The 144,179-nt window shown below is 43.5% G+C and overlaps 1 protein-coding gene across 2 annotated transcripts; it reads left to right on the top strand.

Annotated features, from left to right (window-relative positions):
* The first annotated feature begins 12,847 nt into the window (after positions 1-12,847).
* Adtrp (androgen dependent TFPI regulating protein) lies at positions 12,848-77,676 on the top strand. Of its 2 annotated transcripts, XM_051194405.1 has the most exons (6): positions 12,853-13,231; positions 25,093-25,227; positions 26,898-26,999; positions 59,533-59,648; positions 69,275-69,426; positions 77,504-77,676. In XM_051194405.1, the coding sequence occupies exons 1-6, from the start codon at positions 13,079-13,081 to the stop codon at positions 77,536-77,538; spliced, it is 693 nt and encodes a 230-aa protein (XP_051050362.1). In that variant the 5' UTR covers positions 12,853-13,078; the 3' UTR covers positions 77,539-77,676. The 2 variants fall into 2 exon arrangements, with proteins under 2 accessions (XP_051050364.1, XP_051050362.1); XM_051194407.1 differs by lacking the exon at positions 25,093-25,227 and having other exon boundaries at positions 12,848-13,231.
* Positions 77,677-144,179: the final 66,503 nt, after the last annotated feature.

Here is a 144,179-nt window from a genome sequence, read left to right on the forward strand (position 1 = left end):
GTACACAGAGTTCCAGTGGTATAATGGGGTTCTGACTTGAGATAAAAATGGTTTCAACTGACATTTCTGCCAATTGCTCATCCTGTGTGCTTGGATAAGTTAACTGCTCGTGTGTTTACTCAGATGGGTTTCTTCAATTGTCAGGTGACACAATCATGTGTGCCTTAGTGTGGCAGGAAAGGAAGACACGTGAGACTGCGTACAAAGTGCTCAGCTTGCTCGGACCACTGGTGTGCTTAATACATCTCTTTTTATTTATATGAATAGCACATCTGCTTCAATAATTTCATGAAAATATCCATAATAGTAAGTGGATACTTTCTACTAACGTTTACTGCAATTCCCCCTTCTTCTTTAGTCCATTCTTTTCTGAGGTAGAAGGAACTCTTGGGGTTCATACCATGTCACATGGATCTTGTGTCAATGATGACCTTTTTCCTATTTAAAGAGACAGGGGGAGCTAGACTTGGGACACTCCCTGTCTCTGTCAATCAGTATGGCTTAACAAAACATACTGTGGATCAAATAGCTTATGTGGTCTATAGAAACTTATTTATATATAGTCATGGGTGATGGGAAGTCCAAGATCAAGCTGCCTGTCCGGTCCATTACTTGTGAGGATGCTGACCTGACCACACCCCCACATGGTGGAGAGAGAGGACAAAGCTTTCCATGGTCTCTTCTTATAAGGGCATCAATCCTATCAGGAGAGCTCCTTAAAGACACCATCTCCAAGTACTGCTCAGTGGAGTTTTCCAACATATGGATTTGGAGACAAGGGGTACAGAGAGTCCATGGCATTCATGCAGAGTGGGAAGCTGGAATGCTCTGGTCTGTTCTATTCAGGGACTCTCAGGCAAGGGAAGGGGAGTTGTGTAGCACTGTCCTAGGAGTTCAGAGCATGGGAACTTTCTCTTTTGTGGAGCTACTGAATGGTCCACCATTCAGCTTCCTGTTTTCTACTTCTGAGCCACAAAAAAAGGATGGCATGGTAGAGAAACTAGAATACCACATTACCTGTTTTTCTTATGGTTCTCAGTTTACCAAAGTCATGTGGACCATTTTTTATCTTTAAATAGGAAAAAAACAACAGCAACAGTAACAACAACAAAAACAAGTTTTCCAACCTTCAGTGGGATCAATGTAATGTATAGTTCCTTCATCATTGACTTAATATCATGCCTCCTACCTGTTTCTTACAGACTGGGAAGAAAGTAAAACACAAGAGCACAAGTGTGGTCACCTCTGATCATATTTGGACTATATATTCAAAATTGGTCCTAAGAATTGTTGAATACATTTTAATTTTTCACACTTTTCTATTCCCCTGAAAATCCTTCTAATTATAACTTGACCTCTGTTTTACCCAAAACTGAGATGTCAACTCAATACTGCTTGCTGTTTTTCATGCCCTGCCCCTCATTTTTATAAATCCTAACTAGCACGCTGGCTCCTTCTATCTCTCAGACTTGATGATGATAATTTGCCAACCTCGGACTTAGGTCAATTTCGGTTGCCCTTTTCAATTCCTGAGAAACGTAGCAAGGGCTAGTGGGAAATTCTGGCTCATCATGGCCCTAATGGAAAGCCCCAGTTTAAGATTAAAGGCTTTTCTTCATTTTGAATGCTAATGTTGGCCTTAAGACAGCTGTGAAATATTCTGGGAAATTGTTCCCTCTGAGCATTTTTTGGGAAGAATTCAGAATGCTAACAGTGGGTAGCATTCCTACCAGAATTGGTACTCCTACCATAGGCACTTCTACTTTAAACAGAAAATATATCGCCAACATATTCCTGTAGGTGCACCTCCCAATGCCACACATGCCCTGTAGGCTAATGTTCTAGATGTTTTTCCTATCATAAAACCTGGTACATTTTGAACACTTTCAGCCCTAGGGGCTGTGTCCAGAACTCATATGCATTGTCTCATCTAATGAGCCCAACAATGCTGTGAATGGGGAGTCCTATTACTACCTTCATTTCACAGTTAAGGGAACAGAAGTGAAGTTTCACTGCCTCACACATGCGAAGAACAAGTAGGAAGAAACGACCCGTGATTTGAAGTCAGGAACCTGACTTTGGAGTACACACTATTGATCAGTTGGGGAAGTGTTTTTCTCTTTGGAGCCCACACTTTTCCAGAGGCCAATGCCCTAACAGAGTAGTGTGGTCTGGCTGCATGCATGTTTTTCCTCTGTCTTGTCTCATGCTTAGACTCTTAGCAGCAATATCCCTGGTTGTAAACACAGAGCTTTGAGTAGCGGGACAGGAGCTGAGCATTAGAGTTTCCTGATTGGTTCTTTGGCTGTAGAACCCAGGGTGTTCTCTCTTAGCTCCCAATCAATATCTACTTTGAAAAGACAGCCAGGCTCATAAAAAACATGGATGCTCACACCACTCCAGCAAAAATCCAGAAAAGAATATAAAAATCTACTTCCTGCTAAGACTGTGGTGGCAAGAATATCTTTGTCAACAGAGCCCAAAGATGTTGTCACTGAACACAGTGGAGACACTCTTGTCTCTCAGAACAGAAAAGAAATCAACGCCCCAAGCTATTCAACCAAGTGCATAGGAAAAGCGGTCTCTGGGGGAAGACAACTAAAAGACACGAGTTAAGCTTTATCTACTTCCCATTTGCACCTCTTCCATGTCCCTTTTGCCATGACTCCCTTTGAACCTTAAGAAATGGACAGAGAAGGAAATGCAGGAGGTCATGGCAGAGATTTTGACATCTTTCAAGACAAAGAATGCAAGGGGCTGGGCTAGAGTTGCAGGACAGATGTGGCTTTCAACATCTAAGAACTAGCTATGATTCTGTCCAAGGAATTCATAGTCTGCAAAACATCTTCATCCCCAGGAAGCCAAGTTTCAAAGAAACTTGCTTTGGCTAGAATTAATAAGGAGAGTTGGATTTGGTTTAATCTAATTTATTTTGGGCACCTAGGAAATAAATTGCAATCGCAATGAGTACCCTCAGACTGTGAGCATCTTAGGGGAAATGTTTAGTGACCATGGATGCACTCACATTAACCAGAAAGCATGATAAGAAAATAAATAATTAAAATGTAATGGAACAGACTTGGGGGGGGGGAGGGCAGAAAATTGCCAAAGAAAATGATGTTGTCATCAGAACAATAGTCTACAAGTCAAGCAAGGGTGCACATTCCAAGTATATATATACACACACACACACACACACACATGATAAAATCTATATTAAAAATGAAGTAAATGTAACTGAAAGACAATGATAATGGGAAAATTCAAAGCATCAGGAAGACAACAAATGAGATGTATGAAAATCAGAAATAACTGATGAAAGTAGAAGGGATATAATACTGGGTGCTGAGTTTCCTACTCACTGCCCAGCTCTCTGGTGGGTGGAAAACTCAGGCCCTGTGGACAAGGAGTGGACTGCATACAGCTGTTAATTCAGCAGTGGTATCCACAGAAGCAGGATCCGAGGTATAAGATAGCAGAAACAGACTGAAAACAAACAAACAAAAAGTTAAATGGTAAGCATTTAATTAACAGGTAGCAACTACCTTGAAACACAAATGGTATAAATACAATTATAAGGCATATGTTGGCATAATGTTTAAAAAATAAGCCAAGAGCTGGCCTTGGTAGTGCATACTTGTAGTAATTTTAGCACTTAGGAGGCTGATATAAGAGGATCATGAGTTGGAAGCCAGCCTAGGCTACATAGTAATACCTTGTCTCCAACAAAGAAATAAATAAACCAAAACATTGCCCAGTCATGTACTGTCTACAAGAAACTTACCTTAATTTCTACAAGTAGGTAGATTGACAATATTAGGAATAAAAACTATATAACAAGTAGTCATTAAAATGTTTTGCCACTGTCCCTGAATTAATAGCTGTGTGATGTTGGGTGAGTTCCTTAGTTTCTCTAAATTTTCTAATTTGAAAGAGGTTGAACTAACTGACCCCAAAAGTCTACACTCTTCATGTGAGTCAGTCTGATGCTTGTAAACAAGAGTTCCTTGGACCTTCAGCTAAAAGTACACCTCCAAGACTGGTGTCTTGTGTCCTCTCAGGGACTCTAGGAGCACACAAAGCACTGAATTCCACCCAAGCAGAGAGGGGGGCTCATCTGAACCAGTGTTCCCAGTGCAGCAGGCGGAGGAGGAGCTGAAAGAATCATCAACTTTAAAACAGAAGAAAATCAGGGAACAAGCTCCTATGTCTTTCAACACCAGCTTAGTTTGGTGGCTCGAAACCCACACATGTTCTTTCCAAGCAGATTTTCAAAGGTTACCTGGACCAATAGATTTTTAAGCAGCAGGGCCACCTAGAGAAACAAGTGTTGTTGGTTGTGGTGAAAACACAGCTCAGTGAGCTAGCATGCCATGTGCCATGCTAACTCATTTCTTAGCAATTGACAAGAGCTCTTAGGGTTGGGAGTTCCCCTGGGAGATAATGGTCTCCCTATACTCTGACTTTGACTGCTCCCCCCCCCCTCTCTCTCTCTCACACACACACACACACACACACACACACACACACACACACACACACACTAGAATCACCCCACTGTCAGAGAGAAGAACTACAGGAAATAGGGTGAAACAAGTTTCAGAGGCACCAGCACTTTGGAGCAATGAGAGCTGGAAGCCCAATGGCCCCCTGTCAGTCATCAACAGCACCACCATGCCTGATTCACTGTGAACACTGGAATCCGCCTGCTGCCTGCTTAGGCGTGGGTACAGAGGTGTGTCAGACATAACTGGAAAAGTTGGAAGTTAACTATCCGACTCAGGATGTCTCATCTTTCTTAGGGAGGCTAAAGTGAGACCAGGTACCCTTGGTGGGCCAAGTTAATCAGCTCTTGAGGCCCCGAATCAGCTTTCAAGGGAACCATCCACCTTCTCCTCCCGCCTCAAGCTCCCCTGACAGTTTCTCTAGCTTTTGGAAGCTGTCCTGGAACTCCCTCTGCAGGCCAGGCTGCCCTCAAACTCATGGAGATCTGCCTGTCGCTGCATCCTGAATGCGCCCCAGAGGAGCTATCCATCTTAAAAGAGCTTCCAAAGAACAGGTGGTATATGCCTTTAATCCGAGGAACCAGGAGGCAGAGTCAGGTTGATCTCTGTGGGTTCCAGGCCAGCCTGCTCTAGTTCCAGGACAGACTCCAAAGCAATACAGAGAAACCCTGTCTCAAAAAAAAAAAAAATTTTTTTTACCCGTTGCCATGAGTCCCTAAAGGACAGTGGATTGGTCAACCCTAGCAGCATCCCATTGGCTGTACCAGTTCCCAAGGCAGCTAGCTCCCTCATGTAAAGACTGAAGCTGGGATAGGAAATGTTCTCGTGTGGCTGGCTGTGGGGTTGCTTTAATCTTTTTCTTCTGTATAGTTGCTGTGTTTCTGACGATTTCCTCAGTGCATTCACTCTTCTGTATATTTAAAATGACAGAATAATATGCCGGATAATTTAAACTCCATTACTATTTTATGCATAACCCCATTGTAGCACTTATCACATCTTGCTGTAATTTTTTGTTTACATATCTGTCTCTTCCACTTGGCTTTGAGCTCCTCCAGGACTTAGGCTATGATTTAACTCATCTTAAATTTTGCCTCCTCCTCTGTACATAACAGCTTAAGACTCTGAACATAGTAGGTTTTTGATGAATGAGTCAGCTTTGAGAGACTCAACAGCCAAATGCACCTGCTCTGTATATATACATTTATCCCATAGATATTTTAATGTAATTATTTATTTTTGAGAGAAAGGTAAAAAAAAGTATACTTGTTGTACATAGCATGAAGTTCTAAAGTATGCATATGTATAAATAGTTAAACCAAGCTAATTAACACATTCATTACTTGACATACATTTTATGGTGAGAATGCTTAAAATCTTTTGGCAGTTTTCTTCTTATTGATTATATTTATTCTTTGATAATTTCACATATGTACATAATGTATCCATTAGAGCAGTGGTTCTCAACCTTCCTAATGCTGCAACCCTTTAATACAGTTCTTCCTGTTGTGGTGATCTCCAACCAAAAATTGTTTTTGTTGTTCCTTCATAAGTGTAATTTTGCTACTGTTATCAATTGTAATATAAATATTTGTGTTTTCCAATGGTCTTAGGCAACCCCTATAAAAGGTTCATTTAACACCCAAAAGAGTCATGACCCTTTTGAGCTTGAGAATTGCTGTATCAGAATATTGTGTACTTACCTTTGGTAAGGCCATGACTGCTCCTCCCCCAAAATCCATCACTAGCCAATAGTTGTGATGAGATATTGTTTGTGATTTATTAAAGCTTTCCTGAGGATCCAGAAAGCAAAGTCAACCACAAGCCATAGAAGCCAGGCACACACCTTTAATCCCAGAAGCCAGAAGCTAGGAGGTGGTGGTATACACCTTTAATATTAGGACTCAGGATTAAGAGATAGACAGATCTCTGTGAGTCCAAGGGCATCCAGATCTACACAAGAGTAGTTCAGTCTAAAAGAGAATTATACCTCACACCTTTAATCCCAACATTAGAGAAGTATAAGAGACAGGAGCAAGGTCTCAGAGAGGGATTTGTTCTCTAGCCATGCTGAGGAGAGGCAGCAGTTTGAGACTTGGTGAAGAGCTGGTGCGTAGAATCAGCCCTTCCAGCCTGAGCTAGAGGTGAAAGTTAGTGGCCAGCTGGTTTGCTTTTCTGATCTTCAGCTTGAAGTTTGAACCCTAATATCAGTCTCTGGGTCTTTTATTTATTCATGTTACAAATAGTTCAGCAGGGAAGGTTGAGGCTTTATGAGTTCTTCTTCAGTCTACAATTGGCTGTTGACAGACCCTATTTTGTGCAGGCCACTGCAGTTACTGTGGGATCGATCGTGAGTGCCATGGCTGTGCCATTCTCTGAAGACAGACATCACTTCCCATCTCTCCTGACCTAGCTCTGCCTCTTGCAGTCTTCCCATTGCTCCTGCCATGCTCCCTCTTGCAGCTCTTTAAGTACAAAATGCACTGTTACTAACTGCAGTCACCAGGATATGCAAATTGTTTCTTGAACTTAATTTTCTTTGGAACTGAAACTTTGTCTATTAACAAACTCACTAGTTTCTACTCACATCCTTGCTTCCACCCCCAATAATTCATGATTCAATTCCAAAGCATCATTCTACTCAATGCCCCTATAAACTTGTTTATAGACTCTTCGTGTAAGTGTTACTTTGTTTAAATACTATTACTAGGTTCAGCCATGTTGCTAATGGCAATATTCTTCCCATGCAAAGGCTGTATCATGCCATGTGTCTATTATATGCACATGTTATGCATGCCTTCATTTACTAATAGCCATTTAGACCTCCCACTACAAATACTAAGAAGAGTGTTGCAACAATATGTCAGAGCAGATGTATATTAGACATTCTGACTTCATCCCCCAAGAATGTATACTCTTTTTTTTTTTTTTTTTTTTTTTTTTTTTGAGAAATATTTTTCAGGTCTTTTTCTTAACTTATTTTATATATTTTATCTTACTGAGACAACTTCTCACTATATAGTCTTAGATGGCCTGGAATTCACTATGTAGACCTAGGTGGCCTCAAGCTCTCAGAGATCCACCTGCCTCTACCTACCACACCCAGCTTCTTTACTTATTTTAAGTGAGTGGTTTAGTGAGTTGTTTGACAGACATTTTAAAACCACTTACTATGTGCTCAGGTCTCTGATAAGCTACAGGAATTAAGATAGAATCTCTGAAACACAAGAAATAACAGCAATCTTAACAAGTTGAGTTCCTGATCATCATGTGATTTTTCAGAGACGCGGGATGTCAGGAAAGAGGTGGTTCCTCATGCAGCCTGGTTTTAGAGGGGACCAAGGAAGAATTCCTGGAGAAGGAAACTGCTAGGCTGTGCCGCAGAGAGTATGTCTAAGATAACCAGTCAGTCTTCAGGGACAGGCTGACCTCATCAGGGACTATGAATGATAACCTGGGCAGGTTTAGATGGGAAGTTCTGTCCTTTTGTTGTTCTTAGAGGAGCATCCAATGGCAGGCAAAAGATGAGGACGGGGAAAGATCCAAAGGCATGCAATAGAGGGCAGTTCACTAAAGCTAGTGAACACAGGCATCATGTCATAAGGGACGTTCATACAGAATGGAATGTACATCAAGAATGACTGTGACATTGCACAAAGTACCCCTCCTTGGCCTTGTGAAGAAGAGTGTTGAAGGAGAAAACTAGAGTAGGGAAAAATCAATGAGGAGGCAGTTCTCCCCAGCAAGAGCATCTACAGGAAGAGTAGAAAGAGAGGCTGCTTGGAGCCCGATTCAGGAGATGAATGGCCTGTTTTCATTCCCATTTAGTCTGTCTCTGCTCCGTGGTGATATTATCTTTGTTTGTGCTCTAAAAATAAAGCTTGCCTGAAGATCAGAGTCCAAGCAGTGGTGGCACACACCTTTAATCCCAGCATTTGGGAAGTGGCAGCAGGAATATCAAGAGTTCAAGGCCACGCTGGGCTACATAAGATTTAACCAGTCTAAAAGAAAAACAGAGCTCACACCTTTGATGCTAGAGCACTTGGGATCTCATACTCTTAATCCCAGCACTAGTGGATACAGGAAGTGATATGGCTGGGCAGAGAGAGGACTATAAGGCAGGAGGAGGCAGGAACTCAACCCCCTTTTGGTTTGAGGATTTCGTAGAGGTAAGAGCTCTAGTGGCTAGATGCTCTGCTTCTCTGAGCTTTCAGTTTTCATCCCCTAGTATCTGACTATGGGTTTTTATTACCAAGTCCAATTAGAAGTCACGCTATACTGCTCCCTAATGTGTACACTTCCTGAGATCAGAGATTGGATCTTATTTCTAAAGAAAGCCATGAATGAGGAGCTTCAAGAGGCCAGTGCCTGCTGACAGTTGGAGAGTCAGTCCTCCAGGGGGACACTCCCACACAGGTTGTCCAATCCCAGTGGGTCATCCCTGGACACCTTCACACACAAGCAAAGCTAAATGGACCCAGGAGGTCATACTTGTAACAATAATAATGTGACAAGAGATGATGGCTAGGTGGTGGCAGCACACACCTTTAATCCTAGCACTTGGGAGGCAGAGGCAGGCAGATCTCTGTGAATTAAAGGCCAACCTGATCTACACAATGAGTTCCAGAACAGCCAGGACTTCACAGAGAAACCTTGTCTTGGAAACCAGAGAGAGAGGAGAGAGAGAGAGAGAGAGAGAGAGAGAGAGAGAGAGAGAGAGAGAGAGAGAGAGAGAGAGAGAGAATGATAAATTTGGGAAGGGGTCACTGAAAGAGTTGGAGGTGGAAGGTGAGAGAGACATAGATTCAGTGTTCATGTATGAAGTTTTGAAACTAACAAAAATTAAGAAAGAAATGCCCATGACCTAGTTAATTCCTGGCAAATCGTACTTACTTGATAGTACCAGTATGAATTTAAGTTAAAAACTCACACCGTTCTCCTGAGAGTGCAGGGAAGCACTTTTGTGAATCTGGTTGTCTGTGCAATGTTTGAAGCCTGAAATAGCTATGTGTGTATCTTTATTGTTTCCTCTTAAAAATGAATCCTGCCAGTTCCTAGAAATACATTTTAATTATTTCCTTCCTCCTCTATATAAAACTCAGCTTCTAATTCTTGAAGAAAGGTCTGCAAAGAGCAGACCAGGCCTGCCTTAGTTCTAACTTCGTAGCAAAGCAGTCATGTTTATTGGCAAAGAGCTTGCAGTGATTATTTTTGGGGATAAGTGACATGTATGTGTATATGTATGTATGTATAGTATGATTCCTATTCTTGATTATCTCTTGTAATTGTATAAATAACAAAGCTAATTCTGTATCATCAGAAATAAATCTACATGTCCATTGCTCGTTAAAATGTAAGTGGGCACTAGTTATCAGAGTCCTTGCCCAGTATGCACTAGGTAGGCCCTGGGTTTGATCCCTAACAGAAAAATTAGGAATGGTGGCCCAGAACCTCGGCACTTGGGAGGCAGAGGCAGATGCTCAAGGGAGATGTCTCAGGTAAAGTACTTGCTGGAAAAATACAAGGACCAGAGCTCAATCCCCAGCACCCATATGTAAATGTTAGGTATGGTGGTACATGCTGTGATCCTAGAACCAGGATACAGATGTCGGGTCTCTAACCTAGAGCAAAGGTTCCCTGGGGGGTGCCTGTTAACATATCTGATTTGATGCTGGAAGCCAGGTTCTCCCTACTTATTACAGGGTCCTCCTGGCTGGCATGCCCCTTCCCTTCCCCTCAACTTCCCCCACCCAGGGTTGCACTGGGCTGCCCTTCCCCAGCTGCTCTTCCCTATAACCTCAGTCATTTTGGTTACCAGCCATCTTGGCCTCTTTGCCACTTGGCAGCCTCTCTTGGTTTCTGTTCTCCTGCCTCTTGGCGCCTGGCTTTCTCCTCTCCTCGCATGGCTCAGTTCAGTTTGCCAGTCATGTTTACTCTGGACTCTCCCAAATGCCTGGCTTGTCCCTTACATCTGTTATAAAAACCTCAACCCCCTAGGAGCATCCATGCCCTCCCTGTTTTCATTCAGTGAGGACAAGAGGATTCTGGGGGATTCACTGACCACCTAGTCCAGCCTAATAGATGAGTTCCAGGCTAATGAGAGACCTTGACCCAAATGAGGTAGATATGTTTCTAAAGGATGGCATTTAAGATTGTCCTCTGGTCTCCAACACCCATATGTACAGAGATACACCCATGTATCCAAGTGTACTCCCCCTTCATACACATACAACATAAATTTAAAATGTTCACTGTCATCCTTAGCTACATAGAGTTCCAGGCCAACCTGGGGCCCTGTCTCACAAACAAAACAAACAGCAACAAAAATTAGACATACCAAGAACATCAGGGAAAATTAGCAAAAACTCTACCTGATATCTTACCTGGGGGCAGTTATCAGAACTGCTCCAGGAAAGTGGACCTGATGGTCCATGTAGAAATATTACATTGTAGCACAGATGTGGTTTTAATGTAGATTTCCTTTGGGTGATAGTTTCGAGCCAAGTTTTATTAGAAAACGCAAAAACTGAGTTTGGAAGTTTACATAGTTTTTACATGCATGTAATACACACTTCTACTTGTTTTCAATGCTGACAATTAGTTGGATTCGCAAAACAAATATTAAATATAGTACCAACACATTTAAATACATCGATATCTATGAGAGGTCTCATTGACAAATGTTTAGCAGTCAGAGGCCCATCTCTGGGTCTGAATACACAGCAGAGATAGGAGTTTTTATCGTCTCCCTCCCATCTTCGCCTAATCTTTACTGAACTCTGGTCTTAACTGGAGATCAGTCGAGAGAATTTAAGAAAATAAATATGTAAAAGTCACTTAGGGGAGAGGAAGTACTGGCGAGGGAGCCAGCAGGGATGAGGGACGCAGGGCAAAGGTTTCTCTGTGCCCTAGAGATCCACTGCTTACTTGTGGACTCCCTCTGCACCCTCCCTGCTTGCCCAGCAGCACACCATTTTAGCATTAACATCATTATGGTATCTAAAGTTTTCAGAGAGCTGATGCACATAAAGCACTTGGAGCCATGCTTAAGCAAGAGGTGCTGTAGGAGCAGGGGATGCCATCATTATGTGCAGTGTTAGCCTAGGTGGAATTTTGCAGAGCACTGTCCCCATGTCCTGGATTGCTCTTTCCATAGTGAATGGTTTTCTGTTTTAAATGTTCAGCCCTTACCCAGATTCATCCGGGAAATCGCAACTCTCAAAGTGAGGGTATTAAGAGGTATAGGCTATAGGCAAGTCCTAAGGATGTAAAGACAGCCTTCCCGGATAGGATTCTGGCCCCAAAGTCATCCACTAGAGCTGCTTTGCCCATTTCCCATGAGAGGTCACGGTGAGAAGATTACATATGTTAACTAGAAAATGAACTTGTACCAGACAGTGCCTATCTTGTACAGCTCACCTCTAAAAATAGGAGAAATAAATTTGTTTATACGCCTACAACTTTGTAATACTCCATTATAGCATTCCCAAAAGACTAAGAAATGGTTACCCAGAAGATATGCTGACTCAGGACCACTCTCCCCCTGCCTATGAGTCCCAATGTTTGATCCCGTGGACTTTTCATAGATTAGCTCTGGATTCCTCTGGGTTCCCATAGCTCCTTAAAGTTCTTTTTCTCAGTGAAGTCACCAATAGCATCAACTGCAGGGGCATTTCGAAAGGAGTTTGCTTAACCCTCCAAGGCAGTTGCCCAGGGAAACAAGCTGGTGATGTCACAAGGCATGACACTTGCAGTTCTCCAGTCCCCTTCTGCTCCGGCAGAGGTAGGGTCCTGTCCATTGCTCTCCCAATCCAATTATGTCTTGAACACCCCAGGGCACTGCAGAGGCCCTTGTTTCTCCTCCCCCCACCCCCCACCTCCAGCCTTGTCTACATTCAGGTATGCTGGCCACAGCTATCTCCTGATGTTTCTTCCTTCTGGGCACAAAAATGCTATGCAGATGGAATGTCTAGACATCTTTTGTTCTCCAGCGTAAGTAAGGGCGGGGAGATAGAGACTCCCTTGAGTCTGTCCCTGGGGATCAAAGGCTGTTTCAGGCTTGACGATACCTCAGAGGTTTCACAAGTAGAATGACTACACCTGACTCCCTTATCTTTTCTGGAGCCATAAACACACCCAAGTCTCTACTTCCTGCTTTAAGAGAACCTCCTATTCTTCATGTTCTTCGAAGAGACACCATTGCCACCCCTGACCTTTCTAACCAAATGGAAAGGAAGAACAGAGGCATGACCTTTTACTGAGATGACATTTATAACAGGTCATTGGGCAGGCTGTGCCCTGTTCGAAGTGCAGCTCTTGTTTGCTGTTCGCCCCAAAGCCCTGTTTTGAAATAAGTACAAACCATCCGGTTATCTAAAAGCAGCTATCTAAAAGCTTTCCTCCCGAGCGCTTAAGAAAAGGTGCCTAAGAGAGAAGCAAAAGCCAGCCTGTTCTGAAACTCATTCCCAGAGGGTTCTGTTTCTCCAGCTCTCCAGCCTGAACAGAGCAGCTGTGACTCCCAGGACTCAGAGGCAAAGCAGAGATCAAGGGCACTGCTCCTATTCACGGCAGCCATGACGAAGACAACCACTTGCGTATATCACTTCCTTGTTTGGAACTGGTACCTCTTCCTCAATTATTACATCCCACATATTGGAAAGGATGATGAGAAGTTGAAGGAATTCCACGATGGCGGACGTTCAAAGTACTTGACGCTCCTTAATCTGGTAAGTTTGTGTCTGGAACCAAATTATTAGGAATGTGAGAGCTTTTCCATGTGACACTTTACTAACCATGGGTCCCCTGCCTATCTTCCTTAAGTTTGGTAAGTCTTGGGCTTCCCCTGTTATTTAGCAATTTGCTCTGAGGAACTCAGTTTGGAGGAACTCTCCTTAGCTATTGGGGTGTCTGATTGTTAAGTGCTCTCTTACAAAGACTCTTGGAGCCCAAACAGGGGACCACGGGCTTGAGTACAAAACACAGGAGAGATTTCGAACCCTGCCTGGGTCTGCGAAAAGAAGGCGGAGTGTTGCATGTTGTGTAGGAAGTGTGACTTCCAATGGAGGAATAATGTCCTCTGACAGCACACACCGACTCACAGATTGATCCAAGAAAAGCAAATGCATTTTGCCACCTTCCTCTCCCACTACAAATTTTTATAGGCTCAAGTTCCATTTGAAAGGAGAAACCAAACTGGAAGCTTAATCCCTTCTTGTCTTCCTAACCTGGCTGGCCATGTGCTACTGAACAAAGTCTGAATGAGTGGAAGAAAAGCTGCCTTGTAAGAAGGATTTTAGGGAGGATGTGTGTGTGTGTGTGTGTGTGTGTGTGTGTGTGTGTATTTACTTAAACAATAAAATTGGAGCATCCTACAGACATGGGAATTGACATTTAAGACTTTGTTGCTGTTGCTAAAATACACAGTTCTATAAAAGCACCTGGTTTCAGGGAGCTGGAAAGAATATTCTTGTTTTCAAGCTTTATCTTTTATCTTATGAGTGTTTTACATGCATCGCCTACATGTGCGCATACGTGCCACATCTATTTCTGGTGCCTGTGGAGACCAGAGGAGGGCATTAGATTCCCTGGAACTAGAGTTACAGATGGCTATAAGCTGCCATGTGGGTGCTGGGAACCGATCTGGTTCTCTGGAGGAGCAGCGGGTATCCTTAACTGATGTGCTCTCTCTGGTCACATGCCAATCTCATCACATGATCAGAGAGAGGCGCACTGGAATGCTGAGAAGGCAGAAATGTTGAGTTCAGATTGAAGAGGCCTTTGAGGCACTGTCCCCTCTGTTCTGGCCTTTGTGTTCACCTCTTGGTGACACATTAGTCTGAATATTTTGAATTGTGGACATAGCTCTCTTGTGTCAGAAAGTGTCAAGTGCCTGTTTCAGTCTTGGGATTTTATGAGGGAGAAAGTTGAATAGTCAGAAAAGGAAGCAATGACATTTGTGTCTCTGTTGGATCAACTGGGGTGTGTATGTCTATCCATGTTTAATCTACTACTCACACTAAGGCCCCAGTATGGCCATTCTACCTCACAGAATCAGAGTAGTAGGACAGACTTAGCACATAGCTTTGTAAGCCACCTCCCTGATCTATTCTGGCTGTCAATGCCATTTCCTCCCCTCATTTTTTGTCTACTGGCATTTCAAAAAATTTCAAAAAATTATAACATTTTATTTATATTGTTTGCATGAATGTGTGCATGTGTTGGTGTCATGTGCACCGTGTGTAGGGGTCAAAGGGCAACTTTCTGGAGCCAGCTCTCTCCTTCCATCATTGGGGCCTTAGGATTGAACTCATGTGGTCATCAATAGGCAGAAAGTACTTTAAAGAGCCTCTCACAGACCCAAATCGTATTCTGGCTTAATCTCACTTCCTACCTTCCCGTTTTTCTTTTTGTTGGATCCACTTTACCCTGCCCAAACTTCCTGCCTCTCTCATTCCAAATTTGCATCAGAGGTACATTGTCCTTTCCTATCAGAAGTGCCTGGCCCTCCAATACTCAAATTCCAGGTTAACCTTCTGAAGCTCTTTTTTTATTTTTCTTGAATTCCTTTTAACATCATGGCCTCTTTTGGAAAAACACAAAACCAAACTCAACCCTCAGGTCCCCTTCTTCCCAGGACAGTTGAGTCTCAGAGAGAGGCCGCTGCCTCGCTGGTTGTTTCCACAGATTTCCTTGCTCAGTTCTCTGCTCATAGTCCCAAAGGCCTACTGGCCTCTGCTCACCAGTTTGCTTCCTCCATAGGCCCCCACTGCCCACCGAAAGTCCCATGTACAGCTCTACAGCTCTGTTTTCCAGACCTTTCCCTCCTTTTTATATGAATATACAAAACATTTGACTTGTGTGTGTGTGTGTGTGTGTGTGTGTGTGTGTGTGTGTGTGTGTGTGTTTTGAGACAGGGTTTCTCTGTAGCTTTGGAGCCTGTACTGGAGCTCGTTCTGTACATGAGGCTGGCTTCGAACTCACAGAGATCCACCCACTTCTGCCTTATCAGTGCTGGGATTAAAGGCGTGCGCCTCCACCGCCCAGCTAACATTTGAATTCTTACTAGTTCAAAACTAGTTCTACGTGATAGGCCCTGACCAACCCAAGCCACTTACAGTTTTCCATTGTGTTTGCCAGGAGGGGAGGGCATAGGGTACTCACATACAGGAACTCTGCTCACTTGGTCTGTTGTAGGCGTGGCTGTGCTTTCTCCTTTCCTCAGTGATGTCTCTTCTGGCTGCTTCTGTCCCCAGCCTGTGATTGTGAGCAAAGGAGACATTACCTGTAATGATTTGCTTTCTATACCCTTGGAAGTATGTCAAGTGTTCCCCACTTGACAAAGACAGGTTAAGTATATTTTAGGGGACCCATGCAAGGACAGTTTCAAGTAGCCTGATTATAATAAATGTTTGAGCCTCAAAATTTCTACCTCTTGGGGTCTCACATGTTCATTTATGGCTATTAGTTTTAAGCGGATTTATATTTTATATGGAATGAATTGTTCAGATTATAGAGGTCTACTAACTTACTCTAATAATACTCATGCTTATTTTACTTCAACCTGGAGAAGTCAGTATCCAATCCAACTTAGCAGGAATTGTAAATTTTATTATATTTTATTTCACATGTGTACGTTTTTTTGCCTACATATTTGTATGTCCCACGTATGTGCCATACCTGTAGAAACCAGAGGAGGGTGTAAGATGCAGAGCTGGAGTTGTGGGCAGATTTAAACCATCATGTAGGTACTGAGAACTGAACCCTAGTCCTCTGTAAGAACAGTAAATGCTCTTTAACAATTGAACCAACTCTGGAACCCATCAACTTAGGGATTATATACCTCCTCTCTTTATGTTTTAGTTAAACAAACATAACTATTTTTTTCAAATATAACCATTTTAATGCCTTTGTAATATGCCCTGTTAGTCGTGTTAACCTTCTATGTGTTTTGTCATGTTAGCATACAAACTAAATCGGGTATCATTGAATTTTTTATACAGGTTTTGTTTTTATTGATCCTCACCCACACTTCCCCCCTCTGTCCTTCTAGCTCATCCCCTTCATCCCCAATGGCCTCATTCTCCTTTCATGTCACATACATCCAGTACTTTTTCCTTCCTTCCTTCCTTCCTTCCTTCCTTCCTTCCTTCCTTCCTTCCTTCCTCCCTTCCTTTTCGTTCTTCGCCATGATCTCCTTTCCTTCCTCTTATAGTTCCTCTCTAGTTTCATGACTTAGACGCTCCGGCCCACACATCTAGAACGTATATGTGAAGATCTGAGTCTGGCATACCTTTCCTCTCAGACATCTTCAATTTCTAATTGGATGGGTGCACTTCCATGCCCCTATTGGATAGCAAAGTCTGTCTAATTACAAGTCAGATTTTAGAGCATTGCACCATTTTCCTCCTGAAACTGACCCCCAGGGGTCCAGAAAGAAGCCACAGAAACTGCCGGAGAATTGGTGGCTGGTGGAGAGAAAGGTGAGGGGACAAGACAGTCACTGTTGACGAGACAGAGCTTGCCCCAGGGACAGGGTGTGTGCTGTGGTGTTGTGTTCTTGGTATAGTTCCTCAGCCCACTGTTTACCATCTGCGACCCAGGGCTAAAGGCTTTATGCCATTTCCACATTTGCTAAATAGGAGCAAAAATAGAAGCTAAAAGCATAGCCATAACCTTAGATGGCCATCAACACAGTATAAGCAGGAAAGGGAGAGAAGATGGGGAACTTGGAGTTAGCTTGTGTTTGACAGAGACGGACAGTGTGGAATGTGGAGATCTAGCTAATCATGGGTCTCCTCGCTAAGTTCTTAATGGATGGTAGATAGATCAAGGCCAGAGACTACCCCATGGCTCCTTGTATGCCTCCTCACAATGCACTCTCTGTCATTTATTGAGAAGAGGATGTCTGTTAAGACACCCTTCTCCCTGGTATAGCTTCTAGGGCAGACATCCTTAACACTGGGGCTTTTGGAGAGGTACAGCTTCTGGTTCAAGCAGAGAGCAGTGAGCAAGCCTCAACAGTTGAGTACAGAGACCAAGCTATGCACAATTTTTGTCTGCATGTGTTAGCTCCGTCTATTACTATAGTACCCACACGGTTCCTAGAGGCAAACCCTTGCTTTCCATCACTGAGTCAAGGTTTTAATCTGTGAAGGTCAAAGCTTTCCAGAGTCCAACAGACACATGGCTGATGCTGCTTGCAAAGATACTTAGAGCTGCTGACATAGCTCTTGGGTAACTGAAGGGATTAGAGCTGCTAGCACAGAGGGAATGGATGTCTCCAGTACCCAAACAAAGCAATTTAAATAGATTGAGGAGCCAGTATGGACACCATTTTGGTATGTTCTTTAAACACAGTGGGGAGACCTGTAATAGGAGGCCTTGCTTCTGGAGCCAGAGCAATGATGTCTACTTACTGTGTAATTTTAAAGCGAGTTACCTAACTTTTCCACATCTCAGTTTGTTCCTGTGTAGCATGGAGGAAAGCATATCCTCCCACCTCCCCAGAGCTGAGAGATTCATTCCACAGCTCCCAGATGGTGTGTGGGCTTCTGATGGTTCACAGGTGATCTCTCTTCCCAGCAGCACCCTCGGCAGGAGGAAGCTGCCTCCACCAGGGTTTAGCTCCTTCCCTGGGGTTGCCAAGGCCCACTTCAGGGAAGCTCTGCAGGGCCACTCAACACAAGACTCTATCTGCCCCAAAATCCTTCTCCCTCCCTGTTGTAGGTCCCCTGAGGGTATTCTCCTCAATGAATTCCCTACAGGCACATCTCAGAACCTCAGGCTCTTTCCCACTCATCCTGGCTTTCATCCCATGAGTAACTTACAGAAAATGTTCCTTCTGCTTCCTCCTCTTCCTCTTTTTCTCTTTTCCTTCCCTTATTCCCAGTAAAGGCAAACTGACATCGAGCCAGTCCTGGCCTGTATTATCTCTGATACAATTCTGGGTTCCTAACTGGCACTCCAGGGATGTTGATAACCAGACCACAGCTCTAATTGTTAAGAGCCACTTTCCAGGAAACCCCTTCCCTCTCAGAGGTTGCTCTATCCCATAAAATCCTTCTGCTATATGAAAGCAACTGTCACCCAGCTACACAGCCTTGGCTAAGGCTTCTCACACTTCAACTATTACACAAAACCCGTGGTCTCTCTGTTTTTCTCATTATTTCAAGTTGTGTCCTTTACATTATTTGTCCTCCTGGTTTTGTTTGTTAAACTTCCTTATTTATCTCAGCTTCTTCTGTGTTTTAACTTGATCTATGTTTTCTATTGAGAATTTCATGTATGAGTAGTGTATTTACATAATTTCACCGCTCCAACTTCCCCATGTCCACTATGTCCCATGTCATTCCCTCTCAAATTCATGACTTTTTCAGTTATCACTATCTTACACATACACAATTTACTATGTCGATAAACTCACGCGACTGTCTGCCCAGGACTGACCCCCTGGAATTGGAATGACCTATCAGGTTGTTCATCCCTGGAGAACACTGTTATTCCCTCCCTCCACTGATGGATTGCTTGTGGCTCTTCTACTATAGCAAGCATTTTGTTTTGATGGCCCCCAGCTCACAAATAACAATATGGAGACTTCTTATTAACTATAAAAGCTTGGCCACTAGGTTGATCTCACTAGCTCTTATAACTTAAATTAACCTACTTCTATCAATCCACATTGTACCACATGGTGGTTACCTCTCTTCCACCTTGCACCTCCTGTTTCCTCTCCATGTCTGCCTGGGGACTCTGCCTTTCTTCTTCCCAGAGTCCTCTCTGTCCCTGGAAGTCCTGCCTAACTTCTTCCTGCCTAGCTATTGGCCACTCATCTCTTTATTAAACCATCAGAAGGTGCCTTGGCAAAGACACAGCTTCATAGTATAAACAAATATTCAGTAAAAACCTCAGGGGTGGGGCCTTGTGAAATTCCCACACTCACATTGTCATGCCAACTGGTGGTACCATTACACTGGGTCTTATTTAGACCGTATTGTTGAGATTACATGGGTGAAGCTTCAGTCTTTCTTAACCGTCACACATATGAATGTTGAGTGGGAATTGTGCACTTCACACCTGCCCAGATCACCTTGGCTGAGGATCCTGTCCTTCCTGCCAGTCAACTGCACCCTCTCCACTACCACTAGTCAAAAATGCCTGTCCCAGTTACATTCTCTTTAATTTGGGGATAGTCTTTCGCTGCAAGGGTTACATCAGGTTGAGGGAAGGACAAGGAAAGTCCCGGTGTGGCCGAGTCAGGCCCAGAGCCTTGGGCTTGGCACCAGGCTGCTTGACTCATCCAGCAGGAGTCATAATGTCTTGTTCAGGGGACTTGTGGAATCTCCCTCTCTGGAATTATTTTTTTTTTTTATGGAAGAAATTTTCATTTCCTGGGGTTGTTTAAAAGGGTTTTGGCTTTAGGGCAAGGAAATAAACTTGATGACTTAGAAAGGGTAAGTTTCCATGATTTTAAGATCCTCATGGATTTGTGAAGACATGGAATGTGTAAACTAAATATCCTTCAGCTACAGTTTCTTAAATCACATTAGTTATTTTTTTTTTAAGTAAATTCAGCTCTGTCACTGGTCATAAGTTTGTTAGCTAGCAACAGAAACAAAAGACAGCCAACAAATTTAGAGCAGCAGCATTTCAGGAAAAGGCCCAGAACATTCCATTGGAATAGAATCAGGGAATGGCTGGTAGAAAAGATGAATCAGAAAACATCAGCTATGAAAAGGTCTTTGATCATCAGGACACCATGAAGCCTGCTTTCTTGGGAGCCAATGTCCCAGGATGGTGGATGAGCAGATCAGTGTCCCAGCAACATGACCTGAGATGATCCCAATGTTCCCTTGACCTCCCTCAAGACTCACTGGAGTCCTTGGCTTGCCACACTCCTCATCCTCCAATCTGCTCAGTGGTCCCTTTACACCCTAGCTTTTGCTGTATCTTGCCCTTGGCAGCACCCATGTGGGACCCATCACTGCCCAAGTGTTCCTTGTTGAGACTGATGTGGCTTATAAATTGAGAGATTGAAGTAACAGTCATTGTGCTGTAAGTTTCTTAAAAGTGTCCCAATTCCTGCTCTGTTTGTAAAGCCACCACATAATTTGCCAGGGCTTTCCTAATGGACAATGGAAGCTTATTGTGTCACTATTTTGGAAACTGCAAGTCTGAAATCAAGTCTTTCCATTGGCTTATAGAGGGCCCATCTGCTCCCTGTATCGTCTCATAATCTTGCCTGTGTATATCTGTCCTAGAGAACACTGGTTAGATTGCATGGGCTTGCTCATGTGTGCTCATTATAACCTAAGTCTTTAAAAACCCTATTTCCAAATATAGTTATATTCTGGGAATTCTATAGGTGTTCGAACACCAACATAGACATTTCTGGAGGGGATGCAAAGGAGTCCATAGCTGCTGCCATTTTCTACTGATAACTCTCTTCTCTTTCGGGAGTGCTATCACAGTATGTGTTCGTGTGTGTGTGTGTGTGTGTTTATAGACATGGTCTTATTTTTCCTTGGTAGATAAGTGGATCACTATTCATCTAGAAGACCTAAATTAATACAAGTGTGTGTTTGACCCCCTCTCAAGATGTCCTAGAACCCCTGGCTTCTCACACTCATCCTCAAGCTCTGATCCAGGGTCCCTTTATACCCGAGCTATAGCCTGTCTTTGCCTTGGCGGCACCCACATGCCTTCTCTAACACCCATGTGGGACCTGCTGCTACCCAAATATTCCTTGTTGATACTGATGTGGCATGTCAGCACTCAGATCAATGACAGCAAGGCTGCCTCACACTGAGTTGGCATCTGGAGATGCCAGTGTGACATATGTCTTGTAAGACGACGTGTGAGCTGGGGGTAGAGGCGGAGAGGTGATTGGCACATTTACAGTGGGGAGCTAATTCATACTGATGGAGAGAAACCTCGGAGGAGCTGAGTAATTTACTGTCTTCCTTCATCTGGTTTCCACACTGTGGCTGTGATAGCAAGGGAAGGATGGGCTTGACTCCAGGTGACTCTAAGAAGCTCTGGCTAAAGGACATGGGGTAGTATCACCCTCATTCTGGGTGGAGGCAGCCTTTCTCCCAAAGAGGCCAGATCCAGCAGATGATCCAGTGTGTAATGAATTGCTGTGTTGATCAACAGAGCCCAGACCCCCTGGTTGCTTCTGCAAACTAAGGCAGGAAGGGGTTGCTGCTGCCAGAGTATCTGGAAGTGAAACTAGGTCTGAGAGCCATGTGGGTGGGGGAAGGAGGAGGGAGAAGATACAACTTCTGACATCCATGTGCAAATGACTGTGTGCACACTCAGAGTTCTGCAGCTCTTGGGCTTGGTTCCAAAGGCACCAAGAGTAGTGATAAGCACTCTGGAGGGAACCGCTGCATGGCATTTAGAACTGTGGCCCTCCCTCCCCCACACACCCTCTGCCATTGGGAAGCCTCCTGCTCGCCAAGGCAACTTGTGGCTCTCACCCAGCCTGTGTTTTCTGCTGCCTCAGCTACCTTGGCTAACCCTTGCCTCACCCTGTGCTGCACAAGAGGAGAGTTTTAGCATCTGTCTTCTTCTCAGGACTCCCTTAGCAATTTCATTCTACCTTGAAGGACTGGCTACCTAGGTCTTCTCCCACTCCCATCTTGCTGAGACCATCTGGTCTGTATTTCCAAGAAGAGGATTGCTTAGATAGATGGGCCTCAGTCTCGGCTACCTAGGATGAGGGTAACCTAGAAATACAGTGCGCGAGAGAAGGCAGGTCAAGTGCCTGGGCACAAGCTTCACGACCGAACTGTCATTCCCAGCACCTCCATAAGAGAGGCCAGGAGTGGCATGAACTTGTGATCCCAGCACAGAGAAGGTGAGGAGGAAGATGTCTGGGCTTGCTTGCTGACCAGCCTCGCTGAAGCAGAGATCCTCTATCTATCAGGGACAGACTCTGCCTCAAAAACTAGGGTGGAAAGTGACTCCTGAGGAACAGTGTTCAAAGTGGATGGATCCATGGCTAAACCTTCCTCCATCCCACCAACACACACACACACACACACAGACACACACACACACACACCAAAAAAGAAAATCAGGCAGACATGGGAAGATTTATTAACCCCCTCCACCCCGGACCGTGCCCCCCCCCCCCAGACCTATTAAAAGGGAATCTACGGGCTAGAAACTGGACATTGTCATTTTTTTTTTAAGTTGTATTTTATTCTCTCACTCAGAATAGTTTCTCTTCTGACCCCACAGAACTTTGTGTGGACTGCTTGAGAAATCTGATGTTTTTAAGTGTGGCTTAAGAACTAGACAATGAAGCCATGGGGCTTGGAGCCAAGTTTGCCAATCTCCCCTTATCCGATTTACCCCCACCCAGGGTTTCTGTGTGTCACCCTGGGCTGTCCTAGAACTTGTTCTGTAGACCAGGCTGGCCTCAAACTCAGAAATCCACCTGTCTCTGCCTCCTGAGTGCTGGGTTTAAAGGCGATTGTCACCATCACCACCATCACTGGCCAATTTTTCCTCATCTTTGAGATGGGCCTGCAAGCTTAATTCTAGTACATTCCAAGGATGTTTGAGAACTAATAGTGAGTCAAAAACTAGCTATTGCAGTGAGTGCTCAATAAGACCTCTGAACAACGGGTGTGTAATTCATAGGTTTCTGCCCACACATGGATCCCCTAGAGTGCTGGCTTCAAAATCACCACCAGGCCTCCTTCTAGGCTCTGTAATCCCAAAGTCTTGCAGGTGGGGACGAGCCTGGCTCTCTGAGAAGCTTCAGGCAGTGCACTTGATGCTGGTCTGAGGACTCAACTGTAAGTCATGGATGAATCCACACCTGTTTCTTTCCCACTCTGCCTCAGCACAGGGAGCTCCTAGAAGCCAACTTTAGATCCGTGCTGACTCTAGACTTCAGACACTGTTCCCCAGCAGCCAACAGGGTTCAATTATTAACCTAACTCCATGGCTTTTCATACTCTAGGCTAGAATCCAACTGTCCCTCACATGCCAAAGCAGAGCTTCTAAGGATTGAGATGACTTTTGTTTGTTGGGTTTTTTGAGACAGGGTTTCTCTGTAGCTTTGGAGCCTGTCCTGGAACTAGCTCTGTAGACCAGGCTGGTCTTGAACTCACAGAGATTGGCTTGCCTCTGCCTCCCGAGTGCTGGGATTAAAGATATGTGCCTCCACCGCCCAGCTCTGAGACGATTTCTACAGCAAATATACTTCAAATTCAACCCAGTCTCTGCATAGTCAGCACCCAGAAGGCCTTAAGTTAGTAGCCATAACATTGCATAAACTACCAAGACCACACAAGGCTTGCCTATTGGGCCATACTAAGGGCTTAGCATCCCAAATCCAAAGACCTGACCCTTGAAAGGCTCTAAAACCCAAGTTTCTTGGTCACAAGCATGACACCACAAACGGGAAAAATTCACATCATATAAATTGATGTCATGTACAAAATTATTTCTAAAACTCTAGTATAAGATTACCTTTGATCTAGTTTTAAGAAGTGAACGTACAAATTCAATAAATTTTGTGTTTGTACACTAGAGTCCTATCCCCATTATGTGTCAATATTCCAAAATCTGGACAAAGAAATCATCAATCTTGTGCCAGTCATTTTGGATGATGGGCCTTCAAGCTTACCTGAGTGAAAGCGATCCTGCTTCTCTATTGCCTTACCTCACAGGCCTCACAGAACTCAGCAGCTGCCAGAGCTCTGGGCCTTCCTGCATCCTGTCAGTTAAGTCCCTCCAATTGTCAGATTGCCTCTGTAAGGCCATCAGGCAGGTCCTGGAAGGGGATGGGGGGAAGGAGGGTGCTGCACTGGCTTCACACTGAACAGGGCTCATGACCCTCATTATGGCCTTCTTAGTGTGTGTGTGTATGTGTGTGTGTGTGTGTGAGAGAGAGAGAGAGAGAGAGAAAACATGCATGTACGTGGGTATGTGCGTGCCTGTATGTATGTGTGAAGGCCACAACTTTATTGTGTGAGTGTCTCTCACTGAACCCAGAGCTCACAAACTGACTATGCTGACAGGCCAGGGAATTCAGGGGTCCACCCATCTGTCCTCACCCCGCAGTGCTGGGGTTACAGATACATGCTACACCATACCTGCTTTTACACAAATGCTGGGGATCTGAACTCAGGTCCTCATGATGTAAGGCAGCCACTCCACTGACTTGAGTTGTACCACCGCCCCCCCCCCAGGTGGTGTCTTATCTGGGACAGGCCTCATGGCCATGGGACCATTGTGCTTGGCCCCTCACCCTGAGCCAAACGTTTGTTTCTTACCTCTGTGCAGCCACACTATACACCTCATTACATTCTCCATTTTGTTTCCATTTTAGCTGAAAGCCATTAGACTAAATACTGTACACATTATTATCCTGTAAATGAATTTCCTCAATCAGTCTTAGTGTGTAAGGTCAAGGCCCAATGAGCTGGAATCCTAGCCCTTGAATTGGCTTTCCACCCAAACAACACTCCTTCTCGAATCAACACAGCTCCCAGCGGGTTGCAGTTTTATACCCCTGAAGAATGTATTAATTAAAGCCAATGTAAATGCTCATTTGTTGTAATGAATTTAGCTCTTGCAGGCTGTTTTCTTTGGGGTCGCCTGCCTGGATGATGTGCTGAAAAGAATCATAGGAAGGAAAGACATCAAGTTCATCACATCCGTCAGAGATCTACTTTTTACCACATTGGTTTTTCCAATATCCGCAGTAAGTGCCCAAATGTGTGTCTGACAGCATAGGCGTGGAACAGCAAGGTTGCCTGGGGACTTGTTATTACAACCAGAACATCTCCATTTCCATAAATGTTCTGTGGGGGAACTGACTGCATCGACCAGTGTTTTCAGGAAGGAGGGCACATGACAGATGAACTTACCATTAACTTTCTGTCTTTGTGAAGGTTTTATGCCTGATCCTTGTTGCTGCCTGATGGGGAAAGTTTAACCAAAATACAACTTTAAAAAGTGTTTGTGGATTTTGCACCCACAAATTCAACTAAGGATCCAATATATTTGACAAATTAATAAAACTCAAACTAAAATACTTTTAATAGCCATGTAACATTTACACACACAAGGCAATTTAACACGCACAAGAGGGTATACACGGGTCCTAGACAAGTGTGATCCCTTTGCATATACAGGACTTGAGCATCTGTGGATTGGAGCGTCCTTATGAATGCTAAGGGATGACTGTGTCAGTGGCACAGCCTCGCTTCCATCATGATGGTGGGAAGGAGAGTCCTGGGTGCAGAAGGTGATTCCCTGTCTAGACATTCAGAAAGCTATTAAATGCAAAGCCTGTAAAAATTAAAGGACTTAAGACCTTCACCGAAAAGACATATTACACAGAGCACAGGGTGGATGCTCATTCACTGTGTCTGATGGACAGAAACCAGGAAAAGCAAACGATGAACACAGACGTAAGCTTGTGTGTTGGTGATGCCCACATTGCTATTACATTGTTTGTGCTTCCGCTCATTAGCTGGAATGGAAACAGACTAAGGCCCTACTAAGACCCTAGCTGTGCAGCAGGGCCTGGAAGTAGAAATCACTACCTTATTCCCCCCACTGCGGCCCTGCTTTCAGTGACATGGAGACTCAAAACTAAGTGCAGAGTGAAAGTTTGTCCCTCCACTGAGTTCTCAGATGGCACAAACACTTAGCATTCCTGGTTTCTTTGTGAAATACCTCCACCTCCACTCTCAGAAAATCTTCGGAAGTTCAAGATATCAAAAGGAATAATGGAATCTGTTCATTTTTCTTGCAAAAGGAGCCTATGCATGTTCAAACGGTAGTGTGATGAGAGAATATATAGCCCACTCCCATCATCTTAGCACAGACCATAACACAGAGGGCAGATGCTGGGATAGGACATACCAGGGGTACAGCAGACACAAGTAAATCCCAAATTCTGAGCAATAGAGAGATCCAACGCTTGCTTTGTAGCTTATAAATGATCTGGTGCTAAGCCCTACTCCAAGCTTTCCTATTGTCCTTTGTCATGACTACTTAGAGGGAGGAGGGGGCAAGGAGCATATGCTAAGCCATTCCATGTGCTCATTCTCAGCATTCTTGGTCTGAGCTCAGATGAGAATGAAGGGCTTGTGGTCTATGCATCCTTTCTTAACTGTGTCCTCTCTGCATGCCACGATGGCTGCCATTGCTTTCTAACACATTGCCCTCATTGGAGAATCTCCCAGCGAGCCAGGAGACAGCTGTTAAACAATAAGCATTTCCCCTTTTGTTTTATGCCCCTAAATTGTATATACAACATCCTTGTAACTGCCATCAGTTTTTATGTTGCTGTTTCCTCAGTTAGCCTGGAAACCTCTGATGAAAAACAAATCTAATGGTAGTATTTTTATGTTTCCCTTCCAGTTTGTATTCTTGGTATTCTGGACCCTCTTTCACTATGATAGAAATCTCATTTACCCCAAGGGCCTGGACGATTTCTTTCCAGCATGGGTTAATCATGCAATGGTGAGTACAGAAAATTAATGAACACAAACACCAGCGGCTTCTGTACTGAAAACTAAAGTGCCTGTGTATGTTTCTAAAGTCTTCTACAAGGCCCTCCAGTTCAGTCTTGTTTCTCCATCCTGTCACTATTTAAAAAGCATCCTGAGGGCTGCCAGAGAGATAGATGTTTCAGTGGTGAAAGGTACCAGAGGCCTGGGGTTCAGTTCCCAGAACCAACATGGTGGCTCACAACCATTTATAACTATAATTCCAAGGGATCTGATGTCATCTTCTGATCTCCATGGGCACCAGGCATGCATGTGGTACTCATCCATACATGCAGGCAAATGCTGACATACTCAGAATAAGAACAAGCAAATTTTCATATAAAGCATACTGATGATATAGATGAACAAAATCTGGTATTGCAGCAAAGGGGGGTCTACTGAAAGCAAACATGAAGGACTAAATAGTTGTCATTGCTTGGGAAAATCAATTAAAAGTTATGCTACCAGGAAAGGCAACCTTTGGCAGTTCTGAAAAAGCAGTGACTTTTGCCCATGACTAATAATGAAGTTCATTTCCAGGAATGGAATAAAGGAAGGTTTAAACAAAATCTATCTCCATGTCCAAATAATATGTTACTACTCCAAAGGGCAATGCAGTGGCTAGCCGCAAAGATTCCTCCAGGACTGTGCGTCACAAACAGGATTAGTATTTAAATGTTTCAGTGTGGTTTATCCAGGATTTTTCATTGGCTTCTGTTTTGAAAACAACCTGCCCTGAAATGTTCTGGTCACTGGAGTCTGAAGAGTAGGCTGTGACCCAGACGAGCAGGACTGAGCAAGGTGTCCAGGTCTCCACTGCAGAGCCTGAGTCCTTAGAGCTGGTAGTATTGTCTCCCTGGGCGATCCTAGCTCAGCTGCTCCACACTGACAGGGTGTGTTTCCACATTACTGGGCAGTTTAAAGGGGGAAGATGTCAGGTTCCAGGAAGTGAGACATACAAAACAGGAGACCTCGTAAGGGCTTAAGACTTCCAAGTTTACCCAAAGACTTTCTTTAGCTCTTCAAAGCTCCCATTGTCTCAAAATGCGTGACAATCGATGTAGAAGAGTTTTGCTTGCCTGCTAATGCTACCCTATGGACCCCATGCCCAGAAAATGGTTTCAATATTTTGCTGAGAGAGGTATTGACTATTGGCTGAGTTCTGTGCTCCAGTTTCCTCACGGCCCCCTCCCACGTGTTAAATAGTCCCCTGCGTCCAGTGTCTCCCTAGTTTTTATTAATATTCTTCTGGGATGCCTTCATAGAGGATGCTCCCAATGTGGGTGGGTGGGTGCTATATATGTGTTCATTTATATGTACCTGTGCATGCAGGTGTGTGTGTGTGTGTGTGTGTGTGTACATGTGTGTGCATGCCTGTGGCAGCCAGAGATTGATTTTGAGTGTCTCTGTCATCACTCTCTGTCTTATTTTTAAGATAGAGTCTCTCATGTAACATGGAGCTCACTGATTTAGTTGGCCTGACTATCCAATAAGTTTCTAGTTTCTAGGGACCCTCCCACCCAGACCCCTGCTGAGGTTACAGCCACCTTGTCCAGCTATTATGTTCTTGCCTAGCAGCCAGGCTTAGATTCTCAAGCTTGTAGAGCAAGCTCTTTACCATCTGAGCCATTCCCAGCCCTCAATTTTTTTTAATGTCATTATTACAACTGTGTAAAACATGTTCCTCAAATATGAGCTGATTTAATTCACAGTCCTTCTTTAGATAAGCACCACAACTTTGAGTTTTACAAATGAAAAAATAAAATAGCTCAAAGGCCACATCATCTGCCTGGGGTCAGCATCACCCATGGCTCATCCAGGGTGAAACCCTTGTAATCCCACGCTAATTCACTGTTGCCTTTCACCAGAACTTGTGCCCTGATGCAGCCTTTCATTTCACCAGAAAAATCAAAAGGAATAAATATGGCAAAGTGAAAATTTTTCACTTAGAAAAAAATCCAGACTCCCATCTTATGCCAATAAACCAAGCCTTGGAGAAAGTGAGGGGACAGGAAGCATGCACCCACTGGGGGCTGGATGCTACTGCCATCGTTTAAGAAGCAAAGTCTTGAAATCCCTTCCCATCTGGAGCCAAACACTTTTACCAAGCACACTCTCCAGGCTTACTGAGCTCAGCTGTTTTTCTTACAAGGACTACCAGCTCCCTCCCTCCTTGAATCCCACTCTCTATGCTCACGCTTGGATATCTTCCAGTGAGTTGTGATGGTGATGCCCAATCCTAGTGACCTTGATAAGTAAACAGCCATATGGATGGTTGATCATTTGGGAAATGAAGAGCTGGATAATAATGTACATCATATCCATGAGCCAATTATTAATGAATAGTGAGGCAGATACTGTCGCCTGGAGATGCTTAAGTATTTTTGTGCCTGCACAACCTGGAAAGGGGGGTGTTAGTGATTCTGCCCCTTGCTCTTTAATTGTTGTCGTCTCCATCCTTTAGGAAGATCAGGCAAGAGTCATAGGAGATAGGAGGGCTGGATTATGGGAGAAAAGGAGGAGGCAGCCTGGCATGAGTTAGACACTGATGTTTCCATGTTTCTCTTCACTTAATTGGAGAAAATTCCTGCATAGCCATGTCAGAAACAAAATAGAAATAAAAAACCACTATCAGCTAACCCACTCTGAGTTTCCCAATGAAACTACCTCCAAATATGCTGCTTCTCATCAACGCTGGCTGCAAATTGAATGTTCCTGGCTGCATCTTTTCCCTTTACTCCAGACTATTGCTTACTCCAGATATTTTCTGTCTTTACTATTAATCCTTCTAGCCTGATGCTTCAAGGATGCTCTTTGTCAAATTCTCATTCAATGGCAGTTAAGGGCTAGAGAGATTGCTTAGTCAGTAAAGTTCTTTCTGGACAAAAATGCGGGCCCAAGTTCCATGCCTTGCTCCCACATAGAAGAAAGGCTGTTCCTGTAATGCCAGGTGGATTCCTGGAGTTCATTGCCAACCAGCTTAGCTGATGAGACAAGCTCTGGGTTCAGTGATACATTGTATCTCAAATTAAAGGAAGTGGTGTGCTGGCTAGTTTTAGGTCAACTCAACAGGAATTTTGGTCATCTGAGAGGAGGGAACCTTGAGTCAGAAAATGCCCCCATAAAATTGGGCTAGAGGCAAACCTATGGACCATTTCCTTGATTAGTGATCAACGTGGGAGAGCTCAGCCCTTGTAGGTGGTAGCATCCCTGAACTGGTGGTCTTGGGTTCTATGGGAAAGTAGGCTGAGCAAGCCATGAGGAGCAAGTCAGTAAGCAGCACCCCTCCATGGCCTCTACATCAGCTCCTGCCTCCAGGTTCCTGCATTGGCTTGATTTCCTGTTCTGACTTCTTTCAACTATGAACGGTGATGTGAAAGCATAAGCTAAATAAACTCTTCCCTCCCCAAGCTGTTTTTAGTCATGGTGTTACATCATAGCAATGGTAACTCTAAGACAAGTGGAGGGGCAATGAGAAAGAAGCCTAATAGTTACTTCTAGCTTCCATGTGCATATGCACAGTGTATGTTCTCATGCATGCATCTATAGGAATGTGTATGTATGTCTATGTACACATAGACCCTCCACACCACCCCCCCAAATTCAAAATATTACATAGGGATGGAGAAATAGCTAATCCAGTAAAGTGTTTTTCACACAAGCATAGGGACCTAGTCAGATCCCCAGACCCATGTAATAAAACCCGCATGCTACAGCACGTTTGTAATCCCAGGGCTGGAAAGACAATGACAGGAAGATTCCTGGAGCTTGTAGATCAGCCAGTCTAGCCAACCAGTGAGCTCTGAGAGACCCTAACACAAAGAACTAAGGTGGAGAATAATCAAGGAAGACAATACTGTATTGACCCCTGACTTCCATTCACATGCACTAACAGGTGCACACACACACGTGCGCGTGTGCATGCACACACGTGTGCAAGTGTGCCAGGCATGCTGAGAGAAGATGAAATAAAATGAGAATGAGAGATGTGGGGGGGGAGAGAGAGGTAGTTAATTGGTGCTAAAGTTCATATGTAGAGTGGTCTCCAAAGACCTGAGTTTTAATGCCTGGGCCCCAGGGCCTTTCTCTTGGCAAAGGGTGATACATTGAGGAGATGGGTACCAGAGGGAGGCCTTGGAGTTACTGGTGAGCATTCTCTTATAAGGGATTTTGCAACCCCAGCTTCTGTCCTTTTTCTTCTGGCTATGGGGTAGAGGTAAGAGATTGTATGTCTCCGTGTGCTCCCTGGCATGCTATGCCAATTTTCCATGGGTCCAAAATGAAATGGTCATCTAAAGGACCCACTGCAGCTCTGCACCCCTTTTATCTTCAGACGCTGTCATCTTAGGCATTTTGTGCAGCAATGGGACGCTGTCTAGCCTACTGGGTCAGCTTGTCACAACATCCCATTTCACCAGTGCCCTTCTGAGATGACCTGAAGAATACGATTCAGTGCTGGGAAGTTGGGACCAGAGGGATGATGGCAGTCTCATGGACATTTGGCCTAAGTGCTTCTGTGTCTGCCATATAATTTTAACTGGCATCACCAGAACCCTGTGCTACTGGAAGTTCCCTTTACAGCCTCCCTTCTTCTGACTTGTTGCGAACCTTTTTTTTTTTTTTTTTTGGTAATAGTTTTCTTGTCCTTATCTGCATCCCCGGTTTTGTGGCACTCTCCTCTGACGCTACATTCCAAATGCTTCTGGACTGAGTCCTTGTGATCTTGCTGCCCAATGCTTCTGGCTGACTGGAAATTTGTTGTTCCTGTAGGACCCTTCAGTGCTGACTGTCATTGTTGCATTCAACAGACATTTCCCTATCCCTGTTACATTTTCAATCCAAATAGTGACCTCAGAGGGATGTTCGCATCTGCACAGACAGGCTGCCTGAGCTGGTGACAGCCTGGCTGCCTTGGGTGAAGGAGATCAACGAGATTTTGTTATTGCTGAGCAGTCCTCTGGCCTTCATAAAAGAAGGAAAAGAACAGCAAAGTATTCCTTCAGGGTTTGCCAGGCAAGCATTAGCTCCTCAGCAAGCATTAGCTTATCTAAATGCTTACTAAAGATAGAAGCAGAGCAGACAGATTTAAATAGCAGGAAGAGGACTCAGTAACTGAGCAATAAGGACCCCATCCTGCATTGGAGGGGAGCTGGGGAAAGCATTTCTCCTGAAATCAACCTGAATTGTTCAAGTTGGAAAGAGGAGCGGAAGAGATCAGAGTTCCCCCTAAGCTCTGCTGCATTTGAAAACCATGCATAATTATCTAAAATGTGCCCAAGCACTTTCCAAACAGCCAAAGACTGCAGAAATGGAAGTCATTATCATGTAAAATATGAGAATCCCAGCCAGGATTCCATCAAACTACTCTTTATGGACAACCCCAGTCTGAGACCCATAAGGCTCAGTAGGTATGAATGGAGCTTAGAAACAACCTCCACTAAGCAAAAGCTTGTTCTCTGGCTCTTCGTATCAGAGGAAGGAACAAATATGGCTTCTTAGCTACTGGATATGTTGTCATTTGTTCATCTGAAAGTAATTATTAAACACTGTTTTGCTATTAAACTCTGGTGCTATTACGATTAGAAATTGTGTGTCCTTCTGGAGGACGTGTGTTAATGGGTGGATGGACAGGCTCTCCGTCATGGTGCTTCTGAGGGGTGACTGGATCATGAGATTCCTAAGTTTGTGGTTGAATGGACTCTTAGGAGATGGGCTGATTTAGAGGAAGTGGGCCAGTGTAGTGTGGCTTTAAAGAATGCCTCCTGTTGTAGGGTAGTGGTGGCACACACCTTTAACCCCAGCACTCTGGAGGCAGAGGCAGGTGGATCTCTGTGAGTTCGAGGCCAGCTTGGTCTACAGATTTAGTTCCGGGACAGCCTCCAAAGCTACAGAGAAACCCTGCCTCGATAAACAAACAAACAAAAATTTCTCCTGTCACAGGACATTGCTTTTGATTCCGCTGCTCCCTGGCTGCTTTGAGGAAAGCAGCTTTGTCCTGCCCTTCCACCATGACAGTCTCCCTCATCACTATGGGCTGAAAACATGAGCCCAAAACCAATCCTTTAAAGTGTTGATCTCCTACATTTGATGAGGGCTTTGGCATCCAGTGATTTGGAATCCTGCTTGAGCCTACTGCAAACACACACACACACACACACACACACACACACACACACACACAGAGAGAGAGAGAGAGAGAGAGAGAGAGAGAGACAGACAGACAGACAGACAGAGAATGAGAATGCTAACCTAAAACACTTGTTTAGATGTTGACATGTGTTGTATATAATTATTGACTGACAGGTATGTACTGGGCACAGGAGGCTTTTGTCTCATATTTTTCTCTCACACCCATTAGCTCTTTGGGAGATATTTGGTGTACTAAGTACCAGTTAGTGATTCCTGCGGAGTAAAGTAGATTCGTCATGGCCATGTCAGCCACAGATGACTGCCCGTGGTTTCTAGGCCCTATAAATTCTTCTCTCTCCTTTCCCGATCCCTCCTCCACCTACCTCCTTGGACACAGGTCACCCAACAGTCTAGACATGTCTATGTTTTCAAACTTTCAGGGACATCCCCTGTGAATCTGAGAGTCTTCAAACCATTTCTCAGGGATAACACGCATACCCATTAAATGAATGCACTCTTTCAGAAGGCCTTAGACCTTCAATATTCCAGTGGATGCTGTTCTCAGGATAAGACTATCCAATATGACTTAATATGTGCTAGAAATGGGGCCTCACGTGATGTCCAAATATGTAGCTCAAAATACAGACAAAAATCAAGAGATAGTCATTTTAAAAAAATCAAAATTAGCACTGTTTTTTTTTATCTTAATGGGATAGTGTGAAAAATATGAGACAAAACTGTTAATATTGATAAATTTAAAATATAGACACTGTGTCTACCAACTCCATATCCTCAGATCATAAATGGATTGACAGGCAAGGCATTTGTTTTTCACTTCAGGAGGGCCTGAAAAACACCTGAGGTGAGCTGCTTTTTATGGAGAAGTTCATTTAGTGCAATATAGCAGATCCTTTGGGTGAAGGCTCCATGGGAAATGATGGGCGGGTAGGCATGTGTGCAGAAGTAGGTTGCATTATCTACCAGGAAAACACAAAGAAAGTCAGCAGTCACATGCCCTGGAAAGATCTCCCATAATTCCTCTCAAGGGCAGAATCCCAATGACCTAAAAACCTCCACCTTCTAGCTCTCACTTCTTAAAGGTCCCTCCACTTTCCATGCCACCATGCATGGGACCAAACTTCAAACATATGAAACCTTGAGGTACACATTCAAATGATATCCAACTCCTAACAACCAGCAAAGCCCTTTGACCATGTAAAGTAGCAGCCTATAGGATTCCAGGGAAATAGGGTGTAGACTTCTTTAGGGATCATCACATCTTTATGATGTTAACACTAACGCATACATATTCTCTCCCCAGTTTGCAAAGCTTCTCCAAACACTGCAGACAATGAGGCATTCTGTCTATTCTGCTATACAAAGGTGGCAATGTTATTGAAGCTTGTGATTAGTGAATGGTGGTAAAGTACTGTCTTTTTAAAAACTCACACACTGCCAAGGAGAAGATAAGGTACTGTGCAATCTGGCAGTGATGCTATAGCTCAGGTGACCAAAGTGGCAACCGAAGAAAATGACAACTGGCCTGGGAAGAAGAATATTGAATCTTGAAGGATATTGATAAGGGTGAGATGACATTCTCATATGCTGATAATGTCCCGTCCTAGTTTATATTTTTTCCAGAAGCTTCTACTCCCTCTTTCCTTCAGCTTCCCCTACTGTCTCTTGTTCACTAAAGTGAACCATTGTTTGTCAGTCTCCCAGCAGGCCTACCAGAAACCTTTCCTGGCATGCCACTGGCATAGAAGCAGCTTGCACCTCTCCACATCACCTTCCCTGAGTGTGTGTGCCTCTTTATCTCCGCCTCTATAAGGGCACGATCAGATTGAGTTAATAGTGTCCTGAGACTCCAAGGGCATATACTACTTGACTTAGTACAGACAAGAACAGAGTGATCAAATAAAGAAGAGGGGCTGGGTAACTCAGCAGCAGATCACTTACCTAGCTTTGGAATGCTTGAAGTTGGGGTTGGGGGTAGAGAGAGCCATAAGCAGTAATACTAAAGAGCTTTAATGCCAAGAACTTGTTTTGTTGATGGTGGTGGTGTTGGTCCTCGGTTGGTTGGTTGGTTTGTTGGTTGGTTAACCGTTCGTTAGTCAAAGGAGATCACTAGCAGGTTTTGAGCTGTGTCCGTGAGTGTTAATAACTACAGTTTTTTTGTTTTTTTTTTTTTTTTTTTTTTTTTTAAAAAAAAAAAGTTGGATTATTTAGAGGAGCTGTGATGGGGAAATCTCACCCTGACTAGCTAGGAAACTCAGTAGCTCAAATCTCAGGCTCCACATTTCTCTTTCTAGTAGGAGTTCTGGGATGAGCCTCTATGTTATTTTTGTCTTGTATTAAATCTTGTTTTCCAGAGAAAAGGACGAGAAATTAAATTCTATTTCTATAACAATCTTAAAAATAGCTATTTTGATTCTATTCTTGAATGAAGATGGTGTTTGCGAGCGTTTGCTTATGTTCTGCTGGTGACCTCACAGCGCTAGCTGCTACCAAGTAGTGATGACTCATCATCCCCTGTGTTGCTTCCTGGAGACATAAATGCAGTGTAGAATCAGAACTAAAACGCCTCCACACCTCCATGCTGAACACCTCTAAAGGAGAACAGAAGAGGAAGCCAAAGCTCAGCTGTGGCCAGCTAGATCTAGCTCATGACCCTGAACTGTAAACATGCTTTCTTTGACACTTTTAAACTTAATGTATCTTTTCCTTAAAGCCCATCAATCACCAGACAGAGAATTGTTTCCCTGCCCTGTATGCTTTTTGTATGCAAACACACGACACCTACACTATGTGTGGTTTTCCTTTATTCCCAGCTTTGCTCTTAATTCAACTACTTTTAGAGAGTTATAGATTTGCTTACAAACATGAGAAGTTCTACAAATCCTCTGTGGCCTTTTCCCATTTCCATCAGGGGTATTGTGTGTGTGTGTGTGTGTGTGTGTGTGTGTGTGTTCCTGTGAATTGCTGTGGGTATGTGTGCTGTGGTATGCATGTGAAGATCAGAGAACCACCTGTGGTATCAGTTCTCAGTGTCTACAGTGCTCAAGGTAGGGTTTACTGTTTAGCTCTGCATGTGGGAAGCTGGTTGCTTCTGAAGACAGGGTTCTCCTGTCCCTACCTCCCAGTTCATTAAGATGCTAGGATTGCAGGTGTGCTCTACCACGCCTAGCTTGCGTGTGTGTTCTGGAGACTCACACTTGAACATTTGGCACTTACCCACAGAGCCTTCTCTTCGGTCATGTCCCCATGCATTTTTAATGTGCTACCTATTGAAGAAGCCATGAAATATCTTTGAGTCATAAACTCAGAGGCAACTTCCCACTTCCCATCACCCCTGATCCCAATCTGTTGTATCATTAAATCCAAGAATGGTTTCTGGCCATCTTCTACTCTTGATTAGTGTTTTGGTCCATCTCCCTTGTTATAACAGAATATCAGAGACTAAGACTTTATAAAAGGGGGGTGGGTATTCAGCTCACAGTCTCAGAGACCGGGAAGGTCAAGGATTAGGTGGCTGTACCTGGTGAACGCCTCATGATGTAATATGTACACGGCATCCCTGATGGATCTGCATGAGAAATTGGCGGCCCAACATATAAAGAGAGGCAGGGGAACAGAGAACTTTTAACAGTGGACTCAGAAAACCATCAATCCACTTTTGCAAGAGCCAGTCCAGCCACTTGAAGAAGATATGAATCCTTCTCAAGGGCCCCATCCCTGCTAGGTTGGCAACCAGTTTCAGTAGGACTTTTGGCAGGAAGGAGACATATTTCAAGCATAACAATAGTGTTTACATTGGAAAAAGAAACTATGACTTAAACTGTATGCTGTAATCAGCTGGGAAACACCTTCTCCTGTGAGTCCAGGGACAATGGCTTTGTTGACACTCCTGTGGCCACACCACAGGGAAGAGCCTGAAGCTGGGGGCCTTTAGGGAGTCCTGGCTTGGAGAAGTACAGCTGTTAACCATGCCCTGACAGCTCTTTGGCTGGGATGTCAGGTTTGATCACAGGGGTGTGGCTATGGGTTGCTTAGAAACATTTCTCCCCATTTTCCCTTCCATTTTGCTCACTTCCTAACCTAAGGGGTGTTAGACAGTCTGTCAGCATTCACCTGAGATACTGTGAGAAGGCAGATGAATACCCCAGAAGCTAAATTTGACTTTGTGGGCAGTTACTAGCTTGACAAGAACCACAGCATACATTCGAACAGCATCTAAGAATGACCCACCTCAGAATTACCATGTACTGCTGGCTTTTTGTAGCTAGTATCAATCAGGCATTCACTGTATTCTTCCTCCCTGGAGAGCAGAAACCAGGATGGCATCAGCTTGCTTGTTTTATTTTGTTTCTTTCAATCCCTGTTCAGAGACTTCCAGTTTGTGCTGGGGTGGCCTGCTTTCAAAGTTCCATTCATTCTGGGTTGCTTATTAACAGGCTACTTTCAGACAGATCACAGATTTTAAAAATTCCTAAATCAAGGTCAAAGGTTTTCAAAAGTCATCAAAAACACAGAGATGTCTCCTGAGGAACTGCAGGAATTTAAGTAATTGGAACCGTCCAGTGTGTTGGAGGGCCTGCTAGGGGGCCCCCTCCTGTGTGACTCAACCAAGCCTTACTTCCATGGCAACCGTGTATAATCCCTCAAAAGGAAGAATGGCTTGGCTGGAGTCTACCAGGAGGCAGACACTTGAAACAGAAGAACCTGGACCTCTCTGAAATACCAAGAGACAAAAATAAAAAGCTAACGAGGTAGGAGAGACCAAAAGTCTCATAATCTGGAAAGAAGTGAATGCAGCCCGGTGTGTGGGCTGGGCAGACTCCCCAGCCAGACTTGAATGGATGCTCCTCCCCACTTCCTGATGAAGCAGCCAGTACAGAAAAGACATCTATTCACTTTCATTGCTCAAAACCCCCACAGGTAGCCACTCCAGTGGCCACAGTGGAAGCCCAGCTTTGAGCATTGCTGCTGCTAGTCCCCTGCCCAGTCCCCACTGAACTCATCCATGGCCTCTTTCATCTCTGCCCACCTCATACCACTTGTGCCTAATTGGGAATCTTCCTCCCTGCCTCCCTTTCTCCCCTCTTCTCTTCTTCCTCTCCTTCTTCCTCTGGGTGTATTACCAGCCAGTAGAATAATCCTGTTGGGCATTACCCAGTAGCCCTCTGGATGGTCCAAAAGAATTGTCCAAGGATTCTGGTGCCGCATGGATGCTCGATGGTTGCCTGCAAGGGTTCTCAGTGCTCTAGGCTTTGTGTAGGCTTTGGGTTCTTAACTTCCAACTCATCCTTTCCATCAGTTCTCCCAATCCATGACCTAAGCATCTCACATTTGCGCAAAAGGCCTTGCTTTGCCATCCCCTGCCTGAATCTCGACAAGTCTTTTTAAATCACTGCTAGCCTTCCTGCCACTGGTACTATGGTTCGAATGTTCCCTCTAAGTCCCCAGTGCAGTGGTATGGAAAGGAAGAACCTTAAGAGGTGACTAGGTCACGAGAGTGCCACTCTTGATAAATGCATTGATCACATTTAATAAGAGCACAGTGAGGATGGGTCCCCAATAGAAAGAAGAGTTTGACTTTCCCTTCTCTGTCCTTACTATGTTCCTTCACCCCCTCTCCCATTTCCTTTTCATAGGATGACATAGCAAGATGATCTTCAGCAGATGCAGATGCAGGGCCTTCAATACTGGACTGCCTGGACTCCAGCACTAAAAGAAATAAGTTTCTTTATAAGTTACACAGATTCTGGTACTCTGTTACAAAGACACAAAACAGGCTAAGACCTCTCCCCTCTCTCCCACCATCTTCGCATACTTGCTGGGTCCATTCACTTCTAAATTGTTTTGTTCAAGCAAAGCTAAAGAGAAGTAAGGAGAGGGGCTTAGGCAAGAACTTTCTCGGGGACACGTAAGCATTCCAAGCTGTGTGAGACATGAGTGTGGGCCACAGTCTAAAGAATGAGTAAGGTCTGCTACAGTTGGGGTTCTCTTCTTAAGGTCAAGGATTCTGGAGTGCCCTGTGTACACCTGTGGTCTGTGGAGTGTCCTGTGTACACCTGTGGTCTGTGGAGTGCCCTGTGTACACCTGTGGTCTATTGAGTGCCCTGTGTACACCTGTGGTCTGTGGAGTGCCCTGTGTACACCTGTGGTCTGTGGAGTGTCCTGTGTATACCTGTGGTCTGTGGAGTGTCCTGTGTACACCTGTGGTCTGTGGAGTGCCCTGTGTACACCTGTGGTCTGTGGAGTGTCCTGTGTACACCTGTGGTCTGTGGAGTGCCCTGTGTACACCTGTGATTTTGGGGGTGCCATGTGTACACCTGTGATATTTAGGGTACCATGTGTACTACTCTGGTCTTTGGGGTTCCATGTGTATACCTGTGATCTTTGGGGTGCCATGTGTACTCCTGTGATCTTTGGGATGCCATGTGTACAACTGTGGTCTTTTAACAGTCATGGACTCCAGACATTGCTAATGAGGACCTCCACTAAAATAAAACCCATAGGTATGTGGTAAACCCTCCCCTCAAAGAGTTACTTATCAAGCTTTAATGGTCTTAACACAAAGGATTAGTGACACTTACAGTCCCACCAGAGAAGGTTGTCAGACAGGGACTTCTGCTTGTAGATACCATTGTTGCTTGTCTTTTTTCCTTGGGTCATGTGACTCTAGCAGATGATCGTACCATGAGATTTTTCTTTTTTATCTATTTCAGGCTCAACAATGAATATTCCTTGGTAAGAATGATTGGCAGTGATATTAAAACACTTAGCCTGTCAAATAGCATATAATAAAGGTCTTTTGTCTCCGATCAGCATAGAGAGTCGAGTTCAAGGCTTATATGTGGGAACATTTTAATTAATATGCATAGTTATACTGACATATTTTAAAATAATGCTTCATAATCCAGTGTCAGAGTTGGTAGCATTAACTTGTCATTGTGTGCATAGAAGGTGTGTGTGAGCTTGGCAAGAAGAGCTGCTTGAGAAATATTTGTTGAAGGCTATTTGGCATTTGTAATGGGGTAATAGGACCAACTGAAGGGTGGCTATTGCATTTTAGTTTTCTCCTTTTTGTATTTAGGTGTTAGTTTCTAGAAGATGAGGTAAATCTGGTGCCATTGTTATATAGAAGCCATTAGGAATGTGTTACATGATGAAGTGATTTCCATCTCCATGATAGTCCCTCTACATGTGTTAAAGGTCTGTTTGGGCTAAGAGGCTGAAAAGAGTAACTAGGGATGAAAACACAGAAGGGCAGTCATTCCCTAAAGGTAACATCGAAGCAATGCCTCTCTGTCTAAGCCACAGAGAAATAAGCAATCTCAAGTATACACAAGTTTATATTTGATTTCATGAAAAAAAGAAATTGACAAGTACCAGAAAACCTTGATTTTGATCTGTGTTAGTCGATTTTCTTAATTGCTGTAACCAAAAACCTGACTGGAACTGATTTTAGGCAGGAAAGGTATATAAGGACTTACAGTTTGAGGAGACATATGACATCATTGTGAGGAAGGCATGGTGCTGGGAACAGTAAGATAGCTGGTTACCCTGCACTGACAGTCGGGAAGCAAAGAGTGAACAGAAAGTAGAAGATAGGCATTAAAATCTCAAGGTTTATTTTCTATGGCCCACTTCCCCCAGCAAGGCTCCACCTCCTAAAGGTTCCAGAACCTTCCCAAATAAGGTCACCAGCTAAGGACCAAGTGTTGAAGCACAGGGATGAGCCTACAGGGGAAGATTTGTACACTCCACAATGTGATGGTGTTTCTGCCATTGTCTTGTCTGGTTTTGAGGAAGTTGTTAAATTTGTGTGAATATTGGATTCCATAGAACAGGAAAAGTATGTTGACCCCTCTTAAGCCTCAGGAATGTTATGGAGAGTAAATTAAATGTTATATATGGGGATGGAGAAATGGCTTAATGGGAAGGTATTGTGCAAGTATGAGGACCTGAGTTCAAATCCCCTAGCACCCATGTGAGAGTCCAGGTAGTATGACTGCACATTTCTGTAACCTCAGTGGTGGAGAAAAGGAAAGGGACAGATCCAATGGGCTCAGTGGCCATCCACTCTAACAGAAATGAGGGACCTTGTCTCAATAGAAGATAGATAGGTAGGTAGATAGATAGATAGATAGATAGATAGATAGATAGATATGGAGAGAGTGATAGAGGAAGATGGCTGTTGTTGAGCCCTGGCAATACATGTGTAGATATGGTCAAGCCCATTTACACATACAAATGCCCCCTGGCACACACAATATGTTATATGTGCAACATTTGAATTGCAGTTTTGTAGTGAATTAAGTCAAAACGGGGCCAATTTCTAATTGTCCAGCTTCTTCCCTGTTCTCAATATTGCACAGAGAGCCAGAAACCACACAGTTCCAAGCATCCTTTTCTCCAAGGGAGTCTATGCAAGAGGCCTTCTCATAAGACCCAAAGAGAAGTAGAGGTCACTATTGTCTAATGGAGGTGGACAACAGGTGTGTTGGGAAGACTGCAGACCTGGAGTTAGCGGTGGCCCCTGAATGGACACATAGGGGTCACATACTTCACACAATGAGTAACTGAGGCCATGGTGATAACTCATGGAGACACTTCATGGTGGCAGCTCATGGAAAACACGGTGAGCAACTGAGGCATGGTGGCTGCTCATGGAGACCTTGGCTCTCATTTACATCTGTTGGAAAGCTCCCTCCTCCACAGGAGTTTCCCTGATTTCACCATTCTGTGTTTAAAATAATTACCTGAACTGCCAGTCCTCATAGGCTTGGACTCTTTGAGTAGGTTTTCATTTTTCTCAGTTTATCCCGACACCACATAATCAAAAAATCTACACTTCTTTCTGAATCATGTTCATGATGGTTTTAAATTTTTTGTATACTTTCCAAAATCTCTCCCTCCCTCCCTCTCTCTCCCTCCCTCCCTCCCTCTCTCTCTCTCTCTCTCTCTCTCTCTCTCTCTCTCTCTCTCTCTCTGTGTGTGTGTGTACCCATGGATATGAGTATGGTTACACATATGCCATGTGTGTGTGGAGACAACTTCACCCTCTACCTTGCTTGAGACGGCACCATTTATTCATTGCTGTGTACACCATTTTAGCTGGTGGGAAAGCCCCCACACACTTGTCTCCACCTTCCATTTCCCTGGGGAGTTCGGGGACTGCAGACACCTGCTATCATGTCTGACATCTGGGTATCTGAACTCAGGTTCTCAGGCTTTAATGCCGAGCACTTTCCCACTGAACCATTTCTTCCCACTACTATTGCTTTATACTTTTAGAGTCAACCTACAAAACAGTGGGTTTTATTGACATTTGGAGAAAGGTATCCATAGTCAAAGGAATCCAAATCCAAAATGACTTTCATCTCTGCCACTTCGTAGAAATGAGGCCCAAAAAGGGAAAATTCTCATTAAGGAAAAGGCACCTCAACTGTTGAATAAAACATTTTTTTAAAATCTTTTAAATGCTTGGCTTACATACAAGAAAGTAATGGAAATTTCCCAAAGTTAAAATAAAGAGGAGAGATAACAAAAAGTGAGATAAAGGCAATATTTGAAGAGATAATTACTGTTTTTTTTAGAGTTTAAGAACAATGAGTCATCATATTGAAGAAGTAGGGAAAAAGAGTTCTACACAGGATGATAAGGCAGACCAAAAAAAAAAAAAAAAAAAAAAAAAAAAAGCACTCTCCCTAGGCCACATATGTGATGCTGCAGACACATTTTCAAACTCACTCTGGTTTGGAATCTTACATTCAATTAATGAAGACTAGAACTAATTGAGAAAAATTCTTAAATACAAAACATGTGCTGCAGACCTTTTTTTTTTTCCTCTAAGCAACCAGTACAGTGATTATTTACATAGACTTTATATTGTGTTGGCCACTGTTAATACAGTAAGGGTGACTTAAAGTATAGAGGATGGTTTACACAGGTTCTAAGTAAATGTCATGGTTTTTGAGCCATCCAGGTGGTCTGAATAAAGGTACTTGCCACCAAGCTTTGTGACCTGAGTTCAGTCTCAGGTCCCACATGGTAAAGTAGAAAACTGACTCCAACACTTTGTCCTCTGACCTCCACATACACACCATTGTACATGTGTACATGCGTATCCCCTCCACACACAATAAATAAGTAGATTGTAAAAAAAAAGGTTTTAAACTGTGGGTCATGACCCCTCCAAGGGTTGCATATCAGGTATCCCTTATTTCAGATATTTACATTATGATTGATAACTGTAGCAAAATTACAGTTATGAAATGGCAACAAAATAATTTCATGTTTTGGGGTCACCACCTCAAGAGGAAAACTGTATTAAAGAATCACAGCATTAGGAAGGTTGAGAACTACTGCTTCAGACAAAGGACTTGAGTATCCAAATATTTTGGTAGTCAGAGGGACCTTGTAGCCAGGCCCTTGTAGAAACTGAGGGACCAGAAAACTATCAGACTTGGGGATGCATTTCAGCAGCAAAGATGGAAATGATGGCTTCAAGGTCCTGAGAAGGGAAAGGTAAGGGGGGAAAGTTGATTTAAGGCAATGTGTTGCTGAGAGGGCTGCGTCTCCAGGCTTGGAGTCTTGTCTTGCCCTCCCTCTAAGAACATAGTGGGCAGACAATAGAGGGTCTCTTAGTCTTTAGCTGCAGGAGAATGCAACCAAGAGAGCCCATGGGAATCACAGCCCTTGTGCTGTCAGCAGGCTTTGGGTGACAGCCAAGAGAGGTGGCAAGGATCACAGCTTTGTGCTCTCTCAGTGACCTTAAGGTACCAACAGAGATTGTTGGCCAGAGTTATAGCTAGAGAGATCCAACCCAGAGCAGATCTGCAGGAAGCAGGTGAGCCATAGATGTGACAGGAGTGGCGGGCTTTCCATCTGTGGCAGGTCTTCAAGGATGGAGACAGCTGCAGGAACAAATTCTCTTCCACAACCATAGCTTGGAGCCTTGCAGCCAATCTTCCTTCCCTACAGAGCCTCTGGAAGCCACGCCTCCGGGATCCTGGTCCTCAGCTAAAGCGAAGACTCAGCTAAGAACTGGACTCTACCAGGAAGTGGGATCTAAACTCTTCCTTTTCTTCCTCCTCTCATGTCTATGTCAATGAGACTGCCTCTCTAAGGCTCCTGAGTCAAGCTCTGGAGAACCAAGAGCATTCTGACTATATGAATAGGATTGCATGCAAATAAGGAGAAAAAACAGGACCAATCAAGGAAGAGTTGTCTAACCTGGAAGAAAAGGAGAAGAGGGAGGAGGAGAGCACTGCCCAGTCAGGTCTGGATCCAGTCTTCTGCTCCTGCAGTGGTCGGACACTAGGTACATGGCTATGAAAAGCAGTTTTCGTAGGTTTAGCGTTAAGTCTAGGCCTCTCTGATCAACTTTGCACCCAGAGGGGCTGCTACATTCCCTGCCAGGAGCTAAGGTTCACTTGTTCGGAAAGCAGTCTGACCTTCAGCTCTTTTAGGCTGTATCCTGCCCTGTCTTCCCCATCACACTGGGGCTCTGCCTGCCTGGCTTTATTTATTTACCCCTGGCTGCCACTTTTCTGACAGCTTGGATAACAGGTCTCTCTTTACCTTCAGGGCTTGAGTCTGTGAGCCCATTTTGGGACCCAGCTAAAATGGCACATGATGGTAACTTTAGAACTTGGAAGGCTGAGTCAGGAGAATTGCAAGTTTGAGACCAGCCACACAGTGAATCCTTGTCTCAAAAGCAAAAGAACACAAAACTAGCAAGCAAACAAACTCCTGTAAATGTGTTAAGTCAGTGAGCGTATCTTTTAAAAATAAGAGTGCAGTACTAACACAGATTTTAGTACTCACACACCCTCACCAAACTCTGACCTAAAAAAAAAAAAAAGAATGAGATCTCAGAAGGAAGATTTGAGAAAGCTCCACGGGCTGCTGAGAATGTGTATCCAGTGTTTAGATGGACCATTCTGGTAAATCTCTTTGATCTATGTCATCTAACTCTGATGTTCCTTTGTTGCTATTTTGTCTGGATGCTTTTAGTACGGGTGAGTGAGGTCTTGATGTGATCCACTGCTCTTGGATGATGCCAGTCTGTGCTTTTACATCAAGCAGAGTTTGTTGGGGGGAAACTGGTTGCATCACTGTTCCACTTATGTGTGCTTTGGATCAGAAAGCCTCTTGATAGGTTGTTCCTGTCATCAATACAAAGTGACTCTTCATACCTTCTCATTTTGGTGTGAAATCTATTCTGTCAGATGGTTGTCCTGTGATGTCTGCTTGCTTTCTGTCTTTTCTTGGGAGTGCATTTCTCCAGCCTCCTCTGACTACTGGGTTGTATTAGTCTTTAAAAATGGAGGCTGTTTTTTTGTAGGCAACAAATAGAAGTGCCTGCTTTTAAAATCAGCCTGCTAGTCTGTGTCTTTTGATGGGAAAATTGAGACCGTTAAATTTAGAGTTATTATTGAAACCCATGCATTCATTCCTGTCATTTGTTTGTTTTGTAATATTTGGGGCTTTCCTGGGTCTTGCTGCTGTGTTTACTGTTCTGGGACAGGTTTTTGCTTCCCCGTGATTTCATGGGTGTCCATCTCTCTTCACGTGTCTTGACTTCAATCCTGCCTAAATGGTCCCAAGTCCCTTTTCCTCAGAGTTGACATGTCCAGAACTGGACATTTTATTTTCTTTTCCAAGCCTATTCTGGGCTTTTCCAACTTGAGAATTGTAGCCATGTTTTCCTAATTGCTTGGGATAAAAGCCAGAATTGAAATTGTGGTTTTCAGGCTCTTTGGAGCTACACTGTGAGACTCTGTCTCATAGGAAAATAATAAACTGGATAAAGAGGCTCATACCTGTAACCCCAGCACTCAGGAGACTGTAGCAGGGGGGTTTCTGTGGGTTTAAGACAAGTCTTGGCTATGTAGTGAGTCCCAGACAAACCTGAGATATAAACTAGCATTCTACCTGGAAAATGGATGCCATTCGATATCATCCTTTTTTTGTGAAATAAGCGACTCAAAAATAAAGCATGTGTTGCATACTTCCTTTCATTGGTGGATCCCAGACTCTATGTAGATAAAAACTATGGACATATATGACATGAGAGCCAAAGGGGACACTGGGGGAAGGATGATGACCCGTTGTGAGAGGGGAGAGGAAACACAGGGGGTGGGGGAAGGAACATGGTCAACTCATATGACATATTTGAGGAAATTGTCTTTATGAAACCCAGAACTAGGCTTGGGGAATACAAACCATAAAAATACCAAACAAACAAACAAGCCAGTATTGGCCTTGCTGATTTTACCCAAGTAGGTAGCACTTCTGGTCACTTTGTAGAGCCCACTGCTGACATGCTGGGGGCTACAACCACTTCCTACCTGACTCGTACCAGAAATCTAAACTAGTATTAACTGTTGCCATTCTCAACAGTCTCCATGTGATTGGAAAATACCACCTTAGTCCTCCTCCACTCTCTAAGTCCTCCTCCACTCTCTAAGACCTCCTCCACTCTCTAAGTCCTCCTCCACTCTCTAAGTCCTCCTCCACTCTCTAAGACCTCCTCCACTCTCTAAGTCCTCCTCCACTCTCTAAGTCCTCCTCCACTCTCCCAGACCTCCTCTATGGCTTCCTACTTCATTTGATCTATGTTCATCTGACTCATTGCTGCCAGCTCAGATGGGACCTCTCTCACCTTGGTATACTGGGATTTATTACTTTACATTTATTTATTTGTTTACTTATGTTTAATTATGTATACAGTGTTCTGTCTGCACGCATGCCTGCAGGCCAGAAGAGGGCACCAAATTTCATTATAGATGGTTGTGAGCCACCATGTGGTTGCTGGGAATTGAACTCAGGACTTCTGGAAAAGCAGCCAGTGCTCTTGAGCTCTGAGCCATCTCTTCATCCCCTTGTTTATTTATGTTGTGACAAGGTCTTACTATATAGTCCTGGCTGGCCTCAAACACACAGAGATCTGGCTGCCACTGCCCCTGAGTGTTGGGATTAAAGGTGTGTGTCATCAATGCCTGGTGAGTATTAGGTATTCTTGCCATTTCTTTTTTTCCTATAAATCTTGAAGCCTTTCCTTCATCCAGGCTGCTTCCCATTTGGACTCTTCCCTATCTGTTCTCAGATGGCTCCCTTTATGTTTCAAAACATTATTAAACCTGACCTCTGAATGGCTGCCCCTTACTGTCTACATTGCATCTCTCTGCCTGTGTACCCATGCATAGTTTCTCGGTCTTCTTTCACAGCACTCAGTGTGTTGGTATAGTGTTTCTTTGATTATAGAAAGTTTTACTCACCAGTAAAGTCATCAAGAGTAGAGATGTCTGTCTTTTAAATGCTGCACCGAGCATGTAGTATATAATAGACAATGGAGGCTATTACATGAAAGGATGTAGGTGTCATTGTTTCTTTGCAATCTTGACTGCTCCCAGGGTTCTTCCTCTTTGTAGGTATGGTAGGGTATGATAAGATCAAGTGCTGCTGGTGGCCAAAGAGAAGTTTTGCTGTGCAGGCAGTTGGCACTTTTGAAATTTGTGGGTTGTTCTTTTGTACACAGAGTTGTAATAGAATTCTACCAAGTTCCCTGGTACCTTGAAATACCTGTGAAAGTTTTGGTTCTACCTGAGCGAGATGTAGTATATTTGTGGCTGGTTCATGTTTAAGACAAGAACAGTAACCATGGTTACAGAATCCATTTTGTTGAATAGCATCTATCTTGGTTTGGGTTGTGGCTTAAAGGCCAATCTTCTAGCGAAGACTTTCTGCTGATCTCCACTTTCCTTGGTCATCACCATTGCCAGGTGTACTTTGGGCAACGACATTCAAGTAGCCAGGGAGAGCTCAAACAGCCACTGAAGCAAGGAAGAAGTGTGGCTGAGGATGAAAGAAAAAGGAGAAATGGATACACCATCAGGGAGGTCACCAGATTAATGAGATGTGGTCAAAAGAAGGGGAAGAGACATGGTTGAAATAGAAACAGAGCCTTCCTTTATGAACGAACATGTGTCAAAGGCCCATTTCCCTCCCTTGGGCAATGGCTGGATTGGCACTGAAACTGGGAGGTGTAGTCCATATACAAGCAAGGGCTCATTCCTACAGATGGGTGACTCACAGAGTCATTTTTGAAGCCTTGGAATATGAAGCTTCACAAGGAAGGAGCAGTTCTTTAGTGTCCCCCCCATGGAAGCAAACATTGCAACTGATGACTGCTAATCAAAGACTTTTTTATTTTAAGAACAGACTTTTAAGAAAAGCCTCAGCCTTCCTTACTTCCCTTACAAGGAACAGATGCTACCAGCAAGAATTCAGATTTGAAAGCTAAACCACATCAACATGCAGAGGACGGCAGGGGAGTTTTTGTTGTATTGTGTTGCCTGCATTTGGAAACCAAAAAGTGCAGAATCATTTCAGAGGGTTATTCCAGGACCTTACCAAGAGTGTTTTAGGCATTTCAACTCCAGACCTGTATTCAGGCTCCTAAAAGCCACATTTCACTGTTCTTTGTTGAGAAAATGTTTCATGACCTTTAGTGCCATTTTGATTTTTGTGTTCTCTAAGAAAACCAGGAGAAGGAAGCAAATCAACTTTCTGGATAAAAAGAACAGCTGGATTCAATACTCCAGGCATGCTTTCTCAGGAGTGTGGAGGGTTCTGTTCTGAAAGTGACCTTGCCACCAATTTAACCTACAGAGGTCCCCAGATTTTATATTCCCAGGTGAGATTTCAGCCGGTCTCTGGGCTTATGGGACAGCTGGAAATGGCAGTGTGACAATGTCTCCAGGCTAACCTTCCGAGTCTCTCCAGGGTCCCCTGGGCGAGGAGTGCAGGACTCACTTGGAAGGACGATCAGTGTAGGAACACACTGAGGAACTCACAGTAGTCTTCTTGCCTGCGTACTTAATCAACTTGCTACTGTGTCTTTGCATATATGTGTATGCATACACATTTGAGTTTGCATGTGTAAATGTGTACACATGTATGTGAAGACAAGAGGGCTTCTTCCTCAATCACCGTACACATTTTTTCAGACAAGGTCTTGTATGAACTTAGAACTTTTTCGTTTGGTTAGACTGACTGGCTAGGAAGCCCCAGGGATCTTCCTGTCTCCACCCAGCATTGGGACTATGAGAAAATGCTCCTGTGCTCTACTTTTTACATGGATGCTGGGGATCAAAACCAAGGTTCTAATGCTTATATGGCAAGAAATTCACCAAGTGAGGTAATTCCTTAGCCCCCGGTGCTATGTTGTAGTATCTCTCCTCAAGTTTGGACACATAACCACCTCAATCCTGAAATCACCTAGTTTTTTTTTTTCTTTATACAATCTCCAAACTAATCATTTCTGTCCATCTTCTTTGCAAAAACAGTCTTTAGATCATCATTTCAGCCAGGGACCCTCAACTCCATCTGACCCTCATCTGTATCATCTGACCCCCAGTTCCATCTGAACCTCAACTCCATCACACTCTCAACTTACTGACTCTCAAATCTCAGCTAAGGTGAAGTCTGCTCTCCAGAGGATACATAACAGTATCTGGAGGCAGTTTTGGTTGTCACACTTGAGTAGGGACTGTGCTTCTGACATCTGATGTATGCAAACCAAGGACGGTACTTGACATCCTGTGATACACAGGGGAAACCTCAACTCAAGGATGCTCTTTTCTAAAATGTCAGTATTGTGGGGTTTGAGAAGTGTTGACTTCACTGTGGTTGTTTCACAGTTCATTCCAGATCGATATTCATCTCTCCTCTCTCTATTGTGTCCTCTCTATTTTGACTTTAAAAGAGTTTTTTTTTTTTTTTTTTTTAATGATCTGGTAACTTCCAGTTCTTTCCCCTTATTTAATATTTCTTTAGTGCTCAATATTAGACTGGATACCTTCCATTTGATATCCTCTACACAACCAGTTTTTGTTTTGTTTTGAGTTTTTTTCCAAAGAGAAAAGAATTTATAGTTTTAAAAGTAGTTTAAGATAAGTAGGTATCTAAAATAACCATTTCAAAACAGCAAAATACCATTTGGTAGCAATTATGAACTGATCAGACCTGTCTAGGAGCCCAAAACTGTTGAAAGAAAAGATACCCAAGGTTTTAAGACAAAGAATTTGATCCAGTGAGCCTCACACGAGTAAAATAGTTCTTTGAATTAAGCAAAGGTGTGTGTATCTGTTATGGTCCCTAACGGTTCGACCCCATGCCACTTACCACTGTCTGATGTTTTCAGAGCCTCCCCTACAGCATAGTTTAAAAGCAGTCTGGCCCTAGGGTGACAGGGTAGACTTGAAATAAATCCCAGTTTAAATTCATTAATGTTATTTTCCAGTTACTTAAAGTGTGGATTCAGAATTGTGTCTTTTGAGATATTAGATGGATATGGTAAGGACATTTCTTAACCCTCACTTTCAGCCATCTATAAGGACTCAACAGAAACACACACAGAGACTAACGCTAAATCAACTGATTTGTATGAATTTAAGAAAGTCACCAATGAGCAATAGCCATTCATGCAGAGCAGCAGCTAGTGAACTTTATCAGAATAGGATGATAGGTCAGCATGAAGTAAAGACGGAGAAAGAAAGGGAAACAGTCCCTCATGGGATCTGCCTTGAGGGGGACTCGGAACTATGCCCCAGAACTTGAGCTTACAAGGTGCTTTCATGAATCATTGTTATCTCCCAAGGAAAGCAGCTGTCTTCATGTCCTGAGTTCTTTGCTGATACGGTAATAGGAAAATGGAGAGGAAATGACGTTGCCTGGGAGACACAGTGCCCACAAAGCAAGCCAAACCCCAATGCTTCCTAAACCTTCTCTGTGATGAGAACAACCTCTCATCAACCCTGAGCAGAGTTCCCCATATCTATCTCCATATGTATCTGTGTGCCTGGTGAAGCCATACAAGGGGTCGTGGAGGAAGTATAGGAAGAAGACTGATGAAGAAAAAGGAGATAGAGAGGTTATTCAACAAAGTTAAAGGAGAGAGGGTTCACCTGTCCCAACCTTAGGATGGAAGAAATTTGGTAGTCCTGGGACAGACAAAAGGCTGTGTTTGCTGCATTTGACTCTTCCAATTTCCTGCAGGGATGTTGACTCTAAATGTCAGTACCTCTGGTTGAGCCTGTAGTATAGTTGTCATGGTATGGGTACCTGTTGGCTGATCCCTGTAGTCTCACTCGCAGGCTTCCTTGCAGTATCCAAAACATAATTTTAGGACCTAGTGCGCCATCTCTAGCCAAGATAAACTTGCCATTGTCTAGTTATGAGGCTATGTCACTCTTCCCTATTACACACATCCTGATATATGGAAGTTGATGTTTGTAGATGCCACTCTGGGTTCCTTTCCAGGCTCTGTAGAAAAACTCTCTACCTGCCCCTTTACTGTTTCTTGGCCTCGTTCATTAGCCACCAATATTAAGTGGCCTAAGCCTTGAGCTGCTGATTCAGTCTGAGGAAGATGTTCTGGGCTTGTAGGATGCTATGATGGGAATGAACATAGAGGGCTCCAAGAAGGTCATGAAGATTATCAACTGGAACGCTGGGTTTCCCCTGAGAAGTAACTAAGCCCCCCATAAGGGGAAGGAGGTAAAGAGGGTAGGGAAATGGAGAGCCGAATAGATGATGGATCCATGCTAAAAGACGGCACAGGGGTCTTCAGGTGGGGATGCAGAGTACCAAGAAGGAGATGGAGAGGAACTTGGGCATGGAGGTGAAGAAAAGATAGGTGACCGAGCCACATCAAGGACTCTACCTTCCTCTATAACAAGAAGATCAACCAAATATTTATTTATCTGACTGGAGGGGAGAACAGGAAAGACTAGATTAGGTCTTTGTCCTCAAAGCATTTGTAATCTCATTGAGAACATGAGTGGAAAGACAAAGCTTCATGCAGAAGAACAAACAAACACATGGAATAGTGCTGAGAGAGGGCATCTCAGGAAAGGATGTGTCCTGGGCAGGGGGAGGGGGCAGGGAAGGGGAGTGGAGTGCAGATGAGAAGGAGAGAGAATGATACACTTGGGAAGGCTTATTTGCAATACCAGGGCATCTGTATTACCACGGCCATTAAAAACCCCCTCGGAGTCTTTACATCTGAGTCACCACCAGTCGATAACTCGTGCACTCCAGGCTTTATACACAGAGGCTGGCATCCAAAGCAAAGTTAAAATGAAAACATTCATGAGGAAAATGGCACTTCTGGTCTGCTGGGACCACAACATGCTGCATAATCATATTCGAGGCAGGGTCTCTCAACTCCTGCTCCGTTACATTGCCTTCCGAGGATATTGGTTCATGGATTCTAAAACTCTGGACTATTTGCTATGGGGACACTATTAAAATTACTAGATCACTTACAGTCCCCTAAATGGAGTGCAATGGTAAAAAATATCAGTTTTCTCACAAGGGGAAAACCTCTATTTTCTTCAAGAGGAATCTAAAACAGTCCATGTCAATCCCTTCTCTGTCATGCCAGCTATCTGGAGACTCTGTAGAGAACTGTGAGTCTTGGCAGTAGTGAAGTAAGATTTCTGGATGCTTTATTGTGTCTGTTCTCCTGAGTTCTAATGTTCTCTTGAGTGCTAACAAACGGACTGGAGATGAAAGGTAGATATCTCAAAGGTACATAGGGCTAGTTAAAAGAAAAAGGACATGAAGAACTAATTTAAAACAAAGAAAACTGAAGAATCGTAGAAGACAAACAGAAGCAAAAATCCACTGAGAGGCTAATTTGAGTCTGGAAGACAGCCTGCTGACATGCCTTGGAGAACAAGGATGGGATCCGAGAAGAGGGACAGAAGGGGAGAACCACAAGAAGTTGTCATAGGAGAGTGGCTTTAGAAGGTTGGCCAGGGTACAGTGTAGTTAAATATGCTCCCGATCGGCGTACATCTTACCTTTTGTGTTGCTATGACAAAATGGCATGACCAAAAGCAACTTAGATGATAAAAAAAAAGGTTAGTTTAGCTTACAGTTCCAGATGGATTCTAGTCCATCATGGCTGGAAGGCATGTCAGGAGGAACAGGAAGCTGACCTGACATCCAGGAAGCAGAGAACTCACATGCCTAACCCACACTGGAAGCACAAGAACCAGAGTGAGAGTCAGGAGGGTACGCAGGATGTAAGGAGGTGAGCGCAGGCTTAAAACCCCAGTCTGTGCCCAGTGACAAAGATCCTCCAGCAAGGCTCTACCTCCTAAATGTCCCATAACCTCACCTACACAGCACCACTAACTGGGGCCAAGTCATCAAATACTTGAGTCTAAGGGAACATTTCTTATTCAAACCACCACATGGGGGGGGCAGCAAATTGAAGCTTGAGATTTAAAAGCTAAGCAACTGTAGGGAAGATAGAGTTTGGACATAAGGTCTAAAGGATTAAGTCAGTGGTTATAAGAACCTGTGTTGCAGACACAGGAAAGCACAGGAAGGGGCAGAATACACTGATAAGACTATTCTAAGATCCCTGATGTCTGTTTTAGCAGACCCTATCTAGATTGACTCCAAATGCTCACTACTTCTCCAGGTCAAACTCTTCTAAAACCAACTAGCTTCTCCAGGTAGAAGAATGATGCTTGGGGTTAACTTAGAGGATGCTGGTCTGCATGTGGAATATGGCTTAGAAAGTTTTCAGAAGGGTTGAGATGTTGTGGTTCAGTTACTCATTCAAAGACACATCCATAACAAATACGAGCGCACTTCCTCCCTTGCCCCACAGGACCATTTCTTTCCATACTAGTGAAGGCTTCTCAACCCCCTCAGTGACTTATTATGAAAATTTTCTAGGGTAACGATGAAGGGATTCCATGGTGAACTGTTGGATCTGCCCTTGCTGGTTTGGCTTTAGCATAAATCTGTCCATCTCTTAGCTGTCCAGGTGCAATTCAGGATAAAATGGAAAAACTGTGATGCTCCTTCCCCATGAATGAGACAGTTGGTTTAGAACTTCTTTGCAGGTGGGCACTCTGTGTCAGCCTTCTTAGGTGGATAGTGGAGATAAACCCAGAGCTTGTAGCTCATCAGTGGGTGGTTTGTGTCCCTCTACCCTCCATCCCTTGCCCAAGGCAATTTCACATTGACTCTGTAATTACAGTGGAGTCCTGCCAGTGAATCCCTAGAAAGTAAAAGAGGATTTTGTTTTATAAGTACAGTCCTCTTTGAAAACAGGTAACACTGAGGCTGGAGAAGGGTCTTGAGGACAGGAGAGGCGCAAGTGTTAAAAGCCAAGATCCCCTAGAGGTAAAAACTGAATGTGCTGTGTGTACATTTACTTCAAGCAAAGCTGTACCTTTTTGACAATGAGAGCGAGTCTACACACAGATGGCTTCAGTTTGGGACTATGAAACACTCCCCAGCTGCACACCCACGACCTCCACTGTTGTCCTGTGGGGATGTCAGGCCGAGTCAGCCAGGGAAGTTGGGGAAGGAGAGGAACAAAGCTATTAGCTGGGGGAACAAGCCAGGTTCTGCCCTGACAGGATTAACCAAACAGCTGTCAATGCATGGAAATAGATGTGGGCGCTGTCATGAGCCATGTGACAAACCTGGGAATAACAATACTTCAATAAGTTTTGCTTGGCCTACATTCTTCCACCGCTTGCATTTCCATGCAAATTTTTGATGGATGTTTTTGTCATGTTTGTCCCCAAGGAGCTTGTATGCAGGTTCCTTTTGTCTTGGTGTGTGTCTGGTTTATCATGAGATCTGTCTTTACGCATCCTGGAGTGAGGTCTTGTAGCACACTAAATAAAGTTCATTTAAAAACATCTACTCATTAGCACCATGAAGATGTATTAGCAGCTTTTCTCGGTGCTATAATCAAATACCTAACAAGAGCCACCTCAGAAGGAAGGGTTCATTTTGGCTCACAGTGGGGGGGAGGGGCAGTCCATTGACCATGGTGGCACATTATATTGAGTCACATTGAGTCACATTATATTCACAGCCAGGAAGCAGAGAGCAACAATGTGAGTGCTAAGCCCCATTTTCGTTTTTATTTAGTGTAAGACTTTAGTGCATGGAATGGGAATGGTGCCTCCCACATTTCCAGTGGGTCTTCCCCCTCAACTCACCTGATGCAGAAGCTTGCTCACCCATATGCTTTAATGTTTGGGGAAAAGTCAACACCCGGAGTTGATGCTTAGATACAAGCGCTGCTTGACAGCAGAGAGGATGAGAACACCAGGCCTGTATGAAACAGCAGCGTGCCTTCAGCTTGGGGTAAGAAAGGGCATCTAAAGGACAAACTGCCCAGTGGCTGCTCTGCGAGCACAAAAGTTAGCTTGTCAACCGTGATCAAGTGAACTCAACACAAGATAGATTCTGGCAAGGAAATGAAATAGAGGAAAGAAGCAAACATCAACCATCAGAGTTGCCATCTGATTTTTAAAATATGTAGTCTCCCTAGTATTTTTTTCATTAGGGCAAATTAAATGTTCTCCTCCAACCCCCATCCTACCTCCAGAGTCTTAGGTGACTGGCTCTCCTGCAGGTGTAGTCTTTGGGGTTTCTGACTATGAGCAGGCTAAAGCCGGAATAGTGGAAGGCAGATCCCACACTGCAGAGTAAGACCAAAACCAAAACAAATAATACCCAAGATGCCTCTGGGCTCCACTAGTTCCTTCAATGCCTGAGGATTGTTTCTTGAGAGTCAGGCAAAGAAGGTATCCATTGTAGGTTTAGTTCATTAGGAATCAGGGCCATCCTAACAGCAGCTTTCCTGTAAGTAGGAGGCAAATATAGGAATGCAAGAGCAAGCCATCATCATTACTTTTCCAATTGCCACTCTTGCAAACTAGTAAAACTGTTCTATGGTGGCTCTTCACAGAGAACCTAAAGTGCAATTCTTGTACTAATACTTAAATTTGTATTTCCCATGTGATGCTGATGAAAGTTGGCATTATAGAAAGAATCGGGGAGAAGGAATAACCAGGAAGGACAAATAGGGGACAGCAGCACTTGACCTACAGTTGGAAAGACACATTGAAAGGAGAACCCACCCAAATGACAACTTCATGGACTAGGAGCCATAGCTTCGCCCCACCCACTGTGTTTACATATGCCATTGTTTCAGCCTGTGATGTTTTGTTTACTTCGGAAGGAAATATTTTACCCCCTCTGAGATAATTAATTTTTGTCAGCTTCACGGTTTATAAGGGAAACTGAGAAACTGTTAATTGAAATACAGAATGAGTCACTGTTTTCGGTAATTTTTGGCAGCATTCTAATTTGTGTCAATCCTAGCCTAATTATTAGATTTTGTTGGAGGCAGAAAGCATATTTGATTTTTTTTCTCTTACTGAACTCTTTTTTCTCCATTTTTTTTTCATTTGAAATATGTGCTCCCTGGCAAAGGTTATGTAATTTATGTCTGTGTGAGGGGAAATACAGATACATCTGAGACACCAAGAGGTTTACTGCATCATGCCTGGCTCTGCTCAGTAGCTCAGTATTTATACAGCCTGTAGATTCAGTCTTCCTGCCTCGCTCCTGCCTACCCCAAGCCCCTGTGAGAAAATGCGATACTTTAAAAGACCTCTTCATTGGTGAGAAGCTGCTGTCTATGGACCATCACTAATGGTATCACGGAAGTGAATTTCCCAGAAGCCATCAGGGAGAGTTCATTTGGAAATCCAATTGAATGTCACTAGCAAAGGGCAGGCACCTAGTAGAGGCGGCCAGTCATGCATCCCCGGTTGTTGGTTGTAAAAGCATTAATCACCATGAACTCATTTACTCCTAATGCAAACATACTGCATTATTCCACAAGAATTCCGTTCCCAATGATCATTAGTACAGACAACAGGGAGCTTCTGGTTGTGAGTGAGGTTAATAAAATCTGTCAGCTCAATGGCCAGCATAATGGACCTGTTAATGACTCCTAATAGAAGCTGGATCCTTCCTTCCCACTGCTGCAGAGCAAAGGCAGGAAGAGAGGCAGATGTCTTTGAGGGGCAGACAGCTCTGTCCCTTAGCTCCCCCATTGTGGCTTCTAGATAGAAGACAGCACTGAGATGGGTCACTAAGTATGATAAAGAATCAGAGTCTGCTGTGGCTGGGAGCTTTGGTACCTGTGTTAGGCAGGGGAGAGAGTCCCCGGGACAACCCAGATGGCTCTGCTCCCATCTGCTAGAATGCATGCTGCATTTGTTTGCAAAGCACAGGCCAGAAGCATCCATGCTATAAATAGCCCAGACCATTCTCTACCCTTCTCCACACATAACAAGGATGGGATTCACAATAATGATAGCCATAGCCATGGCAGATGGTCACTAGAGGTTTTCAAGGACCTAGGACTAAGTGATTTTCATGAGCTTATTTAAAGTGCTCATGTATTGTTCCCATTTGTGAGCAGGGTAGCCCAAGCCCAGAGGTCTTCAGCTACTGTCCCAAGCTGGCATTCGGAAGGTATGCCCACAAACGCCCTGTTTCCACATTTGAGGAACACACAAAAACAGCAAACTGCAGTACAACTCATAAAAAGGCACAGGGCATGAGAGAGAATCTGGAACTTTCTCCACTGTACCTCCATCTAGCCAGTCAGCACACGCAGGACCAGGTTCAAGCAACATGCAAAAAAGCGATGCTATCCTCCATGTCTTGTTACTACAACATAGGATCCCAGACCCTTAAGATGCTTGGCTGTTCAGTGTCACCCACTTGTGACCCTGGCTGGGACACTCCAGCCAATGATGCCCTCACCCCTATCTTAAACATTTGCTCCTTATTATCCCAGTCCTACTTATCACAAAACTGCTCTCCTGAAGCCCTGAAGCTCATCTTGATCTCCTGATTGGGCCCTAGCTGCAAGGGACAAGAGAAGTTCCCAACTCTTAGGGACTCCTCCTGAGCACAAGCCTTTTTTTTTTTCTCACAATTATTTTTATTCTAGTATCTAATTTCTAGTATCTAATGCACAAGGTAAATTCCTTTTTAATTCTTTGTAAGATTCTACAGTCTTAGAAGTGGAAGTGGTAATATCTCAGTAATCACTTTAACCATTTCTGGCTCAAGAACTCTTGCATATTGATTTGTACAAGTAAACTGTAAACAAACATTACACTACTTTGCATTAAGTTATATTACATTTGAGTGGAAAGTGTACTTATGTTTTATTTTATTTTATTATTTTTTTTTATTTTACATGTCGATCCCAGTTCCCTTTTCCTCTCTCCCTCTCTCCCTCCCTCCCTCCTTCCCTTCCTCTTACCTTTTCTCCCAAGTCTTATGGGATTGACAACCAGGAATGCCCTGAGCCAGAGACTGGAGTTTCAGCCACATAGGCTAGGTAGGAGCACACAGACCCTCCCAAGTCCTGAGGACTCTATGACAGGTTCTGCCAGGCAACCTGACTCAGCTTCAGGAGGGTTTGGATGCAAGGGGCAAAGAACTGTGTAAAGCAGTGTGCAGAGTGGCAGAGGGCTCTGTAATGCCTCCAGTAATGAAGGAAGCATTGTGTATAGACTCCCAGGGACCGAACCTAGAGCAGCTTCCAAAACTCATGAGGGAGCAGCCAGAGCAGTTTTTACCAACAACCTCATCCCTAAAGGTGCACTTCCCTGACCGTATTTTTTAATGGAGTTTTAAGTATTTGAAAGATGCCACAAAGCAGATGGTTATAAAGAGGGAAGATACGGGGAAGAAGATGGGCTTAGGAAGTTTCAGAAGGAGCCTTATACACATACTCCACAGCACAGCACATACCATCCCCAGCAGGGGTGAGCTCAGGGCTGGCTGCAGAGGGGAAACACAAGAATTTGGGAGGTGTTTTCTGCACCATACCCCATGCTTATGGACACACAACATCAGTATGAGACTACATGGTACCAGATATAAGAGCAGCAAACCAAGAGAAATTAGCGAGAGGGAAAAACTCACAGAGTGCGCCACAGAAGATTGCCTTAGTTGTCAGGAGTACACACACAGAGGGGAAAGACACAGCCCAATTATGGTGAGAATGATGAAGATTCTGGATTGAGAACAGCATGCAGAGTACAAAGGACCCTTAGGGACACTGCCCTGTCCAAGTGGGAAAAAAGGTATTTATGGGTATATACATAAGGGAAAGTGAGTGAGTGAGTGAGTGTGTGTGTGTGTGTGTGTGTGTGTGTGTGTGTGTGTGTGTGTGTGTGTGTATGTGTGTGTGTGTGTAGCAGCACACAAGGACAGAGAGGATGGTAGCACATGTCCAAGAGCCTGAAAACCTTCACCGAGGACCAACATAGCCGGTAACTGGAAGCCACAGAAGGTCCTTGAGCACCCAAGGAGAATGCCCTAAGTCAAGTGTTGCAAAGGTCAGCCTGGCAGTAGACTGGAAAGGGATAAGGGTTTATGAGCATTGTGAGAAGCTGGGGAGCCCTACCTTAGTTTGTCTTATTTTTTTTCTATAGCATACCTACATATTGCTCTTTGTGCTGGTGGAAGCCATCCTCAGACCACACAACTATCCATCGAAGAAGCTAGGGCTCGCCTTGTTGGGTGCTTGCAATCTTGCCTACATTACCAGGTAAGAATTGTACAGAAAGGGTTGACTGAAACTTGCCATTGGGAACCCAAATGACCATTCCATAAAAGTATACCATTAAATTAGTACCTTTGTTGGTTTACTTGGTGGTCTAACCTACCTTTAAATTTCCAGAAGCAAAGAGTTCTTACTGTTTGATTTTAATTCTCATGAAAAGCTCATATTCAGATATTCAGAGGATGAACACACACACACACACACACACACACACACACACACACAAAATCAGGAAAAGTAATTATTGCCAAGCAGACAATCATGTTTTTCTAAGAACACATTGATTTCAGTTTTATTTGCAGTTAGAATATTTGAATACATGAAGGTATATGAAGGGTCCAAGGCATCCATATGTACTCCATCTAAAAAGGTATTTATCAGGTGGAGCCAGACGCTACTGCCCAGTATCATCTTAGGCCTCAGGCATGAGCACCTAGAGGGCAGTTGCCAGAGACCTGAAGAACATGGGAAATGAATCAAGGAACTGGCCTTGTTTGATCATTTAATCACCTGATGAGCCTTACTCTTTGTAATGATGCCCAGTGGTCTGTTGTCAGTACATGCATATGTCCTTCTGTCTGCTACTTGAGGATACCCAGGTTCCTTCCACAGCTTCTTTTCTTTCTTTGCTTATTCTGAGGCAAGGTCTTATGTAGCTCATGGTGGCCTCTGTATGACTGAGAATGACCCCATGATCTTTACTTTTGGTCTTCTTGTCTCTACTCCCCCATGTGATGGAATTACAGAAGTATATCACTCACTGTCTTCCTTTGGGTTTCTATTGCTGTGAAGAGACACCATGACCACACAACCCCTATCAGTTAACCTTTAATTGGGGCTGGCGTCCAGGTTCAGAAATTTAGTCCATGGCAGGAATCATGGCAGCACACAGGTACACATGGTACTGGAGAAGGAGCTGAGAGTTCTACATCTGGTTAGTCAGGCATCAGGAAGAGAGGGACACTGGGGCCTGGCTTGAGCATCTAAAACCCCAAACCCCACCCCTAGTGACTTCCTTCAACAAGGCCATACCTACTCCAACAAGAACACATCTCCTAATAGTGCTACTCCTTAGGAGCCTATGGTGGCCATCCTCATTCAAAGTACCACAATTACCTTGCCATCAGGATCATCTCACAGTCTCTACATGGGAAGCCATTTAGTACAGTACTGTTAGTAATGAGAGCAAAGCACAGGATGGCATTTCAAAGGACATGAGGAGGCATGGTACTTGGAATGTGATTAACCCCCATAAGCTCACAGGGAGTGGTATTGCTGGGAGGTGCTTTGCTGGAGTAGGTGTGGCCTCATTGGAAGAAATGTGTCACTATGGAGGTGAGCTTTGAGATCTCATATATGCTCAAGCCATGCCCAGTACCTATGAAAGATGTAGAACTCTCGGCTCTTTCTCCAGCACCATGTCTGCCTGCATGCCACCATATTTTGCCACAATGATAATAACCTAAATCTCTGAAACTGTAATCCACCCAATTAAATGTTTTCCTTCATAAGAGTTGGCCTCTTCACGGTGATAGAAACCCTAAGACAGGAGATGACATGCCAGGCCCCTGAGCAGCACAGAAGTCACCAGTTTGTTATCCAGAACTGCACAACCTTTCTTTCCTTCCCATAATCTTCTTATATCTCCCACCCTTCCTCACCACCACCCACCCTGAGAGCTAAGAGCTTTCTTGCTTTTCTCTTGAAGAAAGTTCTTGCATAATATTATTTCTCTGAGAATTACGTGCTCTGTGCTGTTCTCTGTGCTTTGAGGTCTTTGAAGTTTAACGAAGGGACACTCTAAGAAAACAAAGCTCCACCTGGGGACCACTTGTAGTTGACACCAGGATCATTGTGCTAAGAAGGATGCTGAAGCCATATTGTATGATTTAGACACTGAGGACACGGGGTGGTCCAAGAAGCCTGTAGCTCTTAGAGACTGTCTGCAAATGAGAAGGGACACAGGACAAGGAAGACATAGTGATAAAACTGGGTGGTGGGGAGACCAGGGTGAGGTGGCTGATGGTCAGGGCTGGCTTCTAAAGGGAAGAATCATTTCAGCTGAGATCTAGAGGAAGAATAGGAACTCAGAAGACGCATGAGAAAACAGTAGTCAGGCCGAAGGAACACCGCTATGAAATGCCAAAGGAGGCAGGCACACAGCTGACTGGTAGACAGAGAAAAGTTAAGCCATGAATACATCTCAGGGACCTTGAATTTGCAAACAGAGTGCCTTTCTGGTTTCAAAACAGCATCACAGACTCTTCTGGTAAGTTCTGTGAGTACAAAGGTAGGTAAGGTGGCCATGGCTGAACTGTGGAAAGGGGACTAAGGAAGACGAGAGGTAGAAACTCAGGAGCGTCAATGTCAGTCAAATGCTCACAAACCATAACCAATTCGAGCATGAAGGGAGGATGGTAACTTAGTTATCAGCGGCCTCTGAACACTAGGATTCCAGTGGCTTGGTGGCTTGGATGGCACGCGCTCAAGGTCATGAGGTCATAAGGCAGAGGGATCTGGTGGAGGGAAGGAACAAGTACAAGCATAAAACCTTCAGGAAGATTTGAAAGTGTTTGGAGTAAGGTGAGCTTTATGCCCATCTACTCAACCAGCCTCCTCACGGTGGTTTTATACACACCTGGAGCTGAGCAGGCTCTTGGCCATATGTACACTGTGGAGAAAGAATTAGGTTTGCGAACAAGAGACCCGGTTTAAGGTGGCTTTAGACCCAGCTTTGTACCACAATAAATGGAATACAGGTATACCTGAGGGCATTTTGTTGTTGTTGTTGTTGTTGTTGTCGTTGTCCCAGCAGAAACACTTCCATAGTTCAGTTCAGTCCCCATTCAGAGGACATGAGACTCTTTGATGCCTGCTAGTCCTGCCCCATTAAACAAAATGTACCTTCAGACCCTCATGAGCACACATGGCCGTCTTAAGTCATGGTGGTAGACACCCATGGAGAAGTGCTATTGGTCAGCTCATTGGGTGTGACAATTGAGATGATCAAATGGGGAGACAGCTTTGCAAGACTGCATCCTGAACATGGGTGGGCCACAGGGACCATGACAAACAAACCTGAGTCTGCAAGGAGCTGCCAACTGCACCAGAGACATCATTCTGATAAAAACCACAGTACAATGGCCTAAAAATAGCCCTGTAGATCCCCTGGGGACTGCCTCCCCTGCGCTGTTCACTTTCTGTTGCTTTTCAGGTTGCAAAATTGGAGCTTTGGCCCTGCTGAGGAGTAATGACTAAAAATGTTTCATTTCCTTTGGAAAGCTTTAGTCACCTATAAACCGGCTGTCTTGCTTAAGCCTCCCTGCTCTCTCAGCCCCAACACACCCCGCCTCACTCTTTCTGAGGCAGTGGCGATGGGTGGAGAAAAGAATGTTCCTGCTGCTGTCCTTATTCCCTTTCTAAAAGGGGGTTTGAACACATATTCCCCTAATACAGAGCTGGTCGTGCTAGGAAAGGCGAGGTCACATAAGGCCAGGCTCCAGCCTGCAGGGGCCTGATAGTTAATAAGTGGAAATGAGCCATGCATGCAAACTAGAGCAGCCTGCGCTGGAAAGTGGTAAAATGTAATGAAAGCACAAGGAATAGCAAGAACACAGGGAAGGAAGGGAGGCCGTGGTGGGAAGGCATCATGGAAGGCATGCAGGGTTAGGACTGCAGCAAGCTGTTCACACTGCAAGACAGTCAGCAGGGGGTGAATGATAAATGCTTGTGAGCCAGCTGAATCTCTCCTTTCTGTACAGTCCAGGGTCCCGAACTAGTGAATAGTACCACTGACTTTTAGGGCAGGCCTCCCCACCTCAGGCAACCTAGTCAGGATAATCCCTCATAGCTGTGCCCCAAAGGTTACCAAATCAGAATAATCCATCACGTTTCCTGGGGCTTGTCTCCTGGATGACTCCAGGTCCTGTAAGATTAGCAGTCAACATTACCACACTCCTCAAGAATAACAAGATTTAAGCCCATTCCTCACTTATGCTCACAACTATGAACTGTATTCCAAGAATATATTACAAGTTGCTAAGAGCCGAACCAAGCTGAATTCAGATCAGTTGCCCATACCCTCACTTACATTCTCTCCTTTTCCAATTATTGCATCATGGTGAAATCTTTTCTTTTCTTCTTTCTTTTTTCTTTATTTGTTTATTATTTTACATGTTGATCCCAGTTGTGGTGAAATCTTTTCAAGAGCCACTGTTTGCTATTTCTGAAATGCAACCTTCATCTAGAACCATCACAGTCAAACATGATTTTATAGTGCTTACCTAAATTGTTCTAGTATTAAGAAAAACTCAGGAGTCAGAAATTGAGTTTGAAAACCTAGTAAGTCCAGGAAATAGTGGAAGGAACATAGGCTGACTGTACTATCCATGTTTCCCTACATATCCAAAAAGCCCCTCAGCCCACCCTCTCTTCCTGTCCCTCTCTATATAACTTCCTCAGTCCTCCAGCATCTCTATGGCTAATCCCAATCAGCCAGTTGTTGACTCCATCCTTAATTCAAGGTGTCTTTATTGGCACAGAGGATTGACAGTGTGAAAAATTTTCCCACAACATGATTTTTAAACTCTAATCTTTGCTGGGTGGTAATGGTACATGTGTTAGTCCCACACTCGGGAGGCTGAGGCAGGGGGATCTCTGTGAGTTCGAGACCAGCCTAGTCTACAAGAGCTAGTTCCAGGCCACCCTCCAAAGCCACAGAGAAACCCTGTCACAAAAACAAAAACAACAACAACAAAAACCAACCAAGCAACCAACCAACCAAACAAACAAAAGAACCCAAAACAAACTAAAATCTTAGCAAGGGTTAGAATACAAGACCCATTTTCCACAGTGATACTCAACCAGTCATCCTACTGTTGTACAAAAATAACTTTCATGATATCACACAACTCCTATTACCAGCATTTAGGGGTGGGCCTCTAGGGTACAAATTAAAAACTATCTACAATGCTTATAACAGAAACTAGAAATAACAACAGCATACAGAATGCATCAGATTCTTTTGAAATGAAGAACTTACCAGAAATACATTGTTGAAGGAGTAGAACAGTTTTATGAATCGATTGGAATGTAATGGGTGACTGTAAAGGACACATTAAGGATAATTTTAAGAATTTTCAGATAGTGATCAGGAAAGACCATGATTTCAGTAATAGAGATGAGGATGAATTGTGAAAGAGTTTGGAATATAGTTTTTTTTTTTTAAAGCCAGTTGAAAATCTCATATTTGGGACAGTTTGTGATGTTGTGCTAGCATGCCTTTAAGCCCAGCACTCAGGAGGCAGAGGGAGGCCATCTCTTGAATTCAAGACCAGCCTAGTCTACAAAGTGAGTTCCATGATGGACAGGTCTATACAGAGAGACCCTGTCTCCAACCCCTCTCCCCCACCAAAAAAAAAAAAACCTAATGCTGGTTCTATTTGTTTAGGTTACATGCTGGGCAGTAGGAAATTAATGCCCCACCCCACCCCACAGTAGCTTCTCTTCTCTACAGCCAAGACTCACCCACCAAGAGGAAACTCATCAAATGCTTTCTAAAGGGAGATGGGTGCAGGGGAATACCCATAGTTGACCCCTTGGGTGAGATGAGATTTCTGGAGTCACAGGGAAAAATAAGGAGAAGAATCCAGGAGCAAGTTATGGGGGAAATGCTCTTGTCTTTGGGATCAGATGGGGCAGGAGGGCAGCTGAGGTAATGACAGTTGAGATCAGGCAGACAAGAGTCCCCATGGACTTTAACAAGGAGGAACCCTCACACCCAAAGGTGTATCAGGATGGTGTGGGTGAGTTTCAAAGTTCAGCCCATGCAGGAGATAGAGGTGAGATGCAGACAAGGTGTACTGTCATCAACATACCTCCCCTCTCTCCCCTCCTACTCCGTTCTCTTCTCTCAGTCAAGCAAGCCACACAGAAATAAATGATGCCAACTGCTGCAGTGACTCTCCTTACTCACCCCCTGCTGAGTGCCCTTTAACAACTTCTGAAAGCTTACCCCCTGTCTCCACCCAGCTTTCTTCTACTTTTCCTACTGTCACCTAACAGCTATCACTTCTCTGGCATGTTCTCTGTGAAAATGCACACTTGGTTTACTATCCCTGGGATCTTTTCTTCTTAAGCCTTATGCTGTCAGGAAACAAAAGTGAACAGAAACTTTCCAAGTCCCTAGGGGAATGTCCTTGTTTGTGGACTACGTTACATAAAAGGGCATGGGAGTTAGGAAGCCCTAATTTCATGTATTTAAAGTAAACCATGTGAACGGGTTAATACAATCAGAGTATGCTCAGGGATCCATTCCTATCTGCTTGGGACATTTGTTTACTGCCCCTAGTTCCTACTCTGGTCTGTTCTAAGAAACAATTATGCAGGCGAGAAACACCGTGAGAAGCTTTCTGCAATGATTTCTGCCATGCACGCCTTCATTCTAGCAGTTATTATACAGAATGATATTATTTCATTATAATCATTACATTATCAATGTATCCAGGGAGCATCTGGATGATTTGGGAGAATAAAGATCCCAGCAGGACTCCAAAACTGATGCTATCTTAGGATTTCTGTTGCTTTAATAAACACCATGGTCAAAGCTAGGGTGAGGAAAGGGTTTGCTTCAGCCTACAACTCCCAGGTCACACTCAGTCACTGAGGGAAGTCATTGCAGGAAGTCAAGCAGGGCAGGAACCTGGTGGTGGGAAGTGAAGCAGAAGCTGTGGGGGATGCTGCTGAATTGCTCGCCATGGTTTTCTCTGCCTGTTTCTTATAGAACCTAGGACCACCTACATCACTCACAACAAGCTAGGCTTGACCACATCAATCAAGCAAGAAATGTACCACAGGCTTGCCTATAGATCAATTTAGTGGGGGATTGTCTGTATTGAGGTTCCCTCTTCAAAATGATTCTAGCCTGTGTCAAGTTTAAATGAAACTAGCTAGCAGAGTGCCCTAAATTGATTTTAACTGTAACAAAGGGAACATAGCATAAAATTATCCATTTTACCCATTTGAAGTGTGTTCTTCCGTTAAGTACACTCACATTATATAGCTAATACCAGCATCCCCTATTCAGAATTCTGAACCCACTAAACAACACCTCCCCATCCTTTTTTTTGCCCACCCCTCACACTTACCGTCAACCTTTTTTGTCTCTATGCATCTATGCCTCCTCCTACAAATGGAATCACATGTGTTCTTTCTCACCATAGCTCCTTCAAGGTTCACACCTATGTTGTAACCTACATTCAAATGTTTTTCTTTTTAATGTCATGTTTTACTCCTCCCGGCTGTTACTCCTCCATTCACCCATCAATGGCCTCCCGGGCTGTTTCCGCCTTTGGGCTGTAGACTGTAGTATACAGATATCTTTGGGTCTCTGATTTCAAGTATACTACTGAGTGGTAATGAGTAGATAAGGCAGATGAAAAGCTGTCTTAACACTCTGAAGAACCTCCTTACAGTTTCCCTAGCTGATGGAATAGAAAGAGTCCAATTTCTCCATATCCTCACATAAACCACATATGTTCTTGTGGTTTAATTTGTTGGGGGTTTGTTTTATTAGTAGCCATTCTGTGTAAAGATGTGAAGGCTCGTGGCTTTGAACTGCTTTCTCCAGATGTTAGTGGACATCAGACAACTTCCTTATTTACATTCTTTGTGGAATGTCTATCCAAATCACCTGTCTGTTTCTAATTGGATTGTTTTTGGAATTAGGAAAATTATTTATATATCCTACATGTTAGACTATTAATATATATATGATTTGCTCATATCTTTCTGTATTGCATAGACAGCCCTTCTAGACTAATGACTGTTTTTGACTAAATCTCAATCATTCGATTTTTACCAATAAAGAGTCAGGAGTCAGATGCTGGGGTGAAAACCTGCTAGCTCAGAGAGGCAGAGAAAGCAGCCAGCTGAACCTTCCTCCTCCCCTGACCTCACAGAAAGAGCTTTCTCCTCCACCAGCTCAAACAAAATTCTCATACTGAATGTCCATTCCTTCTATTTCCTGTGTGTCTCTCTGCCCATCCTCCTGACTCCCTCTTACTCTCTAAGGTTTCTTCCTTCCTGATTGCTTGTTCCTCCTCTTGACCTGTGGTTGACTTTATTTCATCCTGCTCACAATATTCAAGCAGAGAGCTCTTGAATTAAAGGTGTGTGTGAGGGCTGAGGCACACCACAACTAGGAACAGGTTTTTCCAGTAAAAAACACAATGTCAGGGTTCACAGTGTGATCAAATATCCTGCAGCAGTTGACAGTATCCTTTGATTCACAAAGATGACCCTATAAATTCCACACTCCAGATCTGCTCTGCCCTACCCTAGTCCTGGCCCCAAATATTAGCCCTTGTCCACAAAGCACATACTAAACTTAAAGTATTTGAAACGACAGAGATTACATTCAGGTTCTTGAAAGCTTAATTAAGCAATTAAGCACAAAGCTTCATTTTTCTGAAATCCTCTGGTAGACAGCCATGTTGGAATTCCATTTCCAAGGCCTGGCCTATCTTCACTCTTACAAGAGAACAGCCATTGTACTGTCCGTGGCTGCTTAGAAACTCCTGTCAAACTCCCACAAGGCAGGTACTATCTTATGTATTACAGATGATATACATGGGTCGTAAACACATGTTTCATTCAGGTCATACTTGCAGCATCCTGATGAGGTGTGTGCTATCTGGATCTCCGGTCTACACCAGCTTAGTTAATAAATTGCTGGAGATAATGTAGCTAATAGGTGGCAGACTGAATATTTAAGTCACAGAATCCTCTTCCAGATTCTATACACCTAATAATTGTAAGCTGCAGCTGAGGCAACATCATCCCTTAACACATATTTTGTGTTTTAAGTTATTTTAGACTTTGGCATCTTCAGTACAGTTGGCTTCCAGAATTTTTAGTCTTCACTGAGACATCATGGCTTCTCTCCCAGAATTTCTTTTCTTCCCTTTGGCTCATAGAAACAACTTATATTCTATCCCCATATGAGTAAAATCTGAGCCTCCCTACCAACTCATCCATCCCTACCTAGTGCTAGATCCCTAAGGAGCCCTGTGAGCTAAAGTCAGGGATAACATAATCTCCAGGCATCCTGCTTTGAAGCAATGATATACCATCTCTACCCCGCCCGGGTCAACAAGACTTGGAGAGCTAAGAGAAGCTGCACTGTCCTCTTAGGTACCAAAATCAACAGCAGCATACAACACTCTTTCAGCTGCAGGCAACAAAATTGAAACCATCTTCACAGGTCTAATTCTCAGCTATCCATCTCAAAGAAAGCAAATGAAATCATGTGCTCACATACCCTCCTTTGCTAATGATGTGTTATATGCCTCTATCCTTTCACCGAGATGAATCACAAAGTATAGATAAGGAAAAGACTGACTCATTCCATGAAAAAGATGTTTAATTAAAACAAGTAACGACAATAAGAAATGACCGACTACCTTCTGTAGATCTTCAGGAATACTTCAGGTGTTGACAAATATTCCCCAGGCTGGTTTTCACCTGCTGTCTTCTAGTGTCCCACTGAACCTGAGATGCAAATACTTGCTGGTCTCTGTGATCCTGATCATTTGGAATTCTTTTTCATGCAGGATCCTGTGGCGCTACTCTCAGACCGGAAACTGGGTGTACCCTGTGTTTGCCTCCCTCAACCCACTGGGTATTGTCATCTTCTTCTCGGTCAGTTATTTCCTGAGTGCCAGCACCTACCTGCTTGGAGAGAAGATCAATCACTGGAAATGGGGTCAGTGTTTCCCTCTCATCCACAGTTCACAGAGACATTTCTCTCTTATCTATGCTCTACTCTCCACCCAAACCAAAGGAAAACTTAGTCCAAATCAGAAGACCACACTGCTAGGAGCCTTTGCTCATAAAATTCAAGTGGGTCCTATGAAAGCTAGCAGAAGAAAAGCCTAGTGCAAGTTGGCTTTCCCTTGGAGAAATCCAAGTGTCTTCTTCCATCAAGTCTCACTTAACTCAAAGACCAAATCTTCTTTTGAAACTTTAGAACCCAAAGAACAAGGTGTTACCACCCCAACCATGAAGGGGGAAATCCTGTAAGGGTCTTAGTTCACCCCAGTGAGGGCTTGAAGGACATGAACTCTTAAAATGAGAGTTCCTTTTGTTCTAGAAAAGTGTGACTGTCACTCTAAACTGCAGAAGATAGCTTATAGCTTATTGTGAGCCAAATATGAGCGAGCATGGCCCAGTAAACATGGATTCAGGTTGCCCTGAATGACATACTCTTTCTGAAGAAGGCACATGAACTCACATAGTTCCAGAACAAAGAACAATCACAAATCAATGCATTAAACCACACATTGATGGGGACAGCAGGTAGGTGGGCCCATGGATTACACCAAAATGGGGAAAACTTTTTTTTTTAATGTGACAGTCAAAAGAGATGGTGGACCAGATGCAGAGATAGGCAACAAATAGCTATTAAAGGGAGTAAGATACCTTAGGATAATTTTGGTACAACACACCTGGAATTTTGGGGGTGATATTTTATGCTTTAATTCTACAAGGAGACATGTAGGAATTCACCTCGGTTTGTGTATAACAAAGTGAAAAGGTCCCCTGTAATCACCACCCTCAACCATTCAGCTACCAGCCCTTCTGGTCCATCCAACAGAAATGGCCTCCCCCACCCATTGAGTTTGTGGGGAGCAGAAGTTTGCGGATGCAAAGAGCAGGCATTTCCCAAGGGGCTAGAGTGAGCCACTATTGCTCCCAGGCTGAGACCACAGAGAAGAAGATGCTCAACTTGGATCTGTCACATTTGCTTCTCTTGGAAGATTTAGTTTGTGGTTTTTAAAATAATTTACTTATTTTACATTAAGACAGAAGTTTCCCCTTCTTCCTCTCCTCCCATTCCCTCTTTCACCTCATTTTTGCCCCAACTCAATCCACTCCTCCATTTCTGTCAGAAAGGGACTAAAGGGAATGTTTTCTACGAAAGTAAACATTTAAAATGAGATGCTACAAACAAGCAAACAAATGCAAAAGTAAAAACAAACTCCTAAAACCAGTATTTCAAACCCCGAATTCCAGTTTGCAAGGAAATCACTGGGGGGAGGGGGGGCGGATTGGGATTTCAAATGTACAGGCATCTAATTCTAGGAAGTTGTTGGTACTTGAATTTCTGGGTACAGATTTCTAATGACTTTCAAAGAGCTGTAATTGTAAAAAAGAAAACAGGAGGGAGGAAATGTGGGAAGTAGGGGAGAGAAGTAATCCATTTGGAATCGGATGGTTAGAAATGCAGATTTAAAATGTCTAATTACTTAGAGATTATCAACAACAGTAGGTTTTTTAAAATCAGTTGTATTGAGTTTGAAGATGATTAATGCTTTAAATTGTTTTCTTATAAAAGTGAATGTTAAACACCTTAAAACATAAACCATCTCCCCATATTCTAGGGACTCCCACACCCTCTGGCCTCTGAGAGCATTTGTACACACAAGTTGCACATAAAGTCACGCAGACATACATGCACATACATAAAAATAACAAATACATTTTTGTTATTGTTGGCTTGTTTTGTTTTGTTTTGTTTGTTTTTGAGATAGGGTTTCTCTGGAGTTTTGGAGCCTGTCCTAGAACTAGCTCTTGTAGACCAGGCTGGTCTCGAATTCACAAAAATCAGCCTGCCTCTGCCTCCCAAGGGCTGGGATAACACATATACTTTTAATAAAATAAAATCTCACTGTATTTAGTAGCCTTTAAATCCCCATAACAGCAAGCTCCTGATAGGCCCCACTGCTGAGCATTGTGTCCAATTCTTCTTAGAGCAAGCATCAACATGCAGGCTCTCACTTGCCAAAAACAGGCACGTGATGCACAAGATGGAGATCAGTACAGACGATGATGTATGTGCCTCTCCTCTAGCTCTGCATTCATAAGAAAAACGAAAATGAAAACCAGGTGAAAAGTCTCGTATTGCCTCCGAATAGAATAAGAGTTACACCCTTTCTATCATTCACTGCAAAGAGCCGAATGATAAGGGAGAAAACGAAGTGAGGGTGGGCCATGGTTGACGCACACCCATAAGGCCCCTGCCTGAGAGGCTAAGGTGGGAAGCTCAATCATAAGCTCAAGGGCCAGCCCGAGCTACTGTCTCAAAGTGGGGGAAGTATTAGAAGAGAAACTAGATCTGTCAAAATTTCATTGGCAGTTAATGCTGACTAAAATGAAACAGAATGAGCCTGTGAGCCTACACCCTTCCTCTCTGCTAACATGAGTTTAGTCCTCCCCTGGTTAAAGAAGAAAGCCCCAGTCCTCAAAACATACTGCATGACTCGGTTCCTGTCTTGGTGTTGTGTCTCCTCTTCTAGGGTTCGTCCCTCCCCACCCCCTCCACTGGGGTATTGCTCTGGCCCTCCTGGGTGTATGCCCCCACCCTATCCCCAGACTTTGCCTGTCTCACATTTTCTCATTTATTTCAACTTGCCTGCTCTAGGATGCCTGCCTGCCTTGATCTGCCCAGGTTGCACTCAATGCCCTTTCCAAGTGTCCCATGGCTCTTTTAAACACCAGACCTATCATTTTAGCATCACTGCTCTTGTTATAGCTTCAGAGCTTTGTCTTTGCAGGAGGCCTTGAGCTTCTTGAGGGTTAAGATGCCTTAGCCATTTTTTAATCTCTTTTTCTGCTAGCTTTCCCAATGACTCAATCAGAACAGAAAGTTCAAAGGAAGCCAGGGAGCTTTTCTCTCTACTCTCCACGTAGGAAGAGAGAATTCCTACAAAGGTTTTCTGGAAATAGCAGTCAAGAGGGAAGCTGGAGTGGTCATAGATTCGGGCATTAGGTCTAGGCAGGTGGAGATGTGATGTACCCACTGAAGAGCTGTTGAAGAAAGAGGTGCATGTCAAAGCAGGAAAATACAGCAGCCGAGACCACTGAAATTAACCATCTGCATTGTGCTTCTCCAAGGCAGTCCACTGAAACCGGAAAATGGTCTTCACGTCTTCAATACAACATCTCAGATGAATGAGGTTATAGATATACAACTGTCAATATTCAGGGACCCATTTAAAAAAAAAAGTTTTCTGTTCTGACTACTGGCATCATAAAGTTATGCATGAAGGATGGGAAAAAAAAAAAAGGATAGAGAAGTCAGGGTGGCTCTAACTCTCTGGCTGCCATCTAGCAGGCTTTCCACAGTGAAACATTCCCTTCCATCAAAAAGTACTCTAGTAAACAACATTATTTCCCACTCAGAGTTTGAAATCCACTTTGTAAATGTCATTTATATAAGATAGATGGTCTATTAATAAGTTGGCAGTTTCCATGCAATACAAGAAACATGGGCAGAGATCAATTTTGAAGACACAAGGGAGCCTGGAAATTGCTCGGCTCTGAGAGAATGCAAAACCGAATCCCCAGTCTTACCTCTGTATACTAGAAACAAAAAGGAAAACACTAATTGTGAGGAATTCGAAGCATGTAATTCCCTACAGAATAAAGTGACTCTGACCTCCACACATAGAATTGTGTGGGGAAGGTGCCTTCTCCATGTTGGTGAGTGTATTAGTCAGCTTTTCATTGCTGTGATAAAACACCTAAGACAGTTAATGTTAAAAAAGCAGAAAGTTCTATTGATTTGGCTTCAGGTAAAGGTAGCATCTAGGTTTCAGATCATAGACAGTGTTTTGTTTTGTTTTTTCTTTTTTAAGATCAAGCAAGTTAATACATCTCACACTATAAAGAGAGTAATTGATAGGTAAAAAACAAGGCAACTACCAGTCCCATGAGGATTTCTCCACAATCCCAATAACCTAAAGATCCCTCACTATATTCCACCTCCCAAAAGTTCCATAACCTCCCAACAGGACCACCCTGGAGGCAAGACTTTTAATCATAGTGGATGCTTAGAGCTAACTCAACTCACACCCATGCCATTGGAGTAGGTGTGTGGACATTTCCTAGCATTCCACCTAACTATTTGAATTTGGATGGAGGAAACTCTGATGTAGAGGGAGGATACAGTCTCTTCTCGCAACAGAACTTATACCATCATTTCTGCTTCTCTCTGCATCTTTGTACTCTGTACTGGGCCAGAGGAGAGAGGTTATGATTATAGTCAGATGCAAGAGGTGAGGCTTGGAAAACGCATGGGCAGAAAGAAGGTTAGGAGCTCTGAGAGCAAGTGCAGAGTAAACATATTTGAGAAATGCATATTGATCAAGCCTTTGAATGTGAAGGAAGCAACGTGCTATTTAGTCGACAGATGATAATTAAAGGGCTAAAGTATACCCTGTAACAAAGAGAAGGAGCTGTGATTGAACTTAGAGCATAGAGAAGACTTACTGGGAGAGGTGGGGTGGTTTACACCTTTAATCCTAACAGTGGGGCATAAATAGGCAGGTTTCTGTAAATTCAAGGCCAACCAGGTCTACAGGGTGATTCTAGACCAGCCAAGGCTACATTGTGAGACCCTATCTCAGAGGGGGGCGGGGGTGGGGGGAGAAAAGAAAGAGAAAAAGAACCTGAGAAGACTCACCGGGAGTTGGAGTGACTCAGAAATGAAAAAGGATAGAAGAATTAATGAATGTAATATGATGCCTGCAGGCCTCAGTAGATACTAAAACTTAGCTCAAGTGATTGCAGCAATCTGAGCTGACCAGAGGGCTGAATGCAACGATGGTCATGAGGAATTTGGGATCAGCAGATGGTATTTTTAAGGAAATCAAGGTGACTGAAAGGACTTCAAGATACCAATCACTTCACTGGAAAGATGGCTCAGTAGTTAAGAACAATAACTGAACTTCTAAAGGACCCAGGTTCAATTCCCAGCACTCTCTTCTGGCTTCTGAGGACACTGTACACACTTGGTACACATACATGCATTCAGGTAAACACATAAAATAGTAAATAATATAAAAAAAGACTCCTAAAACAAAAGGTTACACATCCTCTAAAGACTAAAGGAGATGGAAGATTTGTAACATATACTGTTTTTCATGTATTTGTTTGGTGCTACTCTTATCAGTGCTGGAATGGAACCCAGGGATTTTCACACCCTATCTCTGAACTATATTCCTAGCTACACCGTGTATTTTTTTTGAGCAAAGAAGTGTTGGAGGTGGCAGTCTGAAGCATGCATACAGCCTAGGAATTTTTTGTGTGTTTGTTTGCTTTGGCATTGCCATACAATATACTATGTGCCATTGTGGCATTTTCGTGTATTTGTGTTGTCCATCCCCGTCCCACTTCTTTCCCACCCATCTGTCACCCTAGCTGTGTCTTCCCATGTCACATGTGTTCTCCTACCCTCTTCCATTTCTTAAAAACTGCCACTGTCCCTCTCTTGATCCCTTTTCTGATTCCGAGAGCTATACCTTCACTCAATGACCCACATATACACACAAGTGAAAATTAGAAGCTGGGGTCTACATAGGAGAACTCCTGTTTGTCTTTCTGAGTGTGAGTCACTCAACAGAATAATTTCCAGATCCTATTTCCTGGCAAATTTTCATTTTTTTTTTCAGCTGAATCAGATTCCATAGTGTATGTGTGCTACATGTTTCTTATCCATTTTCTGTGGGTGACCGTCTAAGTGCCCCTGCTTTCTAGCTTGTGTTTAGAACAGCAATCAACATGGATGAACAAATATGTCTGTGGTAGAATACAGTCTTTTTGTGTATGCCCAGAAGTGGTAGAGCTGTGACATATGGTAATTATTGATGGGAGATGTCATTCTGTAAGTATGTTTCTCTTATTGGTTAATGAATAAAGCACTTTTGGCAAATAGGAAGGCAAAATAGGCAGGACTAGGAGACAAGGAGGATTCTGGGAGATGTAGGAGGAGAGTCAAGATGTAGAGACTTGAGAGGAAGAGAACTGGACCCTCTCTCCGGTAGATAAGACCACATGGAAATACTTAGATTAATAGAAATGGATTAATATTTAAGACAGAGCTAGCCAATAAGAAACACTAGTAACAGGCCAACAGCTTTATATCTAATACAGTGTCTCTGTGTGTTATTTGTGGGTGATACGGCTCTGGGACCAGGCTGGCAGGAAAACTGCCCGTAACAAGTTATATTTTTAGAATTGTTTTGTTGTTGAGAAACCTCCGAACTGACTTCATCTTGGTGACACTAGTTCATACTTCCATTAGAAATGAGCAAGGGCCCCTCTTTCTACACTTCATCAAACAGAATTTTCTGCCATTTGTTTCCTTGGTGATAGCCATGTCAACTGGGGTGAAATGGAATTTTATTTTGCCTTTCCTTGATCCTTGATGGCTAAGGATGTTGAGCATTTAAATACATATATTTATATTGTTTCTTCTTTTGAACTGGGTTAGGATTAGTACTTGTGGAGTGATAACTTTGTTTTGGCGGGAGTTTAATTTTCTGAGTTCTTTATGTATTCTAGATGCTACCTCACAACTGAAGCATGACAGGCCATGTTTCTCTCCTGTTCTGTAGGCTGTCTGTTCACTCTCTTGCTCTCTGCTGCTGTGCAGCTTTCAGCCTGGGATCTGGAGTGTGAAACCACTGCCAGAGCGAAAATGCTGCAGCAGTACTAGACCAGAGAGACCACAGCTCTGATTCCCACAAAGAGGAAGAGACTGAGCTGAGAAAAAACAATTCAAAGTGGAACTAATAGTATTTGGAGATAGACAGGATATATAACAAGCTATGGAGAGATTATCAATTTCAATGCCTGTGCCAACATTAGTGATCATGAAATTTAAGATAACAACTTGACTGAATGGAACATTCTAGAAATATCGCACATGGTTTCCACAGAAGAATGCCCATATACTGTGCTTATGCCAAACAAATCCTGTGTCAGTCATGATATAAATTGGGTTAGGAGAAGCCATGGAGTACCCCAATTCGGTGGACTTCCACTCTTCTAGTTTGTCTCAACTTCATGCAGTCTCTTTGTCTCTGTCTTCAAAGCCTTTGCATGTTCCTATGGACATGCACAGTACACAGTGCTCACACAAAACATTGTCTCTGCATGTTCCTATGGACATGTGCAGTACACAACACTCACACAAAACACCAACAATTGGAAGCTATATGATAGATAATGCTGTGCAGACCAATAGCATCACTGAGTATCTGGCTAACCTCACGTTGAACCCCAGATTGCTTCTTGTCCTTGTGGCAATAGTGACTGTTTATCAGAGTTCTCTCCTTTTTTTATTTTTTTTATTTTATTTATTTTATATAACAAAGTCCAATTAAATGAAAACAAACATTTATACACAATATTTGGGAATTTGGACGTCGTTCTTTCCAAACTACTTCCTGCTGGTAAGGGGCGCTGTCTTGGGGGATTCGAAAAAGATTCAGATATCCTGGCTGTAGTCTGTAGGGCTGTTTTGTCCAGCTGTCTTGAATGTGGGATCAGCTTGTACTCTGTTTCAGGCGGTCTGGTGTGATCAAACCACATTAGTCTGGAAGGAATCCACATCTTTTCATTTTCTGTGGAAACAAAAATAGAAATCCTTTCCCCAGTAACTTGTCCTTCAACTTAAATTTTGGAGTCAAAGCATTTTTTTTAATTTGATTTATTATTTTACATGTCGATCCCAGTTCCCTCTCCCTCCCTCCCTGCCTCCCTCCCTCCTTCCTTTCCTCCCTCCTTCTCTCCCTCCTTCCCTCCCTTTTACCCTCTCTGCCCTCTCACATGTACTCTAACCACCCTCCCTTCCCATCCCCCCACCCCAATCAGAGTTCTCTCCTTAAGAAAAAGTGTTTTTGACTTCCCACTGCTCCATCAGGGTGAATCTCCACCCACTCAAGAATATCCATTAGGGAGTCCTGTCTGAGGTATCTCTGTATCTCTTTATGCAGGTGTCACAGTGAAGCCATGGATGAAGAAGAAGTGACTGCACACTGTTTTCTAAGGGCTGTGGAAGAAGAACATTCTCATTATTATTATTCATTTTGGGATCAGTGGTGGAATAGCGTGGGGAGATACAAAGATCAGAGAATGACGCGTAAGTTTAATAAAGGGTATGAAGGGAGCTCTGTTTGAGATACCTTGGTTTTCTGAAAAGTTGACAGACCAATCCAATTCCTGATGTCTCGGAGTCTATTGCTTTTGTCTGACCTCCATGGAGAATTGTTTCTGGCTAAGAAGCCTGTGTAAACTTGCCGGTGGACTATTTAGAGGAGGGGTGTGAGGGAGAGGAACTTAGAGTCATCCAATCGCTTTACCTTCAAGGGGGATAGAGAGGACCCAGGTGACAAGTTGTTACATCAAACACAAAACATTGTCACAGGGGAGAAACAGGGCACACAGGTGCACTTGAATTCAAGGCTGCCCTGGGCTTCTGAGTGCAGTTTAAAAGGAAATGGCCCCCAAAGGAAGTATACTACTAGAAGGTGTAGTCTTGATGGAGTAGATGTGGTCTTGTTAGAGGAAGTCTGTGACTGTGGAGGCGGGCTTTGAGGTCTCATATATGTAAGACTCTCAACCCCAGCACCCACCATGTCTGCCTGCATGCAACCATGTTACACCATGATGGCAATGGACTAAACCTCTGAAATGTAAGCCACCCCAATTAAATGCTTTTCCTTTGTGAGAGTTGTCTCTTTATAGCAATAGAAACCCTAAGACGTCTCTTGTCTGTAAAAGCCCAAAAGGATTTTCAAGAAAGAAAACAAAAGAAAGACAAGACTGTCATAATGAAGGCAATGGCTTCGTCGCCTAGATCCCCCAATACCCAGGCTGGGCCATTTTTCAATAACCCCAATTTCTCTAAAACCTGGGTATTTTAAAAGCTAATTGTTTTCAGTGATTTCTGGCCTTGGTTAAGAAGTGTAAGAACATAAAAGCTACTGAAGGTGTCTAGGTGTGAGAATAATTTATAATAAATGGTGAGAACTCTGCCCCTCTTCAGAGCACACATTTGGGGTAGGAATTAACACAGAATGTAAGGAGCTGTCAAATGGCTTTTCCATTTGGACATTGATTTGAATGGAGGCATAGGTAAGTTGTGGTGAAATCAATGTGTATAACACATGCACAGAATTATCTATCTGGAAAGAAGGGTAAATATGAATGGCTGCAACTGCACCCATACAAACTATGGGCTGATCAAGTGACTCCCAAGGGCTTATGAACCCTCTAATTTTCCAGGTGAGTTTTAGGTCCATTTTTCTCATTGCTGAATACTCATTGTACATAGAACTGGGTCTTGTGAAAATAATTCCTTTTAAGAGTAAGCCATGGCCGGGCTGTGGTGGCAGAGCACACCTTTAATCCCAGCACTCAGGAGGCAGAGGAAGGTGGATCTCTGTGAGTTTGAGGCTAGCCTGATCTACAGAATGAGTTCCAGGACATTCAGGGCTACACAGAGTAACCCTGTCTCAAAAAAAAACAAACAAACAAAAAAAAAAAAACAAGCAAACAAAAGAAAGAGGCCATCATGCGTTTTAAGCATATTCCCCTCCCAAGAATCTCTCCTCTTGCCCAACTCCTGTTCCTTCCCCCAGACTCCTTTCTCATTTCGTGCCCCCAACACACACATATGCATAATTCCATTTATCTATATATAATTTAGGATCCGTCTTTCTGTATTTCGTTTATTTCTTTAATTTCATGATCTTCACATACATCCATTTTCCAACAAAGGACATAATTTCATTCTTCATGAGTGAAATAAACTGCATTTATATAAAGTTGTTTCATGTTGCTTGGTTTCTGTGTTAGGGTGTGCACATCTGGGATTAAGGCCCTCGGCTGGATTTGGCCTTAGTCATCCACACTCTTTAAGGAGACATACTTGTTATGCTCAGGCAGGACTAGGTTCTGCTTGTTTGTCAGTGCTGTTCTTTCCCACTGTTCTTAGTAGTTAGGCCATCATCCCTGTGCTTGGGGCATTAGGTTCTGTCCCTGGCTGTGCTGGTTGACTTTTTCAACTTTTTTTTTTTTTTCCCCAACACAAACCTATATATATCTGTGAAGAGGGAATCTTAACTGAGAAAATGTTTCCATAAGATAGACCTGTAGGCATTTTCTTAATTAGGGATGATGTGGGAGGGCATAATCCAATGTGAGTGGTGCCCCCCCCCATGGGTAGGTTGTCTAAGAAAGCAGGTTGAGCAAGCCATGGAGAACAAACCAATAAACAGCACGCCTCCATGGCCTTTGCTTGAGTTCCTGCCTCGAGGTTCCTGCCCTGACTTCCCTCAGTAATGGACTGTTACCTAGAAGTGTAAGTAAAATAGCCCTTTCCTCCCCACATTGCTTTTGGTCATGGTGTTTTATCACAGCAATAGAAATCCCAACTAAGACACCAGTAGAAGGTTACCATATTTAGAAGTAGCCACAACTGATAGGCAGTACCATATGAAAATACATCAATAACCAGTCAAGAAAATGTGTCAAGCCTGCCTCTGAAATCCCTCAGGAGGGCAGGGAGTGGATGCTAAGCCTGCCTCTGTGTTGTCTCCTGTGGGTATGTGGATGCTATACTAGCCCTTTTGTGAGTGGGCTGAGGGTATAGGCTTGTCTCTATAGACCATTCCAGACTATGGCCAAGAAAAGATTTCTGCCTTGAGCAGTCTTCTGTGTAGGTACCCCGAAGGCCAGGTCATAGTAGATCTGTGACACTTGCTCAGGGTTTCCCAGAGTGAGTCATGCAGGAAGGGACTTTTGCCTCTAAAGCTGCCCAGTAACTCTTTAAAATGGCTTTTTGCCTTAGCTCCTGTTTGGTATCAAAAGACAGTTTTGTTAGCAACTGTCTCCCCTTTGCAGGAGTAGCTACTGCACCTCCCCCCATGATCTTTACATTATGTTGTAGATTGTGTGTGTGTGTGTGTGTGTGTTTATGTGTGTGTGTGTCTAAGTGAAGTGCCAACAGAGGGAGACCCTGAAGAGGACATGAACTTTACTGGAGCTGGAGTTGCAGGTAGTTATGAGCCACCTAATTTGGGTACTGCAAACTGAACCCGCGTCCTCTTCGAGGGAGTACATGTCCTTAACCACTGAGCCATCTCTTGGATGTCCTCTTTGTTTTCAGCCAGGACCGTCACCACCCTGTGTGTTGCCTGCACACCCTGTGTGAGAGCCCTCCTGCACAGGAGCTGAACTCTCTCCTTCCACTCCGTCTTCCAATGTTTTCCTTCTTTCAGCATTGCTGAAATTCGTTCGAGTCTTTCCTGCCAGTACCCATCTCATCCCTCGCTTGCTGTCACCACTATGCCCCATTTAACTGCTGAAGTTTCTAGCTATGGGTATCATCTGCCACTGTCCTACCAGGGTCACTTCCTCAGAACACAATGACCAGTGTCTGGTGATGGGAAAGGACCATTGAGTCGTCTAGGCTCGTGTGGGCTGGGATGTGGACACTATGATGGAGTGAGCCCCATGGCGGAGTGTACCTTGGCCTCCCAACCTAATGTTATATAGGAGAGGGCACCAAAAAAAGATCCTTAAGGAGTTATAAACGCATAGAAGAGTGAAATAGTCTGATATCTTGGGCACACATCCCAAGGAAAGACTACCAGACTAGGGCAAGTAAGTACCAAGAGTCCTGCTTATTTTGTTTCATTTTTTTTTCTAACTGCAGTGGGAATATGAGCCTGCAGATAGATCCCCCACCCCCACCCTGTTGAATCGGGAGCCCCACCTCCTGCTCACACCTCCTACTCACACCTGCTTCTGCTCGTAACTGCCTGCAGCACCTGGTCTCAGCAGAGGCCCAGGAGCAGTTGTCAGGGTGGAAACTCTCCGAATGTGAAGCTGACAGGGGATCACCCCAATTTTCCACACCCTGAAGATGACCTGTGCTACATTCTTCTCACTGGCATAGTACACTCCTGTCCCAGATGAGCCCACTTCTATTTGTGGCTTTACTATCCTGACACTAAATTAAACCTTGATGTCAGCATGGCTGGCCACTGGGCAATTCTGATCTGTCCCACTGGGCACATGCATAATAAGCAGACAGGTGCTTTTGGGGGTAGGTGTAGTTAAATTAGAAGCAGCAAGACACAACGAATGCTGATTGCACATTCATGAAAACATATAGCATTTGCTGCCTGCATAAGGTTGTGTTAGGGGGCCTTCGTGGTAAGAATATGATGGTAACAGGAGCCAAATGATGATGCCAGCAGTCATATTTGAATAGTGTAATTCCTAATCACTCCCATTTGAGCCTCACAATAGTAGCATTGGGTCCCCATTTTACACTGAGTTAGACCGACCTTCTGATAGCAATGTGCTGGTAAATGTTTAATGACCACCAACAAATTAAGCTCCTGATTCACACTGTTGGCTCCTTTCCATGGTGTAAACACTCCCCACCCCCAACCCCTAGTAATCGTCTTTTTTAAGCTATCAAGATACTACTAGGATTGTCGAGAGATGTGCCCAACCTTTTGGTCCCAGAGAGCCTGTTTCCAGCAGACTTCTGGATTCAGAGGGGGTTGGGTGGGAGGGCGGGGTTGATGACAGGTCCAAGTTCGCATTGATTCCTTCCCTTTTTATTGCAGAGCAAATGACAATGCGCAAAAAAAACAAACAAACAAAAAACAAACAAACAAACAAACAAAAAACACTGACCCTGTCTTGCAATGGAATACAGGATAAAGTGCTTAAGTGGCCCGGAGTAGTTGTAGCCCCTTATCCAGGCTGGGGAAGAAGTAACGCCTCTCATCCCCATACCCAAGCTATGTCACCACGTCACTCTCACAAGTGGAACCAGTTTTGAGTAAATGCTTCCCCTGCAGTCTAAAGCAAGACGTTCACCTCTTCTTCCAACAAAACGGTCATACACTGCACCACGAGCTCTTTGAGGCAACTCTGCACCTACTCCCCTGAAGTATTTGTCATAACAGGAAGCCAGTTTCATATACAGTAATCCTCAGACACCTTGGGGCACACGTGGGGATCATGAGTGCGCTGAGGGAGAAGTGGGGGTGAGGTCGCTGCCCCCTCCTCCCCCAGGTCCTGAGACCTGAGCTTTGGTCTCATTTCAGGATCTACCAACCTCCTTCTCAGGCGCCGAGACTCAGAAACCCAATTTATCCCATAGGCAAGCAGCCTTGTTTTCCTTCCTCTTGTAGTTGATGGTGCCTTTTTTTTTTTTTTTTTAAATAAAGGATTTTGAGTAGGCAGCTAAGCCAGTCAGCTGTTTATTTATAGCTGCAGATTTTCAATGCTGTATAAATTAGAAACCATTGCTGAATGAGGCCGGCGCCCACTCACACATGCAGGGCCCCTATCTGTGAGTCCTTTCACACAGTTTGACTGTACAGTCTAAAATGGGAGAAAATGACATGCTCCGAGTCAAATGACGGAGTCACAGCTAAACGGCAAAGCAGAAAACCAGCAATTATTTTTCCTCGGCACAATATGGGAGGTACGACAGGTGCAATTATCCAATATTATTTAACAGCACCGGTTTGCGGTGTACGGAGAAAATAAAGGTTTCCGTGTCTTGGAGAGGAAGAGAGAACCTGCCTTGCAGCTCCTGTTTCTGTGGATTAAGCTGTGTTATGTAAATTGAAGCTGCTTTAGGATTCTGAAACTGGGAAGAGAGAGCCACCTGGCTCCAGGGCCTCCCTCTGGCCCCAGAGGCCTGCAAGCAGCTGTGTTACTAGGGATTTCTGAGGAAAGACCCCTGGACCAGGGAGCGAGCCACTGAAGACTGTGGGGAGACCGGGTTTACTTCTGTCCCTTTAGGGAGCCTCGTCCTGCATTTGGCTTTCTCTGACAAGGAACAAAACAGTGACGAAGTCCAAGAGAGCCCATAGGGACCACTTCTGTTCGGTTTACATGTGAACTGTCCCCATAAGCTCGTGCATTTGAAAAGTCGACCCCAGCTGCTGGTTCTGTTCTGGAAGGCTATGAAACCTGTACATGGTGTGTGGGGGTGGGGAGTTCTGGATGAAGTGAGTCATTAGGGACCGACTTTGGAGTTTGATGGCCTGTTCCCACTTCCGGTTGGAAGTAAGTCAGTTTCCCGACTGCAGATGCACCACCACACTCTGGTCATAACCGCTTCCCCTTCCCCGAAATGACGAACTGTATACCTTCTTACCCCATGAAACAAAATAAACCTTCCTCCCTGCCCTCCGGTTTTTGCCTGGTGTTTGGTCACAGCCACCACCTCCTCTTCAGCTTAGCATCTCCAGTTGTCTCTTCCCAGACCCTCACCTTAGCTAGTCTTATCTGGAGCCACCCTTGCTCTCTCAGAGGGCCACTCCCAAACCCTCTCCTGAAAAGTCTTTTTTGATTAACCCTTCAGGGTCTCTGGTCCTCAGGAAGCCCATAGTCCCAATCAGTCACACACAGTGTTCTATCGCTCTCTGCATGTGTCAACTTGGGTTTCCACGAAAGGAAAGGGTACTCAAAACAAACACCTCAGGCCCTAACAAGAACTGAGTTTAGATTCTTACTCCATGATCACAGTCTATATTGCAACTGAGGAAAGTAGTTTGCTTTTTTTGAGCCTTTATTCCTTGTCTATGCACTTAAGATTGTAATATCTTCCAAGATAAGATAAAATAAGGTTATAATATCTACACACACCTTTAATCCACAGTGCTGGAAATATAAATAGGCAGATCTCTGTGAATTCAAGGTCAGCCTGATCTACTTAGGGAGTTCCAGGCCAACTGTGGCTATAGTGAGATCCTCTTCCAAAAATTTTATACACACACACACACACACACACACACACACACACACACTCACTCACACACACACACACTCACACACACACTCACACACACACACTCACTCACACTCACACACACTCACACACACACACACACACACACACTGATTAGTAAGCTTTTAATGGTGGGTCCAAGTATCTGGTCTCCAAGGTTCTATCCTGTCCTGCCATTACAAATGCCCAAGGCAAAGGGTCATGCCTACCTTTGTCCCCAACAAAGCCTGCCTGCATACCAGTATGAAACACGGGACATATAAACAGATTGAGGGTTATACACTTTCTTCATCTCATTGTCTTTTTTACCCAACTCTTCTCCCAAAGCTGAGGCCACTCACTGACCTACAGACAATCATCCTATGTAAGATACTCTTCACCAGTGGCCTTCCAGGATTCCTTGCAAATCAATGACCAAATTACAATTTCTTGTGACCTGGCTACAAGTGGGGGTAGGGCATGGACTGTACAAGTGGGGAATCACAGCCAGGGGACAGGGAAACAGGAAGATTCCAGAGCATGCTGGCCAGTCCAGCTGGTCAAATTTCACAATCCCAGGTTCGCCGAGAAACTGTCTCAAAAGGAGGAGGACAGTGACTGAGGGAGACCCTTCACGACAACCTCTGGCCTCCACACACATGCACTCAGATATACATACACAAACACTCTACACATATACACACAGATACACACATACACACACACAAACACTCCACACACATACACACAGATATACATATATACACACAAACACTCCATACACATGCACACAGAAACACATACATACACACAAACATAAAAAAAGCTCATTTCACTGTATGTAGGTGGCTGTTTACTTCTTCCTAAAAGATGTGCTAGTGTTAAGGCCTTATCTAGTGTGATTCAATTACATCATTTCCATCATGATCTCAACTAGCCCCGTGATCTGATTCTACAGGAGTCCAGGGTAAAAGGTCTCTGTTCTTAACTGTCAGAGCTCGTGTCTTGCTAATATTAAGGGAGGAAGATAAGAGCCTTTACTAAGGATAAAGCCTTCCATTCTTTGTGGAAAATCCATTTGAGTTTGTAACTATGCCCTTTTGATTTAAAACCATGCATGTTTAATCGTTAGGTGGTTTACATGTAAGTTTTATCATGGGGAAGTCAAGCTTTAGAGGGTGACAATACACACTTGTAAGGTGGGGGAGGAGTATGGAAGGAATAAGCAGCAGATTCCAAGGGCAAACCTCACCTAAGTACAACCTTCTACTATGGAAATTGCCAAGATATGGTGGGGTATGTGCACCTCCCCCCCAAAGAGAGCTGAGTGATATTTACAGTACTCAAAATAGAGCTGGCCAGCAACCTAGGCAGGGGGATCAACAGAATGGTGCATGGCCTTAGAAGTACAGATGGAAAAGAAAAAGCTGCCTTAGGCTGTTAGTCTCCAGTCTTGATGGTCTGGCTTACATTACAGGAATTTAAACGTGTATCATGCCTGGAGAGAGAATCAGTGTTGGGTTATCACCATTCTTAAGGGGGGGGGGGGAGAGAAAGACAAAATAAAGCTGGATTCCACTGGCTCTTGTGGATGCTGAGGCAGCACTGGGCTTTCCTAAGGTCCTTCTCCCCAAATCTCCATCTTATTGACCAGTCAGAGATCCTCACATGCTTGTGCTTGAAGGATGGGCACTGTGTGCTTCCTGTGGGGAACAGCAGCAAGATGTCATCTTTATCATCACACCCCCCTTCACAGCACAGAGCCTCATGTGTGGCACACATCAAATACATGTTTGGTACCCAGTCAGAATTAAATAGCAGGCTCAGTGACTCATAGAGGTATTAAAATTCAGCTCCAAAAGGTGTCTTGGTCCTGCCTCAACAAGATGATGGAACAGACTTAGTAGACTTCCTAGGGGAGACCTCTGAGGAGCAGATGGGGGGGGGGTGTGGGATCTTGGGAGAAGAGGAGGGAGGGGGAACTGGGATTTCAATGTAAAAATAAATTAATAAAAAAAAATTGAGCTCAGGTCCATCTGGCTCACATGCTCCAGCAGTCTCCTCTACCAGATCCCTCAATCACTCCTGACACATACTCTCAGAAATAGTTTTTTGTCATCAAGTAATATACATGCAACTAAAGTGTATATTTCTGTACGTGACTGAAATAAAACTTTCATAACATCATATTCACTTTAAAATATATTAGTTCCTATATTTTCCATCAGTCTTTTCTGTTATATAAACTCCAAGCCAATCAGTGTTATAGAAATAATGTATTTTCCAATCTAATAATAACAGTGATGACAGGGTTCAACTTAGTTCAGTGCATTGAGTCACTCTACTACTATCCCTTCTACTCATTCATTCAACAAATAATTATGAAGTGTCTATTCTACGTACAGCCCCAGCTGTGTCCTCTCCCTGGACCCTTTGCATCAGGGTGGAAGGGTCTCATCATTTCCTCCAGTGGACTCATAGGAAATGCAGAGCATAACTTGGGTTTCCCACCTCACACTTGCAGCATCCCAGCACCTCCCAGATGTCGACAGACTCTCCCTGACTGCTTCCACATGAGCACCACTGGCCCATCGTCCGCCAAGCCTTGGCTTGGCCTGAGTAGACAGATTTGGTTACACTTCAGGGATTTGTTCACATTCAGCACAAAATTTTGCTAAGAATTGAATGATGAAATTACATGATGTTGGGCTAGGAAAACAAACTGCCTGGGGTTTTACCTGGTTGGGAATCTGCTACAGGAGTCAAATAAAAACAAATTGAGACATGCTTTTGCATGTGAAAACTTCTAAGTATACCTAAAAGGCAATTATGCTGTCATTTTTATGTATAGCATTAACTTAACTTGGCCAATTTACAAAATCACTTAGCTAAATCAAATTCTCTTTGTTGTACAATAAATTGCATTGGTGTTTGCCTCTGCCAGATGCTTTCTACCACTGCAACCTTTGACTGTCCCAGTATATCAACAGACTGAAAAGGAAGAGATCAAAAGAACCTTGGGACACCAAGACTGTCATAGTTTCCCAACTCAGACGTATGCATTGCTGTGTAATTATCAAATCAAAAGAAAGGAAAGAATCAAGGCAAAATTGTAGACTGACTTTTCTTTCTTACCTGTTGGTTCCCAAATAACTAACATGGGTACTTCATATTAATTACAAATGATTGGCCAATAGTTAGGCTTGTTACTAGCTAACTCTTACATTTTCAATTAACCCATGTTTTTTAATCTATGCTTTGCCACAGGGCTTCGTACCTCTTCTTAGTACAGCATGTCCATCTTGCTTCTCTGAATCTGCTTCTTGACTCCGGACTCTGCCCTTCTTCCCATTGTCCTTAGTCTGTGATTCTACCACTTAGCCTTATCCTGTCCAGCTATTGGCCAGCCAGTTTCTTAAACCAATCACAGTGACACATATTCACACAGTGTAAAGGAATATTCTACACTAAATGGCTTTGGAACATACAGAGAATTCTCAGGACACTGAGAACCCCATAAGACCCTGGCATGGAAGACAAGAAACATTCATCTGAAGCACAATAGAACCCATGAGAAATGCATTATAAGATCTGCAGTGACTATCTGAAACATCTGGGGTAACTAAACACTATGTCCACTATTTTTTTTCCTCCTGTGCATGTACACCCATGGTGAAGTTTAATAAATTAGACACAATAAGAGATCGACCAGTGATAATAAAATAGAACAATTTTAGAAACATTACACTAAAAGTCATTAAAAACATGGACTAAGCTATTTATTTCTGGAATTTTCCATTTCATGGTTTTAGATGGTAGTTAAAGCTAAGTAAATGAAACTTTAGAAGTGAACCAATAGGTGAGAGAAGACCAACACACTCTGCATGATGGGAGGAACTTACATGCTCCTTAAGTTCAGCTTAATGGAAATCTCTCACATACACAAAACCTGGTACTGTGGTTGCTGACTGAGGAAGAGACTGAAAGTGTAACCCCAGGGAAAGGCGCCCAAGAAGAAACTCTAAATTATTCATGGCCTATCATGTTACATGCAACTGAAGGACAAGTCTTCCTCCATGGTTGATGAGTGAACACACAGAGGACCTGCAGCTCATGCGATGGACATGGGGAGAGCCTGGATGGCAACTGAGCACCCTTCAGTATCTACTTACCTATCCAACACTGTTATTTCACTGGGCACTCAGACAGTCACTCTAGAAAGCCCCATCGAGTCTCAGTGACTTTGATGGCTATCATTGCACTAGCATCAAATAGTCCCAATAAATATTTAGTTTAAAACAAGTTATCATTACTAAATCTATCATATTTGCAATATGAATTCCTTACCATTGCAACGCCTTAGAAGAGCATGGTTGTTGATTTTGCTTTAGAACTTTGAGTGACTGCAGCAAAATGGCATCAGCTGAAAAACCATGACGACCATGGAAGAGTATTCCCTCACAGTTGTGGAAGCTTGTGTCTTATGTCAAGCAGAGCAGCGCCATGCCACCTTGGAAGATTGTGAGGAAGAATTCTTTGTCTTGGTGGCTCCCTGTGGTTATTTAGCCACAGCAACACTATAATCCTCATTTTCACTTTCCTCCCTACATGTGTCATCGTGGTTTTTTGTTTGTTTTGTTTTGTTTTGTTTTGTTTTCTTATCTTACAGAGAACCTGGAATCCCAGCTCCAATCTCTCTCTCTTTCCTCTTATGAAACCCCTAGTCATTGGATGGATGTAGTGTCCACACCAAGCCCAATGGAATTCACTTCAGGATGGTTAGCCCGTCACAGATGTGAAGGCCCTGGTTCCAACTTAGTTCCCTGTCTGACGGTCTAGGAGACTGTTAACGTGGAGGAGGTTATTCACCTTGAAATAATCTAATCACCCCAGCAGGAGACAGATTCCTAGCAGACTATTGAGACAATGGGTCTCACAGAATTGGAATCCCCCCCCACCCAGGAGACGGAAGGGGGGGGGGGTGAGGAAGGACTGAGGCTCTAATGCCAGGCACAGGGGGAGCTTGTCTTCCAGAAAGATATTTTTCCCCCCACCGTGTTGACAATTTTCTGGATAGCAAGATCCAGGAGCCACACTTAATACATTCCCTTCCCTGCACCTTCCTAGTATGTCTGTTGTGTTGGCTTATTGAGGATGAGTGGAGACACTTTTCCTGTTAGAGCTGCAAGACCTCAGGCTGGTACCCTAAATGCTCTGGTGATAACAACAATCTATTTTGATGTGATAAATGAGAGAATTAAGATTCAGATGTGGTAGAAACCAAACACTAGCTCTAATTCTTCTCATTGGTCTGTCCTGGTGATGATCCAGAATATGTAGCGCGTGTTCACCTTCAAGTGGGCATTTACTATTCATTATCCCCACAGTTTATTCACCACAGCAGAGCATAGGGCCAAGCTCTGGCAGTGGTCTGGAAGCCTCTATAGAGGTTCCTGGTCAAGACATCTCATACCTCCCTATAGATACGAAGCAATGTGCTTTCCTAGCAGTGAGTACCAGGCCGAGGGTGCCATGGTTGTGGCACCTGTGGGAACGCTTCTGGCATTCAGCATCAGCACTTCCCAGGCCTCCAGCCTGCACATTTGAGATTTGCCAGACGCCATCATCACATGAGTCTATTCCTTGAATGAAATCTGCTCAGCATGCACACGAATCTGATTGGTCCAGTTTCTCTGCAGAGCCCTGACTAACAAGCTTCTGTAGCTTTGCTCCTTCCTCTCAGTCTGCCTCAAGCCAGCTCTATGCCCACACTCCCTCCCTCATCCCACTCAGTATCATTTGCCTGCAGTCTCTGTGACTCATAGGCCTATAATAATCCTCCAGCTTCTGTTTGCCACACTCTCTAGCTCCTGTCTTCATTCAAGAGTCTCCCTGAATCCCACACCATCCAATCAAGGGAACAATGGCCCGTCCTTCCTAGAATGAACCCAGACAGCGTAGCGGAGTTAACAAAGAGAAAGTGAATAAACGAGTGCTAGTTGAAAATTAATTTCTAAGACTGTCCTACATGTGACCATAAGAGAATTTGATATTCTCAGAAGCCACAAGGGGCTGCTTGCTTCAGGAGACACTTTATCCCTGCCCACAGCCATGCGTTAATCTTATCTTCTCAAATAGCTAATGGCTCTCATAAGCCTATGGTCCTGGGCATTGCTTCCTGAATGGGCGCTAAAAGCCATTGTTCGGCATGATGATGGGTTGTAAAGACAAGCTCCAGTCACCATCCTGCTCATTGGACTGTTTAATTGTGAATGACCAGGCCTGGAAGACTCAGGGAAAATTCCTAAGAAAGGCACATCCTCTTGATGGTGGGTCACCATCATGCAGGCTTTGCTGTGGGATTCGGGTCCTATGATAAGCTCTCTGCGCTATTTCCTAACATCCACAGCGAGGAGCGCAATCGTCTCTGGGGCTCCATGAACAACACCTGTGTTTATCGTCAGGCAGTTCAGCTCAGAGGCTGTGAGGAAGAAGAGTAGCTAGGCTCAGAACAGTGCAGTTACTACAAAAGGTGGCCAAGCTTCTCATTGCCACCCCGATACTGCAGATGACAAGGGACTCAGACACCTCCCCCTTCCTCTCAAATAACAGGAGGAGTCCTTGTAGTGAAGCGACCATCAAAGAGATTATACTCCAGTCGGTTATTGCCACGCTGCAGTGTGCCTTGGGGCTCTTCCGGGGACCTACTCTCCCAGACACCCTGAGTGAGTGGTTTCAAGGAACACTACCGTTCAAAAACAAGGAGAGCCAGAATTGTTCATTTCACTTTATGCAGGCTCCTAAAATGTCAAGGTGAAAGAATGTAGACGCTGTGGGTAGTCAAAATCCAATTAGTCCTGTTTCTACAGCACTTACAGTCATGTGTGACTCAACCTTGCAGAGTTTGGTTTCCTTTTATGCAAATTCAGAGCGTGATGCCTGCTTTCTGCTGGTTACAGTAAGGATAGATAACAGCAATAATGAACCTACTGTCAATAACATTCATTTCCTTCTTTGTTCTGCTGATCCGAGAGCTCCATCAATTCAACGAGAGCTCCATCAATCCAATAAGGAATGTGTATGTGTGTGTTTGCGTGCATGTGCGTGTGGGTTATAATTATATATGATATACAATGGTTATAATTTGTAAGCCTGGTAGATTTGGTGTTAAATCCTGGAACACAAAGAAGCAATGTGGACACCAGGAGTAAGATGTGGGTGGGAGGAAAACTCACTTAGTATCAGGCACACATTCACCAAGTCAGTAAGAGGGTCCCAAATCACACCACATCATATATCCAAATAGAGTAAGAAAATTGAAAGAATTAAAGGACAAATACTATGAATACAACGAACTCCAGCAATCCTAGATTTTAGTAGGTTTTCATGGAGTCCTAAATGTCCATTAATTAATGCAGCTTCAGTAGACTCACCTAAAGGGAAGCATCTCACTGGCACATCCTCCCTCTTCCCACCCAACATATGGACAAAGTTTCCAGGCAGCTCCTGCTTCCCAGTGCACCAGAAATAAATTCAAACGGCAATTAACAACAGACAAGGAAGAGGCCCCCTCAACATTGGGAGGTGGAGCACATTTGTTCAGCTTCAATCTCTCATTTTATATTAAGACGACTTGGCACGATGTCTTTACAATGGTTGCATAAATTTAACGGTGTGTGTGTGTGTGTGTGTGTGTGTGTGTGTGTGTGTGTGTGTCCCCTTCTGGGTTTCAATTATATTTGTCTCTTCATTTGGGTCTAAGCCTACCATTAAATGAGACGATGAGAGCCCTCTGGTGGCTGAATTAACTCTTCATTACTTGTGTGTGTGTGTGTGTGTGTGTGTGTGTTTTTAATTCAATTTTTTTTTTCATTTTATATACCAACCCCAATTTCCCCCTCCCTCCCCTTCTCAACCCTCAACCCCCCAACCCCTTCTCACCCAAATCCTCTCCTCAGAGGGGACAAGGCCTTCCTTGGGGAGTCCACAGGAAGTCTGGCATACCAAGTTGAGGCAGGACCAAGCCCCTCCCCCCTGTATCAAGGCAGAGCAAGGTATCTCACTCCAAATGCCAGTTCATGGCCTTGGGTTAGGTCCTGGAGCCACTGCCACTCCTTCCCCAACAGATCAAGTCAGAGGGTCTAGTTTGGTCCCATGCAGGTTCCCTGTCAGTCCATAGTCCTTGAGCTCCCACTAGCTCAGGTCAGCTGTCTGTGTTTTTCCCCGTCATACTCTTGACCCCACCTTGTTCATACGAGCCCTCCTCCCTCTCTTCAGCTGAACTCCAGGAGCTCAGCACAGTACTTGGCTGTGGGTCACTGCACCTATAGATTCTAAGATGACAATTAGGGTAGTCACTAATCTGATTAAAAAGGAAGGCCCATTCAGACACCCTCTCCATTCAAAATGATGCTGAGATATCATCTTATATCTGTCAGGATGGTTAAGATCAAAAACACTGATGGCAGCTTATGCTGGAACGAATGTGAAGTAAGGGGAACACTCCTCCACGTTGGTGGGTGTGCAAACTTGTACAGACACTTTGGAAATCAGTGTGGCAGTCTCTCAAGGACCAGCAATACCCCTCTTGGGCATATACCCAAAGTATGCACAATCATACCATAATAACATCTGCTCAACTATGTTCATAGTAGCGTTATTTGTAATAGCCAGAACCTGGAAAAAACCTAGATGTCCATCAACCAAAGAAGGAATAAAGCAAATGTGGTACATTTACACAATGGAGTATTACTCAGCAGAAAACAAAACAAAATAAAACAGTGACATCTTGTAATATGCAGGTAAATTTGATGGTGCTCCTGAGTGAGGTAACCCAGACCCAGAAAGACAGACATGGTATGTATTCAATCCTAAGTGGATAACAGATGTAAAGCAAAGGTTAACCAGATGCAATCCACACCCCAGAGAAGCTAGGTGAAGAGGGGACCCGAAGAGGGACACACATGGAGGGTTCCAGGAAGGGAAAATAGTTGAGATCTCCTGGGTAAACTGGGTAAAAGGCAGGGGAAAATGAGGGATTAAATTGTGGGAGGGACAGAAAGAACAGCTTTTAAAGATGGGTTTTCCCTATAAAATAGACCTATTCTATCATGAGTAAATGTTCTCATCAGGCATGCCTCCGGGCTCTTTGCCTTGCATCATTCTACTCTCCAGTCTAACTACACACAATTTACAACCAACTCCCCTTACTTGAATTCCTGTTGACATAAGCTTAATTAACTCAGAGCACCATCACTTCAGATCCTTCCAACATACTCTTTAAGCTTCTGGCTTTTGACATTAGTTTTGAGTATCTGCAAAAGACTTCCCCCAAGGTTCATGTGTCGGTAGTGTGGTCTTTTGTCTAATGACACAGATGTAATGGGGCTGTAAAAAATGTGGGGTCTGATGGGAAGTGAAACCGTGGGAATAAGATGCTCAAAAATGAATTGGTGTTCTGTAGAGACTGGGTCAGTTCTCTCAGGAACTATACTAGCTCCTGTCTGAGATGCTCAGCCTCCTTCTGGTCTTTCTTGCTGGCATGCCTTCTTGGCACAGGCTTGCTTGCCTATCCACCCTTATTCCGCATTGTGACCCAGAAACTAGCCTGGCTGGAAGCTGAGCAGACCCTGAACACCAGGCTTTTGCCCTTTCAAACCGTGAGCCCAAATGAAATTCTTTTCCTCGGGAATCATCAGGCACATTTGCTATAGCACCACAACAGACTCAGGTAGTAGTAATACTGTACCACTGTACATATAGACACATCCTATAGACTCATAATATACAATAGCAACTGCATTCCAAAGGCTTTTGTTTTCTTTGCCTCCCCAAACTCTAGTCCAGCCAGTTCCCTTCCTCCAAGCAACTATAAGTCCACATTGCCTGATAGTACTGATGGGGAAATGAGTAGGCTCTTAAAAACTACTAATGTGCTGTCTGGTTGCTCTTACTTACATTGCTGAAAATTCCAACTCAGTGTAAAGCAAGCTACTCTGTCCTTAAAGAAATACAGAGAAGTCAATTATATGCTATCATAATTTATTTAATCAGTTCCCTGTTGATGGAAATCCAGATCATCTTCAGTCATTTACTATTATAAGTTGGCACTACAGTGAACATCTTTATACAGACATCATTTGTACACATGCCAGAATATACTTAGAATAATTCCTAGAAGTGGGATTACTGGATCAGAGGAATATGTATATTTTTACTTTTGACAGTCACTGCCAAATTATCCTTCTGAGAGGCTTTATCAAAGTCTGTCCTCCCTGACAGAATATGAGGTTCAGCCTTTCAAAATCTCAGCAATACAGTGAGTTATAACTTTGTGTTTCATCTCTCCTAATCCTGTGGAAGAAAATGCAATCTCAACAGAGTTTTAAGTTAAATTATTCTTATTTTGAGTGAAGTTAAACATCAATAAGAACATTTTAAAAGTATTAAGCTATATATTCATATTTATTTATAATCATTTTTGGCAATGTTGGAAAAGTAACCCAGGGCTTTACATATACAAGGCAAGTGTGTTCTGCCATTGACTCACATACACTACCAGACATGTATGGATTTTCTACAGACTTCCTATATTCTCCCACTCTCCTCTCCCTTCTTCCCTCCCTCTCTCTGTCAAATGTTGTGGAATAATCTTTTTGTACACTGTGGAGATGTGTCACTAGGATTGGTTTAACAAAAAGCTGAATGGCCAATAGCTTGCAGGATTTTCAGGGCAGAGAGGACACTGGGAAGAAGAAAGAGGGTTGGTTACCAGCTAGACGCAGAGGAAGCAAGGCATGCAGGAGGAGAGAAAATAGCCATGAGCCATGTAGCAGGATGTAGATAAATAGAAATGGGTTAATTTAAGTTATAAGCACTAGTTAGAAACAAGCCTAAGCTATAGGCTAGCTTTTCATAATTAATAAGTCACTGTGTTGTGATTTGGGATCTGGTTGGTGGGGCACAGAAAGCGTCTCTATGGGCCCGGCATCGGTGGCTCACGATTGTAATCCCAGCACTTGGAAGGCAGAGGCAGGTGGATCTTTCTGAGTTGGAGGCCAGCCTGGTCTACAGAGCCAGAGCCAGTTCAAGGACAACCTCCAAAGCTACACAGAGAAACCTTGTCCCGAAAAAAAAAAAATCAACATCAACATAAAAAACAACAACAACAAAAAAGAAAGAAAGAAAGAAAAAGAGTCTCTACGGTCAACTCAACACGGCCAAGAGTCACCTGGGAAGAGTCTTAATGGGAAATGATCTCAATCAGGTTGATCTGTGTGCATGTCTGCAGGGAGTTGCCTTGATTGCTGATTGAGATGGGAAGATCCACTCTGAATGCAATCCTGCACCATTTCATGGCTGGGCTCTGGCCTCTGGACTGTATCAGGATAGAAAGAACTAGCTGAGAACTAAGCAGGCAAGATAATATTTATGTATTGATTCTCTCTCTGCTCTTGACAGTGAACATGATACTTTAAATTCCTACCTGGTGGACTAAATTCTCCATGGCAGTAGATTAGGGGCTAGAACTGTAAGCTGAATCAATTCTTTTATCCCCTAAGTTATTTTTGACCAAGATGTTTTATTACAGTAACAGAATTATTCTCTCTCTCTCTCTCTCTCTCTCTCTCTCTCTCTCTCTCTCTCTCTCTCTCTCTCACACACACACACACACACACACACACACACACACAATGTCTCCCAAAGCTTCTAGCAGGTAGCCTCCAAGATATGTCCAGATGATCCCCAGATCCTGGTAGTGACCCATATGTGGTACATTCCCACATGAAACCATGATGAGTGACCAATAAAACATAAGAGAATGATAGTATATAACTTTCAAGATTAGCTTATAAAAAGTGTTTAGCTTATGTCTTGGCAGCTGTCTTCAGTGACCACGTCCTGAGCAGTAACTGGTTTCCAGTGATGGACAGAGGCCTCCAGCTACAACTCACACAGATGACTCCAGAAGTGCTCCTCTAGGTTCTGGCAAGCCTTGGGATAGCAACTCTGGCTCATGTTGTTACACAACCTCATGGACTGTTCGCCTCTAAGCCTAGAGCCATCCAGTCATGCTGCATGCAGATTCCTAGCCCTCAGTCCTATGAGATGAAAAATACCTGTACTGATCTTGACTACTAGGTTTCATATAACTAACATCAGCATAGAGTTCTCAATATATTGAGAAAAAAATAGTCCTTTGTCTTATGCTTCAGCTTACTGATAAGACTTTGGAATACTTTTTCTGTTGAGTGATTATTGGTTCTATACATAATTTTTTCTTCCCCTGCCCCAGAGACATTTATTTACTTTTTACATAATAAAACATCAATTAGGGATTATTCCTCTACTTGGAAATGATGACAACAATACTTGTGAAAACTATTCCTAAATTTCCCCACTTCCAATGAAGGACCAGACCAATTGAGACAACCTTCCTGCTAAAAATCAACTAAAAACAATAGGAAAATACATTTCCTAAAACAAGACAAGATAGTATGTGTTCTTATTAGTCTTTTGTTGCTGTAATAAAACACTAAACAATACCAAGTTGGAGGAGAAAAGGGACTTATTCATCTTACAAGTTATATAGTCCATCACTGAAGGAAGCTGGGCCAGGGGCTTGAAACAGAAACTACAGAGGGACAGAGGGACACTGCTTTCTGGCTTACTCCCTCTGGCTAGCTCAATTCTTACAGAGCCCAGGCCCAACTGCCTAGGGATTGAACCACACACACTAGGTAGACCTTCCTACTTCAATTAGCAGTCAAGAAAATGCCTCACAGACATGGGGACAGGTCAACCTGACCTATCTAATTCTTCAGTTGACATTGCCTTTCCAAGGTGACTCTAAGTTTGTGTTGAGTTTGTATCTAAAGCTAACTATGATGGCAAGTTCCAAAGCAAGTTCCCAGAGACTTCAGGGTCTCAGAAGGGCAAGAAAAGCAATGGGTGCTTGATGGGAGATGTCATTCTGTATATGTTTCTCATACTGGTTAATAAATAAAGCACTGTTGGCCAATAGGAAAGGAAGATAGGCGTGACTAGGAGACAAGGAGGAAAGAGGAAGTAGATAGGAGGAGTCAGCATGGAGAGACCGGGGAGACCAGACGCCTGCCTCACTCCCCGGTAAGGAGACCACATGGAAATACATAGAAATGGGTTAATACTTAAGACAGAGCTAGCCTATAAGAAACAAATAATGGGCCAACAGCATTATATCAAATAAAGACTCTATGTGTGTTATTTGGGGCTGGCACAGCAGCAGGACAAGACCAGGCAGCAGGCAGAAAAACCGTACTCCTTACAGGTGCTTTTGCAATGAGGGTGTATAAAGAGACAATAGTGTTAATAGTTTTGAATGCCCTACAAGAAAGAGGAACAGAAGTCAGGCTCAGAGTCCAGGCAGGTTGGTAGGCCAATGTGAGATGCCCTTTGCATTAAAATAGAATCACAAAGGGAAAGGTGCAAATTCCTTAGTAAAATAGGCTCAAGGTAGAGAGGTAATTTGATACTGAGTAAAGGGGAAAAGTGAACACACACACACACACACACACACACACACACACACACACACACACACACTCCTACCCCTGAATACTTTTATGTAATGATCAACCTTCTTTCTGTAGAATTACAGCCTGAACTGAAAAAGCCAGGGAAGGTCCAGAAAACCCTAAGCTAGGTATTAAATTTAAATTGATTACAGAACAGTAATAACCTTAAATATCTGGTAAGGACAGTTATCTAGAGAGGGACACCTTCCCACAAGGCCTCGCCAAATGCATGATGCCCAGAGACTGAGCAGTACACGGTTAGCACACAACCATGATGCTGTAAGGAAGTGAGTGATTGAGACAGGGAAACAGAAGCAATAACAGACAGTATAAACAGACACGAAGACTTCAGTACGGAGGTGAGCTGATGAGACCCGGAAAAGTACATTTACAGAAACAAAGACTGAAAACTGTCTCAATGAACAGGGGAGGAGAAAAAGGAGAAAAGACTTTCCTTGAATAAAAAAGAACAAAGTGGCACTTCTAGAATCGGTACTAAAACAGTTAAAAGCCCTGTAGGTGTTTGTAAGGGGAGAATGAATAAATTCATTGAGAACTAAAAGACTGACCCAAAGGAACGATCCCAACTGCAAGACAGAGAGAGACAAAAGATGGAAAATATAATGAAAATAAATAGAAGACTGAGGGATACATATACTTAGAACCACATGTGCATTAATGCACACATGTGCATGTGTGTGTGTGTGCATGTGTGTATAAACTACTAGAACTGACTAGTGAACTTATCAGTGTTAGAAAATGCATAGTCAAAACTTAAAATCAAAAGTATTGTTACATGTTAATATAAACATCTAGAAGATAAAATTATGAAAAACAATTTATAATAGTATAAAAACACAAAATCCTTAGTATTTACCATGGTAGAGTATGTATGCAACGAATGCCTAGATCATATGTCCTGTGTTCTATCCCCATCCCCTCTTCCTAGTCAAGACATAAAACCTTTAGTCAGCTACACTAAGCTACTCCAGAAGATCTTCTCATGTTCCTCCTAGGGTTCACCTCCAGCCCCAGGCAGTCCTTGTTCTGATTTCCTTTACTGCAGATGGGGACAGATATGAGTTACATCACTGTAGACACACATGGGCTTTCTGGCTTCTTTGTCTTGGCACAGGCTTGATGTTCCCGAGGTTCACCCATCCACATGTCATCATTTTAATTACAAGTACATCGCAAACTGATATGTTCTTCCTAGACATTCAGGTCAATTGCAGTTCAGGCTATTATAAATAATGTTGCTGTGAACTTTCCTGTGCAAGTCTTTTGGCAGATGGATTTTTTTTCCTAGATGTACCTGGAGGTGAAACAATGGGTCGAATTGCACTTACCATGATATTGAATCACCCACGTTAAGTGGTAACCCATTGAACTGTCAGTATTTGAAAATAGGGACCAGGTGCGGGTCATCAGTTTATTTCTGATGTCTTATACAATAAAATGAACATAGAAAGTAATGGTATACATGAATTAAGTCAGTACAGTTAGGATAAATAACTTCAAAGGCAAAAGCAAACAGTACATGCTTGATTCAGTTTGTTCTTGGCTATATATGGTAATACTTAAAGAAACCAGGCTAATTTTTAAAATTATATAAAATAGTCATGAAAGGCCAGGCATTGTGGTACACACTATTATGAGTGTGAAGTCAGCCTGTGGTGCATAAGAAGTTGTCTCATATAATACAACAATATATAAAATAAAAATAGTATAAATCAGGAAAGTGCTTAAGAAAATGTGAACTCATAATAATACTAAGACTGGCTAGTATTTATAGAATCCTAGTAGTATGGGACTATTTTAATGATCAGTGTGTTCATTCCTTGTATCCTATGTAATATATGACAATGTCTTACAGCAGATACGTACAATGTAGCTTTTTCAAAGGTTTTGATGCACCCAGGAAGATAGCACAGTGTCTAAAAGTGCTTACTACTCTTACAGAGGACCAGTGTTTGATTCCTATCATCCACACAGCATCTCCTAACTGCCTGCACTCTAGTTCCAGAAAAACCTGGTTCAAAACTATCTCGTGAGTTTTGTCATCACCATCAACACCACCAGTTAGCATCACCATTTGGCCTTGTATGTGGCCTTGAGTAGTTTACTATGAACTTGGGATGTGGGAGTGCTCTTCTTTCTACCTTGTTCTGAAGATGAAAAGCTACTGTGTCCCCAGTGGAGTGAGCAGTAAACCGAAGCTCAACACAGAGCCGCCCGCTGTTACGCTTGACTGTTGAAGCCTTGGTTCTTGTTGGTGTTTTCATTCCTGGCTGTCTGAGCTTCTTTTCCTGTTGCTGTGCTAAAGTACTCTGGCAAAAGCAGCTAAAGGGGGAAAGAGTTTATCCTGCCTCATGGTTCAAGATTGCAGTCTCTCCAGGTAGGAAGGTGGAAGAGGCAGGAGCCTGAAACAGTGGGTCACATTGTATCCACATTCAGTAAGCAGGGAGCGCCTGCGCTGCTCCTCAGCTCTTTTTCTCCAGGATCCCAGACAGGATGGGATGGGTGGGTCTTCCCACTTCACTTCCTAAATCAAGATAATTCCCCACAGTGTGCCCAGAGGCTGGTCTCCCTGGTGTTTCAAGATGATAATTAGCAGTAGCCAGCACCCTGGTTGACTGGTGATCTCTGAGGAGATGAGTGATTCTCCATCAGACTTCAGGACGCTTCTCCAACCACATTTGAGCAAAGCCATGGGAAAGACCATCACAGAAACCCCTGGCAGCAGTCACCTTAGGTTCTAGCAATAAGTCAAATACTAGTATCCTTTCCGCCCCTCCCTTGCAACCTTAACATTCCAGTTTAGAAGTTACAGCCTTGACTTTCCAGTGCCATGAATTAATAAACCACTTTTGTGAGTTGATCAATTTTTCTAAACCTTACATGTAGTCATATCATTTTTACATTAACAAGAGAGTAGAATTTGAATTCTGCCTAGCTACTTTTTGTTATCATTTATGCCCCTAACTACTGAGATTACATAATCCTTCACCGGAAGCATCATTTTTATTGGAAATTACAAAAGTTACAAGGTCTCATTGATTCAAAACTAATAGATCTGCTACTAAACTTTTATGTTTACAAAATCTCAGCATAAAAATCTAGGAGCATAACAATGAGGACTGGGGTCACTTGTCTAAAGTTCTACACACCTTTCCTCCACTTAATCCCTGTGATGGTTCTGACAAACACAATGGTACTTTTAAAAAGGAATGCTTGACGATTTATTTCCCCAAGATGATGCTCCCCTTGCTGCTAATCCCCACTGTGCCTTCCACAGTAGTAAAGCAGGAGTCTGAATACACATGCTGACCTCAGTTCACGATTTTTGCAGATGAAGACATGAGTCTTCAACTAGCAGAAGGCATATCCCTGAGACTCCAGTTCATCACAGAGTGGTCAGAGAGCCATTGTCCCTGGAGAGAGACACCTGGGTGGCTGATGTGTGAATTGGAAGTGTCACAGGGGTTTCTCCATTTGACCTATGAGTTAAACTAAAGACAAGTATTTTGAGTATAATAAGCCCTTTAACGTTCCAGGAAATGGTCCTCCACTGAGTTCTAAATGTTCTGACTCCTCTGTCACTAATGAGTTTTCACTTTCACACAGATTTGCAAGCTGTTTCTATTTACTTACATATACGTATTTATCTGAGAGTGTCAGCATGGACGGTGACACTGGGAATGAATAGCTGGTAAGGGTCTAAGGATGGACATGAGGATATGAAGCAGAGTGAAACAAAGGACTGTGAGATGATACACTATGTTTATAGTACCTGTCACAATTTACAAAACATGCTCCCATATCTGATCTAGAGTAATCCAAGTTCTTAGTGGCAAATAAAAGAAAGCATCTGGGAGACGTGGATTAGGAATATGTGCTCTACAAGGGAGTTCATAGTTCCCAGCATTCCCATGACTTTCAGAGCATGTGCAGTCAGGAGCCAAGGAAGGCTGTTTCATGTGACATGAAAAAGCCATGCCATGGCCACATAATATCTAATCAGTAGCTGTCTTCCACTAAGAATAGGCCCCTCCTGTCACTGTCCCCTGAACTTAACCTCTAACTTTCTGAAATTATGTGTGCATCCTTTCAGAATCAGTAAAATGTTTGCTGACCAAACAAGAGGAGCTGAATTCAATCCTGGGAACAAGCCAGACATGTGGTACAATTCCAGAACCAGGGAGGCAGAGACAAGTGGATCTCTGGGAGTTGCTGGCCAGTCAACCAACTTAATCAGCAATCTTCAGACCAATTAAAGGCCCTATCTCAAGAAATAATGCAAGTCTATTTGTAATATTAGCATAATGTGCATTTTCTTCTCATAGTTAGAAAAATAGCTGCTTAGAGACCTGAGTGTGAACCTCTCTCTCTCTCTCTCTCTCTCTCTCTCTCTCTCTCTCTCTCTCTCTCACACACACACACACACACACACACACACACACACACACACACACGCCATAATAGCCTAATTGACAAGGGGAGTAGCTGCAGAGGATAGGCAAATGGGAAAACACCATCCCTCCCCAGCATACACAGTTGGCCTTGGCCACGGCCATTAATACTAGATCTCCTCCTGACCAGACTTAATCTGTTATTTCCTTTATTTTTTAAAGCACCTCTTTCCGGCCATATTTTTCCCCTGGGGAATTATTAATTATATCTAAGATTGGGGGGAATCCAGTTATAGTCTCCATTTGGCCTGTTCCTGCTCTCTGATATCTTAAAACACTTTAAGAGCATCAGTTCATCTCTGTATGACCAACCAGTGTGGCCAGCTCCCTTCTCCCTCTCCATCCCTCTTTTCCCCTTTCTGTTATAGAAGAATCAGGAACATGCCTCAAGCTGGCCATACTATTTCCTCAGTCACCATTTTGTAATGTTCCCAAGAAGTCTGGAATGGTAAAATTCTCTGCTACGCCCCCCACCCAAGTTCCTTCTTCTGTGAGCCCAGCATGGTGCAAATATACTAAGTGTGGCAGAAAAAGGTGGCACCAAGGGGAAGGACTCCAGTTGTCAGGTGACAAAATTAATCTCACTATATAGAAGCAATGCCTGAGGAGAGGGATGCCGATTCTCCCGTCTTCCCTGGAAGATTGTGAAGGTGGATTAGATACAGGAAGATGCTTTGATACTTTTTTTAAATTTTATATAACCAAGTCCATTTAAATGAAAACAAACATTTATACACAATATTTGAGAATTTGGGCATTGTTCTTTCCAAACTACTTCCTGCTGGTAAGGGGCTCTGTCTTGGGGGATTCGAAGAAGATTCAGAAATCCTGGCTGTAGTCTGTCAGGCTGCTTTGTCCAGCTGTTTTGAATACAGGATCACCTGGTACTCTGTTTCAGGTGGTCTGGCTTGATCAAACCACATTAGTCTAGAAGGAATCCACATCTTTTCATTTTCTGTGGAAACAAAAATAGAAATCCTTTTCCCCAGTAACTTGTCCTTGAACTTAAATTTTGGAGTCAAAGCATTTTTTTTTAATTTACTTTATTATTTTACATGTCGATCCCAGTTCCCTCTCCCTCCCTCCCTCCCTCCTTCCCTCCCTTTTACCCTCTCTGCTCTCTCACATGAACTCTAACCACCCTCTCATCCCCCCACCCCAATTCCATATGTAGGGGAACGCCATCCAGTAGGGGTCTTGTAAGTCTGACAGGTCATGTGAAGTAGGGACTAGGGCTTCTCTCCTGTCTCTAGATTAAGGCAGTTAAGAGATTCATATAAAGTCCCTCACAGAACTGGTAATGGACAAGTCCTCCAGAACTCAGGGGAAGGGGGGGCAGCAAATGGAGAGAGAAGTAGGAGAAAACAAGGGGGAGGAAAGGAAAATATGTGCGACCAGGAAGATTTAGCCTGGTTAGGAATAGAAGTCAGGAAAGAGAGAGAGAGAGAGACAGACAGACAGAGAGAGAGAGAGAGAGAGAGAGAGAACATAAAAGATGGAGCCAATATTGGTTTGAAGATAAAATTGAACACAAAGAAAGGTCTAGAGAACTACAAGACTGCTGCCAACTAACAATTTGAGCTTCCGTGGAAAGGCTACCATAAATGCCCTTCCCGAAGAGTGAGATCAACAACTAACTTAATCAATGGAGCCCTCAACTAATGCCTGTTGGAAACAGGAGCAAACACCCATACATAAACACTGAGTCGAAGTAGAACTCAGATGCAAAGGGAGAGGACAAGACCAGGCAGCAGAAACACATAGAGACAGCTTACCTGAACAAGGAGGAGCTAACGGGCCCCCAGACTGATAGCTGGGAAGCCAGCATGGGACTGACTCAGGCCCCCCTGAATATGGGTCTCAGCCAGAAGGACTGAGCAATCTAAGGGACCTCAGACAGTGGAGCTAGGATGTATCCCTGGAGCACAAAAGGACCTTGCGGAACACACCCCCCATGGAGGGATAACTGCCTTAATCTAGAGATGCTTTGATACTTTTAACTTATGTCTGCCTCTGCCCCTGCTCCCCAGTCTCTGTAATGAAGTTTTCCAACAATAAGTACAGCCTGTGATAACATAAAATTGCCTGGGACCCTGGCTGGCTTCAAATAAATTTGCTTCTGGTATGGTGGAAAAACTCAACTTCTCTTTAAATGAGCTTGCTCTTCCATCTAAAGAATCCCTAGGCAGCAATGCCGTGGGCCTAGAAGGTACATCCTGACATATGTTAAATAAATGAAGTTCGTGGCATAAACGACTGGCCTCACGGGGGCTGCTTTAACACGAAACCAATAACGTTTCCTTCACTAGGGAAAAATACACGTTCTTCTCCCTCTCCTTAATGACTGTCCTGACTCTGATCATAGCTTTGAGATTGACTAAGTAAAAATGTGGCAAACACAAAATCCCCATGGGCTTTGTTAGTGGGCCTGAAGTTAAGCTGTGTTCTCAGCTTCGAACTCCTACTTCTGAACTGCCTTTGTGAATAGGTGTGGGGTTGGGGGGGGGTGGCAGCGCAAGCCCCATCACAGCTCAGACAGCGCTTTCCAAGTCTGCCTCTTCCAATAGGCAGTGATGAGGAAGAGGGAAGACACAGCCTCAAAGGTAGGAGCCAAGTCTTCCCCTTTGCTCCTCATTGACGATGTCTATGGTGCGTGATGCACGACTCCACCTTGGCCATGACAGTGAGTAAAGTAATAGAAGTGAACTCCAGATTGGTAATTTATAACAGTAACACCTTCAGAACTACCAGCCATCTGATGGCCTCCTTTTGGGAGTATAGAGCCCACACAAGTGGAGCCCTTCCTACACATCCAAAGACAACAGTGCCGGATTAGGAAGTTCCATCTCAGAGGTGTGCATTTTGGATAGTCAGAGAACTTTCCCCAAGCTTAAAAAAATAATTCCTAACTGATCTTTTTTTTTTTTCCTTTTTCTCAAAATGTTAAGAGATGTAGCTGCTCCATGAGGTTGCTACTCATGGGATTGCATATTCTTCCCACTCTCCCCCCCTCGAGTGTGTGTGTGTGTGTGTGTGTGTGTGTGTGTGTTGTACATGTATGTGCATGTGTGTGGAAGCATGTGGAAGCCAGATGTTAACCTAGGGTGTCTTTCCTCAGGAGGCATCCACTTTGCCTATTGCTGCATGATCTCTCACTTGTACCCAGCTCTCACTGATTAGGCTAAGCCATCGGTCCCCAGGTATTTGCCTTTCTCAACTTTCCTAGGGCTGTGCCTTCAACTGTGTACCACATGCTTGGCTTTTCATATAGGTTATTGGGCTCAAAACAGGTACTTATGCTTGCATAGAAATCATTTTACCATTAGAGCTATGTCCCAGACCCTATTTTCAGTCTTAATTAGACCCTGACTTACATAAATATTCATACCAGAACAGATCCAAGGAAACACACCACTCAAGTCCTTTAACAATGGAATCAGAATTTAACAATGCCTCCTAGATTTGCAGTCTAGGACTGTGCTCCCTTTCATTGGTGACTAGAGTTCTAATGACTAACAGCACACAGTTAATGACATTACACATTCTGTTGAGTGTAATACTAAAACAAGAGCCTTGGGAGGAGTACAGGCCCACTGCCCTTGCGATTGATATCAGAATAGATGACTGCATTGACTACAACATGGGCTGGCTTCTCCGAATGCATGGGACACTTACAGGAGGCAAGTTCATGCTTGTAGAGTCCAAGCTCAAACCTCTGAAAGTCAGGAAGCTTCCAAGTTTACTCTAAGAGACTTGCTTATTGCAGAAACAAGTCACCAAAGTTAAATGTGCAGATTGTAAAATGAAAACTGAGGTCAAATTCACAAGTTCTCAGCTGTCACAGGTGATAGTTTCCAGTATCAGAAGTGCCTTAGGATTAGAATGAAGACATCTGGATAGGTTCAAAGAGGGCCCAGAATCCTCCCTTGCCAGTCAAAGTTTCCTGTATTTCTAGAGATCCTGGCCTCTCTGCTGAAATCAATTTTAGTAATGGGACAGAGCCTTTGCTATGACATATTTCTTCCCCTTAAGACCTTTCCCATCAGTTCCTTTGCTGCAACACCCATACTTTGGACCTGATCTGTATTAGTTTCTTTTCTATTGCTTTGATAAAAAATACTATGACCAAGGTAAGTTATAGAAGAGTTTATTTGGGCTTATGGCTTTTATGGTTAAAGTTGATGAAGGGCTGAGTGGAGGCAGCAGGCAGCAAGCATGGTGGCTTGAGCAGGAAGCTCAAGGATGACAAGCTCTTGAACAAACCACAAGCACAGAGCAGAGAGAGACTTGTAATGGCACAAGTCTTTAAATTCTCTGAGTCTACCTTCAGTGGCATACTTCTTCCAACAGGCTACACCTCCCAAACATCCCTAACAGTATCAGTTGGGGAACATTCGTTCAAATTCCTGAGACTAAGGAGGACATGACCTTCAAACCAAACTACCACAAGATCTGGTACTTCCTGTTGTAGGCAAGTACTAAGTGAGTGACCCAGAAGAAAATTGAGTACACACCAAGATAACAGTAATGTAATGTAAACTAAATGTAAATGGCAGAAGCTGAAAAATAAATGTGAGGGCTTCTTCATGAGATGTTAGATCAAGACAAAATGAATAGAATGTAGAACAGACTGGATTTTATTGAACATAACAAAATGCATGAAATTAATATAGTCTGGATTTGAAGCTATATCTCCTGCAACTAGATTTGGCTTTCATAGTTTCCTGGCAGCTTTAGAACCATGGCTCATGTTTACTGAAATAGAGATGTTTCTAATTATGGTAAAGCATGAGGAATCTAGTTCTTCTTAGGAATACAAGGCTATTGGCTGTTGGAGCATATTTACCACGATGTGCTACCTGAATGTGTTGCCTATAATCCACATTCCTGTTATATAGATGGAGGAAATGCCTTATAAAAGTGCCTAGATGTTCATTGGTGATGAAGGCATTAGCATCCTTGAGCAGTTCTGTGATGACTGTCCTCCGAAGACTAATGCTGCAATCGAGGATTTAGTGAGACTACAAGAGCCTAGCATAGCACAGGCAATTTGGGGTGTTGATTGCTAACGAAATGAAATATGTTCATAGAAAAGCACACCAGAGATGAGGCAGTCATTAAAACATAATGTACAGTCCAAGTGTCCCTATCATGAGCTACCCATGGACATCCTGCTGGGCCTCTGCTGGGGTTTGCCAAACTTACTCTATAAATCTAGATATAGGAATATCTTGCCCTTTGCAGGCAGAGAGGCAAAAAAGAAAAATTTCTAGAGGTACTTACAGAAAAGAGATAGCAAAACTTCAATAAGTGTTCACTGATGAAGTGAAAAATTGAAAGTATAACACTATGAACTCACTGTAATTTCCTTGTAATAAATATAGACTGGTGAGTGCTGTGGAATGATCATTTTGGATACTGTGAAGATGTTACTCTCATTGTTAATAAAAAGCTGATTGGCCAGTGGGTAGGCAGCACTGTGCAAGCAGAGACAATGCTGGGGAGAAGAAGGGTGGAGTCAAGGGAGACTGGATGAGATGCAGAGAGAGTAAGATGGGAAGTACATACATGAGGTAAATGAGGCTCAGGCTACCAGATAGATTAATAGAAATGGGTTAATTTAAGTCATAAGAGATAGTTAAAACAACAAGCCTAAGCTATCAGTGGAACATTTATAAATAATATTAAGTCTCTGTGTGGTTGTTTGGGAGCAGCTGGTGGAACAGAGCTGACTTCCAGGACACAGAGAAAGTTCACCTACAAATACTCTTCCAACATGGGACACCTACATCCTGAGAAAGCTTTTCAAAGGTTCTAAACACACAAAAACAGAGACACATGTGGCCTCCTAGGCTTGTGTTTCTCATGCTGGCCAAAGATCTGCCTCCCAGCCATCAATCACCATGTACTAGCACCATGCACTAGGTTGAGCAGTTTGGGCAGCTGACTTAACAATTTAAGATTTGTCTCATGTGATCAACAAACAATACACACGTTCAGTAAAGACAGACACAGATGGATCCCTCTAAACAGATTACAGTATGTTTAAAAATATACATAGGTTTGGAAGAGAAAAGGTATATACACTCATAGATTAAAAAATTGTTCAAAAATATTAAAGTCCTTAAGATAGGAATAAAGTAATGAAAACAGAACAATAAGCCACATAAAGATGGGAAATACACAGAGAGTCTGGATTCTGTATGTTATTGTGTTGTCTTTGAATTTTCTAACTGCTGATGAACGAGTGATATAGCTGCTAAAACACATTGGATTATGAAAACTGCTAGATTAAGCCATCCTATATATTTTAAAAATATTGACTTCAAAATGAAAGACAAATGACATGTTGCATTGGGGAAGAGGTTATGCTTTTATTACCACAGGAAGTAAGAAGCTGTGAATTAATTCCAGATTGATGTAGATCATGTTTGATCAGGGAAGACCCCCTGAAAATCTTGGCTATAAAGAAATCTTGGATATAAAGAAATGAACATAGAAAAACTGCAAAACATAACATATATTTTACCTGCTCAAATATAAAACAAAAAAAAAAATCATCTTTGGCTAATCTGTGTAGAAGACATAGTCCATACTTGCATTTATATAGAAATGTATGTTGCCTTTATATATATATTCAGAACAAGAGGAATCGACACCAATGAAAACAAATTGTCCACGTGACCCAGCATCTTAAAATGCCTCTGTGACAGTGTCCTAAGAATTCTGCATCCAAAAGCTTCAAGGCTGCTGACTGAGATGGTCTACCCTCACAAACTACTCCAGACCATATTTGACAATTATCCTGATTTTCTCAAGTTTCCCCCAAAGATTCCAGATCCCATAGACAACAAGAAGCAGTCTAGAAGAAATAACACTCACATTCCCAAAAGATGGATTATAGATGTTTGCCATCATTTAAGGGAGGTGATTACAAATTGTTATTGATCATAGTCAGGTAAAAAAGATAAACAAGAGTTAAATTCAAAGATCTCTTTCTAACAGAAAAAAAAGAGGGTATGATATAGGAATGATAGGGAAAAGGAATAGCATATTGAATCAACTTTAATCCAAAAATAACTATTAATCTCAAAATACTTTACATTAATATGGATTTTTGATTTATTGATTCAAATGCAACAGTTTTTTCTTTACTACATGTATGTTTCTACTCTTATTTGGGGCATTGTGCTTATGCATCTTATTTAAAATGTAATGTATAATTTAAAAATACAGGTTAATAGTTAATCATCTATAATAATCAAACTTATATTAGGTATGTTTTCAAGGCTAAACAGATATATTTATATAGATGATGGTCTTCAAACACTTCAAAGACCTACAGAATATGGCATTTAGTATGTTGAATAACCTAAGGCTTTTCATTACAGTGAGATACATCTGCTCTTGACAGCAACAATTACTTCAAAAGAAGATGATTGGCATTGAAGAACCTCCATATGGAATTTGCTTTCTTTATGGCAAAAGCTAACCATTTGGGCAAATAACTGCCTTTTCCTCAATTGCTGACAGTATATTGTCCAAACTGGACCAGCAGGATGCAAAATAAAATGCGTGCCAATTTTTTCCAAGTCAAGGTAGGATAGTTCTTCAAAATTCCCTGCTTCTCAGAAAAGTCTGTCAAATATACTGGGCATATATGCCAAAGACAGATGCCCCAGTGTTACAGAAGAACTCTGGGTGACTGTCCAGGCAGCCAGATGTCCTGGCCATTAGGTAATATTACCTAATGTCTTTGATGAAGTTAAAGACTAAACAACTAGACTTAAAGTTTTCCTTACTTATGATAAAAGGTAAATCAGATAAAAAAGAAAAACTTTAAACCCACAAAGATAAGATAAATAATAGGATATTTTCTCTAATTTCACCAAATTCAAATGGACTGGATATTGTAACTGTAATTCTTACTTGATAACTGTTTTTGTTGTACATAGTTTTTATTATGTTGGCGTTAAAAAACCTTTTAATTAGGCGAAAGGGGGAAATGCTGAAGAACAATCCTTCTGTACACTGTGAAGATCTGTTGCTCTCGTTGTTAATAAAAAGCTGACTGGCTGACGGGTGGGTGGTATTTTGGGGTAGAGAGAATGCAGGCGAGAAGAAGGGCAGAGTCGAGGGAGACTGGATGAGGTGCAGAGAGAGAAGGGTGGAAAGTATACATGTAAGGTACAGGAGCCCCAGGGCAGCACATAGATTAACAGACATGGGTTCGTTTTAGTTATAAGCGCCAACTAAAAACAAGTCTGAGCATTGGCAGAGTGTTTATAATTAAGTCTCTGTGTGGTTATTGGGGAACTGATGGCTGGACAGAGCTGATAAGCAGTCTAGATGGACAACTCTGCCTTCAGGTGAGGAGAACAAAAAGGAGAGTACAATAATTCACTTAATTCAGGCTCTGAATTAGTGCTTTCTATCACCAAGATCACTTGCCAACGTCTGTTAAAGCTTAATTCTAATAAACTTTGTGATATAATATTTGAGACTCTTTTTTTTTAAACACTAGTATGTATTGCCAAATATTAGCATCATGACCAGGAACATATCATTTTAAGCATGTTTATTACTTAGAAATTGTTTACATAACTCAGCTTCTTCCCTTATATTCCCAGCCACTCATGGTAAAGCAGCAAGGGCATGTTCTGAGCAATGTGCCACTGGACAGTTTCGTAGTTGTGCAAATACAGATTGCACAGTACACACTGATGTAGTCTATTCATTTAATTGAGAGACACAATAAACAGGAGACGATGAGGCTGCCACCAGCATAACACAGTGTTTTTTCATAGCAAATGGTTTCTTTTAAAACATATGAAAAGGACAGTTGATATCATTTTTGCCACAACCACATGTTATGCACTGTTCATAGCTGTGTGTGATCTGCTTTAACACAGCAGGTTTATGCACACCAGCATCACCACAGATGTGTCAGGAATGTATTGAGCTGTGATGTCACCATGGCTACAGCATCACTAGCTTTTGCAGCTCCAGTATATTCCTCTGAGACACTATAGCCATCTTCAGGAGTTTGTCGACACCTGCTTGCTGATGATCATCACAGCTGTGTTTATTGGCTGTTGACTTGGAAAGAGAAAGCAGGAAGGGACACTCGCCTGAGAATCTGGCCATTCCTCCCAACCAGTTTTATATAATTCTGCTCTAATTGCACATGGCTTCAGAGGCTATGGGAAGAGTTATACTAAGAAGATATAAGTGGAGAAGGGTTAGGGAAAGTGGGAGCCATCTGCAGAGCCCTGCAGAGCCGTTGGAGAGCCATCATTCATATCGGCTGTAGTCCTTGCACTGTGGATGTTTTACAGTCACCCACACTTGTGACCTTAACCACTCACCCACACTCTGTAAGTCTAAGAACCTCACAAGTTTTCCAAAATGAACTTTGGTGGAATTGTACCTTGCTTTGTCATCAGGATGGAGTGAGGAGAGGTAGACATTGTTTACATCTCAAGGGCGGGATTTTTAGCAACAAAAAAGTTTGCAGATATCTGTATTTTTGATAGAAAAATTCATTAAACTAGGTAGGTAAGTCTATGATATGGAATTTGTTGCCTTTACTGGTTTGCTAGCAAATGATAAACTCAAATTTTTCTGCAGAGAACCTACTGAGGGATAATGCAGCAAGGAAACTTTAATATTTTAGGCTTTCACATGCATTGCAAATTTGTCTAAGGCTTTTAACTAGTCTCAATTACAATACATCATAACAGGTTCTACTTTGTAATAATGAATTAGTGATTTCTCACCTTTTCTGAGTGTCTGCTGACCTGCAATTGTTCCATAACTGAACCACAGACTGTATCTTTAGTCATTTAGTCAATTGACTCCCTGAAGAAACAATTGAATGATATCATAAACATTTGTCAACTCATTCAGAGCCAAAGAAAACCAATCAAAATCACTTGCCTTGTTTTTAAATTGACTATTGATTTTGTTCTCAATGTTCTGAACTCTTAAAAAAAACAAGACAAAAAAAAAACCCTGCTTCCTGTTTAAATGCTAATAATCTTATTTCTCAAGAAACCTTCCTTTAACTGCTAAGATCAAGCATGATTTAATTAATTCACCACCAGTATGTGGATTTTCTTGCTTGCCTGGCTGGCAAATGAGCCACTTGGAAGCTACAGTGTCCTTGCATAATTAATGGAGTCTTGCAATATCTTATTTAATGAAAAATACAATATATCCTGTGATAAATAAACCTGGTGGTTATTTTTCATAATTAAAGTCCCTAGCATCAGCTTATGTTCAGCTGCAGATGAGTAGAAGTCACTGCCGCCTGCTGAGCTACCACCCCGGGCTAGAAGTTTAGAGCAAAAGGTTGCTAACAGCCAAGTTGCCCTAATGACCTGAAAACACGACAAGGTCATACACCTGAGAATCTGGGTTTCTTACATGTCCTTTGACATGCCTTGAAGACATAAAAACATATTCCACGTTTATCCTGTTTTCTGCTTGTGTCATGAGTGTATTAAATAATCAGTAAAAATACAATGTAGTGATATGGATGGTACTCAAACACTGTTGCATTATAGATATATTATGGATGTATTTCCATAATTTGTGGCATGTTCAGCATTTATGCTTACCTTGTAAGTAGAAAGCACTGTGTCTGATCTCTGTTGATCCACTCATTATGGTGTCCTGAAATCGCATAGACCAAACATACCAAGTATGAAGCTCTCCAATAAAACTTTATGGATATTGTTCATAACATTTTTATTTGCCATATAGTTTTCCGTTTGGGTTTTCCCAATCACTAAACATATACAAGCCATAGTTAGCCCACAGTCCTTCAAAGACAGAACCAAACTCAAGGGGACTCACAAACTCTAGACTGACAGCTGTGGAGCCTCCATGGGACTGAACTAGGCCCTCAGCATGTGGGAGACTATTGTGTGGCTGGATGTATCTGAAGGGCTCCTGACCATAGGACCAGTGTCTGTTCCTGGTGCATGAGCTAGCTTGTTAGAGCCCATTCCCTAGGGTGGGATACCATGCTCAGCCCTAATGCAGTGGGGAGGAGCTTGGTGCTGTCTCAGCTTAATGGACCAGACTTTGTCTATGCCCCATAAGAGCCCTTGACCATGTGAGAGGAGTAGGTGGGGGGGGGTGGGCTGAGGCGGGATTCAAGGGGGGCCAGGAGGAGGGGTGGGAGGGAGAACTGTTGTTGGAATACAACATGAAATTTAAAAAGAAAACTAAAAAAGAGGAGATTAAAAAAAGAAAAGAAATGGCCATAGACCATGTACTCAACTTCCAATCCATGTAACAAACTCCAGGTCTGAGAGCTAGACCCAAATCTTTATATAACGAATGGCTCAGTAATTCATAGACCCAGACCCCTGGTTGAAGGGAAGATTACAATCCATTGAGGAAGGAACTCCAGAATACACACTGTAAGTCTAACTAGAGGGTTCCTCAGCTAATTACAGTGACTTCTTGGAACTGATAGTATGGGGTATTTCAGGAATTAACTAAAAGCAGCATACAGAAAAATAAGCTAGTTTATGAGACTGTTATGGAGTTCTGTGTTTTCATAACCAGTCATTAAAAACCTCAGCACAGCCCAATGTTTTCACTTGTTTTCCTCTGTCCCTGTCCTGCAAGCAGTGTGCTGGTAGGCTCTGCCCCCTTCCCATGTCATCAGTCAGGTGTATCTCTGGTCTCTCTTCTCTGTCCTTCCGGCACCGATGAGATCACAGCACTGTCCATTTATAGGACAATTGCTAAAATAGCAACTGATGTGAGACAGAACACTAGCAGCCAAGAAGTAAATGTTTTCATCCGCGTGCTTAAAAATAACCAGTATGGAATGACATCATGGGAAACATCCAGATAAGACCACACTTGACCAATGAGAGGCCATTGTCACAGAGGCTTTTCTCCTGAATGCACCTCTCCTGGCTGTACCTCAAGCATTGAAAGCAAGACAATCACCTGCATTTCCTAATCTTTCTACCTTCCAAAGCACAGCAGGGTGTAAGAATTTTTCATTTAGTGGCCAGCATTACCTACTCTTGACTCGTGGCATTATTGTTTAATCTTCAAGACAAAAGCAATAAGGTGACAGCACCTTATGGGACATCTTGTCATTTTGACACAACCGACATCTTAAAGCTTCATTTATTTCTTGAAGAACATTATACTACAGCTTTTATTGGAGAGGAAAATAACAAAAAGAAAAAGAACTAACAGTCACCAAGTAGCTCCAACCCCGTACCATCTCTACCCCACCCAATCCCATCTGAAAATGAACATCCATAACATGTCAAGAAAACTCTAAGTGTCAGAGTGCAAAAACATCCAAGGGGTAAGCCAGGGACTCAAATTCTCAGCAGGAATATGCAAGAGACTAGTTAGCCCTGGATCTAAACTAGCATGAGGGAGGATGAGGATTGACACACATAGTGGTAAAAGTTGGCCATTTTTCGTGAAGGTGGAGGAACTGAAGGTGTGTACCACCACCACCAGGCTTCTGGAGCTAACTAGCATGGTTGCTTTGCCTCCTGTGCCCTCAGGCAAGCTTTAACAAATCATAAATAATATATCACCACAATATTGTTTCTGAGTTTGAAAAACCTTCAGCTAATGAAAAAAGAAGCAGCTCTCTCAGTGACTATTTGAGATGCTAGAAGCCTTTAATCTTCTAGCCCTTTCCAAGCTGCACAGTGGGATATTGAGCTGCACCACAAAGAGGAGCCGAAGTAACAGGAGGTAGAGTTTATAAAAGCGAATCATGCTGTGGGTTTGGACGGTCCCTCTGGGTCTCCTCCGGGGTCCTCTCAGTGCTGTGCCTGCAGGTACTCACAGCCTAAAGCAGCATCACCAGCAGTCTTTGTACACACCATTGAAATGGTGTCCGGAGCTCTCCAGCTTCCTAAGGTTTGACAAAAATCCTCAGCAGAGGTTCTTCCACAGTTTCTCTCTAGCTTGTTTTGTGACCTTCAATAAAGCACTGAAAATGCTCACTATTAAAGTGCATCATGAATGACCTCATTGAGATTAGCCGTCATCTAATTTTATTTGTAACATGCTCAGTGCTTTCTATTCCAAGGGACAACAACAAAAAGTACAAACACAGACACGCATTCATAGTGATCAGTTTTAGCGTTCCATGGCTTTCTCTTTAAGTACTGGGGGACAGTTTTATGCTGAGGTTGAGAAATTAGTACATTACTGATGATATTTGCACTTGGTTCTAATTCATTCTCTTCCAAGGCAGCACATAGTCAGTACATACACTCACAAAAGAAATACCATGGTTTTCATCATAGACCTCACATCAGCCACAGCTTACAATTTCAGCTAAACTGCATCTCCTTTTTTATAAATTAGATAATAAAAATAGTCACATGACCCACTTTCTTTTTTATAAATTATTTAGAAAGTAATACATTAATTCTATTGGATATATATCATTTAAATGTATTTGCATATACATTCTGATATGTATTTCTCGGTAGTTTTAGTAATGTCTGATATTTATTCAATATTAAATGCAAATTAAATTCAAGAGGTACTTGATGACATTTCTTAATCTTGCATTACCATACTTATTTGAATTAAAAATGAAGTTGGGCTATTTTTGTTCGAACACGGTTTCATCGTTGATAAATTTGACAAAGGCATGGGCATTCTCTATATAGAAAGTATAGTTTACAAATAAGCAAAGAAAATCTGCATCTCTGAAGTTTCAGTGAAAATGCATCTCATAGCATGATGAGATTAAGAATTACCAAAAGTATAATTGACAATGTGTCTGTCTTTCCAGTGGTGACAGAAAATGCTGGATGCCGGGCTCCTATATGCCCTAGTGTCTCTCCTAAGGGCTTACCATGTCGTCTAGACTTTATTTTTCTTCAGATCTTGGTGGTGGTGGTGTGTGAGTGTGATGTGTGTATGCATATGATGTATTTACAGGTACATGCTTGCCATGGCACTGAGGTATAGGTCAGAGGATAACCTCAGATGTTGGTCCTCATGCCCCACCTTATTTGAGACAGGCTTCCTTTGTTTACAGCTATGCATGTTGGGTTGACTGGTCTGCAAGTTTCAGGGGATCCTCCAGTCTCTGCCTCTCTCTATAGGAAAGCATGGATTAGAGATGTGGCTACTACACCTGGCTTTATGTGCATGCTGTGCATTTGAACCTAAATCTCCATTCTCACACTGTCTTTACCCAACAAGCCATTTCTCCAGCCCTGTGTCTTCTAATCTTAAAGAAGGACTTGCCCATTGTCTCTGGCCCTCACCCCTATTCAGAGGAGCCCGAAAGTACCTGTTTGGAGCCCAGGGATGCATTCTCCATCGCCTTGTCCTTTCTGTAAGTTTATTGTTGTGGCTGTTATATTTTCTTAGTTGACATAGGGTCTCCTCTCATAGGATTGACTGGTCTAGAACTCACTATGGAGTCAGGCTGATCTCAACTTGTGGCAATCTTCCCACCACAGTCTCCCAATTGTGGGGGTTACAGGCACCGGAAATCACATCTAGCTCCTGGAACATGTCCAAGGTGCCAGTTACAGGACACCTGGGAGGCAGGAGCTCACTGGGTAACCCCTTTTGGGTTGGACTCACTTATTTTTCAACCTCTCTTTCCCACTGTTTTCATTGTACACTCGGGGGCAATTTGCTAAAAAGAGCATTCACACTGAAATTTTATTATCTCTGTTTAATAAGCTACAAATAATTATTGTTTGGCAATAGAGCATTGCTTTCCTGACCAACTGTGCAACAATAAGAGCGATTACGGAATCCAGTAGACAGTTTACACTGTCAGAGGAAACAAACTCTTCAGATAAATTTATTGAACTCATCACTGAATCCTTGCATCTGCTTTGAGGGGAGCCCAGACTAAGACACTGGTTCACTCTACAAGAATCACCTTTAAGTGAGAGAACAAGGGTACCGTTAAGAACCACATGGGAAACATCCCTGAGCAGAAAGTCACAGACGTAATGCTGTCAATCAGTTGTTCAAATAGGTGGCACTCAACACTCATGGATTGAAGACGATAAGAGAACTTACAGCAGATAGAGCGTTAGAGGTATTTTTGTTGGGGCCCCAAGGTGGCTCAGTGGTTAAGAGCACCGGCTACTCTTCTAGAGGACTCACGTTCAATTCCCAGTACCAAATAGAAGTCCACAACTGCTGGAAATCTCTACTCTGGTCTCACTTCCCCAAGTACTTCTATAAGTACTTGAGTTCTATGAACTCATATTCTTTTCAACAGCGCCATGAGATGGGATTCATAATTCTAGTCCTCTTTAAGGGTGAGGATATGAGGCACAACGAGATACAGAAACTTTTACAGTTAGGCTAAGAGGGTGGAAACTGGCCATCTGAACCAGTTCTTATGCAAACACTGCCACCTCCTCTAACACATCTTCCTTCTTCGAGGGTCTCTACCCCACCATGCTAGGTCAGTCTGGTTTCAACCTGGCTCGAGATGCCATAAAAATGGTGGACTTCTATTTGGTACTGGTACATGTGTCTCTAAGTCATCTCTGTTGCATTAAAGTGAGCTGTGAAACCCAAATCTGACATCCTCTCTTTTGTGTGGCATTCCTGCTACATACGAGTAGGCTCACCCTGTACACTTTCCTACTTTGTTTCCATTCTTCTCTCTCTTCCTCTCTCTCTCTTCCTCCCTCTCCCTCTCTCTCACACTACTCTTCTGCCTGATGAGTCTTAGTCATGTTTTTCTTCTGACCCACAGCAAATTCCATGTCTACTCTGACTCTCTATAAAATATCCTGCACGTGACATTCGCTTGATCTCTTAGAATACACCCCATAAATGGATAAATAGGCAAATGAGCAGGTGACAATGATGCTGTGATATATGGCATTGGGAGATTGAATTCATGCTTCCAATGCCAGTTAGAGTCTCCATGTGGCTGGGAATCAAAGCTAGAAGAGACATTTTAAGGGGCGATGGTTTGTGCTGCCTGTTGTGGGTGTTAGTGATGGTTCCCGCTCTGCTGTCTTCTGAGGAGTAAACCCCCTGAGGTTCACACAACTGCTCGCTCATTTGCCATATGGAACTATTATATGGTGAGGTTATTTATGGGCGACTCTAGTCTGGAGGAGTTATGATTGATTCAGTACTTGATCTAAGAATGAACTTTGATGATGTAGGTCTTTTCCTAGATAATTAACAATGACAGATGAGAAGAATTTAGGCCTGACATTTCTAGGTACATCGTGGCTTAGGGTTGTATCTTAAATAATGTAACACTTAAGTCTGTCATGCAGTAAAATCATTCCATGAGAGCCCTGAAGCAGAATCCTAAGCATTGCATTAGCCGCTTAAAGGACATGTCACTACTCTGTAGCACCCATGCTACAATCTATTCCGCTAATCAGGTGAAGGCCTAGAGATTTAAATAAAAGACAAGACATCGGGCCATTCATGCAATGGGAATGCCGAATGACGTTTATTGAGGGGATGGAGTGGGCTCATATACTGACTCACAGCACAGTGGAAAAAAAATCAAGGGCCAAGCGTGGAAGTTTTTGGGCTTAGTTCCTCCCCAGCAGATGTTCATTAGCAAATCAAGAAGAGTACCAGTAAGAACTCTGGGGCAAGATGTTCCAGCCAACATCTTCAGGCTTGCTCAAAGGGACTTGGGGGTCCATGCAGGGCCCTACACCACTCTAGGCAAGGAGGTTTTCTTCTGTAAAGAAATGTGCTTTTCAAAAAGATTCCAGTCTGTGGTGAGTGCAGCTCCCAAACTCCCAAAATACGTGTTTACAAAAGAGGAGATGTGTAACTTGAATTCAGCCATGGAGCAGGATAGACAAGTGAAAACTGAGAAGCAGTTCTCAAAACTGTCAAGATGAAGGAAAAGAATGATTCCCAGCTAAATGTGAGCCCCCAGAACTAATTTGGATCCTAAACCAGAGGAAGAACACCAGTGTCATACCTGGCCACGTTTGAAAGCAGTCTGTTGGTTTTGAGGTGGTTGCTTTATGGAAGTTGGGATGAGGGTAGTATGCTTTGCTATACAGAAGGTCTCCAAGCCACTGAAATTATCATAACAAATGTTTAAAGCATCTATACTATAAAATAAGTAAGCAGAAAATAGGTAAGTCAATTAAAAAGAGGAGATGATTCATAGTCCAAAAGGAAAATGGCATCGATTTGTTGACTTATGGGTCCTAATGGAGACCAGTTTCTCCTTTATATAATGAGCCAGAATCTGTCACCACTTGGTGGATGATACAGCAGCAAGCACAGAACATGAATTGACCTGCAAAGGGGCTCAGAGGCCCTGGGCTCATGAAGTCAGTTAGGGCAAGATCTACATCTGAATATTGAGACTGTGGTCTGCAATGTCTGTCTGTGCCGGTGTGTCTGTGTGCATGGTACATGGTGTCTATACCATGTACAGTGTGCAGTGCGTGCCCATGCAGATGGAGGATCTTAGCAGGCATCTTCTAACACTTCCCACATTATACACTTGAGTCAGGGTCCCTCACAAAACCAAGAACTCCATTTGATTTGAGTAGGCTAGTAAATCTTAGCTCTCCTTTAGTCTTTGCCCGGCCTCCAAGAGTCAAAGTTATGGGTACATGCCACCACTTATAGCATTTTTCATAGGTTCTGGGATTTGAACTCAGATCTTCATTTCATACTTGCACAGCAAGCATTCTTGGCCACTGAGCCATCTCCCCAGTCCCTGATCTGCCTTTTAAAATGGCCATCAAAAACCCTTTATGTGTACATATTTCAAATACAGCATTGGCGCTCCAACTGCTGTAACACAAAGCAAATTATTTGCCTGGTTGTAAGGTGAAGATATAAAGGTGGGTGGCCAGAGAGGTTCAGTTCTAACAATAACAAAAGCAGGCAATTTCTTTCCATGATAACTATGGTCCACATTTTACATGTAGAAACCTAGGCTCAAGGATGCTTAGTGGTCCACTGATGATGCTCCAAGATGAAAGGGGCCCCAGGGATCCAAGTCCATAACAAATGCAGCCACATCCTCTCCAGTCCCTGCTTTTATAATTTGAGTAGACAGATGAGATAAGTAATTTCTAACATCTTGTATAACTTTAACAAACTGTAATTCAGTGACAGAAGTTATTCACATGAAGAATACAGACGGAAAGCAATTGTCGCAAATTACCATTGCAACAAAAATTGGGGCATTGCCAGATGAGAGGCACTTTTCTCTCCAGTTGGAGAAAAATCACCTGCTGTGTCTCTCTCTGTGTGCTCTGAACCCTGAGGCCTCTTTGCTTCTCAGTTACAGTGGTACAGCCTTTCCTTTGGTGTTTTTTGTCCCCCCCCCCCATTTTGATGTCTTTTTTAAGTTAAGGACAACAAAGAAGAAAAACATCTTCTTGGCTCCCTCTATCCCCTCATATCCAAATGTCAGGAGAAAATTGATGTATTTTTTTTTCTCTCTTGTCTCCTCTTCCAGTGTCCCTCTAATCTCTTACACCACTGCATGGGACATGGAGAGACACACAAGGCCACCAACAACTTTTATAGTGCTCAACCCAACAGTCATTTTCGGTTGTCATTGGCCTTAGACAACTATGTCTGGAGTCACACTCCCCTCCAAATGCTTCTTTCCTCCGATACGGTGCTCATCCAGCTTCTCTTAGGTTTCTCTGACAACTCCTCCTGGATGTTCTCTACTGGCCCTCGACTTCCCAGCTAGTAAGGGTAGGGAGTTGTTCATACCACATCCTAGGGCCCCAGCTCTTCTCCACACTCTTCCCCAACCCCCGCTCCTCCAATGGCTTCGAACCTTCAATGCTGAAGTCTGAGTTCCGGGCTGTCAGTTCTCCAGCTCTGTTTAGCCATCCCCAAAGCACCTGTCTTAGTTTGCATCTCTCTGACCTAAAATATGCAGCAGAAACAGCTTAAGGAAGGAGGGGTTTCTTTTGGATCAGGGACTCCACAGCAGTGAAGGCACGGTGAGAGGGCTCTGCCCATGGCAGGAAGAGTGTTGGTGGTGTCTGTTCCCACGGTGACAGGCAGGAAGCACAGTGAGCTAGACAGGAACCAAAAGACAGAGTAGTCTTCAAAAGCTCACCATAGTGCCATACTTCTGACAGGGAGGTTCCTCCTGCTACTGCACAGCCTTCAAAACGGCACCACAAACCAGGGACCAAGAGCTCAAACGTGATCCTGTGGGGGGTTACCTCAGGTTCGAACCAGCATAACATCTAAAACTCCATGTGTCTAAGAGGAGTCCACCCTCCGCCTCCTAAGCCTTATCCTTTCTGTCTTGTTACCTGGTGTTCTCGGACACCGAGCGGCACCATCATGCTTCTAGGTGACCTTTTCAAAACCTGGTCACTCCTGGCAGCATTCCCTTCCCTCCAACTGTGATGATAATTTAAAAGCATTTTGTAACATATTCTTTGATAACGCTACACATGTACAGAATATACTATAATTACTACCATCCCCTCTTCCTACCCCAGCTCCCCAATAGTTCATGATCAACCTGATTAGATCAGCAATCAACTACAAGACAGCCCTCTAGGGGGGTGTGGGAGGGAGGCAGAGTGATACATGTCCCTGTGATTCCAGTACCACCCCAGCACATGCATCACCCTGCCTCCCTCCAGCCTCTTCCTGTTCCTAACCCAGGGTGGCCTTTCTAAACTACTTTCTGATTAGAAGTAATTACAGATCTTTGGGAAGTCAGGAAGACAGTACAGAGAGGAGCTGCATATTGTAGCGGCCGCGCTACAATCTGCTCCACCAATCGGGCAGAGGCCTAGAGACAGGACAGCGGGCCATTCGTTCAACAGGAATGCAGGAACGCCCAATGCCGTTTATTGAGGGGAAGGAGTGGGCTTATATACTGACTCAGCACAGTGGAAAACAACAGGGTCAAGAGTACAAGTTTTCAGGCTTAGCTCCTCCCCAGAAGATGTGAGTTAGCAAACCAAGAAGACCAGTAACAACTCTGGGGCAAGATGTTCCAGCCAACAGCTTCAGGCTTGCTCAGGGTGCCTAGAGGGTCCATGCAGGGCCCTACATCATATCCTGAGCCTAGGTCCCCACCCCAGAGACTATCTCTTCATCATTACAGTAGGATGTTCCCTTAGTCATTGTTCTGTTGCTAAAGAGACATCATGGCCATGGCAACTCTTTTAAAGGAAAGCATTTAATTGGGGTTCACTTAAAATTCAGCAGTTTAGTTCATTATCAGCAAGGCAGGAAGGATAGCAGCACACAGGCAGACATGGTATTGGGGAGGATCTTCAGGCAGCAGGAAGAGATAGAAAGCCACCGGGCCTGGCTTGAGCCATTGAAACTTCAAAGCCCAACCCCAGTGCCATAATTCCTTCAACAATGCCATACCTCCTAATCCCTCTCAAGTATTTCACTCCCTAATGATCACATTTAAACATATGAGGGGCCCATTCTTCTTCAAACCATCACAGATATCAAAGCCAGATACTCAGGGTTGTACAGTGAATATATAGCATCCTATGTCATCACACTTGTATATCACATTGTCACCATGGTAATGACTTAGTGGCTCTACTGGTCCTCACATCTCCCTGGAGTCACTGCTCTATGTTCATACCCTACCACCCCCGTAGACCTTATCACCCCCACACACCTTGCCATCCCTGTAGACCTCATCACCCCTGCAAACCCCGCCACCCCTGCAGTTTCTTCATCCTACAGTTCATAATTACATGATTATGTGTTTGTATTTTGTTTAATGTCATCCCTACAGGATGTTAAAATTTACAGGGACAGAGACCATGACCATCTCAGTCTCCATAGTAACCCCTTACCAGGTAATGGAAGACATTAAATATGTATCCAATGAGTGTATCAGAGGTGTTGTAAGCGGAAGTTGTCTAATTTGAAAATATCTACATATCTGTTACAGAAGTTCAAAGTACATATTTTGACTTCCAGACTGAAGGAGTGGTTCACTCTGTAGACAAAGGCAGCCAGGGGATTCACTATACATTTTTATGTAATCAGTCATTAAAAACATATCCTTCAATATTTAATCACCCACATTTGTCTCTATCAGATGATGCTTAATATCTGAATAAATGGTTTGAACTTTGGGGTCAGTTTCTAGAAACAGAAAGAAACAGAAGCAAAATTAAATTGCTTCCAGAGAGTTGGCCAAGAGGATCCTAAATTTTAACTGGTGACTTTGAAAAGCCAAACCTGTGACTTTTTAAAGCCTATTTTATCCACCGATTTATCTGTGTTTGATTCTAATGAAATCTCCTTCTTTGCTTTTTGTGACTCGGTGGCAAACTTTTATATGTGCCCTTCATGGAGCTCAAAGTTCCATGAAAACCACAAATGATCTTCAGCAGTAGTCTTTTTGTTTGTTTGTTTTGTTTGAGACAGGGTTTCTCTGTGTAGTCATGGTTGTCCTGGAACTCACTCTGTAGACCAGGCTGACCTGAACTCGGAAATCTGCCTCCTCTGTCTGCCAAAAGCTGGGATTAAGGGCACGTGCCACCACCACCTGGCCTTTACAATAGAGTCTTATTGTCACGTTACTGTCACTGTAACTAAGAGCAATGGTAGTAATCTAGTATGCTTGCAGGTTTATGAGACCTCACTGGCCAACAACTCAAAAAGAGGGAACCCATTCCTGCTATTGGGATTTTTATACTATCATGTGGTATCTAGTAAACAAGGCAGTGGGGGCAGGTTCTTGATTAATGATTGACATGCGAGGACCCAGGTCACATTGGACAGTGCCATCTCTGGGCAGGTGGCCTTGACTGTATGAGAGAGGTAACTGAACATGAACCCAGGAGCGAGCCTGCAAGCAGCTCTACTCTGTGCTTTTGTTTCAAGCTCCTGCCTTGAGTTCCTGCCATGGCCTTCCTTAATGACATATTATAATTTGTTAGGTGAAATAAACCCTTTCATCCCCAAGCTAGTTTTAATCAGTGTCTTACCAAAGCAACGGAAAGCAAGCTAGGGCATTTACTTTATACTTATAAATCAGAAATCTGTCCCCCAGGATTTTGCCCAAGGGTGGTGTTGGGGCAATTGCATGAATATTTACAGTGCCTAAGAGAACAGCACCGAAGGAATGAATTAACAGTGGCCTTACTATATAATGAAACTCTGCGTGGTAATAAAAATGAAGTATGGGGTATACAAGAGTGTGGATAAATCTCAAAAGTGTGCTAAATAAAAAAAAATCAGACCCAAGGGAAGTCATGCTGTGTAGCTTTGTTATATGGATTTATGGAATAGGTTAATCTATCCTGGAGTGACAGGAAGTAGACCCGTTTGCCTGGGGTTGAGGAAACAGAGAAACTGACTGGCAGTGGGTAGAGAGGGGAGGGTGAAGGTCAATGGGAAGGCTATGTGTTTTGATTTAGGTACTCAATAAATTTACCATCTGGCCCTTAAAATTGGGTACAGTCTATCCTGTGTAAGTTCTGCCTCAATTACGTTTCTTGAAAAGGAAAGAAGCTAAGGATGACGGAGGCAGAAACTCTCGAGTCCTGATCAGCTGAAAACTCAGGTCATCCTCTCAGGACACCTGGTCTTCCCCACCAGACCATATGGCTTCCCATTTAAAAGAATTACCCTTTACTTCATAGGGAAGAATAACTGTGTTTTCAGAAGTTGACACTGGTCATCTACCTTTTACTAAAATTCTGAATAATTTCTCAAGACCATGTTTTTAGACACAGTGTCTCATTACATTTACCAGACCTCAAACTCTTGATCCCCCTGCCTCAGCCTCTCAAGTACAGGGACTCCAAGGATGCGCCGCTATGCCTGGGCCAAAATTTTTACTTCAGCGCCATTCTAATGTTCACTGAGGTCATGGCGCTAGCTGAGTAAACTGGGTTGGCCACTGAGGAGGAAGCTGTGTGATTCTCTCCCTCCTTTCTGATCCATTTCTCTGTCATGGATAGAGATGGGACTCTGCTCTCCTGGGTCACAGTTCGTGTCAATATCTGCTTGATCTGACTTGATGATGCTCAACCCTGAACTCACGGTTTATGTGGATGTGTGCTTCGGGGGTAACTGACATCTATTTCAGTCCGTGATTTTAAGACAGTTTAGCAAGCTTCCAGGACTCAGAGCTGGAAGCCTGGCTGTACTTTAAGGGCATTTCCCCATCTCCCAACTGTGAGAGTATGAGAGCAAATTTGGAACTATGGAAGGACAGAGGGATACTTTGAACCTTCATGCTGGAATGAGGAAGACAAGGACCAGAGAAGCACAGGATACACTGAGACACTCAAGAGAGATGCCCAAGGTTGACGGAATAACTAAGTACTAAGTTCATCACCAGCTGGGGACCAAGCAGTTACCACTCGTCTTAGTTTCCTTCCTGTCGCTATGATAAACACCCTGACGAAAGCAGTGCTGGAGGAGAATTTCAGTTACAGGTTCCAGGCCACTGCTGAGGGGACATCAAGGCAGTTTGTCACATCCACAGCCAAGAGCAGAGAGAACGAATGCATGCATGCCTATTCATGCTAACACCCGCTCAACACATGCGTCACTCACTGTGGGCTGTGCCCTCCTATATTCGTTGACAGAATTGAGACAAACCCCTACAGACATACCCACAGGCTAAATTGATCTAGACAGTCCCTCCCTGAGACTCTTTTCCCTGGTGATACTGTGTTGTGTCAAGCTGACAATTCAACTAATTAAAATGAATCATCATGTCAAAGGTACTCATGAGATATGTTTCATTTTGAAGCATAACAATATTCCTTACCCAGCATGCTTAGGACAAAATGTTTTAGATTCCAGATATTTTTAAGATTATGCAATATTTGCATGTATTTTAACAAAGTATTTTGTTATAATTTTGATATAGGATACTCAATTTACAGTAGCCATAGGGGAATATTTCTAAACCCTGGTCAATTCACAAGTCCACATCTCTTTCATGAATGAGAAAAGAAAGTGTGTAAGCCTTTACTTTCTAAGGTATGTGTTATGACTTTTCATTGTTGCTGACCCCAAAAGTATTTATGTTTATTTGTATAAGTCAGTGTGTTGAGCACAAGAAAATAGCCAAATATATATTGGAAATTTTGTTTGTTTTTTCAGGACTCAGTTTCTTTGTGTAACAGTCCTGGCTATCTTGGAATTTGCCTTGTAGACCAGGGTGGCCTTGAACTCGCTGACATCCATCTGCCTCTACCTCCCAAGTTCTGGGATTAAAGGGATACACTATCACCACTTGGCTTTTGGAAATATTTTTACCCTGTCTCCAAGCTAACAATACCATAAACTACACAAAAACAGAGTGCCAGTGGAGGTCAAGTGATTGATAGGGTTTTGGTGTGTGCTTTTGTGGATGCCTCTGTGTGTGTGTGTATGTGTGTGTGTGTGTGTGTGTGTACACCATCCTTGAGAATGCAAGAATCATGATGAATTTTCACCTACATAACAGAATCCATTCTCTCTCCCACTACATCTCTTCCTGTAGGCATCCCAGTGCCTCTACCCTCCCATCCTTCCCTCCATCTCCAGGTCTTAGAACATTCTAGTCTCTGGTCTGAGCTCTCTGGTCTGAGCACACTCCCATCTCCTTACCCAACTCATTCCTCCCCATCCTTCAAAGTGAGCTCAAGGGTCACTCCTCAGGGACACTGCCTGCTCCGATCAGTCTTAAAACCCAGGTCAGTTCCATAAGGCTCAGCAACATTCCAGGCCTGGGCTGCTTCCTCCAAAGCACCTGCCTAGGCTTCCTGCTGTAGGTTCCTGTGATGACTTCAGGAGGATATGGTTCCTTCCCTAGACTACAGACTTCCACAGGAGCAGCACAGGGTATGGTGGGCATACAGCAAAGATCCATTGAATGAATGAATAAACGTACCTTCTCACTATTTCCTGAAAGTCCTATAAGGATTAGAACTTGACATAAATTGGCCCAGATTCATCTGGATATTTAGTATTGCAGCATTCTCTTCTGGTGACCCTGAGCAGTGGAGAAAAGGTGACATCCACCTGTCACTGCACACATCTCAAAGCATGAATGTGACTCCTCCAGAACACCTCCCCTCCAACCCCCCAGTACTCTCTTTTCTAATCAGCGAGACTGTAGCCACATCGTAAAAGCTAGGTTTGGAATCTAGGGAAAAAAGAAAAAGTTAAATAAGTAAAAACATGCAGGAAGTGACAAAGCCAGGAAACTCAGCCACCCAGTGTTTCCTGGTCGGGGCTGCAGCACTCTCCATACTGCAGGCCCAGAGGGGCTGATGGGAGTTTGTGGGCCAAGAAATTGGATTGCAATTAGGATGCAAAACTCAATGGAGTTTTCTTTCCAGTCCTTAATCTCATCTGTATTTCCCTTTTAACAAACTTTATGGAAATAACTCACCCTGAACTTCCACTGTGTACTGCCAAGAGCTCCCAAATAAGGCTTCCTCCTTCCAGAATGCTGGTGAATGCGCTGGAGAGCTCATTTAAAAGGCTCCTTTTTGCTAGTAAAGACTGCTGATAAGGCTTTTCTTCAAGCAACCTTTCTAATGGAAACATCTGCTGCCATCTGCTGGCCAAACGTATACAAACTTATTAGTTGGGTGGGTCTGATAAAACTATAATGCAGGTCATTTGACAAAGTTTGCAAAATATAGAGGATTTATGTTGCCATTTTCTTATTAAACAAGTAATTGCCATCATTATTGCTATTTGGAGAACATTTGTTTTTCCTAAACAGACACCTTTCTTTAACCTCCTCTAAGGGAAAACATTTTGTGCAAGGTTCATTTTTTTTTTTTTAATAGAAGAAAGATAGGAGCTATAAATAAGTATTTTAAGAAACTAGGAATAGAGAGAGTCATCTAGACATCTTCTAGGCCCTTCCATCTCTAACCCTGGATTCTGAGAAATCCTGAGGACACTCCTCATGTGCCTGGCCCACAGCACCATGTACACTGATCCAGTCAGCTTTGATTTCCAGAATAGCCTTGCAGCCCTCGTCCCCAAGTGAAGCCTGAATAGGCCCAAGTTAGTTCATCTGATGCTGCTGCAAACAGGACTGTGTTTCTTTTTTCCCCCTTTTTTATTTAAATTTGAAACAAGGTTGTTTTACGTGTCAGTCCCAGTTCCCTCACCTTCCCATCCTCCCCCATCACCCCCACCAAACCCAAACCCACCCCCTTTCTGCTCCCCAGGGAGGGTGAAGTCTTCCATGGGGAGTCTTCAAGGATTTGTATTTCTTAACCATCTGCCCCTGAGTGTGAGGAAAACAGGAGGGCTGGTAAGTGACATTCTAAGAAGCCCTTGCTGGGGCTGAAATTCCAAGTGACTGACAGAACCCGTATAGATTATGCTTCAGAAAAATTGACCCCCTTATAAATCAGCTATGTACAAAATAATCTCCCTGTATGTAGGCATGTGCAGAGCAGAGAGCAAAACCAATATTCCTGGAATACATCTGTCTGATGGTGAGGGCAAGCTCTGTATGCCTCATACTCTAGAAACTGACAGCAAAGCCATCCCTTAGGACACTGGTACCTTTTAATGACCACAGAAAACATGGCATTTATAAACCAGTGTGGAAAAACTCTCAGGAGGTACCACGGCATGGCTTACTCTACTGGATTCATTGCCAGAATTTAGGTCAGCCTGAGGCCCATAAATGATTCCATTCAAGAGCCTCTTTTTTTTTTTTTTTTTTTTAAGTAGGGAATGAGTACAGACCTGAAGGCTTATGTGACATCATCAGGGGCCCACTTAAGTTCGAACATAAATAGGGAAGTGGGGTGATGATCTGTTTTCTTCTCCTGTAGGGTAATAGTAAGTGGGAGATGGGAGAGAGGTGATAACATATGTAATACGTATGATTGAATATCTTCCTCCTTTAAGGAAATAAATCCCTTAACGTGAAGGGAAGGGAATAATAGAAGATAATATTCCTGCAAAAAGCAGGGAATCTGCTCACAGCTAATACTGGCATCCATGCTGTCACAGCTAATATTGACATCCATGCTGTGGCACATCCATGTGTCATGTTCAGGCCTCAACACTCTTCAGGAAAAGGCACGTATACTGCAGGGATAGCTTCCATCTGCATAGAGTTACACACAGCCTTCTCCGGATTACAACAGGTCACTCCACCTAACAACCCAGAAGCTCTCTGACAAGTCCCTTAGTATCTCCCCTTTCTTCATCAAACATGTTCTGGAACTAGGTGAAGTGTGCAGATGCCCTGGACTGGTTTCAGGTGGTGTGTGTGTGTGTGTGTGTGTGTGTGTGTGTTAAAATAACATGTGCCCTGTGAGTGAACTTTTAGGTGAAACTTGTACTTAGCATCCTTTGACTCTGCATGCTTGGGCATGCATATGACCAAACCAGATGCATCCATGGGAAAGGACTGCACAACTAGCAAAGGCTTGCACAACCCAAGTCTATCAATCAGAGGCATAAGACAACCCATACTGCACTCCAGCAACCAATTCTTTCTTCTCCTGCACCTATAAAAGCAAGCCTGGGAAGTAACTGGGAACCCTTAAGGAAATCATACTCAGGAGAGTTATTTCCTTCGGAATAGAACCCCTTCCTGCTTTGCTATATACATACACTTCTATAGTTCTTAGTACAAGATTCCAAGAACCTGGGAAGATTCAATATAGGCAGCAGCCACCATTATACATAGTGGGTCCTGTCCATTTCATAGATGTGTACACTAAAGTTTAGGTGAATATATTTTCCCACATTACTATGCTAGTAAACTGTGTTGGTGGGGATCCACACATGAAATCAAGACTGCCTGACTCAAAATCCTGTTGTTTCCCATCACCCTGCCTCTTCCTAGCACCTACTACTCTACCAATGCACAGACTTCTTATGAGAACTGAAGAGTAGAGAAAGGCAGTGAAGGCCCATCTGATCCTAAAACAAAGCAAATGATGTCTTTAAGGAGCCAGATCAAGAAGCCACTCCTCATCAGGCAGTGCAACCTGGGTAGATGGCAAGTAGCATTTTGTCTTTAAAATGAGAATTATTGCATAAAGACGGTTCAAGCATAGAGAGCTAGCAGACAGGCTTTGCTCTCAGTCAAGTGTTTGAGGGAGGTGTGCATTCATCAGCAAAACAAGGCAGGGAGGATATACATGCACGCCCGCGCACACACACGCACATACACACACACACACACACACACACACACACACACACACAGGAGTGGCAGGGGTCATAGTAACCATTACAGCTGCCTTAGGCATCTCTTTGCAACAGAATATGGTCTGTTTCCACCAGCACCCTCCACCCCCATGCACACATCATTAAGGAATGTGATCTTTGCTGAGATCATGGGCAGGAAATGACCTTGAGAAAAGCTACTTGATGTCATTCCTTGAATAGTCCGCTGTCAGCTCCCCCAGACTTTCAGACATGAGGTGGTAAGTGCTGGCTTCAGCTGTACAAAGGGAGGCCACCACAGTGTTCCAGGAGAGGAAATACTGGCAATCTGAGCCATTTGCCTGTGGACCAAAAAAAAAAAAAAAAAAAAAAAAAAAAAAAAATCACGGTGCTGTGATTCAGACAAATCCAAGCATGACTCTTACAGCTGACATTTTCTAGGACTATGCCTATGAACCCTTCATCTGCCACCCCAGTGTCCCCAGCTGTGTGAAGGGTCTCAGAATGCTGTCTCCTGTGGAAGTGTGTGCCATGGCTTCTGATAAACACATCTTCTGGCATAAGGAAATCTCAGATGTTCGCCTGAACCAAAAACTAGCCCAAACCAAGGTTTAGCCAGCCAGCTTTCTAGTCTTTAAGTCACATTGACATTAATGAAGCAAAACTACAAGCTTGACCCTGAGAGTAAAACCCCCAGGCTCAGATCCCCATGGATCAGTCTCATGGGACGGTTGTCTCCCACCCCGCAACCCCAGCTCTCTGAACTACTTAATGCTTTCCTTGGTAACTATCTTCACATGCCTTTTTAGCTTTCCCAAACTCCTTCAGCATTTCCTACTGGGCTCCCTCCCTTGCCCCTAACTATCCCCACACCACCACTGTGGTATCACCCATGTGTCAGTCTAAGGCACATATGTCACCCTTCTTTTAAACAGATCCCAAATTTTGTCCACATAGCCACCATTCCTTTCTATGAGGATGCTCCAAAAAGAACTATCTTTGCCCACTTCTTGGGCAGATCTGATGGATCTGAGTTGGGCCATACCCCTTGCCAGGGGTCCTTGTTTCTGCCCTGCCCCAGGATAGGCAATGAAAGGCTCCACACTCTCACCTGCAGGGCACATAACATTTGCATTATTTCGGCACAAAGATAATCATGCAGTTTTGTTTATATACATGTCTTCACTGTCCATTCTGTAAGCTCAGAGACTGAATCTTTGCTACCTTTACCCCTGACTCAACTCAATACCTGGCATGGAGTCAGCCTTCCAAGCACAGTTATTGAATGGTGAGAGACAGAAAGAATGAACCAGGGTGGATTGTCCTACTGTGCTTTACGTGTAAACCAAAGGACCTGGGATCTTGTATCTTCAGTAAAAGGAAGCCTATGTGGTGTGATGCTTGGCTAAAGTCTCATCTGTGATATCTACCTGTACCTGAACACGATGCTGGGCCAGATTTAAATATTTTTCCCCATAATTAGCAAACAGTCCCTCAATGCTATCTATATGAAGAGACTGCTCATTGGGAACTTAAAATTACCATAGAAAATCAGGAACAGTGCAAGGTTTGGAGGCGGCCAACTCAGTGTATCAAATGTACTATAGTTTCCGCAGAGACAGCCCTACATACTAATTTGTCATCAGAATCAATAAGCCAGGTAGTCCAGACAGCCAAGAACTGGAAGCAGAAGAGACCCACGTGTCCCCTGCAAGGCAATATAGGCAGATACAGGAGTTGGGTAGAAGGCCTGCCATCGTGATTGCCTGAAAGGTTAAATTAAAAACCCTGCCTGTCCCTATGAGGCTTATGTGGACCACTAAAGAATCATTTGCAATTGAGATCAGCAAGTTTGGTTCTATTCCTGCAATCATAATTTCTTCTGCATGGACAGACAGATCCCTCATTGTGTCTGGAACAATTGTGGCATTCCAAACACAAAGCAAGCCAAAACAGCCTACCCCAGGGCCAGCTCTTTCAACAATCTATCGCTCAACAGCCCCGAGCTCCAGCCAGCTCCAGGACCCAGTTTCCTGCTATTGTTAGCATGTTGAGCCTGGAATTCCATCCAAATGGATTTGACCCCTTTCCTAACAGCAGTGCATAGTTCCCTGATTAGTATATTCCTGTGTTTGGATGGGAAGTGGCAGGGTTGGGGGGAGGTAAGTGCAGAAAGACAAGGGAAATAATAGGGAAAACAACTTCATCTGTCCCTGTGCTGTCACAGAGACAACTGACAGCTCTGGCTTCACTCGCATATGTAATGGGCAACACTCATGCATACATAAACACCACATCTCCAAAAAGGCCTTGCTGTATATGTGTGATTAAAGTAGTTGGTCAAGGAATACCCACACATGTGTCCCACTATCTGTCTCGTCTCCACAGGAGTGTTAAGAAAGTACAACCTCTGCTACTGTCCCAGGCTATTTCTTAAGGCTGGCGTTTCCTTCTCATGGTGACTTTCTGGTATTAGGTAACCAGGGCAATTCCTAGATTACACAGGACTGAATGCCCTTCATGGGCCTTTCAGCCACACCCTGTTCTTTATTTTCTTACTGTTTCCTTCAGTACTACACTTTCCTAATTTGTTTATCTCTTCTGGAACTGTTATTCATTTCTTCTAGATCACACACACACACACACACACACACACACAAATACAAACACATGCATATGTGGATATCAACTTGTTAATGACTAAAAGACAAGAAATAAACTCAGCGTGTAAAATCCAGTGAAGTTATCAAGATTTAAAAATATATACCTTATAAGATACAGGCTTGTAAAGACAAGCTGAGTTTGGTGGCTCACATCTGTAATTCTAGCATTTAGGAGACTGGTGCAGAATGCTCTAAATTCAAGGTGGGCTTAGGCTACACAGTGAGTTCTAGGTCAGCCTAGGCTACAAAGTGAGGCTTTATATCAAAAACTCAAAACCAAAGTGAAAACAGCCAACAGAACTGAAGATAATTTTTCCAAATTACGAATCTTATAAGGGATTTACTTGGGTATAAAATCTATGGGGACCCATCATGTCTCAAGACAACAGCTCTAGATCTACTCCAAAGGGAAAACAGTCAATCCACATTGGAAAAGTCGTTCAGTGCCATTAGCCTTCAAGAACGTGCTAAATGAAACAATGATAAGTTGCTACTTCACTTTCTCGAGGATGGCTATAACGAAAAAGACAGATACTAACAAGCCCTGAGAAAGCAGAGGCATTAATGCATTGCTAATGGGGATGTAAATGCAACAGCAACTTTAGAAATCTGAGCAGCCATTCTGGAACATGCTACATACCGGGTCACCACTTGACCCAAATATCCTGCTGCTAGGCATGTACTCAAGATAAATGAAAATATATGCCCACACAAAAACTGACCACAAATGTACACAACAGCATTATTCATCACATCCCAAAATGGAAAGCAATACCCATCAACTGATTAATGTCTAATAAAATATGATATATTCACTCAATAGTTTATTATCCAACAGCAGAAGGAAATAAAGTAATGCATGCTACAGCCTGGACAGGCCTTTGAAGCATATTAAGGGAAGAAATCCAGTCATAAAGAATGATGTCATTCTATACAATGCCCAGAACTGGCAGGCTATGGAAGCAGAAAGTAGGTTCACTGTTGCCTAGGGCTAAGAGAACAAGCATCTTGAATAGATGTGTCTGCAAAGACAGGGCATAAATGGCCAACCGAGAATGTAGGAGGTTGACAGCTAAGGGCTACAGGCTTTCATGCTCGAATAATACTCCGCTCTTTATTAAAAGACACTATTCCGTGTACTTTAAATGGGTAAATTTTACATCGTACAAACAGTGAAACTGACTACTCAGTTTGAATACCCCCGATTTATATCCATACACTATGAGGCTAATTGAATTTGCCGGGAGATTTAATTGAAATAGTGCTGGGATTCAAACCAGGAATCTCACAGTCTTGCCCGAACACTGACCCCACTTGAAACAGCTAAGGCAGGTCTCTTTAGGCCAGCTGCTGTGTTCCCACCTGTCAAGTGACGAGGGTGGACAGATACTCTCTGAGGACCTTCCCACCCTTAATTTCTTCAAAATCCACTGACCTCCAAAACAATTGTGCTGATAAAATGTGCCTGACTGTTCTTTGAACTCTCCCAAAGTTATCACAGCCTTTTCTTTGGTTTTCAAAATCCCACCAAAGGCTGCACTGGGTGGTTAAAATAATAAGTTAATTGTGTTTGATTTCAATGAGAGCAACATGTTTTAAATTAGTCTGATAACAGCCTTTTCTGTGTGCTGGGGTGGGCAGTGGGGTAGTAACTTCTGTCCACTTGCAAGTGAGTGGGCTCTATGGAGCCTGTGGCCTGCGAAACCCCTTCTGTGGCCTGTGAAACCCCTTTGTACTCACTCTAAACAGACATGCAAGTCCCCTTAGTCTCCCTTCATCACCCGAACCCATGCCAAATCTCTTTCCTCGGTACCCATGGAATGTGGCCGAGTGTCCATCATCTGCCCACACATTAATTTTGTCCTGTGGATGAAACCCACCACATGGTCTTGCATTTTCTGGAGGTGAGCTCTATGATTATTGACTTTTGGGGGCTAGATGGTGGTGGGTGGAGGGTGTCGTGTCTCCCAAGTTGCCACGTTGGATCCACACACGTTGTAACATGAAAGTTGGCCACAGTTGCGTGGAGGGTGAACAGAGCTTGTCTCCAAGCCCTCAGACTTATGGGCACAGAGGAGACTGCTGTTTTCCCTCTTCCATGGGGCCCTCCAGCCTCTTAGCTCTACACGGGTGACTCTTTTTCTCATCAAAACAAGTATCTATGGCTTAAACTACAGCTTCATGCCAGTGCTATCTTTCCTCAAATGCTCCCTGTCTACCTACACCGATTCCCCTTTGTCTAAATCCCATTAGAACAATGACCACCTCAACCTATTTGTTGCTGGCACAAGGTGGCACTTTGAATGTAAACTGGCCCCCATAGGCTCATAGAGAGGGGCACTATTAGCAGGTGTGGCTTTGTTGGAGGGAGTATGGCCTTATTGGAGGAAGTGTGTCACTGTGGGGGCAGGCTCTGAGGCCTCCTATGCTTAGGAAACTGACGAGTGTGTCATTTGACTTCCTGTTGCCTGCAAAATGGAGGACTCTCAACTACTTCTCCAGTACTATGTCTTCCTGCATGCCAACATCACTCTCTCCACCATGATGATAATGAACTGAAACCGTGAAGCTGTATCAAGCCAGCCCAACTAAACGTTTTCCTTTATAAGAGTTGCCGTGGCCATGGTGCCTTTTTACATCAATATAAACCCAAATTCAAACACATAACAAAATGCTTGAAGCCAAATAATTAATAAAGAATGATGATTCACTTGGATTATGGCTCGGCATGTGGAAAGTCTAGAACATGCTACTGGTGTCTGGCGACTGCATCTATACAGCATGGCAAAGTGCATCGCATGGTCAAGCCAACTGTAAGAGTTCAGATCTCTGTTTTCATAAGGTCACTAACACTATCTCTGGGGATTCCCCACCTCATGATGTCATCAAATCCTAATTGCCTCCCCAAAAACACTACCTCTAAACACCATCAGCAAATGAATTTGAGGATTTAGTGTCTCATAATACCAGCTTTGAGGGGACACATTTAAACTACAGCAGTGATCATAAATGTAAGACACTACCATGGGTGATTGGTTGTTTAACACTGGCTGTGATAATCTTTGTTGTCTTCTTGACTATAATGTAATCAATCAAAACCTGAAGGTCTGGGCATGTCTGTAAGAGATTTTCTTGATTGGACCCTTTGACAAGGGAAGATACACCCCCAAATAGGGCCCACACCTTCTGGTAGCAGCCTAGATTAAAAAGGGCGCAAAAAGGACACAGAACAAGGAAGCATTTGCTTTTTGCCTTCTTGCCCTTGCTCTTCCTGGTAAGTTTATCTAGAACTTTTCCTGATTCCCAGTCCATTCATGTCCTTCTGTGTCTTATCAAAATCAGAGGTGCTGGCACATACTTGCCTTTAATCCCAGCACTCAGGAAGCAGAGATAGGTAGATCTCTGTGAGATTGAGGCCAGCCTGGTTTACATAGCAAGTTCCAGAACAAGTTCCAAAGCTACAGACTAGTAACCCTGTCTCAGGGAACACAAAACAAAAACAAAACAAAACAAAAACAAGAAAACAAAAACCAGAGAAGTTTCTCAACCCCCAGGATTGCCATCACCGTGACAGGAAATCACTACATGCTATCTTGAGCAGTGTTCTCTCAAATGTTAGCCCCTGCTTTCAGCAACTCAGACTTTTGTTTGTTTGTTTGTTTGTGTTTTTTGTTTTTTGCATCTCCATACTCACTTGGAGCTGTTCTATAATCCAAAGATGCCAACTAATGAATTAATTCCCACTGAAGCAATAGTGATTTAATGTGTCATTTACCAGCACCTGTATTTCTTATTTCTCAGAAGGCAGTTGTCTGGACTCCAGTGGATGCTAGGGGACACATCTCTAGGGTAGATTCCTAAGACCAGTCCCGCTAGTCTGGGGAAGCTCTGTTTCTGTCCTCCTCAAGGAAGCCATATAGGGTTCCTGTGTTCCTCAGCGGCCAAATGACAGAGTGTAAACTTTTAGGGGCCATATACAATCCTCTTATATGCAGACAATAGTATTTGAAGGGGAGTAGCAAAAAACACAGGTTTTCCTAAAACAAGAGACGGGGGTCTACTTAATGTCTTGAATGTTCAGAGCTCTTTTCTTCCAGGAAATAAGCAATGACACCTGATGCTGCTCCATCAGCTTGGGGGCATCGCCCACTCTTTACTATCCAGTTCATGGTGCACGGCAGAGGTTTGGGGGAATTTTTCCTTTGAACACTTCTACCCTGAGACGTTTTGGAAGACACAAAGAGCACACCTCACCCTGCCTCTACCCACCTCTTTCCCACTGGCCGCCCAAGAGCCCTCAGGAAGTTCACCAGGACCCAGTCCCACACCTCATCCTTTCTTGTATTGGACTAATTAATGGCCTGCCTCTCACTGGACTTACTCCCTTGTGGCATCTTCCCCATCCATGACCTCCGTCTGACCAGAATTCCACTCACCTGATCGAGTCCTATTCGCAGCTAGTTAAGGAGTCAACAGGCGCCATTCATGGACCCTGGCAACGCTGAGCCCACCAGAGCCCTGCAGGTGAGCTGCAGGCTGCTTCTGGCTCAGGTTGTCCAGGCCTCTAGACATATGACCAGCTCTGCCAATTCCTGAGTTGTGAAGTGTGCTGTAAAGCGGGGACTGACGGGAGAGTATACTTTCCTTGAAGCCAGCAGTCGTGGGGGGATGGTACTGTAGTGAGTCATCCATCCCACCTGCACCTGTTGTACTGACCACGCCCATTAGGGCATAGGGACAGGTGTGGGCAGGACCTGGGGGGACTAGGTCTGGGGTGTCCTGGACCCCAGCTCTTTCTCTGACTTCCTGGTCAGAAAAAAGAGAGCATCCAGAAGCATCCTTGGGATGGGAACCTGCTGCAGTCTTCTATTTCCGGGGTAAGTGATTTCTCCCCAAATAAACATCCGTCCGCGCTTTATGGTACATCTTCCTTTCTTTTAAAAAACACCTTCATCTGTATGAGCTTTGTTTTCGGTGTAATCTATGAAAGAATGCTGGAACCTGGGCTTCCGACCCACCCTCTCCTTCCACCTCTGCCCACCTTTCTCTGTCCACGTTTTAATGGCTCCGCTGGAGTGGAGACCATGTTTGCTGTTCATGTTTGTTTGAACACTTAGGCTCTGTGAAAATATTTGCCTCCCGAATTCCCAATGACAGACAGATGTCCTAACTCATTGCTGTAATTTTTTTTTTTTTTTTAAGTTTCTTGGCAGGGAGGAAATTGGCTTAACATTTCAAAGAATTCCTTCTCCTACAAGGCATCAAGGCATCCTGGTGTCTCCTGCAAAGGCATTTGTGATGTGCACCCATGACAAGAGGCCAGGGGCCTCCTGAGAAAACAAAAGGACTCCTCCTTTCCTCTAGGGTCCACTAATTGGCTCAGTGACCTTGGGGTTGACCTCTCCATTCTCAGGTTTCCTCATTTGTAAATGAGGGGTTTGTTGACTTTCTAAGGTTCCTGGAGCCATGACCTTCCACAATCCTATCAAGACATGCCACACCAAAGGAAACCAGCCTTTTACTCCAAGGCCAGGGCTTTCTGGAAGATGATTATAAACCTGCAAACAGACTGGGAGATTCCACCAACTCCTGAGGAGCTCACCACCTGTCCTCAGTCCTGCTGTGTCCTCGCCCTGGAGAAAGGGATGGGAAAGAGTTTTAGGAGAGAGATTTGATGGGCTGTTGTGACAGCAGGGTGCCCTCTCTTCCCTTGGCACTCTGGCAGAGAGGGACACACCTGTGGAATCCAATGGTAACCAAGTTGGCTGGTCCACCTTGCTGATAAAAAACATAGCCCTCACCTCAGAGAGAATATGATAGCTTATCCTGGAGCCAAATATGAGTGACTATCACCCAAGAACAAGGGCTCAAGTTGCCTTAAATACCACATTCTGACATGAAGTCAGTTTCACAAGCTTTTTGTTATTTACAGAATAAAAGAAAGTCATAAATTGAGACATTTCTCAAATATATTGTTGGGGGATTGGTAAAATAAATAACTTAGTGGGTAAAGTGCTTGCCACTCAAGCATGAATCCTTGAGCTCAGTTCCCAGCATCCAAGTAAAATACCAGGTGAAGTAGCACACACTTCTATTCCCAGCACTGGGAGGCAGAGTTGGGTAGATCCCTGAAGCTCACTGGCCATCTAGTCCAACCTAATTGGCCAGCTTCATGTCCCTATGAGAGACCCAGTGACAGACCTGGTCTCAAAAATAAAGGTGGAAAGTTCCCGAGGAACAACACCTGAGGGTGACCTCTGACCTCCATGGGCACACACAGTGTGCATGCACTGGATATACACAAATTCTGTCTGTCTGTGTGGGTTTTTTACATGTATATCTATGTAGCATGTGTGTACAGTGGTGGAGAAAGCCAGAAAGGGCATCAGATCCCCCTGGAACTGGAATTACAGATGGTCATGAGTCACCATGTGGGTGTAGGAAATTAAGCTCTGGTCCTTTAGAAAAGCAGCCAGAGGTTAAGAGCACTGGCTGCTCTTCCAGAGATCCTGAGTTCAGTTCCTAGCATCTACATACATGGTGGCTCACAACCATCTGTAATGAGATCTGGTGCCCTCTTCTGGCCTGCTGTGCAGGCACACATGCAGACAGAACACTGTATATATAATAAATAAATTAATTAAAAAAAAAGCAGCCAGGCCTCTTAACCCCTGGGACTTCTCTCCAGCCCTGCCCCCCACCCCACCCCTTTACTCTGGACTTTAGGATGTCAGAGGAAAGGGTTGCCAACCCCATGAGATTGCTCCAGCACTGGATTGGTAATCGGTGAACAAAGTTACAATTGTCATTTTGCTCCTACAGCCTATTTATCAGATCAAGGCCAAGGGAGCAGCTATAGAGAGTTGGCTGTAGAAACCTAGCCTCTGGCTAAATGCCATTTGGCTTTTGCTCTGCTGGGATGCATGTCCCAGTCTCTTTACTGCCTCCTGGGAGGTTTATCTTATCAAATTTGAGGGTAGCCAGATACTGCTGGAGACATAGATGACCTTCACGCCATCCTCTTCCAGAACTAGCATCACAATTCCATTCTTCGCCCTCAGTCCTCCACACATTTATTTCTAGTAAAGCAACCTGGAGCGACAACACTTGTTGCCAAAGAACGAGACATGGCTTCTCATTTACCCCCACCAAGCGGACAGCTGCGAGCAGAGAGGAAGGGTTAGAGGAAGCTTGGGATTTCATGCTTAAAAAAAAAAAAAAAAAAAATGCTGATGGATCTAGAATCCAATATACCTGGCTATGAGTTCAAATTGGTCAGGAGAAGCTCACTGCTAATGCTCTAGTTTATAATGGTTCTGCAGAAACTCTATATGGGAAAGAGAAGGTCAAGCATAGAGGAGACAGCTCAGGAAGGGGCTGGGAGGAGAGAAGGGCACGGGGACTTGGATTTAGTGTGGTCTTTGATTTTCATACACATGTACAATGTATTATGATTATGCTCATGTCCAGTTCCATTCCCTTCCAGTTTCCCCAAATGCACCCCCTCCAGATTTCATGTACTCTGCACCTGTATACGCTCAACTGAGTCCAGTTAGTGCCACCTGTATGCACTTGGCTGTGCTGCCATTCACTGACGTATGAGCAGCCTATCCCTACTAGTAAGTGGCTGCATCCCCAAACAGCGTGACTATCCCTCCCTCGGCTGCTATCAGTCGCCAATAGCTCAGTAAGGGGTGGGCCCATGTAAGCTCCTCCCCTTTCCAAGCTGGAATTTCACCTGCTGTGAGTTCATATGTGCACAGTCAACCAGCATTCCTCAACTCCTCCAGCTCGGACATTCTTTCCGCCATCTCTTCAGCACTGTTACCACAGCCTAGGGAAGGGGCACCTTTGAGGCATCAGGATGGAGATGTCCCACTTAGGACTGAGCAGCCACAGTTACTGAGACAAGAGACAAGAGGATCTTTAAAAGAAAAACGGCAATCATGACCAGGTACAGAAGGCATGTGTGTTGTGCACCTATATAAATAGACCCATAGATAGCCACACAAACACACACATACATGTTCATAGCCAATGAGCTGCTATAACCGTGTTCACATTCCACAGGTTCCTCTCGCCCTTTGACCATAATGAATTTGCAATGGCCGCACTCTGCAGCAGAAGCAAAGCTCTTTAAGGTACAGCACAATTCTGTAGGACTTTTAAATCTAGATGCCCTGAGTATATCTCTGTTGGCTTCATACAGGAAACGGCAATCCAGTTATTCAGCAAGTTCCTTTTCAGTGAACATCTTCCCTCTTCTGGGCAGTGTCAGTGTGGCTCACAGGCCTCTGTCCTGGGCTTATGACATGGCTGTCTGGTGGGAAAGACAAGAGCAATGCTTGCAGTGGAGGGGGGGACACCTGTGGATGCAGACACAGAGGAGGGAGTGGCTGACTCACTGCAGAAGCCAGGGAGGGGCCGCATTGATGGGAAAACATGCCTGCTGAGTCTTCAGGGAGGGGCACGGGTAACCTCACAGGCATTCTCTGGACAGTAGCTGGCCTTGTGGAATTGAAGTTGAAGAATGAGTCATATTTTGAAGGGCACTAACTGACCACCATGTCCGTTTTAGCTTGTGGCATAGGCAGTATAACACTATGAATGGGACCATTCTCTGTCCTTCCTTCCTTCCTTCCTTCCTTTCTTTCTTCCTTTCTTTATTTTTCCTTCCTTCCTGCCTTTCCTTTCTTTTTTTCTTTCTTTCTGCCTTCCTTCCTTCCTGCCTGCCTTTCCTTCCTTCCTTCCTTCCTCCAGGCTCTTCCTGCTTTCTTCCTTCATCCCCTTCCTTTTCTGTCTAAGCAAGCATCATCAGTTTGTGGGGTATAGGCTCGTTTCCTCACTTTTGCTGCTGCAGAGTGACTTTGGCAGCAATGGTAAGATGGTGCTGGATTCAGGTGAGGCAAAGAAGCCAATGAGGAGGCTGAGGCAATCTTTCTCCTAGATCTGGTGAAAAAAATTCCTGCCTCAGTTCATCATCAAAGAAAGAAAAGCTCACAGATGAAGGCCCAGTGAGCCAGACCACCCTGATCCCTAGACTACTAGATAATTCCTGTTGGGGCTCATGTGGGGTCTGCAACATGCTCCATGGACTCTTGTGAAAAAGCTGTCATCTCCCAATCTCAAAACACATCCAACTCTTTATTACTCAGGTTCCTGCTTGGGGTTTCAGTAAACTTAACCATGAGAATTCATGGCAGACTTAGAGCCTAGGAAACTCAAGAGACCTTTTCAGAAATTGCATCTTCTACCTGACTCAGCTTGATGGACAGGCAGCTTCCCTGACTCATCTTAGAAAGCAGTCTAGAAAACTGAGATTCTGACAGTCTGGTTTATGAGCAGATGAGAAAATATTCAGAGATATCAGCAGGGTGTGATGGTGGTGGGGAAAAGAGGCAAGAGGGAAGATGAGGTTCATGCTACCTCTGAAGGCAGCAGCAGCCATAGACACCAGTAAGTGGGATTATAAGCACAACTACCAGCTTCAGCCTTCATCCATCAGGAGATGCTGCCTTCAAAGGTGCACACACAACACAACGAAATGTGAAGACAAAAAATGGCTGGCCCTTCACCTTTAGTTTTCTTTTATGTTCTAAATACATCATGCTATTGGTGCTCAATATATGGTCTTGACTGAATGAGAAGGACTATATGAGTACTTTGAAAACCAAACTTTATCAAAGTTAAATATTTTCCCACAGACACTGCGAGCCTTGGTCTGGGGGAGGTGTGTACGGGCTGACACAGCTGCTGTTGCTCTGTTCCTGTGGTCACACATATCTTGTTTTGTGTAAAGAAAAAAACTGCAACAACTAGGTAGTTGCTGAAATCCTCCCATTCTTAAAATACTTCTTGGGCAGGGGAGAGGGTTAAATCCATAAAGTGCTAGACACACATGCATGAGGATCCCTAGCATCCACATAAAAATGTAGACACTGCATCACATGCCCATAATCCCACACCACGGAAGCAGAGAGAGAAGGATCAGAGATTGCTGGCCAGCTAGTCTAGCCAAATCAGAGAGCTCCAGGCTTCATGAGAGACCCTGACTCAAAAAACAAGATGGAAAGGCTGGAGAGATGGCTCGGCGATTAAGAGCACTGGCTGCTTTTCCAGAGGACTCAAGTTTGAGTCCTAGCACCCGTAACTCCAGTTCCAGGGGTTCTGATGCCCTCTTCTGACCTTCAAGGGTACCAACCTCTCACATGGTGCACATAATACATGCAACAAAACACTCACACATAAAAATAAAGTAAAATAAAATAAAGATGGAGAGAGATTGAGAAAGACACACAATGTCAGTCTCTGGCCTGCACACACACACACACACACACACACACACACACACACACACACTCATGTGTGTGTATTCCCCCACATGAATAGATACACATATACACACAGAAAATATTTCTGTAATCCTATATAGCAATAAGACTTTAATGAACTCTTTCTTAGTTAGGGTTTCTATTGCTGTGAAGAAACACCAGGACTATAGCAACTCTTATGAAGGAAAACATTTAATTGGATGTCTTACTGTTCAGAGGTTCAGTCCATTATCATCATAGTGGGACATGGCAGAGTGCAGGCAGGCATGGTGCTGGAGAGGCAGCTGAGAGTTCTACATCTTGCACAGGCAACAGGAAGTGGTCTAAGACACTGGGTGTGGCTTGAGCATGTGTAAGACCCAAAGCCCATCTCCACAATAGTATACTCCCTCCAACAAGACCTCACCTACTCCAACAAGGCTGTACTTCCTAATAGTGCCACTCCCTTTAGGGACCATTTTCTTTCAAACCGCCACACTCTGGTTGCTACAGAGATGCTATAGAGATGCTAGGAGCACTTGTTGCTCTTCCACAGGATCAGAGTCCAGTTCCCAGCCTCCACTTCAACAACCTTCTCTAACCATCACTTCCGGGGATCAAACACCCTGTTCTGGCCTTCTTGGGCATGTACACCTTGCATAAACACACACACACACACACACACACACACACACACACACACACACACACACATTGAAAAAAGGA

Source organism: Phodopus roborovskii, unplaced genomic scaffold (genome assembly GCF_943737965.1).
Source record: "Phodopus roborovskii unplaced genomic scaffold, PHOROB, whole genome shotgun sequence".
In the NCBI taxonomy this organism is placed as follows: domain Eukaryota; kingdom Metazoa; phylum Chordata; class Mammalia; order Rodentia; family Cricetidae; genus Phodopus; species Phodopus roborovskii.

Excerpts from the sequence above, each read along its gene's own strand:
- Adtrp (XM_051194405.1), top strand. The coding sequence starts at position 13,079 with ATGACGAAGACAACCACTTGCGTATATCACTTCCTTGTTTGGAACTGG. Across the intron at positions 27,000-59,532 it reads CATGGGTTAATCATGCAATG|CATACCTACATATTGCTCTT; the intron begins GTGAGTACAGAA and ends TTTTTTCTATAG. Across the intron at positions 59,649-69,274 it reads AATCTTGCCTACATTACCAG|GATCCTGTGGCGCTACTCTC; the intron begins GTAAGAATTGTA and ends TTTTTCATGCAG.